At 35.1% G+C, this 144179-nt stretch overlaps 1 protein-coding gene and 3 long non-coding RNA genes across 5 annotated transcripts; 3 read left to right on the top strand and 1 right to left on the bottom strand.

Moving 5' to 3' along the window:
* Positions 1–25211: 25211 nt before the first annotated feature.
* On the bottom strand, positions 25212–37437 carry LOC127543822 (uncharacterized). Its single transcript, XR_007949314.1, has 2 exons — positions 37049–37437; positions 25212–28153 (listed from the first exon to the last, which is right to left on the bottom strand). It is a non-coding gene; the product is annotated as an uncharacterized LOC127543822 (long non-coding RNA).
* Positions 37438–37623: 186 nt separating this feature from the next.
* On the top strand, positions 37624–93337 carry YTHDF3 (YTH N6-methyladenosine RNA binding protein F3). 2 transcript variants are annotated; one of them, XM_051970129.1, is made up of 5 exons: positions 37624–37925; positions 38412–38436; positions 44844–44929; positions 49522–51126; positions 93188–93337. In XM_051970129.1, exons 1-5 carry the CDS (start codon positions 37902–37904, stop codon positions 93305–93307), a joined length of 1860 nt encoding a protein of 619 aa, XP_051826089.1. In that variant the 5' UTR covers positions 37624–37901; the 3' UTR covers positions 93308–93337. The 2 variants fall into 2 exon arrangements, with proteins under 2 accessions (XP_051826089.1, XP_051826090.1); XM_051970130.1 differs by lacking the exon at positions 38412–38436 and having other exon boundaries at positions 37626–37925.
* Positions 65999–77632, top strand: LOC127543823 (uncharacterized). The gene is made up of 2 exons (XR_007949315.1): positions 65999–66768; positions 74426–77632. It is a non-coding gene; the product is annotated as an uncharacterized LOC127543823 (long non-coding RNA).
* A 10029-nt stretch (positions 93338–103366) lies between the features above and the next one.
* Positions 103367–112411, top strand: LOC127562921 (uncharacterized). Its single transcript, XR_007953845.1, has 3 exons — positions 103367–103546; positions 105109–105201; positions 112233–112411. It is a non-coding gene; the product is annotated as an uncharacterized LOC127562921 (long non-coding RNA).
* Positions 112412–144179: the final 31768 nt, after the last annotated feature.

Raw genomic sequence — 144179 nt, 5'->3', positions numbered from 1 at the left:
TGCAAAATTTGGAGCCATGGCCAATAAAATCTGCCACTCTGGGATGGTTTCACAGCATACATTAATTTGTGCATTTGTATAGAAGGTATATATCTTGTCAGGTCTTGTCCCAGATAATTGTACTGCTCGCTTAATGGCCTTTAATAGAATTCTAGCCACAAGCACTGGGTAAGGCGTAAGGCTTTGTTCTGGTTGTGCTGGGAGGTTCACCCACTCTATCACACTGTCTCCTTGATGAAGGACTGCTGTGGGTGCTTCTTTCGTAGCAAAAACTGATATTTCCAAGGGTTTTTGAGTTACTCTCTCAACTACATTGGATAAAGCCAGTTCAACTTCTCTCAAGGTCTCTTGAGCTTCTTTTGTAAGCCGGCGTGGTAAATTTAAAGCAGTGTCTCCCCTTAAAATGTCATATAGGGGTTGCAATTGATTGGTAGTTAAACCTAATACTGGACGCATCCATTGGATATCTCCTATTAATTTTTGGAAATCATTTAAGGTGTTCAACCTCTCTGTTCTTAAAGACAGTTTTTGTAGTGTAAGTGCCTTAGGATATATTTCATATCCTAAATATTGAAAAGGAGCATGCCTTTGAATTTTTTCTGTAGCGATATGAAGTTTGTAGTATCTTAGTGTTTCTATGGTTTTTTGTAGACATGCTTCTAGAATTTGTTCCTCAGGTGCACATCCCAATATATCATCCATATAATGTAATAGCATAACTTTTGGAAATGCTTTTCTTATTGGAGCAAGAGCAGCAGCAACATACATTTGACACATAGTGGGGCTGTTCTTCATTCCCTGTGGTAAAACCGTCCATTCATATCTTTTATAAGGCTCAGCTAAATTGACACTGGGCACCGAAAAGGCAAATCTCTTCATATCCTCCTTATCCAGAGGAATGGAATAGAAACAATCCTTGATGTCTATAACCCAAAGAGGCCATTCTCTAGGAAGCTGAGTAGGAGATGGAAGTCCAGGCTGAAGAGTTCCCATAGTTTCCATCTGTTCGTTCACTTTTCTTAAATCAGTGAGCATCCTCCATTTTCCCGATTTCTTTTTTACAACGAACACTGGTGAATTCCAAGGACTTAGAGAAGGTTGTAAATGCCCTTGTTCAAGCTGCTCCTGTACTATATCTAATAAGGCCTGAATTTTATCGCTACTTAAGGGCCACTGTTCTATCCACACTGGTGTATCAGTTTTCCATTGGATAGGAATAGGTGAAAGTGTTGGCAGGCCTTCAACAGCAGCCCTGCTTAAAAAACCGAAGTACTCATTTTTAACCCCAATTGTTGTAAAACGTCTCTTCCCCACAGATTGATGGGGATTTTTTCAACTATAAAAGGAGTAAAAACTCCTGTTTTGCCTTCAAAAGTCCATCTCATAGGAGCAGCACTAACTTCAGCTGCTATTGATCCTCCTACTCCAGACATATAGGTATCTGCTTTAATCTTTGGCCAGTGACTGGGCCAACTGGCACCTCTAATAACTGTACGATCCGCACCTGTGTCTACCAATCCTTCCAATGGTAGGCCATTTATATAGATAGTGAGCATAGGTCGGTCAGCCGTTACTGCTGCTGTCCAGTATATTCCTGGTTTTTGTGGTCTGGAGTCAGAACCTGGGTGACTATCACGAGGCTGCTTATTAGGATTCTGTATGAGTAAACCTGATGCTACTACGTCTCCTGGGTGATAAGTCACACATTGACTACCTGTATTAGTGACTGGGATATTATCTACACATTCCCCAGTTTCCCACATCAGTGTGTGGATGGACACTGTTTTGACATACAAGGAGGTGAAATGGTCAAGCCTACTGTGCCTGGAGGTAAGGGATCCATAGGCTGGAGAGGAACAGATTTCACCTCTCCAGGGGGTATCTCAGTTGTCCCAGCTGCATACAGCTCTATTCTCCCCAATTGTAATTCCCTTCTGCCATCAGGTTGCTTCCTGGCTGGTTGACTGTGTAATCCCCTTCTCCCATCATATGGCTTTCTGGCTGATTGGTCATGTCTGGGTACTGGACTTCTAGGCACTCTCTGGGTGCACCATTGACTGCCATCATGCCCCAAGTGTTTTTTGCCTTGGGCCCTGGGGCTGGGCCCCTCATCCCGTTTCCCTGAATCTGTCTGCATTCTGAGGCCCAATGGAAGCCTCTGTTGCATTTTGGACATGGGTTTTGGGGTCTTGTTCTCCCACCTTGTCTTCCCATTCTATCTCTATACCAACATTGAGCTTTCAGATGTCCTACTTTTCCACACTGAAAGCATCTACGAGTCTCTCTGGAAGTCCCTTGCCAAGAGGGACTCTGTCTTCTCATGTTTGGATTTTGGGAAGTCTGCATCATAGCCTGGCTATAAAAGGCACCTGTGCCCACTGTGGCACAGCGTCTTATGAGTTCCTCTAAAGAAGCATCCTTATGCAGTCCTAGTATAATTCTTCTGCAAACCTCATTAGCATTTTCCTTAGCAAGTTGCCTTATCAAGATGTCTGTTATTGCATTTTCTCCATTTGTTCTTATGATAGCTGTCTGCAAGCATCCCACAAAGTCAGCGAAGGGTTCATTTGGCCCTTGTGTTATTTTTGTGAAGGCCCCCCCCTTGTCGTCTTTATTGTGAAGAGAAGCCCACGCTTTGATAGCATTATCAGCAATTTGCTGATATGCTGCTACAGAATAACTAATTTGTGCTGTGACATCTGCATAAGGACCTGTACCTGTTAGTAGGTCACAGGTGATTGCAGTATGAACTCCACTTTGAATATTTTGTTGGGCTTGTATCCTACAGAGCTCACTATATTCAGAAAGCCATAAGTAGTTCTGTCCAGGTTCTAGGCATATTCTTGCTATCGATTTCCAGTCATTAGGGGTCAAGATTTCAAAAGACAAGTTTTGTAATAGCATCTTAACATAAGCTGATGTAGCCCCATAAAGAGTGCAAGCTTTTTTCAGGTCTTTGAGGATTTCTATATCAAAAGGTGAGTATATTCTACTTTCTTGACCTGAAGAATTAAACTGTTGAATTACAGGAAAAATGTGGTGTTGAAATTCTGATACATTTTTCCCTTCTTCTCTGGCCTTAATTAGTCCCTTTTGCAATCTACTCATAGGAGGAGGTGCTGGATGCTGGGGGGGAGGTGCTGGATACTGGGGGGGGAGGTGCTGGATGCTGGGGGGGAGGTGCTAGATGCTGGGGGGGAGGTGCTGGTGCTGTCACTGCCCCCCCCACTACCCCTCCTCCCTCCATCCAGGAGGGTGGAGTTGATGAAGGAGAGTCAATTACCTGCTCCTCAGGTGGGACTGAGGCTGCCTCAGATTCACCCCACCCTTGAGCCTTACTTAAGTCTCCCTGCCCTGTGGGGATATGGCCATTAATCTGTTCTTTGTCTTCCTCCTTTATCTCAGGCTTCCCCCTTTGGCTATTCCTAGAGTTTTTTCCTTTTCTCCTAGAATAAATACGGTATTTTAAGGCCATCTGTATCGTATTATATAAAAAGAATACTTCAATGGAAACTGAACGAGGACCGTTTTCATTGTAATATGCGGAGAGCTGTTGACCAACCAATGCCCAGTTTTTTAGAGAGATTTTCTCTTCCTCTAAGAGCCAAGGGGAGGTGCGTTTTAATGTAGCCAGAAGTCTAGCTGCCTGTCCCCAAGTTACAAGTAGCCCTTGATCTTCTATCAGCTTAAGCAGGCTTTCTATAGCACCACTCCTGGGTGGGTCTGGGGTTGGGGGGGTTGGAGTGGGGGATGGAGAATCTTTACCTAGGATCTGTCCCATTTCAGCCAAAAAAGGTTGTACTCACTCAGTTCCTGGTCACTGGAGACTTCTTCAGTGAAAGTAGGGTCCTTGGTTCCCACGCTTGGGCGCCAAATGTTAGAGTTCAAATGTTGGAGTTTGTTCTTCTCAGAGCGCAGCCGGTTTAGAGGCTTGGAGCCCTTGGCGCCAAATGTTAGAGTTCAAATGTTGGAGTTTGTTCTTCTCAGAGCACAGCCAGTTTAGAGGCTTGGAGCCCTTCGGATGTTAGCATTTATACATTTCATTAAGGTTTTCAAAGACCTTTATCTCACTTGATCCTCATAATACTTTGAAGCTATTATTATCCTCATCTGATAGATTTGGTATTTATGGCAAAATTTGAACTCAGATCTTTCTAGCTTCAGACCCAGCAAACTCCCCACTATTCCATCTAACTTAATCAAATATCAAATATGGAAAAGAAGTATGGCCATGAGTTTTAACAGCTAAAAAGCTTCCTCTCACTATTCCTCCCAATCTAATTAGGAGCAGTAACTTCTGCAAGATTCCAAACCAACAAAAGGATATGAACAGAAAGTTTTCAGATGAAGAAATTAAAACCATTTCTAGTCATATGCTCTAAAATGCTCTAAATCTTTATCAGAAAAATGCAAATTAAGACAACTCTGAGGTACCACTACACAAATCTCAGATTGGCTAAGATGATAGGAAAAGATAATGACGAATGTTGGAGGCGATGTGGGACAACTGGGACACTGATACATTGTTGGTGGAACTGTGAATAGATCCAACCATTCTGGAGAGCAATTTGGAACTATGTCTAAAGGGCTACCAAACTGTGCATATCTTGTATGCCTCAGAGAAATCTCAAATTCAATACATTCCAAACAGAATTCATGAGCTTTTCCTCAAACAGATTACACTTCCAAACTTTCTTATTTCTGTCAAAGGTAGCACGAATCTTCAAGTCATTCAGATTTATAACTTTGGTACTATCCTTGACTTCATCCCATGATTCTAATTTGTTACTTAATCATTCCGCTTCTACTTTTATAATACCATTTGCATCCATCCTTTTCTTTACTCACATTAAGATGTCTTACCTAGACTATCTTGTTAGTTTCCAAATTGATTATCTTCCATATTATGCATATATATGGAGGCGTCCAGTTGCCTCTAGGGACACATATAAACTCCTCTCTCTTCTAAAGTCCTTTACAAGTCAGTCAACTTATCCTTCCATCTCTATTACACACACACATACACACACACACACACACACACACACACAAAACACACACACACACACATCTATCAAGCTATATATAAAATAACAAGGAAATGATTAATAGAGGAAAGGCACTAGAATTAATGATTTCTAGAAAATACAGGAATCTGATTGTTAGAGAGCTAGGGAAGGCTTTTTGTAGAAGATAGGATTTTGGTTGGGACTTAAAGGAAGCCAGCAAAGTCAGTGTTGGAATAGAAGAGGGACATTCTCTAGGCAAGAGGGATAGCCAGAGAAAATGGCCCAGAGTTAAAGGATAGAGCAGGGAAATAACAATGTAGCCCTTCAAGATTAACAAAGTCTTTACTTTCCATTTGTTAATAAAGATTTATTAAACACTTTTGTTTGGGCCCTGGGGACAGAGAAACAAAACTGAAAATCTCTGCTCTCAAGAAATTTATATTTTATTCAAGGAAAACATGTGCATAAAATATAAATATAAATACATAAATACAAACTATTTTCTTGAAAGAGGGTGAAGAAGGCATTAGCAATATAGGTAGATGATGAGGTCTAGATTTGGGATACCTAAATGAAATTAGGGCTTAGTTGAGGTCTAGTGGCAGGTTTGGGGTACAGGGAGTCAAATGGAACTCCCCTGCAACCCCCTTGGATTTGATGCAAGGATAAGGTAGTAAATGAGGTCTAGTAGTGGCGCAAGTCCCCAATAAAAGCATTTATTGGCCTGAACAGCTAGATTGATAAAAGAGGTTTATTATTGGGTTTGAAAGCAAGGTTAAAGTATAGGTGAAGGTAGAGATAAAAAGGACACTGGACAGAGGATCCAGTGGACAGAAAGTCCTGACATGGCTAGCATGTTTGGGACCTCTGCAAAGAGAGGATCCCAGTGTTTCCCTTTTATAATGGGAAATTTAGCTAGGGGGCCTTTTGGTTGTAGTCAAGAGTTGGCTCAGATCTAGCTGGGAGCTAGGACAGGCCCAGATCTTCTATTGGAATACAAAGGGACCAGGATTTGTGAGTTAAAGGGTAATTCCATTAACTGGGGTGGGGATTGGGAACCACAAAGGAATCTTTCCAGCATCATTCCCCCCTCAAGCAGTTGGAACTTAAATTCATTTAAGAAAAAAAAAGACATGGGGCAAACTCTTTGAGGCAGAATTGAAAATTTTCTCTTTACAGGATTTTCCAAGTTTCGGGGGTCCCCTCTTCAGTAGAGGATCAGGAAAGGTCTCATGTAGGAGATGGCATTTAAACTAAGCTTTAAAGGAAGCCAAGGATTCTAAGAATACAAAATGCTGAAAAGGAAACTGGACATAGGTATATACAGCCAGTCTCTTGGCACCAGCCTACAGAACTATCAGAACAGGATGATGTGGCAGTGAATGGAACAACAGATTTTGCCAGGGAAACAGATAGGAGTTAAAGGCTATTTCTTGGAGATGGAGAATGGATATGTGACTTAAAATGCCTCAGAGGAATTCTTTCAGGAATTACTAGCATCATAGGCAGACAGTCTATGGAGCCATCTCCCAAAAAACAACACAAAAGATAAAGCAGAATTAACTCACCTAGAGTCAAATCAGGGAGCATTCTATTTATCTATTATTCTCAAGGGAGTTGTTGGGACACACTTCTACTCTATCAAATTTTAATCCAACAGTTGCCAAACACCTATCTTCTTGTTCCTCACATCTTTGAAATATCTCATTACCTAAGGGCTTTTTCAAGCCCATCTGCCTCAGCTCTCCCCCAGTATTCTGGCTTGAATTCTGGTTCCATTAATTAACAAACTTCCCTTAATTTTAAACCCCTTTTATCTTCTTAGTAATCTTAGTAATTATGGAAAGTTGGTTCCCTTCTCCCACTCCTATGACACAATATTCCTGGCCATTTCTTGCAGGTTTTTTCATACTCCAACACCTAATTGTAATTTCCAGATTTTTCTTAATAACACACCCTCCCTGACTTCTCAGAAAAGGAGGTGAAAGCACTGAAAAGGAGGTGATCACGACCCCCCTGACTTCTCAGGAAGGGAGGTGAAAGCACTAAAAAGGAGATAATCACTTTATCTTTTGTGTTGTTTTTTGGGAGAAGGCTCCACAGACTGTCTGCCTATGATGCTAGTAATTCCTGAAAGAATTCCTCTGAGGCATTTTAAATCACATATCCATTCTCCATCTCTTCTTAAGGTTCATTCTGTCCAGATCCATCATACAATACAAAACTTTGTGACAGTTAACTGCCAATTCACAAGTCTTTCTCTCTCTCTTCACCAGTCTTCATTACCAGGCTGAGAATTTTCTCTTCACCTTAATTTGTGCCCTTATGCCAGTGTGATCCAATATATACACTGATATTTCCTCAAACACAATCTCTTTTTTCCATAACTCCCACATCAATGGACTTAAACTTTACCTGTCATATACCAGTGATGAAACCCTAAAACTTGGTTTTGGAGTCTGCTTCAGGAAACTCCTACACCCAATCTGTCTGATTCTGAATAGACTATTTCTCAGTTCATTGCTGACTGGAGATCTAGTTAGTGATAATCAAATTTAGAAGACCACTCCTCAATCTGGAGAATACTTCCTAGCCCTACCCTTGGACTGTACAATTAACATGCCACTGATAGACTTCCTAGCCCTTGAGCTATAGAATTAGTATTTCTATGGTAGAAACTGGATAACATGACTCTCCTTGCTTCTGTTTTTTTACTGGATTCTCTTAAAATTCAGTCCACTTGGTAATGGCGTACCATTACTTTCAATAAACTTTACCCCTTGATTAGGAGATGGGATCAAGCTGGCAAATTCTTTTGAGACATCTCATGACATCAGTCTGGGACTTTTGGGGTCTCCCTTCCCAATCTCACTATTTGGTGGCCTGTATGGGAAGAGTTTAGCCTCCTTGGCTTGAATCCCTCCTTGTCAAGGTAAGACTCTCATTTTTTTCTCCTACAGTCTTATAGCAGGACACTACAAGCCACTGGAAGAAAGCTTGTCTGGGTCATCGTCAGGAGCTCCATGATCAGCAAATTTTCCTGGACTCCCGACATCCAGACTGGGAAATTTTTGCAGTTGTTGGCAAAGTTCCTAGGAAACTTTGCCATACTTTAACTTTCTCTGGGATGCCCAAGGAGAAGTGCTACAGGATAGCTTTTTGGCAAAATTTTATAGCTTTTTGGCAGAGATGGGACAATCCTTTCATGTCATTCTCTATGTGTCTACGTCTCTGTGCAGAATGTCTGTCATGTTTGTTCTGTGAGCTAGATTAAAATTGCAAAAAAATCCTGAAACATCTCAGTTGTGGGGATTGTTAGCAAGATTAATAATAACCCAAGTCTCTCTTTTTGCTAACTCTTCTCAACTTAGAACTTGTGATGACCACATATTTAAAATCAGTCAGAGTCAGGAATTCAGGTTAAGGGAAAAATCTTCAATCTTTATTTTCAGTAGAGGTGAAGAAGGATTGTGATGGCAATATGGGCAGTGAAGAAGGATTGTGATAGCAATATGGGCAGCTGCAACAGGAAACCAGCTAGCAGAGAGGGATCGGAGGTGAAGGGCAGTTGCGAGCAGCTGTGTCAAGACGCCAGCCAGTAGTCTCACTTTCTGCTTCTCTTCTACTCCCCTGCCTCTACCCACCAAAATCGTCATTTCCTATACAACACATCAGGACTTGCACAAAGAGTGGGCGGGGGCCATTCTTTCTCCAAGCATATATATTAATAGAGTATGGTCCAATTACTATTTAGCCTCATGTATTTGGGACCTCAGTGCATCAATTCGAGCCTCAGCTCATTATATCTCCCACTTTGTTTTGTTTTAGAACACAGATGGTCATGCCATCCCTGACTCCTCAGGGAGGTCAGAGCCCCTAACGGGAGGTGATCACACCCTCCCTGACTTCTCAGAAAAGGAGGTGAAAGCACCAAAAAGGAGGTGAAAGCACTGAAAAGGAGGTGATCACGACCCCCCCTAACTTCTCAGGAAGGGAGGTGAAAGCACTAAAAAGGAGATAATCACACCCTCCCTAACATCTCAGGAAGGGAGATGAAAAGCACCAAAAGGAAATGGGGGTTGCTAACAGGTCTCTGGGCTAAAGGGTCTTATTAGAAACAGGTATGTACAAACCCATCAGTATGGGAGGTATTACACAAGCACATAGCAATAATGCAGAGGCTATTAGTGATGACTCTCCCCACAGTCAGTGCAGGCTTGATGTGGTGTAACAAACATGAATTGTACACACAAGTAGTGGTATAACAAACAATATAAATCAACATTGTGTTGTAAAAGATTGTCAGAAGTCCTAGAAGGAGAGTATGTAAACAGCAGTCCCACATACGCCTTCTTCAGCAGCCAAAAGATAGCCCAAAATCAATTGTCCATTGCTTCACATATCAGGGAATCCAATGATTCCCCCAAGTTTTTGAAGTCCTGCAAAAGTCTTTTTATGTGTTAGGGAATCCAATGATTCCAGCAGATTTTGAAGTCCTATTACAGTCTTATCATTTCTCAGAAAATCCAATGATTCCTGAGGGCTTTCAAGTCTTATGTCTCAAAGAATTCAATGATTCCTGAAGGTTTTCAAGTCCTACAACAATCTTATGTCTCAGAGAATCCAATGATTCCTGAGGGTTTTGAAGTCCAACAATTTTCTATGTCTACGAGTCAAATGCCATAACTGTCATGCTCTTTCAATGGTGAGCACAATCAGCAACAGAACCACCCGATATTTCTTGGATCTTCCCCTTCGTTTCAAGGGGCTGCTCCATCTCTCTGCAATGGACAAGGCAAATACAGCTCATTGGCACCTATCTGATTCCTTCTCCACCTGTAGAGATACAAGCAAACCCTCTCCCCTAAGCAGTTAGCCTATCTGGTCCTTTCCATTCACCACTTTCTGGGTCTTTCCACATCACCTGGCGATTATCTAAAGATAGTGGAGCTGCTCGCACTGGACACTGCCCTTCTGGTGGGTTATAAAACCTGTCTGCTGGAGCCAGTGCATCTTTGTCAAAAATCAAGAAGTTAATAGTATAAAGGGCTAGATTTAGAAGTTCTCTAGGGTTACCTGTGGCTCTCCCTTTCTTTTGTTTTTGGAGCAGCGTCTTAATGTCTCTGTTTCTCCTCTCTACTATTGCCTGTCCTTGAGGATTAAAGGATATGCCAGTGGTGTGTAAAATCTGATACTGTGCACAAAAGTGTGCACAATGTTTGGAGGTGTATGCAGGACCATTGTCTGTTTTTATTGCTTGTGGCACTCCCATAATGGCAAATGCTTGCGTAAGGAATTCAGTGACCACTTGGGCATTCTTTTTCCAAGCTTACATATTAATAGAGTATGGTCCAATTACTATTTAGCCTCATGTGCTTGGGACCTCAGTGCATCAACTTGAGCCTCAGCCCATTACAAGAACTGAAGGGAAATTCAAATTCCATCTAACCTGCAGGAGAAGCAAAACCATGGGGACCCCACCCCACCTTGCCCAAATACCCCCAACCCAGTTTGGGGGAATGGGGATAGAGTCTGGGAGGGGTAAAGCTCCATGGTCAGCATACCCTGAGCCCTGGCACTAGTCACCCCAGCTTTCAGCAGGTTTTCCAGGAAATGCCTGGGAATTCAGATACCTTTGGCAGCACCCAGAAAGCCAGTCAGCCTCTGCATTTGGGAAAACCACCATTTTCTGTCTCAATTATGGATATATATATATATATATATATATGTTATGAAATTTATGGCAAATAATTTTATCTCTGCCCAGTTTTCTAATTTGACAAGAAAAATAATAGCTGTGAAGTGCTTAGCATAAAACATGCTATGTGAATGTTAACTGCTTTACTGGATATAATTACTTCATATTTGATAACTTTATGGTTTTTTTTTTTAATATGACTAACAGATATGTGATTTCTAAACAATTTAAAAGGAAAGAATACTGAAGGGGTCAATTTGCACTGATAGTGTTAACAGAAATGTTTTGCAACTTTTAGGAAAACAGAAAATCTTTTTGCCACTACTTTAAAACTCTAGTTATCTAGAGTCAGACTTTTGAGGTTCCTGTCAGTAAAAACTGGCTCACAAAAGAGAAATGATTTTCGGAGATAGGAAAATAACCAAATTGCAATTTCAGTTTATCTAGGTTCATTAACTAAAATTAAGTAAATTTTAAAATCTATTCTATTCCAATTTTAAGAATTGTCTTGTTTCTTCCTTAAAACAAAAGGGAAATTTATTTAAGGGAACAGAAACTACAGCTAAACTATTTGATTATTAATTATGAAAATTCTAAAATTGTTAACCAAGTTACTTGGAATTATTACACATCATGTTAAGCCTTATCAGTTTACCTCCAAGTATGAGGTGTAAACTCCTTTTCCCCTTCCCAGAGTGGGGGAAGATATCAAATAGCACAGCCCACAAAAGTTGGGGTGGGCAATTTGGCAAGTTTATCCCCTTCCATGGGGTTTCTCTCAACACCCCTTAATTTGTAAGCTTGCCAGTTTTCTTGAAACCATCAGGATATAAACATCATCAGCCCTGAGAAATAAGCCTGTTTAGGATTTACAATTTCTAAACAAGGAATGAGTTTACTAAAAATCTATAAACTTGTTTAATGATTGAGCCTTTGCACCAGAATAAGTTTAAATATATAAAACGTGTTAAACAAGATCTCTTATGGGTTAAGTCCTGTAAACTTTTAAAATAATGTATCTAATCCTAAGCGGCAATTGGTAGAATTTGCTATTAGAGATAAAATCACTTGGGGCTGTAACTGATATTCTTTTAAGTTCTGAATTTCATTGCCTGATGATTGTCAATAGCCCACCCTTTGAGAGAGTAGGGGTCATCTTTTATCCTGCCTCACTGAAGGCATGAAGTGGGGAATTAAGAAGCAGGTTAAATATGAAAGACTTAGGGAAGCTACCCAAGGAGCTGAGGAGAATCTTGCCCTCTTTCAGGGGCACCTTGTAGAGGCCCGAAAAAAAAAATACACTAATCTGGACCCTGCTTCTCTGGAAGGGACCACTGTCCTCAGCATGCATTTTATTAATCAGTCTGCCCCAGACAAATGGAAGAAGCTGCAGAAGTTTGCCTTGGGACCTCAAACTTCCCAAACTCAGCTGTTAGAAACAGTTTTTGGAATCTTTAATGGGGATTGAAATAGTTGTAGAGGAATAGACGGAAGGGCCAGAACAGACGGAAGGGCCAGAGCAAAAAAAAAAACCAGGAAAAGGCTCAATTTTTAGCTGCTGCCATATTCAGGAACCATGGGGGTTTGTGCTTTAGATCCAGGGCCACTGAGCTTGGAACTGTACTTGGAGGAAACTCTCAGGCCCTTGCCCCAAGTGCAATCAAGAAGGGCACTGGAAGAGACTGCCCAAAGGTCAAGCTGCTCCCCCCGCCACCCCCAATTAATGCCCTGTCCTCTGGTCTCCTCAGACACAGGGTAATTATGCCCAGGGTTTGGGCTTCATCATGATGGCCAAATTCAGGGTAACTTTGGACATGACAGGTAAGATCATTGAATACCCTTTTGATACTGGGCCTCGTTTTCTGTCTTGCTCTGGCACTCTGGTCTCACCTGTCTCCCCCCCCTTCCTCCCCAATATTGTAATGGGGATTGAAGGGAAACTTAAGAACTGTTTTGAGATCTCCCCTCTGCCCTGCCAGTTTGGTGGCCTTTATTTAACCACTCCTTTCCTCTTATTCCCTCCTGTCCTGCTCCCTTCCTGGGGTATGATTAAATGGTGAATTTGAGGACTCAATTTTCTCTTCTCTGATCTCCAGGTGAACTTTTTGTGCTTCTCCCAAAGCCCTCCCAGATTCCCTCTGAAATCCCTCTGAAACAGAGGAAGGAGATTCCTCTGTTGGGACTAAGGAATCCCTGGGAGAGCTACACATGCTGTCCCAGCTTCTGAGGCCTTCTCTCTATACTACCCTCACTCAGAACCCAGGGAACACAATAGTTTTCCACTCCAGATCTTAAAAGATGCTTTCTTTTGCATGCCATTGCATAAAGACTCACAATTTCTTTTTGCCCTTGAAGAGGCAAAATCAGGGGAACATGACCCCCACCAAGGCAGATGGCCTGTATGAGTTAGATAGTATCTTGATCTGCTGGCCTATTGGAGAAGCTTTTTTGCCTCCAAGTCATACCAACCCTTCCCCCCAGACAGGGCTATGAAGTTCTTTGTCTAAAGGCCCACAGTCTTATCAGCCTTAGCCCTACCTAATGAAAGATGGGGTCAAGCTCAGACCTGCTTACTTCTCAAAGAAACTTGATGTCTTTGGAGTGACCCTCTTGCCTAGTGGCTGTTACAGCTCTTCTAATTGCAGAAGCCTCCAAGCTCACCCTAGGCCAACTACTGAAGTCCTGACTCCCCATCAGGTTCAGAGCATTTTGGAAGTCAAAAGGCATCAGTGGCTTGCTGGGGGGAGCCTTACCAGATATCAGGCTCTCCTGCTAGACACCCCTGACCTTAACCCTGGCACTCTGCTCCCTGACAACACTCAGTCAGGAGACATCATTCATAATTGTGAGGAAGCTTTAGATTCTATTTCAGTCAACTTAACTTGAGAAACATTCCTCTTGACAACCTAGATGGTGAATGGTTTACAGATGGTTCAGTTTTCTTGAAAAGGGAAAAGAAAGGCAGGTTATTCTGTAGTGCCCCTCAGTAGCACCCTGGAGGCTAAGCAACTGCCTCCTGGGACTTCTGCCCAGAAAGTTGAACTCATTGCCCTGACTAGAGCTTTGGAACTGGGGAAGGGAATGAGTGGACATCTATACCAACTCCAAATATGCTTTTCATATTTTGCACGCTCATGGGGCTATATAGAAAGAAAGGGGACTTTTGATAGCAAAAAGCTCTCCTATTAAATATACAAGGGAAACAGGCTTGCAGATTTGGCTGCCTGTGCTGCTGCCCATTTGCCCCTGACTATGGCACCTTTATTTCCCATTTCCTTCTGGGTGGTCTCAAACACCCTCAGACCAGCTTCTAATCCCAGCCCAGCTCTCTGTAGAATGAACAAGACCACTCCTCAAATAACTCAAGGTGGTTTGAGGCATTTAACTTTTTTTCTTGTTATAGATCTTTGCTCCTAGTATTTTCTCCCCCCAACTCTCTCAGTGTCACACTGTGGGCCCCTGCTAGTGGGAAGATAACTCTTTAGTCTTTAGTCAGAATAGGGAAGGAACTCTGTGAGCAGTGGGGGCATTCAAGATTGTTGGGTGGGCTCTCAGTATCTTCAAAGCAGTCCACATATGGGAGCATTATTTGCAAAGGTCCCATTCCCAAATATTACCATCCCCACCCTGGATGCCACCCCATTTGTACTAGCTATCCTCCAGGGGAGTAACTTTAACCTGACTTTGTCAACTAAGACTAATCCTTTGTCTTCTTGCCAGAAAGATAATCGTAGGATATCCATTCCAAAATTATTCTGGCAAACTCACTCATAATGCTTCTACACCACCTTTCTTGAAGGTTCTTCATAACCTCCTGACAATGAACATTTCCAATCCCCAAGCCAGCCAATGGAAACTTCTCTATGATCTACACCAAGCTATTCACTTGAAATAAAACATGATCTCCAATCCTCGTGAAACCTATTTTCACTGATCACAAGCTAGGAGAAATAATTACACAAGATCTGTCGGGTCTACCCAATTTGTGAAAGGGCTGCCAAACTCCCCATCCTGATGCCTATCTGGAGGAGGAGTATATACTTAGGAAGGACTAGCAGGTGAATTGTACACACATGCCCCCTCTCAAGGACTTCAAACTGCTTTTTTGGTTTTTGTTGTCACCTTTACTAATTGGGTAAAAGCCTTCCTTGAAGACTCAGTTTTTTGCCAAAGGAGATCAAACTCATTTAAGATTATCTCCTCTCTGCATGTCATCCTCTCTACCCAATGCTTAACTAAACCTTTTAAACATGTTGCTTGCACCTTAGGCCAGCTGAGTTTTACTTTCACTATGTACAATGCCATTGCTTCAGACACTGCCCCCACCCCTTCAATGAGACAAAAGCAGGGGTTTGGGGTAAAACATTCTTTGGTATTTATTCTAGGAAAAGCTGTATGGAAAAGAGGCATTCGTGATAACCTCATTCCCTACCCTCCCCCCCCCCCCCCCCCAGCCTTCCTCTGGGTGTTGTCCCTACTAATTCCACTTTTTTAATTCTTTTTGCCCATATTTGGCTCCTGCATTTTAAACCTATATATGAGATTTGTTTCCTCTAGGATCCAAGCTATGAACTTCCAATTATTTGTTCATTCTGAATCTCATTGGCTAACTGATTCTGACATCTAGCACCCCACTGAATGGTGTTGCCTCCAACTTGTCTGCCCTCCTCAGTCTGGACCACCACTGGACAGGAACAGCTTTACACCCCTTATCAGCCTGAAGCAGCTCCAGAAAATGAGACCTTAGTCCCTTTGTCCGAAATTGTCTGATTTGGGGAATGACTGCTTGAGGGGGGGAAATACTGTAATATGAAACCCTAAAACTTGGTTTTGGAATCTGCCTCAGGAAATTCCTATGCCTAATCTGATTCTGAATAGACTATTTCTCAGTTCATTGATGACTGATGATCTAGTCAGTGATAATTTTGAAGACCACTCCTCAACCTAGAGAATACTTCTTAGCTCTACCTACCCTTAGGCTGTAGAATTAACATGCCAAGGATAAGACTCCCTAACCCTTGAGCTATAGAATTAGCATATTTATGGTAGAAGCTGGATAAAACAATTCTCCTTGCTTCTGTTTCTTTACTGGATTCTCTTAAAATGCAGTCCACTTGGTAATGGCATACCATTACTTTTTTTTTTTTAATTATAACTTTTTATTGACAGAACCCATGCCTGGGTATTTTTTTTACGTTATCCCTTGCACTCATTTCTATTCCAACTTTTCCCCTTTCCCAGATGGCAAACAGTCCTATACATGTTGAATATGTCACTGTATATCCTAGATACAATATATGTGTGCAGAACCGAAGTTCTCTTGTTGCACAGGAAAAATTGGATTCAGAAGGTAAAAAATAACCCGGGAAAAAAAACAAAAATGCAAAGTTTACATTCATTTCCCAGTGTTCTTTGGGTGTAGCTGCTTCTGTCCATCCTTGATCAATTGAAACTGAGGTAGATCTCTTTCTCGAAGAGATCCACTTCCATCAGAATACATCCTCATACAGTATCGTTGTTGAGGTATATAATGATCTCCTGGTCTGCTCATTTCACTTAGCATCAGCTCATTTAAGTCTCTCCAAACTTCTCTGCATTCATTCTGCTGGTCATTTCTTACAGAACAATAATATTCCATAACATTCATATACCACAGTTTACCCAATCATTCTCCAATTAATGGGCATCCATTCATTTTCCAGTTTCTAGCCACTACAAACAGGCTGCCGCAAACATTTTGGCACATACAGGTCCTTTTCCCTTCTTTAGTATCTCTTTGGGATATAAGCCCAGTAGAAACACTGCTGGATCAAAGGGTATGCACAGTTTGGTAACTTTTTGAACAGTTCCAAATTGCTCTCCAGAATGGCTGGATGTATTCACAATTTCACCAACAATGCAACAATGTATTAGTGGTACCATTACTTTCAATAAACTTGACCCCTTGGCTAGGAGATGGGTTCAAGCTGGCAAATTCTTTTGAGACACCTTATGGCACCGGTCTGGGACTTTTGGGTTCCCCCCTCTTCCCAACCTCAACACCAAGATGGTCATATTTCTGATTTTAACATTTCCTCTAAGTGTTCCACTTTTATGACTAAGAACTTTGGAAAGTAATTTGTAAATTATAATAATTTCTCTTATTATTCCATTGTATCTTGTTCTTCCTACATCTATTCTTAATTCTCTTTATGACCTTCAGCTCAGTTCATTTCCAAACCACTACCCTAACTCTGGTTTTACTCTTCATCTTCCAGGTAACCAATTCAATTTTGGACTGCCTTTGAGCCCTTGGCCCATCCATGGTGACTCATGTCTTGCCAAACTTTGACCTTGGATAACTACCACTCTTTCCTCCTTCCCTTCTATTCATATGCTGAATGACCAAGAGAGTCCACCACCAGTTTAGGCTATCTAATATCAGCTGAGAATTCTTAGAGACAACACAATTCCTGTATCCTTTGGAGTCATTATCTGGCCCATCCCACAGCAGCTATTTCAAATCTTTACTGACATTAGCCCCCAACTCTCATAGTTGAAGTGCTCACTTCACACTTTACAAAGGAAACTGATTTCCATCACTTCTTTCAAATCCCTTGACATGATTTCTGATTTTCCCCTCCTCTAATTTTAACCGTGATGAACAGAGACTATTATAATTATTGACTATTTAGAAGTATTTGACACTATTGTCCATATTCTCTTCATGGATATCCTCCTTTCTGAGCTCTTTTTATCTACTTTTAGGCTCTTTTGCTGTTTTATCATCTCATCAGCTCTCATTGATTCAACTGCCATCTTTGACTCCTAAATATACATAATTAGGCCTAGTTTCCAATCACCTGTTGGACATTTCAAATTGGATATTCCAAAAACATTTCAAACTCAGGTTATCTTAAACATCATTATCATTTCCTTAAAATTTGAAAGGGGATTTTTCCCTCTCACCTGAGATTACCACTGTCTTGTAATTAATTTTTGCAATCTTGCTATATAAACCCCAACTCCCAATTCTAGTTATAGCCCTTATCACCTTTTATTTGTCCCAGTGAAGTAATCTCCTACTTGGTTTCTGAGTCTCAGTTTTCCATCTTCAATATTTACAACTGCCTAATAAAGGTATTTTTTTCCTCTAAAAGCACAAACCTGGTGTTATTACTCTATTCAATGTCATTTCGGAATCAAATTTCAATTTGTTTGCTACTTCTTGCCTATTGCAGTTTATCCCAGCCTATATTTCCAGCTTTATTGTTGTTCATTATCATGCAACCACGAGGTATTAACCTGTTTTTTCATTCAATTAGAGTATCCCATTTCTTGTCTCCAAGTTTTTGCTAAAATTGTTCCTCATATCTAATATGTATCCAATCCTTCCCTGGAAGTTAGAATAGTCTTCCTTCAAGACTCAGTTCAAATATAACTTTCTATATGATGTTTTATGGTAGAATAAATAAATGAATATATAAACATATCCTTGGCTATGTGCCATGTTCTGCTTTTTTTCTTGTACCACTCTGACCTTGTAATACTTCTACTCACATGAAAGTTACTTTAAAGACTTGTAGAATCAAGTCAAATTCTAGCCATCTTTTGACTGAATGTTCAATTCAAATTACATTTTGTAATAGAAATCTTCATTAATTTATTCAGCCATGTCTGATTCTTCATGACTGGGATTTTCTTGGCAAAGATACTGCTGTAGTTTGCCATTTCCTTAATCAGCTCACTTTACAAATGAGGAATCTGAGGCAAAGAGAATCAAGTAACTTGCCCAAGGTCTCAAGGACTGTCTGAAGCTAGATTTCAAAGAGGTACTCATTAGGAAGACTACTTTCCATTGCACCACCTCCCTACCTCTAACTCATTAGATTAAAGCTTCTTAAACTGTGGTTTGTGACTACATTTGGGGGGGGGGGGGGTCATGTGACAATGTGAGGGTAACAAAATTATAATTTATTATTAGTGTTTGATTTGCATACCTATTTTATATATCCAGTGTCATTTAAAATTTCTCAAGCAAAAAGGGGCCACAATGGAAAAAAGTTCAAGTGTTGCTCTAGACAAAATCTTTTCTTCCTCTGACTTCAACTAAAGTATAAGATGTAGTATAAATGTTTAATCATAAACCTTTTGTTCTTTGTTGTTTAGTTTGTGGAATTAGACTGTAATCTAGGAAATATGTCCTATTTTATACCAATTAAGATAGTCGCAGATAAAAAGAATTTTAGAATTGGAAGAGACCTACCTCACCTACCTCAAGCACCATCTTTTGCATGAAGCTTTTCCTAATAATCCACCCAATTGCTACTTTGTTATTTACCTCAAACATAGCAGAGAACACAAATGAGATAAGAAATGGGTTTGGGGAAAAGAGGTGGAATAAATGAATAGCAAGATAGCAAAGGGGGTCTTAATAGATGTAGAATACTGCATGTGATGTCAATTTTTAAAATGTGATTTGGTTTGCTCAATTTTTTTCTTCTTTTTTTTAAATAATTTGTTCTAAGAGACTGCTGACAGGAATATTCAGTAACTTCATATGTATGCCACATACTTTTTATATTCTTCTATGAGAATGCAAATATAATGCAAGCAGGAATTATTTCTTTATACTTGTAAACCCACTACTTAGCACAAAGTCTGGCATGGGATTAAGTGCTTAAAGTCTGTTGATATCACTCATTTTTATTGTCTTTTAAGAAGCTCACATCTGATTGGGGAGGAAAAAAGTAAATGCAAAGTAATTTGGGGGAAGAGGTGGGAGCACAAGACAAATAGGACAATCAGGAAAGGCTTCTTATAGGAAATAGTATTTAAATTGAGGTTTGAGGAGAGGTAGGGATTCCACTGTCAGGCAGAGGTGGGGAGGGAGAAAATACACTCTAGGTAAGGGGTGGTAATGTACGAGCAAAAGCAAATAGGTAAGTATGCAAAAATTAATATACAGGATAGTTTTATTACCTCTCCTTTTTCAAAATGTTATAAATCTTTTGTTTCCTGTAAAGATTCTTAGTGAAGAAAATGTAGATGATGTTTAAGATGCACTTCATTGATATTTAATAGTAAATGACTACTTCATCTGAAAATTTAATTTTTACAAAGACGCTTTCTGGGGAACTTTTTCAGACATTTTCTGAACTCAATTCCAACAAATAATACAATTTAATTCTTAATATTCAACATTCTCAAAAACCATATACTTCTTTTTGCCAAGTTCAAGAAATTACTTCTGAATAATTTTTAAAAATTTCATTTGTGCTACATGCATCAATTAATTTTCTTATGTCATTCATCTAAATCCATTTTCCTCCAAGATACACTTATTTTAAAAGTCTTGTCAAACACATAAGCAAGAAATTCCAGATTTAATTTTTAAAAATATTTTAATAAATTCATTGAATAAATGCATTTTATTGAAAATATCTGTAGAAATTTGGAAGGCAAGAATCTCATTCAAGTTACATACAACTTTCCACTAAAAATAGGTATGTTATTACTGGAAATGTTATAGATTAAATAAGATTTAACTTTGGAAATAGTTGAATAGGGTATTTTCTACAATTAACTTATTTAAAACATTACAGCTACTATTTAATGAATTTAAATATTATGTATGAAATGCCCAATAATAAAACAAATCAATAATTAAAATTATTTTTTTAGATTATACAATTCTGATCTACAGTATAAAATTTCCCAAGATCATTTCATAAATTCAAAAGGCTTAGAGCTACAAAGGCTATTAGACCCTCTCCAATCCAATCACATCATTTTAGATAAAGAAATTAAGGAGTTTACAGATAGGAAAACTAAAGAAAATCATAAATTAAGCAATTCGCCTGACATTACACTAACAAGTTCTCATTTCTACTTCCTAATACCTACTATTTTGAATACATTAGAAAAAAAGGGAACACTACAAAGAACATACAAAGATTTCTATGGATTTTGATACATAATTTTGTGAAGACATTGGATCACTTAATGATTTTTTAAAAAATAAATGGATGTTTCAATTTTGAATGTTCCTGTAATAAACAGAGGCCTCAGAAATGAAGTTGTTGATCTTTCTGTGCTGTTCCTTTGGTTGCTGTTTTATTAGCACTAGCAACTTCATTTAACACCCTGAGAACAAAAGGCATATAGCTCTTTAAAATTGATGAACCAACAAGCACATTTGATTTTTAAAATATTTCCTCTATCACTAATTGGTACCTACCTCATCGTATCGAAAAACAAACAAAAAACGCCCTCAATTTTATGGCTGAATTTGAATCTGAAACCAAAAAATCAAACATTCTTTACATCTTACCTGGGACCCCACATATTACTTTAGATAGGAATTATATTTGTAGCAATTAAGAAACTCTGGAAAGACTGGAAGTGGAGTCACACTAACACTAAAGTACAAGTAAAAAAATACTACAAAAGCATGTAAAGTTCTAATCAAATGAAATAACTTATATAATTCACTTTTATAAAAACAACAAAATGTAACTATTATTTCTATGCTGCTATAAATGGACATAATTGTCTGATTGACATAAATACAAATAGTATAAATTCGAAATGACCTAAAAGATTAGGTGGATTCTATATGCATATTGATTTTTTTTTATTAAGAGTTTGATATTAATTTCAAGGCAGCATATAATGTCTTAAAAGACTAAGTGAAGTTTTATGTTTCAACAGTACTAAGACTTTTGAGTAACCTGTATATCGTCATTTTTTAAAATGATTTGGTTGATAATGGAAAAAGCAAGCAAACCAAATGTGAGAAAGAAAATCTAATGCAAGAAATGACAAAATCAGGATTTAGAAAGATTTAATATTAAAATGAAAAAATTTACTTAAGTATTTCAAGGATCCATGAGTTTATTATTTTGTATACTTTGTCCATTTGGTACCCTCCACAACTGAATCTTTAAAGAGATGTTATGGTTGAAAAATTCTTCACCTTGCAGTCAAGTTGGATGATGAGTTCTTGTGTATTGATACACAGTTCATTACTGGATTCATAATTGAAATCGTTCAGGATGACAGGTCTAGACAGAACTTATTAGTCATAGTAATTAATTAACACAATCTTTGGGAAATTAGTATCACATGTGGCATCAGAGCAGGATTCCAATAAATTAAATTTAATAGGAATAAATATCAAGCACTGAATAAGGTTAAAAAACAAGCACATTAAAAACCTCTCATATATAGATATAGGATTAGGACCAATTAGTGCGGAACACTTTACCCTAAAGGATTTTTAGCTTGTAATTAGTTGTTTATAAACTTTATTTTGTGGGTTTAATTTTATAAGCAACTCTAAATAGGGAAACTACCTCTAATAGTATAGCCTGCATCAGCAACTATTCTGTAAGGTATAGTTTTAGTAGCTGTCTATGGCACTTAAAACACTAAATGACTTGCCCAAGGACACAGAGCCAAAGCCAGAAGTGGGATTGGAACCTAGTTTTGATTCCAAGGTCTCAGCCTCAATACCCTCTTCTAACAGGTTTTCCTAAAATTTTTTTTCTACTTCTGACCTCTTTTTGCCCAAGAAATTTTTATATGACCCCACTTACATAAAACATACAAATAAAAGATTTATTAATAATAAATTATAAAGAGATTTATTTTAAAACAATTCTTTGGTATACATAAAATCTCACCATTTATTAAAGACAAAAGCAAATTTACATACTGAGATAGATATGCTTATTTTTAATAAAGATTTAAATTTTGAAAGAATATCTGATATTTCAGGATATAGAGCATCTTCAGCATTTTACAAAGTTGATGGATATTTTGATTTTATAACTGTTAATGCTGAAAATGCTGCTATATATAAATATGTAGTATAAAATGGCAGAAGTATGTTTAGTGCCACTTCAGAAACTGTTGGAAACTTTGTCTTAATACCAAGCCAAAATTCATTTAACAACTATTTTAGGAAACTCAAATGTTAAACCGGTGTCACTTGTTAACTTGCCAAGTTTTTCTTAAGACAGATAACTGACATTTTTTATTTCAACTGAGCATTTTTTTATGAACGAATCCAACTTAGTTTTTTAGAATCAAAATTTGAAGGGAAGTATTTCTGAAACTCTCCAGGCACATTCAGATGATCACTTTTACAGTTAAATTTTTATTTAATAACCAATAATTTAATTATTATATTATCACATACATGTAATATATTAATTATATTATATATTAATAATTATAATACATAATTTTCAAGTATAAAATTATCTTTAGCTGTATACATTTCTAAAAAAACATTTTCCATTCTATTCTTTTTTTAGTAACTTTTTAAAAGTAAAGTTTCAATTTTATCCTGTAACATAAACAATTTTATATTTTTAAAAGATGTTTATTAAATCATTTTTTAAAAGTATCCAACAAGTAGTAATTTTTAAAGTCACAAATTATGAAAAAAATTAACAAAACCAGATTTCTGCTCAAAAATAACTTCATCTTTCAGTTTCAACAATCTGTTTAAACTTTGCTTTCTCTCAAGCCACCTTACCTGTGCTTACAATAATAAACTTTTGTAGATGTTATCAATATCTTTGCAAAGGCTTGAAAACAAACATTTATTAAGGGAACAGTTTTCAATAAAGTTAATGATTTTGAAAGTATCAAGAAGCACAATTTTTGCTACAAATTCAATAAGCATTGCTCCAGCACTGTCTGTACAGACTGCCAACACATTTTTTGCACCATAAATCCTCAATTGTAAAAAATTCATTGACTTTTTAAAAGATACGTCTGTATGCGTATGTGTGTGTATGTACACACACACATATATGTATACACACACACACACACACGTATGTCTTATCCTCTTGTGCCTTCCCAAAGGGTAAAAATACAGTAATTCCTCATATCTATTAACTTCATAAACATGTTACAAATATCAAGTATGGTAATAAGCTGCTGGACTGGTCATTACAAATTTCAGAAATTCTTTTGGAAACAGTATCACTTGATAAAAGAATTGTATTAATTTCATCCCCATAGTTTTCCCCATTAAGTTTATCTGACATTTTTTAAAGAGTTATTTGGAGTTGTGACTTGTCCAGAGTTGTACAATTTGTAGTAAGTGTTAAGTGTCTAAGAGCAGATTTGAATTTAGGTCCTCCTGACTCCAGGGCTAGTGCTCTATCCACTGTATCATCTAGCTGCCCCTATTTCTGATATTTTAATAGTAGCAAGTAACACAGGATCTTCTTCTATTGTGTAGGGCTTTTTAGGTTTTGCAATTAAATGTTTCATAAGATGCAAGTAAATAGTTTTTTAGTAACAACAATTTCCCCAAAATGTTGCCTTTTTTTTAATTTTAAAATTTTAAAAGTTATTCAAAATATTCCTCTTATTTGCTACAGCATATTCCATGGTTGGCATTTAGCTGTTTTAGATCCACTGGTTTCATGTTCTCCATAGCCAAAGCTTCATTACAAATTAAGCAAAGAGATTTTTCTACACCATAATCACTATTACAAGTAAAACCAAGTTGCAATTATTTGACATATTTTCTTTTCATTGTCAATTTAGGTGTACTATAATCTAGTCATGAAGTCTTTGCAACATTGATATCAGTATTTTTTTTACCTCTTCTGTATATATTTAAACAACTTATACAGAACTAAAACTTTTTTGTATAAAATAGAATTAAATATTGCTAATAATTTCTCAAATAAATACTAACCTTAGTTTATGAAATTACATTTATGATTAATTTGAAAAACTGATGTTCATACTTATATACACATACTATTAAAGGACTTTGCCTTGTTCCAATTAAACACTTATCTTTCTATAAAAGAAGAAAATAGTAATTTAAAAAATCAAACATTCTAACATAATACAATACAAATATATACCAATCTGATACTTACATTCTGAGGAATGATGATAGAAAATATTACAAATCTTTATTTTCCATAATTAAACTATTGTTTCTGTAAGAGCAGGAAACTTTGTATATATAGTAACAAAACAAAACAAAACAAACAAAAAACCCCCCACTGCAACTCATAACATAAAATAGTCTTGAATGTGAGCCAAGGTGTTATTGGCTGCATTTGTTGGTGCTGCATGGCATGTCAGCAGGACCAGTACAAAGTACGCATATATGTTCAGAACCAAGGCTGCAGAGATGATGCAACATTGGCAAGTGCTGCCAGAAGCACCTCCAATTCATTATGCATTTGATTTTGAATTAATTTTGGCTTATGTCTGATACAATTTTATTTAATTATGCAACTCCATATGGGTTGCGACCCCACAGTTCAAAAAGCTTTGTTCTATATCATACTTCCTCTCAGCAATCAAAAGTATGATGTAGCTAAAATTTTAAGTTGTCTCAGGAGAAATAATGTCTAATTCATGGGTAATAATTACTTACTGTATCCTATACCTGTCACAGTCAGTTCCGTTGAAGAGCATGAGACCAGTTTAAGCTCCTTTTCTCAGGAACAGATTAATGGGACAGAAGCCAGTGATGGTAAGAAAAAGACTTCACTTTATTGAGCAGCACAGCCTTTGTATTATATGATTCAGCAAGCATGATCAGTGAGCATTCCCCAATCACTATGCAGAAAACCTGCATGAGCACCTTGTAGACAGTGAAGGAACACCAATCAGAGGAGAGCCAACCCAGTGCATCAGCTGCTAACTGCCAAATAAGCAGTTCCATGGGAACATCCTTGCAGAGTCAGCAACTAGCTGTAAACCCTGGCTATTTCCCTGCTCACATGTACACATGCCAACTTCTTGTCATACCCTGAAAAGAAGGAAATGCCTTTCATTCCCATGGATTCACCTCACCATTCCCCCTTATTGTTTTTTAAGTCCATTGTGTGTGTGGGTCCACACAATAAAATAAATAAAATAACAATTATGACACTCCAATGTGTTCAATACCCCACCACCAACTGGAGGAATTATCAAACCAATTTATAATTTTTTTCTGTCATCTTATGTGGATTTCTTTCTGCATGAGAAAGAAGCTTTTTCAATGACTGAAGCCCAATTTGTACAAACTTTCTATATCATCTGCTATGGTGTTATTGAGGAATAGACCATTTAAATGCTTTCTGTTCTCATCTGAAGAATAATCTGACCTCAATTCATTGTATTGGAGATTCATCACATACAGATTCAGATTGTGTATTATCGTATTTCAAGCAGTTCAACTTCCACTCCTATTTTCAATGTAGGTTATCATCATATAAAATTGATTGTCTAGTTAGAAAATCCTACTGACATATTTTTAGCTAGTTCTTGACATACTGTACATGCACTATGCTATTCTATACTTCAGAAATAGATACTGTTAATGAAATAGATGATGCAATCAGAGCCACCAACAATGTGATACCTCAAATGACACAACTGATACATCGTTTAGTTCTGTGAACTACTGGATACTCTTTTTTTCTTATAATGATGTCAAATATGTGGTCTGTTTTGCTATACCACCAGTCTTCATTTTTGACTGGAATCATAGCTACATGGGTCCTAGTAATGACAAACATGGTCTGGGACTGACCAATTTCGGGCCTACGCATTTCATGATGAGTGTATGAAGGAGATCCCATTCTGAATGAATGAGATTCTCCCTGCTCAGAGAGGCAGGTTTAGAAGCGAAAGAATTCAATACACCAAATTCTGTGGCAAAAAGGTTTTATTTTTTTTTTTACTACATGCTTTCCCTTAGTGGGCAGATTTTCTTAATGAAGAAAATTTTTGCAAAGAATGACTGGCAAAGAACCACATTATTAGCAAATCTGGGGCAGTTTGAATTGATAATCAGACCAGGATTTTTCAATTGAATGAAAATTAGAATTTCCTGAATGAGGATGTGACTCACCAAAAGATCAATGGGAGTTGATTTGCCCTTGAATAATGCTTCTTAGCTCATCCTGGGAGGATGGGTCTTCCCTCTAGATTCCTTGGAGCCGGGGAGACACTGATCTCTCTTCTTTTGCACATCAAAGGAGACATGGTTTCAGTAATTATTTTACACAATTTTTCCAGAGTTCACTTGCATCATATTCAATAACAGTACAGTTTTTACAGATCACATTAAAATATTCACCTTGATTTGTAACATATAATTTCCCTACATAAATGCCTATTTTCTCTCTCTAAGCATGGCCTAGCTTCCATCACATGCCCTATCTTTGTTCCTGTTGTCCACGAATGAGTTCCTTCCATGTTCTATATTGAGTGCCCAATTCTTGTGTTATCACTACGTAATCCATGGCAAGGAGCACCTTCCACATGGATTCCCTATTGCTGGTATCCACATGAGCACAGGCAATTCTTTATAAGAATTGTTCCTTAATTATTTCTTAATTAATTAATAAAGAATTAATATTAATTCTTAATAAGAATGTTCCTTAGTTACATGCCAAGATTGAACAACATTCTCTGTCAAGTTCACACAAATACAAAAATGTCCAACACATGGTTCTAGAAAGGGCCACCCAAACTCATTATTCAGTTTGCAATTGTCCAATCCTCCTGCACATAAGACAGAAGTATTTGGGCAAGGCATCCTTTGCTCTCCTCAAAGGTAGACTTGGTGGAGCCCCATTCCTGGAACACTCATGTTGTATGTGCACTTGTACACAACATGGATGTGTTTTTCTTGTCCAACATAAAGGTGGAAATAAGGTAAGGCCTGTAAAGTTATACTTTACTGACAGTACCATTTTGTTCCCTGTTCCTTGCAACATGAATTAGTCACATACCAAATGAGATCCATTTCCCCAGAGTACCACATTAGGTAATTTTATCACCCCCCACAGTTATTCTCAGCCATGAAGGTCCATCATGATGGTCAATAATGATTCTCCCCTTTGGCAGCAGATGGAGATGGTGCCAACATTGCAAGAGCAATTATCATCTGTTGAATGGGTGTGTTCATCTTTCTTCTTGACAGGCATTGCCTTCTCCTGTGTCTTCTAGGTGTTAATGATAACCTTGGGATGTCTTGAAGGAACCTACTGTTCAGCTCCATCTGTTGAGATACAAGCATAGCCTGGTCCCCAGATTAATACCTTACGGGGGTCTTTTCACACGAGTTCCGTGTCTTTAGGGGGGCTTTTGTGTTTAGTGGCTTGATTAAGCCCTGTTGTGCCTTTTGATCTATAAAACTTCATAGCCCAACTCAGGTCTTGGGAACCAAATTTTACATAATATATAGTATATATGACTTTATCTATATCCCCCTGTGTCACTTGGTACACCCCAACTCCCCCTTTTTATTTTTGAAGGAAGCTCTTTATAGTTTGATTTGTATGTTCCATAATGGCTTGACCTGTGGGGTTATATAGTATGCCAAATATATAAGATATGCCATGATTGAGAAGAAACTGCTGAACAGTCTTGGATGCGTAGGGTGATGTGTTATCAGTCTTCATATTTTTGGGCAACCCTGCAATTGAAAAACAATGATATACATGGTGGATAACAAGAGGCAGCCTCTCCTCTCTGTAAAGTGGCCACAGTGAATCCTGAATAAGTATCCACTGTAACATGCGTTTTGGACTTTTTGTAATGTGTAATTATAAAGTTGTAAATTGTAAAAATAACATTTGTCAAATATTATTAGGTTTAAGCTCTTGTGGGTTAACACTTTTCTGAAGGGATGAGGGTTAATAAGGGACACAAGCAGTGTATCTTTTCATTATTTGCTTTGCTTCCTCTTTCTTTATATGAACTTTCTAAAAGATTTCTTGGAGATAAGACAATCAACATGAGCTTTTTCTGCTTTTTCTAAAGGGGTGATGATTGTATAAATTTCTAGGGCTGCATCAACTTATCTGTTACCCCCGAATATGGGTCCTTGTCAATGGTTTTGAAATCTCACATGTATAATAAAAAAGGGATTAACATGTTATTGGATTGTGTTTTGGACCAGTTTAAAAAGGGTAGTAATTTCCGACTGTCCCTTTTATGCTTGCTGTTTCTATTCTTTGTACAACCCCCACGGCATATTGGCTATCAGATATAAAATTTATAGAGAGTTCTAGCATAAGGGACTGCATTACAGCATACAACTCATTCTTTTGAATGGAAGCATAAGAAGTGGAATATACGTTCTTGGCAGAACATAAAATAGCCATCTTATAATCCCTTATAGCATCTATGAAAACATTTGAGCCAACTACAGGAGCAGATTTGTTAACTTTGGGAATAATCCACAACCAGCTTTCAAAGAACTTCACATAGGTTAGGACTCTCCCTGCTTTAATTTTATCTACTTCCAGCAGTTCAGTCCATGTGCCAATAAGAACTCCAATAGGCTTACACATGTTGATCCAGATGATGCCCTTTCTACCACTGATTTGTAAAACATGAACAAACACTTTCCTAATGATCTCATTTACATTATCTAAATAGGGTTCTATTACCTTTTTAACTTTTGACATATCTATCTATTCAATAATACTATCTCCTTAATGTATTATGCCTAAGAGTTGTTTTGGAGTGAGCAACACAAAGGTTTCAATGACTTTATGAATATCTCGCCTTCCAGTATGGGCATCATGGAACCTCCTTATAATCTCCTAAATACTAGTTATAGTCTCTCAGGACCATTGCCTAGAGGAGGTCAGTTAAGGGTTGCCTTTCAATATTTCATATAACGGCATCATGAAAGTATTAGGAATAGCAACTTGTGGCCTCAACCATTGTATATGCGCTACCATTTTTTGAAAGGCATTTAATGTATTTATGTGATTTGGTCTTATTTCTGGCACCCGTTGCATGATAGTGTCTTGACTCACTTTAAACTCTAAATAGTGATATGGGACTGCTTTTTGAACCTTATCTGGGGCTATCTTAAGTCCCAAGTCTTTGTCATAACTTTCAATATTTGTGTGTGGGATGGGTGCTAGACCCCCTTTTCCCAAATTAATTAATCAGAACCATCTTCAGATTTAAAGAGAAAGCATATATTTAGTCTTTGTAGGGAGAGATCCAGAATACTCAAGAGGCACCCCAGTTCCCACCATGTGCACAACCTGATCAGCAGGAAGTAGAATATCCGGTTGAATAGGAAAAGACCCAAGCCTTTTCAATGGATAGACTAAAAGGACATAACCATCCTTGACCAATGTTGTCTGCTTCCTGTGGGTCACATCACTTCCTGTGACTTCCTGAAACCTAAGGCCCAAGACCTTATCTTCTGGCTCTAGGAATAGGGATCATGTGACTTAGTTTCAAACTGAGAAAACTTCACCCAATCAATCCCATTCATTTGTTCTAATATATTGGGGATCAGGATAGCTACAAAGAATATCATCCATATAATGTAGCATGTAAGCATTGGGGTATTGTTGTCTCACTTCATTTATAGCCTTATCAAACATACCACTGACAAATTGTGGGACTGTTCTTCATTTCTTGGGGCAGCACTATCCACTAGCCCCTGAAAGTTGACAGTGGGAGTGGAAAAATTAAAATACTTCCAATCCTAAGGCTGCAAAGGTATGGAGTAAAAACAGTTTTTGATATCGATGATCCATAAAAGCCAACATCTGGGAATCATACTGGAGGAAGATAAGCCTGATTGTAAGGGGCCCATATCTCCCAATAAATCGTTAACTCGTCTCAGATCAGTTAACATTCTCCATTTTCCTAATTTCTTTTTGATAACAAACAATGGAAAATTCCATGGGTTCTGGGTCTCTACTATATGACCCAATTTCAATTGTTCTTTCTTTCTTTTTTTTTTTTTTTTTAAAGCAACTATCTTTTCAAGAGAGGGACTATTGGATTTCCATGACATTTTTGGGATGGTGATAGTCATGATTTGTGCAATGCCCCCTTCTAAAAATCTGTTGTGAGAACAAGACCCAAATCCTGTAGTATATCTCGACCCCAAAAATCGACACGTTGTCTTTGAACTACAGATGGCCTAATATGTCCTGGTTTCTCTTATTGTTTCAATTTTAGGGGGTGCAACGTGATACCTTGGTGTCCGATATGCTGCCTATCCCTGTAATCTTGACTCCTGCATCTGTGATAGGCCACCATGGAGGCCATTGATCAGATAGAACAGTTGGGTCAGCACTCATATCAATGAGTCCTTCCAAGACTACGTTTCCTATGTATTGTAGTAATAGATCTATTCACTTAAATAGATTGTATAAAGTAGGTGCCAACAACGGCCTGTGTTAGAAGCTGGCAGGGGTTGTTGTATGCCTTTATCCTCCATTTTAACTTGTAGCTCATTGGGAAGGATTATACCCTAAGCAATGCATCGTCCTTTTTCTATATATGTATCATCACTGTCCGTATTATACAAATTGAGAGTGGGTGGGATATAAGTTTAAAGCAGAATTTCTGGGATGGCCAGGGAATAAGATTGAGTAGGGGACAAGATAATCAAAATCCTTAGGTGATCTCCATTTGGATATCCTTGGAGTGGGACTTCACATACCATTATGGGTATGTGATCTTTTGGATCTCCTACAAAGGAGAATTAAGGTCAAGGTTCCCTGGCTGCCAAAGTGGCGTATTTGTTTTTCCATTCAGTATTGTTGCTGGCAATAGTCTGAGCAGTTATTCCCCAAGACTGACTGGTTTGCAGGGCCCCAAACCTTGTTTCCCTGACACTGGCATCCAGTGTCCCATGCATTTACATTTTGGGCAAGGCGTCCAAGGGTGATACCCCTTTTGAGACCCTTGGGCTCCAACTCTGCACTCTCGATTAAAATGACCTGATTTCCCACATTTAAAGCATATTCCTTTTCCATTATTTTGAGTGTTGACTATAAACTCAGCCATGAATTATCTTTCCTCAACCCAATCATGGCCTCTTCACAATTGGTATTACAGTTTTCCCTCACCAAGATTTTCAGTATCCTGTCACCCCTCTATCCCCCATTGCTCAGGCCATGGCTTCTTGTAACCAGGCCACAAAATCAGTGAAGAGCTTGTCAACCTTCTGTCTTATTTGGATGAAGCTCTCCTTGTCAGCCTTTTCAATTGGTATTTTGCTTCATACCTTCTGTGCACATTGTGAAATGTACAAATATGCTTCTTCTATGAAATTCAACTGTGGTGGTGTGCCTTCCTGTCCCACTCAGTTGTTCAAAGACTACAATCATGTTAGGACCCTGTGCTAGCTGAGCTACAAGTTGTCTGGCTTTTTGGACAAATTCATTCATCCAGAATACAGATTGATCAGGGGAGAGAATGGCCTTTAGCTAATGCCTTCCAATTATTAGGGTACAGAATTGTCCTTGATACATTCTCCAGCTGGTACATAACAAAAGGAGCTATAGGCCCATATTTTTGGACAGTCTTTCAAACTGCTTATTGTTTTAAAAGAAAGGGGTCCATGACCCCTTCTTCTCTGCCCAGGATTAAAGGTAAAGCATCACCTTCCTCTAGGATCGAAAGAGACACCCCTCCCCATCCCAAGCACTAATATTTTCATTCTGTTCTTGGGTATTTCTTAGGTTTGTTGTAATGCCGATTCCATTTTGTTTCCATTAGGGGGCATCCTGCTCTTTCTATTGTTATCTATACTTCCTTCCCTATCTGTATTTTATGCTGCGCCATAAGTTCCTCTTTTCCTAGTTGTCTTTTTATCTGTGTCACCGATTCCTTCCTTTTTTGAGGAACCTGTGACGCATCCACATTATCATCATCTGGGGATGTCTCAGTACTGCTAGGTTCAGATATAAGCAAGAATAGCTTGGGGCTGAAGGTGGTGGTAGCTGCCATTCTAAAATGAAATTCATCAACTTTCCTAATTTCCCCCTCTTTCAAAACTTTCTTTTTTTGGGGGGGAGAGGAAGGCACAGCTCTCCTCATGTTTTATATTCATAATCCTTAACTTATATCGAACTTCTCATTTTCTCTCACTTCATATATCCAACTAGTTAGAAATTCTTGCCATTTCTACCTTAAGACATCTTTCATATGGACCCCTTCTTTCTATTCATTCAGAAATTAGGAACCCTCAACACCTCTGGCCAAGATTATTACAATAGCTTCCTAACTGGTCCCCCTGACTCCCATTTCTCACCACTCCATTCAATCTACACAATATCACCAAAATAATTTTAAGAACAGATTCCACCATAAGTCTCCTAATTAGTTAATTTCAGAGGTTTTCTACTGTCTCAAGAACAAAAAACTATTTAGCTCTGGAAGCACTTCACAATCTGGTTTTAATCTATCTTTCCAGCCTCCAGCATAGTGGGACATAACCTGTCTTTGACACATATTATAATTGCCTATCTCTGTACGTTTGCAATGGCAAGCTCCCAGGCTAGAATATAGCATTACTTCCAACTCAACATCTCCTCACACAATCTTCTACATCAAGCCATACCTGAGGTCCCATATGCTAGTGCCGTCCCTCACATGTAACTCCTTTCGTTTGTATGTATATGAAATATGTATTTATTAACTTTAAGCTGTATGTGTTTTTATATGAATTACATGGATATGATGATTTACTAGGTTTGGGGGATACTTTTCTCCCTGTTCTCCTTCCATTTGAATGATGCTTTTTAGGCACTTTTACTGAATCCTTGCCTACACCATGCCCTCTAATTGTAGGTGTTGGGCAGCTAGTTCTCAGGCTCTATTCTCTTCTATATTACTTCACTTATCAGTAAGATCAGTATAAATGATCTTATCACCTCTCAAGGATTTAATTACCATCTCTATACTGATCATTCTCCTATCTAGCAGTCCTAACCCTAATTGTTATGGGTCAGAACTCTGTACTTGAAAGAAGGATTCTTTTAAGGTGTTAAGTCAATGGAATTGATAAGACAATGGTTATCTAGTTTAGCAAAGTGCTTAATAGTTCTGTAGTTCAATATGATTAATTTAATCTTACAACAAATAATGGTTTCCTAGTGATATAATGATTGGTTTATATTCAGTATACTCCATATAAGCTGGGACAAACTCAGCCAAAGAAATTCTCTCCATCTCACACCACTGTGGCGGCTGGCCTGTCTTGTCCTCCTGCATTTCTTCCAATGAGACCAAGCTAGCCCAGGCCCTAGGCAAGGAGACAATCAAGAACTTGGACTAACACTTGGCTATTCTCGTGGTGATTAATCTGTTGAAATGAAGGCTGTTCCAAGCCCACCAGAAAACCAACCAGAACCTTACATCTAATCTATAGGCAGACCTCCAACTTCACCTCTCCAACCTTTCAGACATCTTAAACAACAAGTCCCAAATAACTCTCTTTACCGTTTCTCCTAAATTCTCTTTATGTTCACCTCTACTACTATAGAGAGCAACATTACTCATGCCATTTCTCAGGCTCATCATCTAATAATTATCTTTGACTACACCATCTCTTATGCTCTCTAATCAAGCTCTTATCAAAGTCAACTGGTTTCCCCTTTGCAACATCTGTGGGCTATGCCCTCTTCTCTCCTCTGACACTGTCCTGACTTAGGTCAGACTTTTATCAGTTCACACCTGGACCATTACAGCACACTTGTAGCTTGCTTCTTGTCTCCTCCTCTCCCCGCATCATTTTCTATTTAGCCATCAAAGTGGTTTTCCTGAAGTGTAGGCCTAACCATGTCTACTCCAGTCATTCACTTATGGCCTCCTGGGTCAAATACAAAAAATCCTCTTATTTGGAATTCAAAGGCCTTGCAAAGAGATTCGATAGAAACAGCTCTAAGCATTTTCACTGGCTTCCCTATTCCTGGAATCATCTTCCTACTCACCTTCTAGGTACCTTTATGCCCCAAATATAATCCCATCTTTTACTTGAACTCTTCCCCAATTTCCCTTCATTCTAATGCCTTCCCAGTCCTAATCATTTCCTATTTATTCCACATAAGTCATGCTTTGGATGTTTACTTGTATTTTGCCTCCTGCATTAGATTGTAAGCTCCTTAAGGGGAAAGGCAATCTTTGGCCCCTTTTATATTCCCAGTGGTTAGCAACACACCTGGAACAGAGTATGTCAAATCATCTTATATACAGAATGAATAAAGCAATTGAGAATGTATAAAATTTGGAAAAAATTTTGGGAGTCAGAATAATTACAAAATTTAAAAGTAGTTTAAAATAAACTCAAAAAATGTAAAACTCAGAAACTGTAATTTGGGTAGCTTAATTGAAATTATGAATGAAATCTGCAAGGAAGGTAGAATTTAACTAAATAAAAAGAACAATTTAGGTCATCAAACAATGGCAGGTTTTCTAAGAAGGGAAGGCCTCCTTTTATTTCTCAAAGAAGTATGCAATCTGAAGTTGGCTGATCTTGTTTAAAAAAAAAAAAAAGCTATAAAGAGGAATTTTTCCATCGAATAAGAAGACTAGACTCCAAATAACATTTAAGATCCCTATCTAAATTTTCCTGGGTGTTTCTAATAAGCTAAAGAACAGATGTGCAAAATTATTTCTTTATGCTTCTGTGGTACTCAAAAATTTTATTTATTTTCATATAATATTTGATAGTAAATTTAATGCCACTTTTAATGTTTTATAGTTTTATGTACATGTTTTTACCTGTTTTATAGGCATGATATTTACATTATTTTGTAATTGAGAAAAAGTGCTGTTATTTACATTCCATGAAAGCTAGGTTCCACTATACCCAAAGGGCTATAAAACTGTATACCTTTTGGTCTAATATTATTTCTACTGGATCTGTTTCTCAAAGAGATCATAAAAGAGGGGGAAAAAACCCACAATTGTTTGTGGCAGCTCTAATACAATGGCAAGGAAATAGAAATTGAATGGATGCCCATCAGTTGGGGAATGGCTGAAATTAATGTAATGGAATACTACTGTTCTATAAGAAATGATGAATAGGCTGATTTCAGAAAAGCCTGGAAAGACTTATATGAACTGATGCTAAGTGAGCAGAACCAAAAGAACATTGCACAAGATTATATGATGAACACTATGATGGACTTTCTCTTTTCCACAAGGAAGGAAATCAAGGCAATAGACTTGGGGATGGAAAGTGCCAAAGAGATCTTTGGAGACTGAAAGTGGATCAAAGCATAGTATTTTCACTTTTGTTATTTTTTCTTCTTCTTGTGGTTTCCCCCTCCCCTCCCCCATCTGATTTTTCTTGTGTAGCATTTCAATATAAAAATGTCTGGAAGAATTGCACATTTAACCTATGTTGGATTCCTTGCTGTCTAGGGAAAGGGAGAAAAATATGGAACACAAGGTTTTGCAAGGGTGAATGTTGAAAACTATTTTTGCATGTGTTTAGAAAAATAAAATGCTACTAATAAAAAATTCTCATTTCCAACTAGAAACATAATCTTGGGCAAATCAATTCGTTCCAATCAATGACTTTCATCTATTAAATGAAAAATTTCCAAAAAATTTAAGGGCATTTAAAAAAGATCAGGTCACACAAGTGGAAATGTGTATATAGGATATATCTTTTTAAAGAAGGATTACTAATCCAAGCATGGAATAATAGCAGTACAAGGTAGCTAAGTATGGCTGGTCTGCTTAAAATCCCTTTATATTGGACAATTAAAAAATCTTTTTTGCTAAGAATGGAGAAAGGGGGGGGGGGCATTGTTCTGCACTAAACATGAGGTAGAACATCATATGTTGAAAGCCTGAAGATCATAAGATTATTAACTCAGGGACTAACACATCATAACCCATCGCCACCCCTTCCTTCTACCAACTCCCACAACACACAGAATAATTTCTGCAGAAAAGGCTGTCTTACTCTCCATAAAATTTAAGAATACCTGAGATATACATATACACTGAGGTCCAGATTAGTGCAAATTACTAATTCTTCTTTGGCGGTAGAGTTAATTCAAATTTACCCGGCATATTTCCGCAGGGCTGGAATCAATTATCATATTTTTTATAATCACAATTTCTAATCCATACAACCACTAGAAGAATTATTTTTTTCAAACTAATTGGGGCCTAGGGGTAACTAATCTCACAGGGTTGTAAGACAGTTCAAATGAGGTAAATTATAAAAACATGGATTTACATACCAGAAAGTGCTACAGAAATGATCATTACCGTGAACATAAGGGGAGAAACGGGAAGATTAAACTAGGCTCCATTTTTTTTTTAAAGAATTAAGCTTCACACAAAGGTATTTTTATCTTGCTTTGACTATTGGAGTCGTAAGAAAGGGAAAAATGGGGCTGAGCACCACGGGCGGTCTTCGGGAACACCAGTTGCTAAAATATAAATTTAAGGGATGCCCAGAGGTATTCACTCCACCAGCCTTGACCCAACGTCCCTCAGCACGGGTCCCCAGGACAATTTTCTAAGTCGAGAATATAGAATTTAGGGAGCCATCCGCCCATGGGCTGCACCCACTTACCTGAGGAACGAGGCGCAGGGTGTGGGGAAGGGAACCTGAGCCGCTCCTCCTCGACTGACTCCTGGGGTTGGGACCAGGACCCCAGGCCCAAGCTCCGCCAATAGGCCCAAGTTAGTGACTGCGCCGGCCTCAGAAGCCTCGCCTCACCCAGCCTCACCACCCTGAGGTGACCTCAGACTGCACACAAGGAAGATACACCACAGCCGTAGACTCCCGCGCGTGCGCATCAGGACAACACGTGCCTAACGTGTGTCTCACGTGCCTCAAATCTTCTTGCTTTTCTATTTTCTCGGCTAGGAGGAGGATATTAGTAAACTCAAGCGCAACACGTCCCGAGCTCTCCGTCCCTGCCCCGGCCTCACAGAAGGGTAAAACGTTTCTGCGCGTATGTCCTGGTTGACGCGATTCCGTTTCCGCTTCCGGAAATAAGACTTTGCGAAGCCCCTCTCACGTGATGTGGAGGTGGGGAGGAGGAGCAAGACTTGGTGGCGGGAGGGTGGAGGGTGGAGGGAAGAAGAGAGGTCAGCGCGGACGTCAGAGTGGGGAGCGGAAGGTCAGGACTGCTCGGAGCGGAAGTGAGACGGGGAGTCTGTCCGCCATTGTGGACCCAAGGAGCGGAGTGCGAGAGAGAAGAGGAACGAGTAAGCGGAAAGCAGGAGTTCCCCTCCTCCGTTTCCCCAGTGCAAGCCTTCTTTCTTCCTGGCCTCGCAGCCAGCGGCGGCGATAGGGACAATCACTTGGCGGAGGGCGGCGGCCGACGGCTGGGAGTGCACGGGGAGAGGCCCAGGAGGCGGCGGCGGCGGCGGCGGCGGCGGCGGCATCAGCAGCAGCAGCTCTTGGGTTGTGGTGAAGAATGTCAGCCACTAGCGTGGATCAGGTGAGGAAGCTTGAGGCCTCAGTCCGGCGAGGCCCCAAACTCCGGGGTTCCACCCTCGGGTGGAGATTCGGCTTCTCTTCCCCGCTGCTGCTGGTCCCATAACGGTGCTGACCGTCAGCCCGCCCGGCTCCAGCAGCTGCCAGCAGAGCCGCTGCTCGGGGCCGGAGCTGGCCGGAGTGTAGGCGCTGGGCCCCAGCCGCAGACCGAGCCAGGGATCGCGTGTTCGGTGCTGAAGTGAAGAGAACTACTGGGCTTTAGGACTCGGTCTGGGGGACACTCTGTAGAGACTAGGAGAGAGCTAGGAAATTGGTGAGGAGTGGTTGGTAGACGGCTTAAAGATGGAGGAAGGGTGGGGGATGGTGGGGTGTGTTAATTCTACGCCAATTAGTCAAAAATAACTTGGATTTGGTGATTTCTTTGATTAACACGCTTTTCCCCCTCCTTCCTCTCTCCCTCACTACAACCGTTCTTCATCTTGTTACACAGAGACCTAAAGGGCAAGGAAATAAAGGTGAGCGTGAATTGTTTTTTTACCTAAATATTGTTTCCTATTGGGTGACTCTTGAGGCTGGAGTGTTGGCTTGTTTTTTCTTTCTTAAAATGTACACTTTAAATAGAAAAGTACTAATCAAACTAAGCAGCTTTCCTAAATTCACATGCCATCCAGACAGCATTTTCCCGCCTTACATTCATTTTTTGCAGTGGAGTGCAGAACAGATTTCCACACCATATTCTTTTTCTTTTTTTTTTTCCTGAACAGAAAAGGGAATTCATATTAACAGTGATAATTCTCAGTTGTTCAATCATAAGTAGCATATTGTGCAACTATCCCATGCAGTTTCTGCACTTCATATGTAGACAAGTTTGGTCTTAAAGTTGATGTCTGGTTTGACATCTCTAGATTAATTGGGACACAGTTGCAGCCAGTTAACATTGAGCATGACATGTTAATGAAAGTTGTTATGCTCATAACCTCCGTTGCACTAAAATTGGCTACTAAGAGTTAACATGTGAGAAATTGAAATTGAAGTAGCATGCCATCACTATATAATGGAATTTCTCTAGTGTGTGATCCTGAATCTGTGAGCAAGATCTGTTCTAATTTAGGAATAATTCATGACCCATCTAATAAACTTTTGTTATTGGTTATATTAATAAATTGAAGGGCGTTTTTAAAGTCTGACAATCTACACACACACATACTACTTGAGATAATATATTTTCCTCTTAAAGGAATGTTTTCTTTGCTTTTTAATATTATCCTGTGCAGTCAGCTGATTAAAACATGACAGTCATATGACACAAAGTATAAAAAATACTTTTCAAGAAAAAAGGATCAATTAAAAGGTTGTTTTTTTTTTTTTTTTTTTTAAGTGAAAGAAAGACATATTGCTGAACTGGTGTTATTGTAGGGTTGGAAATGATTCAAACTAAAAATACTTTTCCAGCTTATTTTCTTTTAGCAAATTTTTACTCCCTTAAGCTATCCTATATGTTCATTTTCCTCTCACCTTTAGTGTTCCATATATTTATCTTGAAATATATTTTTTACATCATTATTTCAAACTTGGTTAATTCTGACATGTAGACCTGTTTCTAATTTTTGGACTAAACTTGGTGTTAATTTTATTATCATTCTTTTCATTTATATGAAATTCTAAAATAGAATGTCTTTTTTTGGAAGGAAAATCACATGTTATCGGAATTTGTATAAAGTATTGTGAAAAAAAATTGTCATCTTTAACATAATTTTATTTGTCTTTTATATAAAAAAAGTAGCACTGTCACAACTACCTGGAGAGTATATGCTTTTCCCCCTAACACCATGTCTTTTTCTTTTCCTTTCTTTCTCTCCCTTTCCTCTTCCTCCTTTTTTTCATCCACACACATTGATTTTTGAGATTAAAATTCCATTTTATTGCAATTCATTTATGAAGATATTTTAGTATAGTATAACTATTGCTTATTTAATATAACATACCATCTTATTAAAAATGAGGGCTTTTTTAAAATTGGAAAATTATATATAGAGAGAATAAAGTGACATTGACACATTGACATTTCTTTACCTTTTTACATTTCTACTAGAAAAACCGAAATTTAAATGTTTTTTCCCCCTCTACTACTCACTTGATATAATTGACTTATATAAATGGGGAAATGGTTAAGTTGCTAAATATTTGTGTTTTCAGCATTAAGGTAAGTAAACAAATTATAAAAAGTATATATAGCTTTTCATACCTTGGTGTTTTAAAAAGGATATCGGCTTTGTACAGTGAATATGATTTTCAACTTAGGTGGAAAAGATGTCATAATGGTGGTTTTGGTATCTTAGATTGAAATTTTTTCCTATGCTTCTAAATGCCTTTTTTTTTTAAAATTTCAGTTAAATATTTTTAATTGCACTTGATTTTAATCCTTGAATAACACCTTTGTTCAAATGTATTTAAAAACATTGAGAGAACTTACTTGGGTAGTTTCTTTATCCAAGAATTTTTCTTTCTTTCCCCCTTACTGTTCAGTTCATAGTCTCATCCATGGATAGAACGTTGGACTGGGAGTCCCAGGAGACCTGAGTTCTAATACTGACTGTTGCTACTGACTTGCCAAGTGAGCTTGAACACATTTCACCTTTTGGTCAGAATTTTCCCTCCACCTGTAAAATGAAAATAGTAATACTAGATATAAATCCCACTGGTATGTTATGAGGATTACTATATTTACAGCAAATTTAGTTGGTCCTGGATTCTGCTGTATACATTGGAAGGCACAATATGCCTGCCAGAAAATGTTTCATGTCATCTATAAGAAAACAAAGCTTTTTATGTTTTGTTGATTTCCTCTTCACCGCCTCATCTATATCTGTACTGCAACAATGATCTACAGTGAAAGAGGGAAAAATTGGATTGCCTGCAAAATATTGGAAATTAATTTTGAAAACTGCTTTAAAATTGATGTGTAAGTAGTGCATGTGCACCTAGCACACTTTTTTATGCTTCTTCAGAGGGAGGATTAAGAGGGAAGGAATGAGTTTGTAACTTAGTTCAATACATATAGAAATAGCAGCCATTAGTTATATACATGCAGTAATTAAATAATGTTGGTAAAGTGCTTTGAGCTCTTCTGGTGGCTTAGAATTTTTCCTCATTTTTAAAAAAATAGTTATTAGTGGTAGTAGGGAAAATCACCAGTGGATATTCTTAAATGAGTGCAAATTCAATAAACGACTCTATTCTAATTTAAAAAATTATAAAGCCATATTTTATGTAATTTTATGAATTAAAGGGGAAACTATCTTCAAATTCTTCTTCAAAACAATAGGTACAAATTGTGAGAGTTGATGGAAAATTTCCCGTGTTCTTTTCTGATGTATCCTGTTCTTTGTAGATGTGCTCCTGACAAGTTTGTGTAAATTGAATTTTTAAAAATAGATTCATTTCCCAAATCACTACAGAGATATTTTGTTTTAATTTATGATTAATCTTCAGTTGTCATTGACTTATATTTTTAGCATTGGGTTTCTCTCTCTGTTACTGTCAAGTGATGATCTGAATAGAATATAGGAATAATTTATAGGAAAAACATTTGCTCTATGATAGCTGTTAGAAAGGAATTATCTGAGATTCCTTTTGTAAAGCCCTTTTTGTCTTTTTGAGAATACAATATATTTATCATCTATAATTTGCTGTATGTTTTTGTTTTTTTAAGCATTTTATACTTCTGATAGTTAAGCTAGGGCCTACCTTTGATCATCCTTGGCAAGATGAGAGTACAGATGTTTAATTGAAATTCAAGGATAAATATGAAATGTTTGCTAATTATAGGAACTTACTTTATCATGGAACTTTTTTCCTGGTAACAAATACCAAAATTGTGTGCTGGAGCAAATGATCTCTTGTCGCTTTCCCTTAAAGGCAGTACTGATGATGATGATGATGCAAAAAGTGGGGGAAGGACCAGGTGTCAAATTACTTCCTGAAGTCTCAAGACATACATAACTTTTTTTTTTCCCCTACTATGATTCTTCCACTGGTTTTATTGTTCTACAATTAAACAAATACATATATTCTTTCCTCAACAAGATGTGTACATATGCATTTGTATAATTGTTTTCCTAAAAAAATAAATAAATAAATTTAGACAGTATTGGTAAACCTTGTATTTTAATGGTTCTTCTTTTCCATCCAAAATCAAAAGAAAAATTCAAAGCACTTTACTGTCATTATTTTTTATTAATATTTCATTTTTATTAATCCTCAGAACATTCCCATGAGGAGATAGAGGGTATATGGTATTATCCCTGTTTTTGTAGGTGGGAAAACTTGATGCACAGATGTGTTGACTTTCCTAACTTCTTGGTGTAGTCAGGACCAGAACAAAGATCACCTGGCTCCTAAGGCCCATGTTCTATCTTGATTTGACTCTGCTCCATAGAGCAGAGTAAACAGGCGAAGGATCATGTAAGTCATCTGTTCTCTTTTCATTGAAGAAGGTTTTCGGCACTACAGGACTGTGTTGGATTTCATGACTATTTCATGGTCTGAAGCTTTCAGTCTAAAAATATTGTCTTGTAGTTAATGATATTCAAAAACTAAATTAAAAGATTTTGGACTATTCCAGAAATGTATTTTTAAAGAGATGTATTCATATTAAGGATTTTGATTTAACCTTACATGACTGAGATTTAGTGAAAAGTGTAATTCATATTCTAATTTTATGTAAATTGCTTGTCAGTATAAGTAAATTACTTTTGATAAAATCTTCCTTCAAGCTGACATTCCTTGAGTAGTATTTTTAGACATTTGTAGACATGTTTATGTGTCATTTTAAGATTACCAATCATTTTCAGGTAAAATTTTAGGTAACTTCATAGATTTTGAAGATTGTTATTCTATATTGAATATGTAATATGTTCAAAATTTCTGCTGAGGAAGATGGGGAAAAGGATCAAAACAATGGGATAGGAAATATTTAGGTTAATTTTGAGAAAAACCTTTTTACTTTAATGCTTAAGTTTGTAAACAGATTTATGATATATACATATATATATTCCTTGGGCATCAAAAATTCTAGAAATTTATAATTATTTGCTTGAAACTATTAGATTTTTAAATGATTCTTGGTAATAGAATAGATAGTATATCCAGAATAAAGGACCTGTTTTCTGTTGAGATGTAATTAACTGGAGCTTTAGGTAAAATGTTAAAATAAAAAAAGTGAGTAATCTTAAAATGGAAAGAGATAGTCTTGTACATATCTGACACCAGAAACAACTCAAAGAACCATCCCATTTATTCCTGGTTTATGGAACAATTTTTAATTTTGAATAACCCTAGATATAGCATAACTTATCTACTGTTGCTAATCTAGGCACAGTTGGTTGAGCTACCTTGGTGTGGAGCCAGGATCATGTCAACCTTTCTGTGTAAAATCCTTCCATATTGCTATGCTTCAAAAATGTGAAGCAGTTATGTTGCCAGGCATTCCTATTTTTCAGTTCTCAGAATAGCCCAAACTTTCTCTATTACCATGCTACTTGTTAAACACTGAGAAATCCTTCTATGAGACATTGATTATATGTCATCTCAAATTTTACATAAACAAGATTCAGGGTAAAAGTTGGTCAACAGTTGGAATGATGTGGCAATAGTATTGGACAAATTGTACTAGCCTGCTAGTTTTTAGTTTTAGAGAAAATGTTTATGCCATGCTATATTCAACAAAAACTGGTTCTCAATTTAACTTTGTAACTTGACTCTTAGCTGGACCAAGAGCTGACAGTATTCTAATTTTTTTTTTTTTTTTTTGTGATTTTAAACATTTGGTTTTATAAGTCAGATATTAGTATCATGGGGACATTAGTGTACAAAAATAATTGCTTAGTAGCATTTGGTATAGGAATAATTATAGTTATCTTTTATTTTGATGTGAAATCCTTTCTCATACTATGCTAAACCCTCTTGAGATTTTCAGATTGTTTTTTTCCCTAGAATTCATGAAAACCTTATTTCATCAATTATATTTTTTAAATATTGGTTTTTCCTGTTACTTTGGGTCTATCCAAGTAATAACTATAGAATCATTAGAGATGTGATACTTTATTTTTAGAAAGTTCTGTGTTGTCTTGATTCAAGTTCTTTGTGATTTTATCGTACATTTTCTGCTTCCCCTGAAAACAAGACAAAACCCATCTAGGATATACTGTAACTTATTCAACATGTAAAGGATTGCTTGCCATCTGGGGGAGGGGAAAAATCGGAACAGAAGTGAGTGCAGGGGATAATGTTGTAAAAATTACCCTGGCATGGGTTCTATCAATAAAAAGTTATTAAAAAGAAAAAAAGAAAAGAAAATCCCAAAAGGAGTCATAAAGAGTTCAACAAATAATAAAAAAAAAGAAGTCAAGCAATTAAATGTCAATTATACATGTGAAGTGATGCAGAACCTATTTCCATATTAGTCATGTTAAAAAGAAAACAGACAAAAAAAAAGTAAAGTTAAATATGTACTTCAAAAAAAAAAAAGACAAAACCCAATTTAAAATTGATATTTAGGTTGAAATGTAATAATATAGTAGTGTGGTTAGGATTTTTTTAGTAGTGTTTTAATACTGTTATTTTTAGAAGGCAGGATAATTCTTTTAATATGTAAAAAATATGCTGTTATTTTTGCGGACACTGTCATTTTCAGAATTGTCACTTTCTGATTCTTTTATCACAAAAGTAAGTTTCTGACACTTAAATACTTAATGTGTTTCAAAGACTATTACTAATATGAATGCAATGTAGTTTGCTTTTTGTTTTTTTCCTGAATTAGACTGAGCAAGAATGATTTCATTCAGATGCTGTATGACTATCTTAAGACATTGAGTAGTGTTCGATGAAAGCTTTCAGTAGCTTATAAATCTTACTTTTTTAGTTTCAGTACAAAATGGTTCGATTCATCAGAAAGATGCTGTGAATGATGATGATTTTGAGCCATACCTAAGTAGCCAGACAAATCAGGTAAGTGTATACTCATTCTTGAAATGGTAATCTTGGAAGTCTTCTGACATCATTTTTCTCTTTGTTATTTAGAATGTAAATTTCTTTTTTATAAAATATTTTACATTACTTTTCTGAACTATTATTACCAGGAAAGAAAGAACATATTAATAAGTGAAACTATCTTTAGCATGAATTTAAAATTTGATTTGCTGTGATAATGTAGGACTTGATATTTTACTTTCATGTAAGAATAATTACGTGAGCACTATTTTCTTTTAAAAAATAGACATATCTCAGATTCTAAGATTTATTTTAGAGAAAAGGAAAAAAAAGGTGGGTTATCAAAACTAAAGTGTTTTTTTTTTAAAGAAGGAGAAGTCTTAAATATAAAATTTGTAATAAAATACAAAAAAAAATTAATACTTTTGGCATCAATTCACAATAAAGTAGAAAAGAAAATTAAAACAATTTCTAGAAATTTCAGATGTCAAGAATCCTACCTGCCCCTGAATTTTCTGGATTATCATGTTTTGTCATTTTCATTTGATTGTAGGAATTTTAAAAATATCTCATGTTTTCAATATTGATTATGATAATATTTTTATTTTGTTTTAGGAAAGTATTTTTTCTTAAAACAATCAGTGATTTTTGAGGGTCTTTTTGTTTTGTTCCCAACCAAAATAATTGCCATATTCATAGAATCTTAGAAATTTGTGATAGTCTATTTCGATGGAATATTTTAATTTTTTTATTTATGGAGACAAGAAAAACTTTTTTTTACAATAAAGGCATTTTTGAAGATGGTGTGAATGTGAAGTCATTTGTCTGAATAAGCCAATATCTAAAGCTTATCATATTGAACTGGCTTTTGATTATAAATGTGTATTACTTCTAACTTGTTATAGTGTACCTTTTTAAATGAAATTTATTATAGTCTATAATGGCAACAATAGATATTTTATTAAGGAAAAGTGAATTTTAAAAAGTATTTGGATGGTAATTCCAATTATGATGAAAATATTTTAAATAAATTTTATTTAAGAAGAATCCATTTTGGAAGTAATTGTAACTTTAGATTTAATAGTTAACACATAACATGCTTTAATTTAGCTTATTTCATAAAATTCAATTGTATTTACATGTATACATGTGTATGTGATATATTTATATGCAAATTAAATATGTAATCATGCCAAAATGCCATTTTATTAAATTAATTGGCAACTTGAAGTTATATTTAACTATGAGAGAGATATGTCGCTTGATAGAATAGAATAATTTTATAGAAAAAATTCTGGACAAGATAGATTAACAACTTTTTTGTGCTTTTGGAACATTTTTGTCAGAAATTTGTCCATATTTCTTACCTGCTTCCTAGATAACACTTCTCTCAGAAGAATTCTGATTATAAAATAAGCTCATTTGTCTTGAGAATATCAATAAAATGCTCTGGTTAATGGAGGATTTCTATATATAGATATTTCTTTAAAAAAAATTATCTAACTTATTTGTTTTCTGGGCATAGCATGATTTTCATAACATATTAAAACGATATTAAAGTAACTATCTTTTGTTCAAAAGGCAAATTTTAGTGTCTGAGAGTAATCATTTTTGAAATCTAGTAATATTAAAATTTTATTTAAGTTCTTTGGTTTATCATATTCCTTTCATTTCTGAATAAAAGGACTTTTTCCCATGGACTTTTACTTTTTAAGGAAGAGAAAAACAAGCAAAAGTGGATATCGACCAAACATGTCTAGTATGTGCAGCATTATGCCAGTTTATTCCTTCTTGAGCAAGGATTTGAATTCACATAATTTTCAAATTGTTTTTTAATTGCTAAAATTCTGGATTAGAAAGATTTTACTATCAGCTGACATCTCTGCACAAATATGAAATGTTAGATATTTGTGAAATAAAAGAATATACAGTATTGGATAACTTTAATCTAAAAAAATGCAGCGAATTTTGCATGAATATTTTCAACATGGAATTAAGTTTTAATTGTCATTCTAACAGCCTTTGAATATTAGAAAATCAGAGATTTGTATTGTATCATAATACTTTGAAGTAAACACAGTGATTAGTATAATAAATTAATAAAAGTTCTTTCTAGTATTTACTATATCCATTTGAAAAGAGTACAAAACGAGTTTCATATTACATTCTTGCATCAATAATGAAGGAACATTTTGTATATAATGGCAATATTAAAGTACATTACCCCAATTTGTGATCTATTCATGTTTATTTGTAGCCAGGTTGACAGTATAAATTTTGTCTTCTGATTGGATAGTACCTGTATTCTAGTCCTAATTCTGTTTCTAGCAGTTTCTTAAGGCTCTTCTGAAAATTGTTAACAATTGAATGTATGTTAGGAGTTTTTTCTCAAAGGGTCTTTTGAAGTTAGAATTTAAATTATTCCTCCCTCAATTTTAGTGTTTCTAAAAGAAGTTAACATAAATAATGCCATTGTATATAAATATATATTCACCTGATTATGCAGACTTTGAGTTTGACTAGGAATGCAGTCTTCAATTTTGTCAAAACAGGAAATGTTAATTGTACTACTTCATCTGAAGTATGGTAAAATAATATTTTTCCATGTTTTTCTTCAGAACACCCTTGATGAGATTAAAAAATTAACTTTGCCATTCTTCTAGAAATCTGAACTGAATGGGATTCTCACCCATCCAAGTTCATGAGTATATATCTTTTGTTTGTTTGTTATAGTCACTAACTTTTTTTGCCTCTATGCTGGATATTTTGTTCCCTGGCCTTCAGATTTTAATGGCTTCATAGTAGTTAGAAATTGATTCAAGATTTGGAAGTAGGGTATAGTCAAGCTGATGTTGTTGGTTATTTTATGTGTATTTTGTCCTGTTTTGAACTAGAATATTGTATTTACATAATCTATAATGGGGCCATCAATAGGTGTTATATTCATTGCAACTTTCAGCTTTATCCCTGCTTTTAGAATGATTGACTCTAAGGTTGTTACCTAATGAACTTTTTTGTGCTCATTAGTATTTGTCAAATTTATTTAATTTTATCTTTGTCAAATACTTTTTTTTTTTTTTACATGACTTAAATAACAAAATTTTAATTTAGCTCCAAAAGATTTCAAATTCAGGCACAATAAATTAAGAATAATGACTGCTTCTTTTCAATGTGGTATTTCTATATTGCTTCTAAGTTTTCCTTCAAAGCAACTTAGACCTCCTTTAAGCACTGATGGGCCTTAAAAGCTCTCCTTTTTTTATTTTCAGCCATTGCTTGAATGAAAGTTTAAATTATTATTTTATATCTACCTTTTTTTCCCCTCAGCCATTACTTAAATAAGTGTCAGTTATTGTTTTATGATTAGCAAGAAATTTTAGCTCTTTCTAGTCATTTTTGAGTCCTAAATATTAAGTAGATTTGAAACATCTAAAATCTAAATTTTAAAATACCTAATAATTAAATAAATGATTATTGAATTATTAGATTTAATCATATTAAATAAAATTATTAAATAAATAATATTTAATCATTAAATAAAGATAACTTTATTAATTAGTGTTTGTGAATCTTTGGAATTTTTAAAAATATCAGGATGCCTCACTATTTATAGAGTAGTAGACCAGAAATCAAGAGATTTGAATCCCATCTCTGCCTTTTTCTTTCAATCTTTTTGATTTTGGAACAAACCACTGTCAGTTTCTGCATCTCTAAAATGAGGGCATTAAATTAGATAATAGATTTTTAATTTCACTTCTAAACTTTTAACTGTCTGAATTTTAAAGCTTGCAGTATTATGTATTAAAACATAAATGGTGTCTTTAAGGTCATCTGATCCAAAGCTTTCGTTTTTCCCATTCTGGACATGGAAGCATAAAATGATTAATGACTTGCCCAGTGTCCATGATAATAAATGATGGAATAAGAATTTGAACCTAGATCCGCTTGAGTTTAAATCCAGAATTATTTCTTTGCTACACTAAATTGCATTCCAGTTTCCTTATCTAAGACACTTTTAAGTCATACAGCAAAACCATCATTATGATAGTGGTCTCTTGTCTTAGTTATGTTTTCTACTGCATCATAATACATATTTTGAGTGCATGTGAGTCAACATTTTGCAAGTCAGATCATTTTAAATGCTCTGGGAAAGCTTGCTATTTAAAAAAAAATTATAGGAAATAATTTGGTAAAAAGAACTTTCAAAGATGTAAATAATTCCTAGTTTGGGGGAAAGGATATGTTTTTATTTTTATATATATAAACAGTTCTTGTTTTCCATAAATTCTCATTACATAAATTTGACTTATTATGTAGCTACAGGGGCAGGGGCAAATACTAGCAGGAGCACTGTTCTACCCCTGAGCCAAGGCTCCTCTGTTCCAGGCACTGAAGCTGCTTGGACTACAAGGTATAGAGCTGTAAAAGGGCTCAGGCCACATGGAGCACTAGTAGGGGAAGGGAAGGTCTACAGATGGGTCCACTTACACAATAACTGTAATGGGTATGTTAAAATAGAACATGCATTTTTTTGAAGTAACTTGTATTGTTGAAATTTGTTTATAAATAAAGGTACATTTCGCTACTGATTTGTGAATTTTCTTTTACAGAGTAACAGCTATCCACCAATGTCAGATCCATACATGCCTAGTTATTATGCTCCATCCATTGGATTTCCGTATTCTCTTGGTGAAGCAGCATGGTCTACAGCTGGAGACCCACCTATGCCATATTTGACAACCTATGGACAAATGAGCAATGGTGAACATCATTATATACCTGATGGTGTGTTTAGTCAACCTGGGGCTTTAGGAAATACTCCTCCATTCCTTGGTCAGCATGGATTTAACTTTTTTCCTGGGAATGCAGATTTCTCTACTTGGGGGACAAGTGGATCTCAGGGACAATCAACACAAAGTTCTGCTTATAGTAGCAGCTATGGTTATCCACCTAGCTCTCTTGGGAGAGCTATAACTGATGGACAAGCTGGATTTGGCAATGATACTTTGAGTAAGGTGCCTGGCATTAGTAGTATCGAGCAAGGTATGACTGGACTGAAAATTGGTGGTGATATGACAGCTGCTGTGACAAAAACTGTAGGTTCCGCTTTGAGCAGTACAGGTATGACAAGCATTGCAGCAAATAGTGTACCCCCAGTTAGCAGTTCAGCACCAAAACCAACCTCTTGGGCTGCCATTGCCAGAAAGCCTGCCAAACCTCAACCGAAACTTAAACCTAAGGGCAATGTGGGAATTGGGGGACCTGCTGTACCACCACCTCCTATAAAACATAACATGAATATTGGAACTTGGGATGACAAAGGGTCAGTGGTAAAAGCTCCACCTACCCAACCAGTTCTGCCTCCTCAGACTATAATCCAGCAGCCTCAGCCATTAATTCAACCACCACCATTGGTGCAAAGCCAACTGCCTCAACAGCAGCCTCAGCCACCACAACCACAGCAGCAACAAGGACCTCAGCCACAGGCCCAGCCTCACCAAGTACAGCAGCAGCCGCCACCGCCGCAGCTGCAAAATCGTTGGGTAGCTCCTCGTAACAGAGGAGTAGGTTTCAACCAGAACAATGGAGCAGGCAGTGAAAACTTTGGTTTAGGTGTTGTTCCTGTCAGCTCTTCACCATCTGGAGTAGAGGTTCACCCAGTGCTGGAAAAACTAAAGGCCATAAGTAACTATAATCCCAAAGACTTTGATTGGAACCTGAAGAATGGACGTGTGTTTATAATCAAAAGCTATTCTGAGGACGATATACATCGTTCCATTAAGTACTCTATCTGGTGTAGTACTGAACATGGTAATAAGCGTTTGGATGCAGCTTACCGTTCTCTGAATGGCAAAGGTCCGCTCTATTTACTCTTCAGTGTGAATGGTAGTGGACACTTTTGTGGAGTGGCTGAGATGAAGTCTGTTGTGGACTACAATGCATATGCTGGAGTCTGGTCTCAGGATAAGTGGAAGGGCAAATTTGATGTTAAATGGATCTTTGTCAAAGACGTTCCCAATAACCAATTGCGGCATATCCGTTTGGAAAATAATGACAACAAACCAGTTACAAATTCAAGGGACACTCAAGAGGTACCCCTAGAAAAAGCTAAGCAAGTGCTTAAAATAATTGCTACTTTCAAGCATACCACCTCAATCTTTGATGACTTTGCACATTATGAAAAGCGTCAAGAGGAGGAGGAAGCCATGCGTAGGGTAAGATAAGTAATGTAATTTAAAAAAAAAAGAATTTTAACAGAATTCCAGATTTAATATCAACAAAGTTTAGTGATATTTTAAAAATTATTGGTAACTGATTGTGTGTGTGTGTGTGTGTGTGTGTGTGTGTGTGTGTGTGTATGTGTGTGTATCTCTTAGACCCAAATTCACTGAATCTTATTTTTCAGTTGTGCTGTTTGCACAACTGTAATTTATTAAATAGGAGTTTTATGTTTAATGTGATGATTTAAGTTAGCATACATATGTGTTCTAGTTAAAAACAAACCAACATCTGATAATCTGATTTTCTAAAACAGTTGGAAGAATGGTAAAAGGTTAATGTTCATAAAATAAGTATTTGATTTATAGCAGCAGGTCATTTCAGGATTCCTTTATAAATAACCAGTGGTTAAAATATTTAGTTGATAACAATATGTTTATATACAGCTTTCTAAGACTAGTCTTCCTTTGCTTCTTCACTTGTGACCATCAAACTTAGTGGCATCAATATCCATCTTTTGAATCATGTTCTCTCAGTTTCATCAACCTTCAACTCCTATGACCTCTGATTTTGATTTATCTCACTCATACACAATGGTATTCATGTGTTAGACTTTACTATCCTTTGTACTATCCTTTGAAACAATATGTCTATAAAATTCTAAATCCTGAAATTTTTTCTTTCCACATGGTCTCTTATCCTAATGTTACTTCTACTATGTCACTTTTGAATCTATTCTTACACACCATTATTATTCCCTATTTTCTCATTCCATGGTTTCACTTCTTTCATTCATTCCATAGCTATTGAAATAAAAAAATTCTCACCTTAAATCCTTTGTTCCTCTCTTTTTATCCATTTATTCTCAACTCTGGGGCACCCCTGTTATATATACTTTTTGTTCCTGCTGTTGTGTACTATTGAAAGAAATCACAAAATCCTGGTGATTGTGATAGCTAAATTCATGTTATTTAACTTCATTTGAAGCTCTTGCTTAACTTCCTTGCCTTTTTTTATCATGAGAATCAGTCATAGCTCACTATTACATCTATAGACCTCCTACAGTGCCCTTTGCTCTACCTCTTGCTCCCCCCCTCAAAGAAAAAGACCTCGTCTGACTGAAAAGGTTGAAGCCTGATGTAGCTTTATGAGAGACTGATTTGAATCTGATCTTTGATACACATTTAACCATGTGACCTTTAGCAAATCATGTAATTTCACTATGTCCCAGTTTTCTTATCTATAATTACCTCTCTTTACATACTTTAGAAGTTTAAAGTGATATTATGTAAATGACATTTATCATCATTAGCATCTCCTAGCATCCACACTTAATCCTTAGTATGTCCTTATCCTCCTTCTCTTTTGCTCACATCTCAAAAGATGAAATGATTCTTCTTTCTTGTCATCACTCTGTTGGTACTCCTGATTTAATCTCTCAATATATAGGAACTTGTATTTTGATCATATCCACAAGCTTGCATGAATGCATGCATGCCCTGTACCTTTCACAAGTCCACTTTCTTTCACTTTTCAAATATGTGTTCAGAACTTCTGTTCTTAAAACACACAGACAAAACTTTTCCTTTTATCCTTTTAAGCTAGAGCTTCTTAATTGTTTTGTGTATCCTGTATCCTTTTGACATTTTAGGGAATCTAGTGGATCCCTTATGCCTTGTTGTATACATTCATAATTGAAGGAAATGCTAAACTTTAATTAGATATTAGGAAAAAAATTACTTTTTTCCCCCCCATCTTAAGAGTCTTTTAAGAGACCCTTTGAAATCTATCTGTGGATTTCCAGATTAAAAACTACTTTAAATAATTCTCCAAAATTATTTTTCTAGAATAGTAGTTATTGCTTCTGTTCCCTTGGCTTTAAGTCAGTTAACATTTTTTTTTGAGCTCTTACTACTTTTTTTTTTTCACAGCATATTAGTGAGTTAAATCCTGGAGATACAAAATGAAATAACCTTTGCTTTCAGGTAATTTACATTCTATCAGGGAAGACAGATATGTATATGTATATATGCACATAAAGTATATTCAAATTAGTTTTTTGGAGGCTTGGGAGCAGGGAACAACTAGCAGCTGTGGGCAGCATTGAGAAAGGCTTCATTTTGGAAATGGTCCTTGAACCGAGTTTTGAAGGAAACACTACCTTTTCGGCTCACTTTTTGTGGCTTTAGCTTTATACAGTTGCTCTGGGTTTGCTTTATACAATTGAAGTTCATGTTTTTCTCGGTTGACTGTCAGATTGTTCCATATGGGTTCACTCAGGTTCTCCTTCTTGGAAATCCTCCTCTTCTAGGATCATTTAGGTGAGGGCCGTTTTTATAGACTTATATGCTTTTTTAATGATTTTTTTTTTCCCAAAAGGCAATTGGGCTTAAGTGACTTGCCCAGGGTGCAAGACCTAATAATTGTCTGAGACTGAATTTAAACTCTGGTTCTTATCCACTGTACCACTTAGCTGCTCCAGTGATTTGAGTTTTTTTTTTTTAATTGATTTTTAAAAAGTCATAATGATTTTTTTCAGAATCCTTTTTCCTCCTAGAGGGCTCTCCATATAACAATATTTTTAAGACAAAATAAACTAGCTAATTAGATGATCTATTTAAAAATCTGAAAATATGTGTAATGTGCAATACTTAATGGAACTTGTTCCTCAGCAAAGTGGAATTAGGGTATTTTATCCTTATCCATTTGACCAATTCTGCTTTTAAGGAGTTTTTCTTTGTATTGGATTTTTTTGCCTCTTTTACTTTTGGCCTATTTTGTTTTTTAAGGTGTTATTTTCTTCAGGGTGTGGGTGGGTGTGTGTGTGTGTGTGTGTGTGTGTCTGTCTGTCTGTCTTTCTTTTACCAAGACTTTTTTTCTTGATTTCTTGCATCTCTTTTCTTTTTAATTTGATTTAATTTTTTTTTTTAAGGGCCTGAGAGCAGTTCATCTTTTTCTTTGAGGGTTTGGGTGTATTAGTTTTGATTTTATTTTCTTCTTGGAATTTGTGTTTTGCTCTTACCAGGCAGTATAGTAACATTTATGATCTGGTTATTTTTTGTTATTGTTCCTTTGCTCATTTTTCTATCCTATTTTTTTTGCTTTTAATTTCATCTTGAAGTTGGACTCTGCTCACAGAATGAAGGGGCACAGCCCCAAGCTTTCAGAGATCTTTTGTGGGATCAGTAAGTATTCAGTTCTTCCAAGGTGGTATAATCTAAGGAGGTATGGTCACTGTTTTCTTTGTCTGTGCTCTGGTCTGTGTCCACAAATTCTTTTCCACTCTTCCAACCCTGACCAGAGCTCCTCCTTCCCTCTAATCTCAAGCTCTCTTATGCGAGTACTTCCACCTTGCCTTCACATGTAAACTCTAAGCTCTTACCAACATTTAACCCCCATACTGTTTTGGGCAGCTTTTGAAGCTGCCACTTTTGCAATTTATCCCCATTTATTTATCCATTTATTTGCCAGTTATCCCCAAGGCCAGCTATGCCCCAAGGTACAGGCTTAGCCTATGCTGGACTAGACTAGGCTCCATTCTCATCTTATTATGGTTGACCTTCCAAGTTGTTTTAGCTGAAAAATTGTTTCACTCTGAAATATTGTAGGTTTTGCCACTCTAGAATATATTCTGAGGAGTTATTTAAAGCTGTTTTGTAAGAAATTGGGAAGAGCTTTGTCATGTACCTTTTCTTCTCCATCTTGACTCCACTCTCCTCATCTTTTCTTTCAAGTTTTCTTCGACATTTTGTAACATTCGCTTATTTATTGTATTATCACCCCGTTGAGGAGGGGTGATAATTTTTTTGTTTATATTGTTGTATTTGTTATTCCTTGGTTCTTGTCCACTGAATTAGTTCGTGTAAAATTTTCCAGGTATTTTGGTATTTATTACTTTTGTCATTTCTTACAATGCAGTAGTACTTCATCGTATTCATATGCTACAACTTTGGCTCTTCGTCATTTGATTGATATCTACTTGTTTCCAAACATAAGTGTGATTTCTTTGAAGTAAAAGCCAATGGAATCCCTGAGTCAAAGACTATGGATAAAAAAGAAAAACAAGAAAATGAAAATGCTTGTCTTTGAGTTTATGTGAATAGTTGGAATTCCTATAACTTTTTAAATTAAAAATATTAGTAATTTTTTAGTGTTACATTTGATTTCTTTTTTTCCTTTTTTTTTTTTTTTTTTTGGCTGAGGCAATTGGGGTTAAATGACTTGCCTAGGGTTACACAGGTAGGAAGTGGTAAGTGTTTGAAGTCAGATTTGAACTTGGGTTTCCTGACTTCAGGGCTGGTATTCTATTCATTACACCTCCTAGCTGCCCCTACATTTAATTTCAAACTTATCCCTAGCCTGCTTAGGGAGTCATCCTTTGGAGCATGACTAAAAAAAGAGAAAACAGTTAAAACTAGCAAATGCATTGATTGAATCTGAAATCATATGCACAACTATACCGTTTTTGAGTTTAGTCTTTTTCATTTGGTGATTAATGGCATATTTTAGTGGATACTAAAAATATTTTTGATCTTTTGTTACTTTACTTTAATATGACATTTCATTACACCATTACTTCAACTGAAAAAAAGTACATTAACTTTAAATTTGTAGCATCCATTTTAATTATTTTTAAGTCATTTCTTTATAGTATAAATTGAAAGTTGATTGAAAATATTGCCTATATGTTGAAATTAACAAGAGCTAGTCATGCAACAGTTATTGACCTAGATTAAGGAGTTTGAGATGAAAGGTAGGCTAATTCTGCTTTGGTGGTATTGAACTTGAAATTCCCATGGACACCCAATTCAGCAAGGCCTTGAGTTCTGTTTTTGACATCTCCGTTATGCAATTGACCTTTTCTAGGTTTGAATTCATTTTTATCTATCAAATATGAAGTTGAGCACGATGATATGTCTTTTCTTTTTTTTTTAATGTTAAAATTCTGTCTGTAAGTTGTTCATCTGAGGCTATCCAAAATTCTAAGATGGGAAAATTAGAGGCATAATAGGATAGCTTTTAAAAAATTTCTTTTTTGCTTGCAGTGTCTAGTTTATAATTATTCAGTAATATTATTGTCTAAGCTAGAAGAAGATCCTGTACCCAGGAAACAAACTTTATTTTTCTTCCTGGTATTTTCTGATTAAAGATTATTGTTATTGTCTTGGAACACACCAAATTTCTGCATATTTTGGGAATGTCAGAACTCAGTACTTGAAGCACTGTAAATCTCAAAACTCATTACTATTAAATTTGAATTTCATCTTCCCGATGAATTCTCATGGAACTAAATTTTTTATATTCTTCAAAACAAATAATTAAGTTTATGTTTTCTCGTAGGTCTACAGTACTTTATCTTTCTGGTTCTAATTTTTATATCCCTCTCTCCCCCCAATTTTATACTTTAAAATTTTATTCCAATTTTTATTTTTTCATTGTCTTCATTTTACATTTATTTGTCCATTCCCTCCCCCACACACACTTTCCATTCCCCATCACCCAGAGAGCCATCCTTTAAAAGAAGAATAAAAATGAAGAAAGTTCAGTAAAACTTAGGAACACATCAACCACATCTTATACTAATGTTGTCTCCTAAATCTGCAACAAAAGAAAGTGCATTTTTTTATCTCTTCTTTGAAACCAGGTTTAGTCATGATGACTTCATAGCATTTAATTTTAATTGTTCTGTTATTACACTTTCCACTTTGTTGTATAATTGTAATTATTGTTTCTCTGACTTTTTCATTTTGCATCAGTTCATTTGTCTTTCCGTGTTTCTCTGTATTGATCATAGCCATTGTTTCTTAAATTCCAGTAATGTTTTATTACATTCTTGTACATAATCTTAATTAGGAATTTTCAGATTGATCTATCTATTCCTCAGTTCTTGGCTGAAAGTATTGCTTTTATCATTTACTTCTTTTTTTGGGGGGGGGGTGTTAATGGGATTTTTATTTATTTACTTGTTTTTATTAAAGCTTTTTATTTTCAAAACCTATGCATAGATACATTTTCAACATTGACCCTTTCAAAATCTTGTGTTTCAAATTCTTCCCTCCTTCTCCCCAACCCCTCCCCCACATGGCAAGTAATCCAATATATGTTAAACATATCATTTATTTATGATAGGACTTTTTTTTCCTTCCTTTATTCCTTCCTTCCTCCCTCCATCCATCTTTTCTTCCTTTCCTTTTTTCCTTCCTGTCATTGACCTCCTTAATGTATAGATGCAGAGGAATTTTTAGGTCAAATCCTTAGTCACTTCTTTGCATAATAGCATTTTCTTTTCTAGAGTGATTGATCATGATTGATCATTTCCTTGCTCCACCTACATTATTCTCACATTAGTATTCCCATCATAGCAATTTCTGCAGCCTTTCTAACTTTCATTTTCTTTGCCAATTTGGTGGACTAGAGATAAGAATAATAATTGCTCTAATATTTATATGACACTTAACCATGTCCTAGGCACTGTGCCTTTAGGGAACATATTGACAATCCTTACATTGAAGGAGCTCACAGTCTAATGAAGAAGATAATAATCAAACAAATGTATTTTTAAAAATTGTATTTGAGATAAGTAGAAAATATTTAAGAGAGGAAAGGTATTGGAAAAGAAATCTTCATGTTGACTGGGGGATTTTAGTTGGGTCTTAAAGGAGAGAATTTTAGACTTGGGGGAATAACCAGAAAAACTGCCTAGAGCAAAGTGATAAAGAGTAATTACTATTACTATGGAATAATAATAAGGCCAGTGTCGCTGGATCAAAAAATGTATGGCAAATAGTAAGATATAAGTAGATTGAAAAGGTAGGAGAGTTAGGGGGAGCTTAGTTATGAAAGGCTTTGCAAGTCAAAAAGGATTTGTAATTTAGTCCTGGAGGTGATAGGGAGTCTTTAGAAGGTCTTTGAGTTGCATGGATATAGTCATAGTAGGACCTGTATTTTAGGTACCCACTCATAATATCCATTTAATCAGGAAATTTCATGTGGAGGAATCCTAGATGTTCTATGTAGTAGTCTAGTCCTTGTAAATATCTTGTCTTAGACATTCTTACAACAATTCTGAAGAGGAGTTTGCTTCTCTGGTTTCAAGTCATTTGTACAAATTCCTAGGTAATTCTGCTAAAATTTGGCAGTAACAAGACTTAGTATAGTTTAATACAATCTCCTAAATTGGGGAAAAACTAGTTCATACATTAGGATTCTTATTCGATAAATGACAAAACTATAAGGAACCCAAATTCACTTTAAAACGTCAGAGAATTTCAGTTTTTAATATACCACTTGTTTCTATCTTGATCTAAACCCTCTATCTGATATGGACTATGCTATCAATAAGCTGAAGGAAAAAAAAGAAAGGATGAAAAATGAAGCCATTCTGTTAAATAACATAGTTCAAAATAGGACAACAATTTCACTTTTTTTTTTTTTTAACAATTATGAATGTAATTTTCCATATAAAATCCTTAAATCCAATTTTTGAGAATTAATTATTTGAAATATACTCAAAAGTCTGAATTTTCCATTTGATATATTTGGAATCCAATCTTATTCATATAAATAGGCACGTGTCCTAGTTCTTAGAGAAAACAGTCTAATGCTGTTGCTTTAGTGTTCATTTAATTAGAAAATTGTTATATTATGTCTTTATTTTTATACTTTATCTGACTCCTCCCTTAGGAGAATATAATTCTATTATAATTTGTACTCAAAATGTTGGTAATTTTAATTTAATGAATAGATTCAGTCTCACAACAACAAAAAGTTATATGAATCAAACAAATTTATACAATTTGCCTCTCTAGTGGTAGAAATCTGCAGTGAAAGGAAAAGAAGGGACATGGTTATGATAAAATCAAAATTCACTTCAAAGGCACAGAACAACTTGATATAAGCCCTTCCTTTAGATCTCTAAGTCCACGTATGACATTTAAGGGCTAGTCACATAACAGTGTTGCACATTATTCATAGGATATCAAAAATTCAGCTCAGGATTAAGCAGGTAGGAGATATCTGTTTATAGCACCATAGGGAAGCTAAATCTAGAGGATACTATCTTAGGCCATGCTGAAGTCATCACTTCAATTATTTACAGGGACAGATATCTATCTGTGACAGTTTTCAGACTGTAGTATATGGCTTTTCTGCTTTAGTAGTGAAGTATTGGTTTAATGAGCAGCAGACAACCCTATCTGAAATCGAACTTAGAGCAGTATTAAATTGCCATGCCAACAGATTTTACCTCAAGTAAGAGAATTTCAGTAATCATAGTTTAGGGCTAGGTTATTGTTTTTATTCAAATGTTCAAACAGTTAAGAAGTAAAAAAAAATTATAAGAACATTTCACTTATTCTTCATTTAGAAATTAAGAATAATCATATTCTGGAGTTCCACCCATACATGATAGTTGTGATGAATACATGATAGTTGACTAAAAAAAGTTCAGGGGCAGCTAGTTGGTGTAGTGGATAGAGCACCAGTTCTATCAGGAAGACCTGAGTACAAATTTGGCCTCAGACACTTAACACTTCCCAGCTGTGTGACCCTGGGCAAGTCACTTAGTCCCAAACACCCCAGCAAAAATAAATAAATAAATGAAATAAAAATTTTGAAAAGTCCAAGTGATTGCTAGTTGTGAGCTTCCAATCTGTATTGCCCATTCTACCTTAAGGCAAAATTGAAACTTGAGGTCTGTTGTTATTAAAGATGTAACCTCAAGACATACTATTTAATAATTTGTTGAAGTTACATCTTAAATCACCATATACCTTTTCATAAATGATAGCTAAATTTCCAGTTGAAAACTCATTTATTACAGTAAATTTATAAATGCCCTTATTTGACAAAGAATGGGAGAAGGGACACTATTTCTCAGTCTTATTTTTAGAATTTTATAACATCCAGTCAGTAGGACTGATAAGATCTTATGATCATGCCTGATTATAAGTGTTAAGGGACTTTGATATCTGAAAGAATTTATGCAAGTTTTCCCCCAAACACTAACTTTAATCAACATCATCATTTTCAAACATGTATTTTTTTTTAATGAAATCTGTGAACAAATTAGTTTATGATCCGACAGAATCCAGATCAAATAGAAGCCATTTCTGTAATAGAGAAGTAATTTCTCTTTTAATCTAGACCCCATTTTGTAACATTTCACAAGAAATTTCAGAAAAGCAGTATTAAGAGAAGATATTACTATATCTTTTTAACCTTTTAATTTCAAAATACATGCATAATTTTAAACATTGACCCTTGCAAAATCTTGTGTTCCAAATTTTTTCTGCCTCCCTCCCATCCCTTAGACAGTAAGAAATCCACTGTTAAATCCATATGTTAAACTTGTGCACCTAATCTAAGCATATTTCCACATTTATAATGCAACATGCGAAAAAGCAGATAAAAGAAAAATGAGAAAGGAAACAAAAAAACAAGCCAACAGCAAAAAGAGATGAAAATACTATGTTGTGATCCACATTCAATCCTCATACTGGGAAGGATGCAGATGTGTGTCTCCATCACAAGTCTATAATTGGCCTGAATCACATCATTGTTGAAAAGAACCCATTCCATCAGAATACATAATCTTGTTGCTTTATATAACGTTCTCTTGGTTCTATTCACTTCACTTAGCAGCAGTTTATGTAAATCTCTCCAGGCCTTTCTGAAATCATCCTGCTGATTGTTTCTTAAAGATTACTGTTCTATAGAACAGTAATCTTCCATAATATTCACATACCATAACTTATCGAGCCATTCTCCAATTGATGTGCATCCACTCAATTTCCAGTTCCTTGCCACCACAAAAAGGGTTGCCAAACCATTTTTACACGTGTGGTTTCTTTTCCCCTTTTTTTTATGATCTCTTTTGAGATACAGACCCAGTAGTGACATTTATGGATAAAAGAATATATACAGTTTAATAGCCCTGTGGGCATAGTTCCATATTGTTCTCTAGAATGGTTGAATCAGTTCACAACTCCACTGACAAAGTAATAGTATGCCAATTTTCCCACATCCCCTCCAACATTTATCATTTTTTTCTTGTCATCTTAGCCAATCTGAAAGGTGTGTAGTGGCACCTCAGAGTTGTCTTAATTTGCATTTCTCTGATGAATAGTGATTTAGATAATTTTTTTCGTATGACTAGACATAGTTTTAATTTGTTTACTTGATAATTGTATCCTTTGATCATTTATCTATTGGAGGATGGCTTGTATTCTTAAAAATTTGAGTTGGTTCTCTATTTTAGAAATAAGGCCTTGATTAGAACCCTTGAATGTCAAAATGTTTTCCCAGTTTTTTGCTTCTCTTCTAATCTTGTCTGAATTGGCTTTGTACAAAACCTTTTTAATTTACTATAATCAAAATTATCCATTTTGCATTTTATAATGTATTATAGTCCTTTTTTTAGCCACAGATTTTCTCCTTCTTCGTGGATCTGAGAGAGAGACTATCCATTATTCTTCTAATTTGCTTATAGTGTCATTCTTTATGTCTAAATTGTGAACTCATTTCTTGTTATAGGGTATTAGGTGTTGGTGAATGCCTGACAATACTATGTATTTAAAACTAAAATTCATTGCCAGTCATGTAACATCAATTTATTTGAATGCATCTTTAAGTGATCTTACACAGAGTATTAGTCATTTTATTACTTTTGGCCATTTTATACCACTCCCATCAAAAACCAGGTATAGAATTACCCATCATGGAATAATTATGTTCAACTAAAGAAATAATTACAGTAGTCAGCATGTATGTAATATTTCTAGATCATTTGCTCCTCATAATAACCTGGGAGGTAGATGCTATTTTTATCTTCTTAAGAATAGTATACTGAGGCAGATAGAGGGAGGTGACTTGCTTAAGGTCACAGCTAATATATTTCTTCATGCCAAGTAGCAATAGTTTCTATTTGGTTCTAATTTAGTTTCGGAATAAAATTTTGTCTCATTCTCAAAGGTACTCTTAGCTCTCTATCACTTTTTCTTTATTTCCTTTTAAATTACCCAAAAAGGGCAGCTAGGTGGCAAGTGGAGAGAGCACCAGCCTGAAAGTCAGGAGAACCTGAGTTCAAATGTGGCTTCAGAAACTTAATACTTCCTAGCTATGTGGGCAAGTCACTTGACCCCAATTGCCTCAGCCCATCCCTCCAAAATAGAAAAGAAAAGAAATTGCCCAAAAAGCTAAATCATTTCCTAAGATGTCTCACCTTTCTCTGAAGTTCTCAGTTTTAATTCTGGATGAAAAGATGGTGAGAGGCTCCAAATGACAACCTCAAATTCCTATCATCCTACTTTGGAGTTAGAGACTTGTCTAAAGATTGTGATACATCCTTTGAATGGCTATTGAGGAGCAGAATATGGCATTTCCCAGTAATATCCCAGATTATCAAAATAATTAATCTTCATTCCCTTATATTTCCTGCTTTGAAATTTCAAAACTCTTTTTAGGTTTTTAAGATCTTACAAATGCATGGTCTTTTAGAAATTCCTTAGTTAACGTAATTGACCCAAATAATTTATTCTGTTTTACCAGACTTTGAAAATTCTACTTCAGCCTTCCCAAAAGACATTTTTAGTTCCTGGTCACTTCTGTCATTGTGAAACAGAGGGTAGACAGAACTTCCTCAGGACATCTCTTCTGTTTTGTGTGTGTGTGTGTGTGTGTGTGTGTATGTGCGCGCGCGCGCGCGCGCGTGTGTGTGTGTGTGTGCGCGCTCGTGAGTGTGTTTTTAATCTCTCTTCCAATGCCCTAATTCAATTTTGTTTATTCTTAAATTGTTCTTTGACTTAAATACATTTTTCTCTTTTCATGGTTAATAAAAGTTAAGAACAAGCAGATTTTAAGTACCAGATAAATTTAAACTACAAATTGTAAGGCTTTTTTTTTTTTTTTCTTTTTCTTTTTTTGTGGTGGTGATGGTTGTTGAGCAATTGGGGTTAAGTGACTTTCCCAGGGTCACACAGTTAGGAAGTATTGTATGTGAGGTCAAATTTGAACTCAGGTCTTCCTGACTTCAGGGCTGATTCCCACTGTGCCATCTAACTGCCTTTGCCTTTTTGTTTTTTTTTAACTGCTTTTAATCTAACTTCAATTTCCTTTCTTTAATCAGTGAAACCAATTTCCTTTCTACCTTGCACAAAAATTATAGTTTTATCAGTCTTCAGGGAAAGAGATAAGTCTAATTCTTCTCAGTATTTCTCAATCATATTCTTATATTTCCTTAAAGCAAATTGGACCAAGTGGTACCCCCCCAAAACTCACTAAAACATAAGTCCTTCCTTCCAGAAAGGGGAGAGAGGTGCTTAATCTTAACTGCATACTTCTAAAATCTACTAAGACCTTTTTAACAATTACCATAATTTGGAAATTTACAGTAAAGATATTATGTGTTGATTACAAATCAAATTTATAACACCATAAATTTTTACACATCAGGGACAAGTTTTCTGTTTTTTGAAGGAGTGGGGATCTGACTTTTTACTTCTGTTACTTTAACATAGTCAAGGCTGAAATAACAAAAGTATTTTATTGAGATAGGGAGTTTGGCATCAGAAAGCTGTGAGAACTATTTCAAATATGAAACTTTATTAATATTCCCCAGAATTCTTACCTCTGGATGCAGTTTTCCTTTTTTCATACATCTTTTTGGCTGGCTGCATTTTCTTTGAAATATTCCAGAGTATCAGAATCTACAAGCAATGCTAAATATGACACAAAAACATACAATTTAGATAATACAATAAGAAACACATAGAAAGGTCACAGCACACAATTTACTAAAAGCTACTTCAGAGCCTTTGAGACCCATTGAAATTTTTATATATTTTAGATAAATTTTAATTTTTTTTGTTGCGTAATAATCAAGAGTACCAAATTGAGACCAAAATAAGTTTATCAACTGAATCTCTTACAGTTTTCACAAATTTCATATAGCACATTCTTCCACTGGTCCCAAGCTCTTCCCCTCTCACTAACACTACCCCTTCCCTTCCCCCCTCCAAAAAAAAAATCTCATTTTCCCTAGGGAATTTCTTCAACAGTGTAGAGGTTTACCTTAGCTTATTTTCTTAGGGGCACTTCTAATGTGAGATTTGCCTTAAATCCTTAAAGGGATTTCCCAAAGCTATGTACTTCCCCAACAGTAGATTGAATTATCATTTGTTTGGATTCCTTTCATATCTATATATTAAGGCCTGCTCTTTCACTTAAGCTTCTGTTCCTTATCAGCTGTTGGCTCTTGAACATTTTAAACGAAGTATTCCAGGGGCATCATAAACTCAACATGTCCAAAACTAATGCATTATTTTTTCATTAAATAGCCAGAAAGTACAGAATTTTATTATTTTTATTTAAAAAAAAGCTTTATTTATAAAATGTGTGTTTTGTTTCTTTTCAAAACGATGAGATTTAGTTTTTAATAGCTTTTTATTTCAAAATATATGCAAAGATAGTCTTCAACATTGTCTTGCAAAACCTTGTTACATATGTTTTCTCTTTTCATTCCCTCCACTAGACAACAATATATGTTAAAGTTGTCCAGTTCTTCTATACATATTTCCACAGTTATCATACTACACAAGAAAAGTCAGATCAAAATAGGAAAAAAATGAGAAAGAAAACAAAAAATGAGCAACAAAAACAAAGATGAGAAAATATTATGTTATGATCTACATTCAGTCTCCATAGTCCTTTTTCTGGCTGCCATCACAGTTATTGGAATTGGCCTGAATCACCTTTTTTAAAAGAGCCATATTCATCAGAATTGATCATCACATAATCAATATCTTGTTGCAGTATCCAGTGCTCTCTTGGTTCTACTCAATTCACTTAGCATCAGTTCATATAAGTCTCTTCAGGCCTTTCTGAAATCATCCTGCTGATCATTTTTTACAAAGCAATAATAATCCGTTACATTCATACTCCATAACATATTTAACCGTTCTCCAACTGATGGATGATGCATTTTATCTTTATTTTCCACACTTGTATATTTTTCTTGAAAGCACTCCCACACTTCTAGCTCCCCAGTTTATGATCATGCCATTATCCTGAATGCCTCACTTCACCTCACCCTCCATATTTAGTTAGCCAACAGATATTGTGCACAGCTTAGATGACTCATTTCAACTCATCACTTCAACACCTAGATTACACCTCTTGCTTATTAACTCCCTTCCTCAAATTTTTTCATCATTTTATTCTATTCTATAGCTGCTGCCAGCGTAGTTTTTCTAAAATGCAGATGTGACCATGTGATTTCCCTACTCAACCAATTATAATATAAAATATAAACTGTATTAGCTTTTAAAGCCCTTGATATCATGTCTTCAGTCTATCTCTTAACCATTGTTGGACATTATTCCTTCTTCCTACACAATGCAGTCTAGATAAACTGGCATTCTCTTTATTCTTCCCACCAGACATACCATCTCTTGAGCCTTTGAATTGGCTGTCCCACATGATTGGAATGTACTCCCTTCTTATTTTCTGCCTTGGGGTTTCTTCTCCTAAACTGTATGAAGCTTTTCTTTATCCATTCACCTGCTAATACTCTTCCTGAGTTTATATGTACTTTTTAATACATTATTAAAGTTTTATAATTTTTTATAATTTTTCATATTTGCCATGTTAAAAGATATTTACTGCAATTAGTCTCTTAAAAACAGTTTAAAAGTTTTTTCCAAATATTCTCTCAATTTTCTTAGAGAAGAAAAAACATTGACTGTTTACCAAAATAAGTTTTACCAGACTTTTTCATTAGAATAAGAATGCACTTATTTGCATTACAAGTTCTTGTTCTTTTTGAAAGTAAGCTTTAAAAAATAATTCTATCCTTGTTAATAGAAATAAGATTTATAATGTTTTTTTCCACATAATTTTGAGACATAAGTAGTTCAAGTCTTACTATTCCTATTTTACAGATGAGAAAATGGGCTCCAAAAGTTTTAGTAACTTGCCCCCATTCCCTGAATCCAGCATACTATTCATCATGCCAAGTTATAGGATCACCTTTTTATTTCATTTTTCTCTTTTGCTCTCATTAACTCTCCTACTCTAAATCTTTTATACTTCACTTTTTCCTTTCATCAGAACTCTGAAGAAAAATGGTTCCTGTATTTTTGATCACCATTTTCTGCTCCTTTTTTATTTGTTGTCTTCTACAATACAAACTTTCTCTTGGTTATTCTCCTAAAGAAAAAAAAAACCCAAAGACCATTCCCATGTATAATCTTACCCTCCATTTTCCCTCAGCTGTTATTTTTTTCCTTCTGATAAACTAATTTGTTTATATCTTCTCTACTTCTCCCATTCACTCCCCAACCCCTTGCAGTCTGGCTTTATCCCAGTTTTTCTCCTGTTGGCTAATGATTTCTCTATCATCAGATCAAATGGTACTTTTTTTAGTCCTTATCCTCCCTAACCTCTGAAGCATTTCCTACTCAATGTCCTTTCTTCCAAGCCCCATGACCATTCTCTTCAGTGAGGCATTCTTAAACCTCAGTGCTTAATCTCTTACTCATTAGATTTTTCATAAGACTTTTATGGCTCGCCTTTGCATTTATCACATACTTATTTATATTAGCTATTTGTGCTGGAAGATTCACACTCCATTAAATTTTGAGGTTAGTACCTATTTTGTTCCATCTGTTTTTTTACCCTAGCATAGGAATTTATCGAATTCTGTTGAAAATAATTGAATTTAATCTCATAAATTGATATGTTGAAGTCTCATAATTTGGTGAAGGCTATCCTTTTCCTAAGCAGATATAGATAGGGCCTTGTTTCCAAATCACCATTTAGGATCGTAGAATTTTGTTGCTGTCAGAACCTTAGAGATCATCTAATATACATGAAAAGAACTTGGTTTTTTAAAAATTCTTTGATAACTGTGTTTCACTAAAATTGGTTTCTAGTCTAATCCTGTGTGTTGTAAAGATGAAATGAAATATTTATAAAGTGTTTAGCACAGTGCCTGACACTATATGCTATATGAATATTTTTATCATCTTCCCTTAATCTGAGAAGAGGTCTGTCTGTTCATGATATTGCCAGAGAGGTACATAACACAAAACAGATAAAGAATCCTTCATCTAGTACATCTCATAGATGAGGAAAATAGGTTAAACCACATGGGAAATTCATAAAGCTCTAGTCCTCTTACTTCTAGTCTAGTAGTGTTCTTTTTACTCTACTTGTAATTCCATAACATGTATACAGTATACATGCAAATTCCAGTTAACACCCATTCTTCTTCAGTAGACTTTAATTTTAGAATTGATAAAGAATTAGAGAGGAAATTTTTTAGTGTCTATCATTTAAAATTTTTAACGTTTGCTATATGCTAAACTTTTATGTAAATATTAGTACCCAGGAATAAATTTGTCATGCAGATTTTTAATTTTCCTGAAAAAGAATGGAATACTAGATATATTTTTTTATTTAAAAATAAAATTAATAAGCAGTTTTCATCTTTTAAAAATGACATGCATTAAACTTGCTGAAATACAGTGTTTTGTGTTTGCATCAGTCAAATGACACTCTACAGAAATTTGGGCCTGGTCCTGTGATCTGAATTCCCTCTCTGCAGCTCTATTGCTTACTTAGAGTTGCCTGAACTTTGCTGATGGCTGCATAGCATAGGCTAGATATAAGACTTCATCAACCAAGCCTTCTTGACGACTAGGGCTAGCTTTCTATGTCTTTGTTAGCCACACTCACTCACATATAAAAAATTTATTTAACTATTACTAAACTTAAGTTTGCTCAAAAGTAGAAAATGAATTGATTTGGAAATTAGGACATTTGGGTTGGGTGTGTACTCTTTCTTGATATAGTTATGTGACTTGATCATATCTTTTGTACTTCTGTGCCAGTTTTTCTGAGATTGTAAAAGATTGGGATAGAGGAGATAATTTAAAATTCTTTCCAATTCTGCTTTTATGAGTAATTTAAGGAAATTCTATAAGGACCATATTTTTTGGAACTTAAAGTTTTTCTTCTGTTGTATATTTTTTTAGTAACTGATTGTGAAGTTTAAACTGGAGCTGAAAACTTTAGAGGACCACTAGGTGGCTCTTTATTCACTTCTAAACCTTGTATTAGCTTTACTTGTTTTTATATTATATCAAGTCTTGGTTATTAAACAAAATAAATAACATAAATTGAACTTCAAATAAGAGGCAGTGATGTTTTTTATTTTATTTTTTAATTGAGTGGAAAATTTTAAAATAAAGGATTAGTGGTCTGCCTGATTACAGTAATATTGTTAATTCCATGTGATATGTTAAAAATTAATTTCTTCATCAAAAGTTTTATTTTCAGAAGTAGAAATTATATTAGAGGATTAGGAATCTTAATAGTAAATATTCCAGATGAGGCAAAGACCCTCTGTTGGTATTTTATTTTAAAAAGGAGAAGATTCATAGGACTGATCGTGGATTTAATTCTGGAAGACACCTTAAGGAAGATGTTAGAGAATGACTTGGGAAAACAGGAAAAGGATTCTAGGTAATAGAATTAGAAAGGGATTTTAGAGGCCAGAGTATGTCTAATACTTCTTCCCACTATTTCCCTTCCTGTTCTTCTCCTCCCCCTCAATTCCTCTTCCACTATTTCGCTGATGTGACTAGGCTCAGAGACATGAATGATTTGCCTCAGGTCATAGGAAAAAAAATAACTTGGATCATTAGAAATTCTAGTTTTGGAAGAAGTTATTGGTGAACAAATTTCTCTATATTGAATCAGCTCCCTAAATTGATTTGCTCATCTTAGTTTGGACCTTCTTAGTCATTTTTGGTGTAAAGTTAGTAGAGGCTAGAAAGGTTTTTTTGAGGGCTTTAAAATTAGAAAGAAACCCCTATGTAACATGAAAGAAAAGGGAAAAGGGAAAAGTGAAAAAGGCGGTAAGATTTTCCCTTAAGTTTGGGCCTGTTTACCCTCAACTAAGAGGAAGTAAGTAGAATCTTTGAATGGAGATATTTTAAAAATATAGCCACAAAATATATGCCATCTTTCTTTAATGTTTTTTGAATTTTTGTCCCCTTTCCCCCAACAGTTTTTTTGACAGTTAAATAGTTAAGCTTCCAAATTAAAAAAAAAAAAAGTATAATAGTTTATTTTTTGACAGTTAAATAGTTAAGCTTCCAAATTAAAAAAAAAAGCATAATATTTTAAAAATAAAAATAATTATAAGAACTTTTTCTTGGTAAAGATTTGTGATTTTATCAGTGTAAGGAAAGAACCTTCAATAAAGCTACGATCTCTCTAACTTAGCCTTTAGTTTCCTGGAACATTAAAAAATTGTCACTTGATTATATTATGTATCAGAAGCAGTATAAGAACTTAGAAATAATTGACTCTAAGGTCAGCTGCTTTATCAGTTATATCGCATTCTTAATCATGGAAACCGCATAGTATGGCAGAACTTGAACCTTGGGGGGAATTAGAAAACCTGGGTTCTAGTTGCAAGTTTCTTCATTTGATGTGTAACTTTGAGAAAGTCTTTCAATAGTCTTTTGCATAATGAAATATACATGATACACAACTAATGAATTCTATCAAAGTTTTACTTCCCTAGTGTTATTAATTATACACAGAAATAATTGGTGCTCAGATCTTATTCTTCATTGTGTCAGAGACCAAATTCCAACTTCTCTAAGGGTATGCCAGTAGAAGTATTCTTTGGAATATTCTATCATGCAGTGAAGGTTTTGAGTAAAACATTCTGCTTTTGTAACCAGTTTTCCAAGTGATCATCAGCTAATCAGGGATTAGCTCATAACCATGAACAAAAAAAAAAAATCATTTGCTTGTGATTTTGTAAAATCAGACAGATGTTGACTCTAGAAAGTATTAGGCCTCTTGTGTGCCAAAAATAAACATGACATAATTTTAATGGTACTGTGAAAGTTACAAATTTGTGTACTTTCTACCCAGTATTTTTTCCAGGTTACCTGTTGAAATGGCTAGTCCATTCAGTTACTAAGCATTGCCAAAATGTGATACTGTGTTTTAGTAACACATGGAACATGGTCTTTCAGAATCTTTACCATCATTAATTAATTAGTTTGTCAATCATTCTGTTAGCTATTTGTGAGGTGAAGCTGATACATAGGCACTTAGATTAATTATGACTGTAAGTAGTATTTTTCTTTGAAGTGTACTAACAATTTTTTTGCCTGTTAATTCTATCTTTAGAATATACAATACTTCCTTGCTAGGGAAAATATTGAGAAGGCCCCTATTAGCATACACTACCTTCCCACTAGCGGAGTTATACTCTCAGGTATGAGAAAATAGAATTTAGATTCCAAGCTACTCTACCACACCTTATTTCTAACAGTATGACTCACTATATGGAATTAATGTTTCTTTCTCAAGTTGACTAAAATGAGTTTTGGAAATTCAGATTTTGTTTTTTGATTAACTTCCATCATAAAATCTAGACTTTACCTAGAAAACGATTTTATAGCCAAACTTAATATATGAAGTTTTGGCGTCATAGATTTTTTTTCCTTTTATATTAATAGTAGAAATAAAGTTGTAATCCCAAAACAATATGTCTTTAGGTTTAAGTACAGTCAGCAATACAGTTGTTTCTAGTTATTTTTATTCTCTACAGCAAACACTTTAATGCTGTGGGGATTATTTAAAATATCATAAAGTATCTTAACATCTTTAAAGTTATTTTTAAATTAAGATTTCTTCAACTATAGGTTAACACAAGACAGTTAAAATGTTATGCGGTCACCTAAAATATTATGCAGTCAATAAAATCTTTGTTTCAGTAATAAAAGAAAGTTGTGCTTTTCTACTTTTCTAATTTACAAACAGTTTTTCATTTGGAATGAATTTAGAATTTTATGTAACCCCAGTTGCTTTAGGGCTGGAGATATCTTTTTGTTTATTTTTGTTTAATTGGGGGCATGGAATAGTACTTAACCTATGCATACTAGGCACAAATTCTTTTTAAAAATTTATTTGAACTACATTGCAAAATAAAGAAAAATTTTTTTTTACATGCAGAAGGAATGTCAACTATACAACAATTATTCAATTAAGGATAAATCCAACTACAGAGTAACTGGACATAGTTTGTGTTTAATCTTATTGGTTAATTGCCTTTCCTTTGGTGTGCTATTAAAATTTCAATCACAAATATTGATTTAATTAAAATTGTTGATGGTACCATGAAAAAAGCATTTCCATGTATTTAGATAACTCTTCCCCGTTATTCAAGATACACCCCAATAATTTACTAGTAAGAAAATGACTTGTAGTTGGCCTCAGACACTTGTCATATATAACCTTTGTGAGAAAATTGCATGAGCATATTATAAAATACTAGAAATTATCATAATTTTTTATCTATATTGCTATAAATAACCAAAATTTATCATAGATGCAAATGCTATAAACATAAACTTGCCCCTTTCTCTCTGACAACTGCCACCACTTTTGTGCCATTCTTCACCACTTCATGGTTGGCATTCAGTTCATCCTTCAGCCACCAGGCAAAGTAATTCCTTATTGTGCAGTTTTGACCATGTGAGTTCCCTCCCCTTCATTGTCGCCCTATTACCTCCAGGATCAAATATAAATCCTGTATACCATCCAAAATCTTCTCCTGGCTTGCATGATTGTGCAATTAAAATTTCATCTTCTAGAAGAATGCATCTTAATTCTAGTGCTTTCCCTTTATTTAATTATTTCTTATTCATCTATACATAACTTATTAGTTCCTTATTTTTTTCACCATTTACAGTTCCTTGAGGATAGGGACTATCTTTTGCCTCCCTTTTTTCCCCTGATGTTTAGTAAATGCCTGGCACATAGTAGGCACTTAATAAATTTTTATTGACTCACTGTCCTTATATCTTCGAAACAGTTTCCTTCTGATGTGATCAGTCATAGAGAAATAGATTCTAATGGATTTTTTTGTCATTGACCTTGACTGGAAGTAAGATTATATGCTTAGCGCTAAATGGGACTTTAGAGGTTTATTCTTTCAAATTCCCTTACTATATTCTAAGGAAATTGATGTTCAGAGAGGTAAATTATAATAGGGTAACATTTATATGGGACTTTAAGGTTTGCAAAGCACTGTCTTTTAATCCTGACAACTATGTGAAGCAGATAGTTCCATCATTTTACAGATGACAAAATTGAGAAAAAGATCAAAAGACTTCTCTAGGATCATGTGATGAGGGAGCTATGTGGCACAGTGACTGGAGTCCTGTGCCTGTAGTCAGGAAACCCTGCCTTCAAATCTGACTTTAGACACTTCATTTAACCCTATATGGCTCCATTTTCTCATCTGTAAAATTAACTGGAGAAAACTTCTAGTATCTTTGCTAAAACCTCAAATGGTGTCACAGAGTTGGACTATCATAAATAAAAATGAGAAAGGATAAATTTGGGGCAGTTAGGTGGCACGGTAGATAAACTGTGGGACTTGGAGTCAGGAAAATTCATCTTCATGAGTTGAAATCCCTCTTCAGACACTACTAACTTAACTCTGGACACATCACTTAACCCTGTTTGCTTCAGTTTCCTCATCTATAAAATGACTTGGAGAAAGAAATGGCAAGCCACTCCAATATCTTTGCCAAGAAAACCTCAAATAGCACTGAAACAGCTAAGCAAGAAAAAGAATTATATAACTAGCAAACATTACATACTGACTCCCAATTAGGTCCTTGTCTGACTTAGATGACTTGGTAGGCAATGACTTACTCAGTCTCACTACTTTTGAACATCCATAGGATTGCTCCAAAACCCATGTTCTTTCCAGTGTACTATACTGCCACCTTTTATTTCTTAAATGGAGGAAATTAGTAAAATCCTTAAAAGAAGTAGGCAAATAATTATAATACACATGGAAAGGAAATGGATCACCCTAATCCTTTTATGCCACACAAGTTATTCCGTCCTATGTGGATTTATACAGATGTTACGATTTGTCTTTCATTCTTTTTTTTTTAATTCTATTTTTTAAAAATATATGTAAACATTCATTTTGTATGAGTGAAAAATCTGTTTGCTTTATGGTCTATCTCCAGCTCTTATTAACCAACTGTTGAATTCTCCTGTACTTTTCATTCAAATGCTAATTAATCTCTGCTTAGTAGAAAAAAACACTCCAAACTTTATAATATCATTGCTCATGATAATTTTTTCCCCTGAAGCAATTGGGTTAAGTAACTTGACCAGGGTCACACACCTGGAAAGTGTTAAGTGTCTGAGGTTAAATTTAAACTCAGGTCCTCCTGACTTCAGGGCTGGTGCTTTATTTATTTTGCCACCTAGCTGCCCCCCCATGATAAATTTCAAAGTGAAATAGACTGCTCTATCCCTTGGCAGAAAATCTGAATTGATTAAAGAATATTTAAGTCCTAGGGTCAGATTGATTTGGCAGAGAAATTCAAAATTGATGTCTTCTTAGTTTGTTGCTTTTGAAATAACAAAATTTTAAGTAACAAGAGATTAGAATAGAATATTTAAAGTAATACATGATATATAAATGAATTGTTTCAGTTGTATAAAGTTGTTTGAAGTGATTGTATTGCTTTTGTTTCAGGAATAATATGAAAATGGAGAACTATTCTTTAGTTTTAAAATTTCAGGATTTTCCACCATCCCACTCTTCACTAGGACTATCTATCCCTTATTTTCTTCTCTTATGCTTCATTCAGACCATTCTCGATAACTTTCTAGCTGATATGACATATTCATTCTTAGCTTGATGCTTACAGTCATTCTTAGACTTTCTCTTATGTCTAAATTCTAATATCTGTTGTGCTTATTTTTTAAAAGTGTTGTGAAAATACACACAGCATTTTATAAATCTTAAATCATTCTATAGGTGTTAATGCCTGAGACTCTGATACTTTAAGTGATTTGATAATATTAAGTGACAAGGTCACATAAAAATTGGGGTTGGGGTTGTACTTCAGTCAACACATTTTTTCCTGATTCTGAGCCTGAGTATACTATTTTTTAAAAAATAAGTTTTTATTGATGTTTCTATCTACTCTAATTAACACAAGCTGTAATCGTGTAGTATTTAAAAAGCATTATTATTATTATTATTATTGTTATTGTTATTATTATTTTAGTAATGATCTATTTAGAATTTGGTTATAATGTATTAATGGCCATACAGGAAAATGTTGGTTTGGACAGCATTATGGAGGAATGCCCCCGTATTAAACAATTATTACAAATGAAATGAAAAGAAAAGCATTCTTTATAACTTGATTTTTTTTTTTTTTTTTTCAGGAGAGAAATAGAAACAAACAATAACTATGTGGGAGATGCCCTGCTAGAATTACAACACTAATGATGTAGACTCTGGAAATGCCTCCTATGTCTAAGAAGACGTTATTAAAGCTTTTTTTTTTTTTTTTCCTTTGGCTTAAGGTGACATCTTTGAACACTTTAACACATAATTGACTCTTCTTGTATTGGTTCTCATCAGCGCATCTGCCCTTATACTCTCACCAAACACTTGAGAACTGTAACTTTGTCAAGCACTTTCTGTCCTGAAGCTTTTACCAGTATCTGCTGTCTTTTGTAATTATGCATCCTAGCTAAGGCACAGGAGACTGAATGAATGCAAGGATTCATTAACTCTTTGAATTTGTTAAATACTAACAACCATTAGAAGTGGTTCAATGATGTAAGATTCATACTGCTTCAACTTTTTCTTTGTCGTAGTTTTTTAATTGTCAATTTTTAGCTCTTTGACAACTTAAAAGCAAAATCATGCCATATTTAGTCCTGGAGTAAAACTCAAGTCTAAATGTTCATGTGAAAATTATTGTAGTAAACTTTCAATATGGCAAAGCAACCTTAAGCTATATTTTAGCCAAACAAAATATAATCTAAAATTATATTAGAATGATATTTCCCTTGTCTCAAATTGTTTGGTGTAACAGCATATTGATATGCAGCTTGGTGGATGTCACCAATTAATGCACATTCTTCTTCCTCTTCCCCTATTCTCCTCCCCCAACTTATAACATGTATACTGAAAAATGTGCATTTGTCTGAGGAATTATTTTGTTTGCTACCACTTGATGAATCTCAAAGTTTTAAGTAAATGTACCTCAGTCTAATCAGACTTTTTATGACCTTTCTAACTACATTTAAAATAATCCTTAATTCTTATTTCTGGATCTTTGCGAGCCTGACAGATTGCTATCATGAAGTAAAAAATTTACTCCTAGATGATTCATTAGCTAAATAAACATAGTTCTTGTTTAGCAAGCATATACTGTTTCTCACCTTTTTTCCTCCAGCTTTCGCAATGTCCTTAGCATCCTCAAAATACTTTGAAATATGGCCTTGATCCATGGATTAAATCAGTATCTAAGTGAATATATTGATGTTTTATTGATCAGAGCTATATAAGTGGGAATATAGCATATCTGGGTATTATAGTTGCCTTTTTTTTTTAAACATCTTACCTTTTCTTTAATTTTAGCTACATATCAGCATTAATTTTGTATCTTGGAAAAAATTGATTTAAACAGTTTAAAACATCAAGCATCTATATTAACTGATTTGATTACATAACATGATGATGATGAACATAATATACTAGCACCAGAAATTACTGTCCTAAAAGGGAAAAAAAAAACTGTGTAGAAAGAAAATGTGTTAAGGCTGTTAATAGCAATACAGAAGATCCGAATACCTTGATGTTTCACATTACTCCACATATGTTCACATCATGTTTGGAAATGTTTCTATTTACTGTGGTCTCAGTGATCACTTCAGTTCCAAAATTTAATGATAAATATAGCATTGGTTTCTCTGAGGCTTTCATTTAAATATTTTTAGGTTGCACAGTTCTTTTTCCTGTGTAAATACTGTATCCAAATGAAATGATACAGTACTTACAAATAACGATAGCTATTTCACAGCTACTTAGTAGTCAGTCTAGTTATTTCAATGTGTTGAGAACATTCAAATCTCAGTAGCATAAAACAAAAACACTTTTCTTAAAGGGAAATTGCACCTATTTTACCCATTCTAAGTGTTTAAAAAAGTAAGCCATGAAACCTTTTATATTGTGTCTGTTATAGTTGTTTATATTGCAATTGGCATTTGAGTATAATTACCAAACTTTTTTTTTTTTTTTTAAATCAGTAATGATAATAGGGCATATCATATCTTCAGGATGTTGGCTATTCTGCTTGGTCTAAGGAACTGATCCTTTAGAGCTTCAGAGAGAGCCTGAGCCCTTCTTTACCCCCAGAGGGCCTCTATTTTTTGGCACTTTAATACAAATTTTGTTTTTTAAAAATACATCTAGTTCAAATTTGTTTCATTTATGTAGACTTCTATGGGATAAATCAGCCTGGGAGCGCTTTTCAGCAGGCCAGCTGATTGCAATAGCAGGCTCAAATGTCATGTGTAATTAAATAGTTTGAAATAAGAGTTATTCACAGTGAGAAATACATTGCAGTGCCTTCAACCTGGATTGCTAACGTTAAGTGAAATAGGTGCAATAGTCCTTTGGAATAAGAATTTTCTATTTTATAATGTAGGGTTTTCTCCCAATTGGTAATTGTTTTTCTTCATTAAATTTTCTTCTAAGCACCCGTTTTCTCTTCCTTCTTGGTCTATCAACATAGTACTTATAAAATTTATTTTCCTTCAGTGAAGCTAATAGATAATTGTCTCAGCAGCACAACTGAATGTTCTTTAACTGTAGGACCAAATGGCAGAGAATCTGGGTTCTGAGATGGGAGAGCACTTACCAAATATTTGAAGTAATAGAGCATACAGAAAAATTATTGGCCCAGTAAATTTTTTGTTTAATGTTTTTCCTAGTTCTAGTTTGAATGTTTCTTATTAAAATTACCTTCTGTAGGTATTTTATGTTGGAAGGTGTCCTAGTTTATATATTTAAAAGTAAATAACTAACCAAAATTAGTATTCTTTCTCTATACATACTGGTATACATACTGGTACTTGCAGATTCTTTCCAAAAGAAGCCCCAGCCTTTTTTTAGTTTTGGTATTTCTTTCCACATTTTTAACTTACAATAGTCATTCTAAACCAAGAACTGTGTTCTTTTTGAATACCATGCATGGGGGTGGGGCTGATGTTAAACAGTTTGCAATAAAAAGAATCAGCTTAAGTAATTTAATACTTTCAAATGAATTTTGCATCCTTTAAAAATAAGTTTTAAGGAATTTAAGAGACTTGTGTTTTCATTAAGTTTTGCATATCTTTTGTTATGCCATGTAAATTCCCTTCTCTTTTTCTTATGATTAAAGAAAAGGTTATGATAAAATGATTAGTTCATTTACATTCTCTTGTAGCAAGAACATGGGACTTTGAATTTTGTCGTGTTTGGGTTTGTTCATTCATGTGAATGATGGTACAGTTGGGTGAGGATTTCTGTTATGGTACCAAAACTCACCATTTGGTCCTCTTTAATCTTTGAGGGTTTCAATAAAAACTGTTCACTCACACCTGCCTTTTTTTTTTTCCTATATTTTCTTTTGTTAATATATAAGATATTGCCCAATGAAGAATAAATTTTGCAACATTTTTTGCTTAACAGAATTATGGCTTTCCTGATATACACCTTTCCCTCTGAGTACAAATGGATTATATCACAACATAATTTGAAATTTAGTTTTAAAACAGCCTTTTCAGGTTTGTGTTAACACTTTCACTAGAATAATTTTTCTTATTTGAACAGGAGGTATAAACTCAATTTTTTAGAATTATTTAGCTGTTTGTTTTTTTTTTAGCAGTAATATCAAGTTAGGTCAACCCAACCCTTCTCTAGTTTTTATATGCCTGTTAAATTTTCCTCCTTAAAAAAAAAACAAAACATTCCAGTCTCTTTCCTCTTGTCCCACTCAGTCCTCAAGCTGAATGTCACAAGCTTATCTTGAGCTTTAATCCCTATATTTTGATGATAATACTGAGGGAGCATGCTTGTAAATAGCAATTATGGAGCATGCTTGTAAATAGCAATTATGCCATAGAGATATTTTAAGAAAACTGGAATGTAGGGGTGATGTTGACACAAAGCAGTCTTTTCATCTCCTACCATACCCCTTTAATTTATTGGAAGTTATTTTGATTCCACCTTTTGTTTCTCATTACATTATACTTGATATTCTATCCATATATTAATATGGAATATTTCTGTACTGGGAACAACTTTGTAACTTTATTTTTAAGGATAATCACTAAAGCTGAATACTTAAAATTTGCATAATTAATTACAATAGCAAGAACAATTAGTACCTACAAAGCACTATTAAGATTCACCTTTTATTTTGCTATTTTTTTTGGTTTTTTTCACATACACTGAGTAATTCCACTGTTCCTCAGAAAAATGACTTGTCAATTTATGATATGGGAGCAAATGACACATTAAATAAGAATAAAACAATAGTGAAAATGTAGGAGAAAAATAAAAATTTGTAAGCTAATATTCTTTTCTATAAATGTAATTGTGTAATTTTAATAATTTGGTAATTTATAATTAAAAGCATTTCTAGGCATCTAGATCTAGGTGATGTCATTTATAATATAGAAGCATACCAAAGTGAAAACATGAATTGTAGGGAATAAATGTCATTAACAATCATATTAATCTTAGTTTTACCAATTTAAACCTTTCCCAATTTTTATAGCTCTGAAAAGGTAAAATGTTGATTAAAACTGAACGGGTAATTTTCATTAAAATGGTAATCTTTTCTCCAGCATTTTAAGAAGCTAAATTTGCAAATAAAAATTTTTAAGTCAGCGGTAGCTAGGTGGCACAGTGGATAGAGCACCAGCCCTGAAATTAGGAGGACCTGAGTTCAAATGTGGTCTTAGACATTGAACACTTCCTAGTTGTGTGAGCCTGAGCAAGTCACTTAATCCCAATTGCCTCAGCAAAAGAAAAAAACAAAAGTTTTTAAGTCTTATTTTCTAATATAACTAAAAACAAGCTTTTCTCCTTGAACTTAGTTGTTTTGTATTTTTGATCATTATGCCTTCATTTTGAAGTTATTTTGGCATTTATAAATGTTCTCCCTTTGAGTCACATAACATGTTTTATTTATTTTGATGACAAAAATTAGTATTTACTCAAATAATACTAAGCTCAGAATTGTTTTTCTTCTTTTCTTTCCCAGCATAACAGCAGTCAAAAACGCAATCATTTACCCCTTCTGTCATTGCCAAAACTAATCTTATTACATGTTTACCAGAGACTAGCTTATTATTTCTGAACCATTGAAATTATATAGTGGCAGATGACCTTAAAACTTAAATTGCATGTAATCCTAGTTAAGTTGTTATTTTTATTGGATATTTAAATACAGAACTGACTCCTGAATTCTTTAAGTGGTTTTTTAGTCTGCAAATTTCCATGGTGAAACTTGGCAATGTAGAAGATAATGAACCTCTGGAATCATGGGACTTTAAATAACAACTAGAATATTTTTAGGAATTTTGAACATTGTTGCTACCTGTTGTTAGTGGGCAAAATAGTTAAGGAAGATTTCATATTTATCTTCAAGAATAACAAGAAACCTCAGGAGATAAGTCATGTTTCTTTCATAAAACTTGTTTCTATTTCAGAAACAGGTGCAGAAGTGCTTATAAGCAGTTTTACATAGGATTATTAATAAATAAGTAGCTACATATTATCTTTATCTTCATCCCCATATCTATTTTATATGTAGATATAAAACTAATGTTTCTTAAAATGTGTTTTAACATACTTTGAACAGTAATCAAAACTTCAAAATTCAAAAAAACCCAGTTTTTTCAGCATAGAGTCCTAATACATTTTAATATGAAGTGTATCTCCTTTTCTCCCCATGAAGCTTATTTGCTGTGATGAACAACTTTTGAAACAATTTTATGATGTATGTGTAAACAACTTGGGAATCCATTAGAATAGCATAGTATAATATAATATAGTGTTGAAGACACTCTGCCCATGTACCTGACCAGAAACTTCTTTGGGTTTAGGAGTAATCTTGGGCAATGGAAAAGGTAAGTAATGTACTTTGTGACTCTCCTGCAGATTGTGTGTATGCAAGAAAGGACTTCAAACCAGCCTTTCCTACTTTTCAGAGCAGATCTCTTTTATCAACAGTGCTGGTATATGGGCAAAGCTACACATATATGCACATAATGTAAAATATCTTATGGGCCATGAAAAGATTTCAAATTGAGAACTCTGTGCTGAATATCCTCAATTTAGGCTGGAAACAAATTTAGGTATCTAATCCCAAATCTTATTGATGGACAAGCTGAATCCCAGAGAACTAACTTGTTCATAGTCACATAGCCAGTAATTGGCAAAGCTGGGATTTGAACCTAAATCTTCTGACTAATACAGCGTTCTCTTCTCCCCTCCCCTTTTTTGTGAATGAATAACTTAGAAGTAAAAAAAAAAAACAAGTTGTCATTTTGAACTTTCTCTTTTCATTAACTGGATAGACTATTTAGAGATTATAATCATTATTAAAGAATCTTAGCATAATACAAATCTTAGCCCTCTTTTTTCCCACTGTCAGAGAACAGGTCTGATGACTATTTTGCATTTTTACCTATTCCATAAATTTCCATAGCTAGAAAAATTCATTTTCTTGTCTTTCAAATTTCTGGACTTGAGAGCCTGGCTTATCTTCAAGTGATTGAAACATTCCAACACCGGGCCTAGACTTGCATCCTTACCATTAGGGGGAGAACCTAGCAATAGGGGGAGAGGTGTACACTATGATTATAACATTCTAAATGCCTGAAGTCAATTCCTGCCACAATGTAGCACAGATAGGAAGTTGCTAAAGAGTGTTGAGTAAAATCTTTTTCATATGATCTGAACCACATTTACTTCTAAGGACTTAGTCCTCATGCTTCTTTTTATGATTTTTTTAAAAGTGTTCTTGATTTAAAAAAAAATTGTGCCACATTTTTGCTTATACATAATAAAGTGTTGCATCATTTGGTAGACCAAAGATTGGTCAATATGTTAAATTCATCTTTTTTTCATTAATTTTTTTTTTAAACTTTTTTTTAGTAGTGTGTTTAGCTTACTCTTGCCCACAATACACCTCTAATGCTTTCTGGATGATAATCATTTTCAGTTCTTTAGAGACTAATATTCCATGACTCAGCAGCATAGCCATGTAGAATATTGCTATTTAAAAGATGGTCTTTGTTTAAGGAGAAGATGCCTTAAAGGCACCCTGCCTACCCTTTCCTTACTAGGTAAGTTCAAGCACAACTCTATTTGGAGGTAGTATTGAAGATAAACTCATAACAAGTTTTGTGGTTTATCCACATAATTTAATATCATCTAGATTTTTTTCCTGTTTAAATAGGTTATGCTCTTGCAAGGTTATTGATCTTATCTAGGAGGTTTTGCAGTGCTCTATGGTATAATAAAATCAGTGCCATCTGCAAACAGGATAATCTAGAGGAGACCTTTACTATCTATAATAAATTCTCAATTTTGTGTGCTAAATGTCCTTCATGATAGTTATGAACATTTTGAAATACATAAATATGTTTCATTCCTTTGCTGATTAGCAAATAAAATCAATGTCATGTTTTTAACACGTCTTGAATAATTTTGATATATACATTGAAGACATCTTATTGAATGAGAATCTAATGTGGTATTTTACTGAAGCAAATGTGTGTGTGTTTATATAATAAAATGTGATTTTGCTTTGTATTTTTCAGCTTTTTTAAAAGATGTAGCATAGTGTGGAATATTACTTGTCAAAACCTTCTGTTCCTTTCTACCACTCTCATCAAGAACATTCTAATAGTTTATTCTCTTAAAAAGCATATTTAAAAAAAATAGCGCAGAAAGCGAGTGATGAGGTTGTAGAGATATTCTTTGTCCCTTTTTTTGGTAATAATTCAGCCTACTCATTTAATATCTTACCTTCTCTCAGAGATCATAAAAATTGACACCTTTAAGCTTCATAAATATCAAGTTGAAAAGAATCTTGGAGGTCATCCAGTCCATTTCCTTACTTTTGAGAAGATTGAAATTTAGAGAAATTAAATGATTCGCACAATGTCACAAAGTCTGATTGCAAAATGGAGGTTCAGACTCATGTATTATAATTTTATATTGGACTGCTTCATAGCCTTCTTTTTCTTCCAGTATGTGTGAAGACCAGGTTAGCATTCGATACCTTAGAATCAGCAGGAGTCAGGATAAGCAAAAGTCCTTGGTCTTTAGTGAGGGTAATGGGCACAGGAATCTCCACGACCTCTCCTCTTCATCTCCCACCCAAAAGTGACTGTCTTGTCTTCACCCTCTAATCCTGCTTACAATTTTCTGTATACACCAACAGATTGAGCCAGCATAGAATAGTAGGGCTGGCCATTTTCTATGTATATGCTAATAGAGTATTGTCCAATAAGCCTTAAGTGCTCAATTGTCCAAGTGTATCTGCTCGGAGTTTCAGCCCTTTATGTCTCCCGCTTTCTTTTGTTTTAGAATACAGGTGGTCACGCTATCCCTGACTTCTCAAGGAGGTGAGAACCCCAGAAAGGAGGTGATCACTCCCTCCCTGGCTTCTCAGGAAGGGACATGAAAAGCACCAAAGGGAAGTGGGGAGTCAAGCCATATATTGCTAGTGGGTTTCTGGGCTGAAGAGTCTTATTAGAAACAGGTATGCACAAACCCATCAGCATGGGAGGTATTAACACAAGCACATAGCAATAACACAGGCTATATTAGTGATGACTCTCCCCACAGCCAGTGTAGGCTCAATGTGGTGTAACAAACATGAATTGTATATGCAAGTAGTGGTATAACAAACAATAATGATTTATAATCAACATGGTGTAAAAGATTTCCAGAAGTTCTAGAAGGAGGGTATATAAACAACAGTCACATATATGCTTCCTTCAGCAGTCAAGAGATAGTCCAAAACCAATCTATTGTCCATTGCTTCATGTGTCAGGGAATCCAATGATCTCCGCAAGTTTTTGAAATCCTGCAACAGTCTTTTTATATGTTAGGGAATCCAGTGATTCCTGCAGATTTTGAAGTCCTGCAACAGTCTTATCATTTCTCAGAAAATCCAATGATTCCTGAGGGTTTTCAAGTTGTACAACAATCTTATCATGTCTCAGAGAATCTGATGATTCCTGAGGGTTTTCAAGTCCTATAACAGTCTTTTTATGTATTAGGGAATCCAATGATTCCAGCAGATTTTGAAGTCCTGCAACAATCTTTTCATATCTGAGGGATTCCAATAATTCCTGAGGGTTTTGAAGTCCAACAATTTTCTATGTCCATGAGTCAAACACCATAACTGCCATGCTCTTTCAGTGGTGGGCACAGTTAGCAACAGAACCACCTGATGTTTCTTGGGTCTTCTCCTTCGTTTCAAGAATCTGCTCTGTCTCTCTGCGATGGACAAGGCGAATACAGCTCATTGGCACCCATCTGATTCCTTCTCTTATCTGTAGAGATACAAGCAAACCCTCTTCTGCAAGCCGTTAACCTATCTGGTCCCTTCCATTCACCACTTTCTGCTTCTCTCCACGTCACCTGGTGATTATATTAGAGCTATTCGCACTGGACACTGCCCTTCTGATGGGTTATAAAACCTGTCTTCCAGAGCCAGCGAATCTTTGTCAAAAATCAAGAAGTTAATAGTATAAAGAGCTAAATTTAGAAGTTCTCTAGGGTTACCTGTGGCTCCCCCTTTTGTTTTTGGAGCAGCATCTTAGTGTCTCTGTTTCTCCTCTCTACTATTGCCTGTCCTTGAGGATTAACGGGTATGCCAGTGGTGTGTAAAATCTTATATTGTGCACAAAAGTATGCAAAATGTTTGGAGGTATATGCAGGACCATTGTCTGTTTTTATTGCTTGTGGCACACCCATAATGGCAAATGCTTGTGTGAGGAATTCAGTGACCACCCGGGCTGTCTCTTTTGCTGCTGGTATTGCCAAAGTGAATCCTGAAAAGGTGTCTACCACAATATGGATAAAAGACAGACGACCAAAAGATTTATAATGGGTCACATTCATTTGCCAAATTTCATTGGGTCTCAAATCATGAGGGTTCTTCCTTGAAGGCACTCCTTCCACCACTCCTGTGGAAAGGAGTGTGGAAAGAAATGCAAGCTGTACAGGCTTTTACTATGCTCCTACCTTTCTCTCTTATTATTCCAAATTGTAAACATAAAGTTTGAGCAGCCTGATGATATTTAAAATGAGATTCTTGGGCTTCTTGAAATAAAGGAGTACTGGCTAACATAGTTAGAAGGCTGCCTTTGAATTATCATCAAAAATAGGAGCTGGAAGTCCACTGTGAAAGTGGACATGCAAGATATAAATCTTTCCTGGATGCTTTCTCACTTGCTCTTGAAGTTCCTTAAAGAGCTGATATATATTAGAGGCTACAAATTTTATTTGGGCTGTGGCAATTATTTGCACCACACCTACTGAATAGGCTGAATCAGATATTATGTTTATATCTCCTGCATAATAAGTAAGAGCTAGAATGATTGCATACAATTCATTCTGCTGAGTGGACTAAAAAGAAGTTCTGACTACTCTCTTTATAGTTAAGTCACAGGAGTATGTATATAGCACAAATATTGTGTTTGGTTGCATCTGTAAAGATAGTTGGTCCTTTAAGAGGAACTTTGTAAACCTTTTCTTCAAGAATCCATTGCCAATTATGTAATAGTCTGGTTATCTTTAATGGAGAACTGTGTGGAAAATTTGGAGCCATGGCTAATAAAATTTGCCACTCTGGGATGGTTTCACAGCACACATTAATTTGTGTATTAGAATAAAAGGTGTATATCTTGTCAGGTCTTATCCCAGATAATTGTACTGCTTGCTTAATGGCCTTTAATAAAATTCTAGCCACAAGCCCTGGGTAAGGAAAAAGGCTTTGTTCTGGTTGTGCCTGGAGGTTCACCCACTCTATCACACTGTCTCCTTGATGAAGGACTGCTATGGGTGCTCTTATGTAGCAAAAACTAATATTTCCAAGGGTTTTTGAGTGACTCTTTCAACCGCATTGGATAAAACCAATTCAACTTCTCTCAAAGCCTCTTGAGCTTCTTTTGTAAGCTGATGTGGTGAATTTAAAGCACTGTCTCCCCTTAAAATATCATATAACAGTTGCGATTGATAGATAGTCAAGCCTAACACTGGTTGCATCCATTGGATATCTCCTATTAATTTCTGAAAATCATTTAAGGTGTTTAGCTTCTCTGTTCTTAAGGAAAGTTTTTGTACTGTGAGCACCTTAGGGTATACTTCATATCCTAAATATTGAAAAGAAGCATGTCTTTGAATTTTTTTCTGTAGCTATGTGCAATTTGTAGTATCTTAGTGTTTCTATGGTCCTTTGTAGACATGCTTCTAACATTTGTTCCTCGGGTGCACATCCCAATATATCATCCATGTTATGTAATAACATAACTTTTGGAAATGCTTTTCTTACTGGAGTAAGAGCAGCAGCAACATACATTTGACACATAGTAGGGCTGTTTTTCATTCCCTGCGGCAAAACTGTTTATTCATATCTTTTATAAGTCTCAGCTAAGTTAATGCTGGGCACTGAAAAGGCAAATCTTTTCATATCCTCCTTATCTAGAGGGATAGAATAGAAACAATCCTTAATGTCTATAACCCAAAGAGGCCATTCTCTAGGCAATTGAGTAGGAGATGGAAGCCCAGGCTGAAGAGTTTCCATAGTTTCCATCTGTTCATTTACCTTTCTTAAATCAATCAACATCCTCCATTTTCCAAATTTCTTTCTTACAACAAATACTGGGGAATTCCAAGGACTTAGAGAAGGTTGTAAGTGTCCTTGGTCAAGTTGCTCCTGTACTATATCTAATAAGGCCTGAATTTTATTGCTACCTAAGGCCCACTGTTCTTCCACACTGGTGTATCAGTTTCCCATTGGATAGGAACAGGTGAAAGTGTTAGGAAGCCTTCAACAGCAGCCTTGCCTAAAAAGCTGAAGTACTCATTTTTAATCCTAATTGCTGTAAAACAGATTGATAGGGATTTTTTCAACTATAAAAGGAGTAAAAACTCCTGTTTCATCTTCAAAAGTCCATCTCAAAGGGGTAGCACTAACTTTAGTTGCTATTGATCTCTCTACGCCAGACATATAAGTGTCTGTCTTAATCTTTGGCCAGTGACTGGGCCAGTTGGCACCTCTAATGACTGTATGATCTGCACCTGTGTATCTTTCTAATGGTAGGCCATTTATGTAGATAGCATAGGTTGGTCAGCTGTCACAGCTGCTGTCCGCTATATTCCTGAATTTTGTTGCTTGGAGTCAGAATCTGGGTGACTATCACCAGATTGCTTATTAGGAGTATGTATCAGTAAACCTGATGCTACTACTTCTCCTGGATGATAAGTCACACATTGTCTACCTGTATTAGTGACTGGGATATTATCTACACATTCTCCAATGTCCCACATGAGTATATGGATGGACACTATTTTGTAAGCATTGTCGGGAGGTGAAATGATCAAGCCTACTGTGCCTGGAGGCAAAGGATCCATAGGTGAACAGATTTCACCTCTTCAGAGGGTATCTCTGTTGTCCCAGCTACATACAACTCTATTCTCCCAGATTGTAATCCTTTTCTCCCATCAGGTTGCTTCCTGGATGATTGATTGTGTAATCCCTTTCTCCCATCCTTCCTGGATGATTGGTCATGTCTGAGTACTGGATTTCTAGGCACTCTCTGGGTACACCATCGGCTGCCATCATGCCCTAAGTGTTTTTTTGCCTGGGGCCCTGGAGCTGGGCCCCTCATCCCATTTCCCTGAGTCAATCTACATCCTGATGCCCAATGGAAGCCTCTGGTGCATTTTGGAATGGGGTATTGGGTTTGTTCTCCCACCCTGTTTTCTCACTCTGTCTCTATGCCAACATTGAGCTTTCAGATGCCTTACTTAACCACACTGAAAGCATTGACAAGTTTCTCTGGAAGTCCCTTGCCAAAAGGGACCCTGTCTTCCCATGTTGGGATCTTGGGAAGTCTGTATCATAACCTGGCTATAAAACGGATTTGTGCCCACTATGGCACAATGTCTTAGGATCTCCTCTAAAGGAGCATCCTTGTATAGTCCTAGTATAATTCTTCTACAAACCTCATTAGCATTTCCTTTAGCAAGTTGCCTTATCATAATGTCTGTTACTGCATTTTCACCATTAGTTCGTATGACAGCAGTCTGCAAACATTCCACAAAATCAGCAAAGGGTTTATTTGGCCCTTGTACTATTTTTGTGAAGGCCTCTCCTTTATCGTTTTAATTTGGGAGAGAAGCCCATACTTTGATAGCAGCAGCATCAATTTGCTCATATGCTGCTATGTAATTAATCTGTACTGAAATTTCTGCATAAGAATCTACACCTGTTAGTTGGTCATAGGTGATTGGAGGATTAACTCCACTTTGACTATTTTGTTGGGCTTGTATCCTACAAAGCTCACTATATTGAGAAAGCCACAACAAGTTTTGTCCAGGTTCTAAGCATGTCCTTACTATAGATTTCCAATCATTAGGGGTTAAAACTTCATAAGCCAAATTCTGTAATAACATCTTGACATAGGCTGATGTAGCTCCATAAAGAGTGCAAGCCTTTTTCAGGTCTTTGAGGATTTCTATATCAAAAGGAGCATATTTTCTACTTTCTTGACCTGAAGAGTTAAACTGTTGAATCAGAAGATACATACCTATTTTCAAATCAGCTAAATCCTGCACTTCTTCTGTGGCTTTAAGTACTGCCTTTTGCATTCTACTCATAGGAGGGGGTGATTGCTGAGGGGAAGGTGCTGGTGGTGTCACTTCCCCTCCCACTACTCCTCCTCCCTCCATCCAGGAAGGTGGAGTTGATGGGGGTGTGTCAAGGATCTGCTCTGTAAGTGGAGTTGAAGCTGCCTTGTGAGAAAGAGAATCACCATGACCTTGACCCTGACAATTCCTCCTGCCCTCTGGTGATAAAACTAAAACTTTTCTTTTTTCTATAACTTGCAGGATTCTTTAAGGCCAATTGTATTATGTTGTATGTATAGAATGCTTTCTTGGAAATTGAATGAAGACCTTTATCATTGTACTATTCACATAGTTGATCTCCTACCAGCTTCCAATTATCTAGCCCTATCTCCTCTTCCTTTAAGAATCAAGGGGATGTGTGTTCTAATGTACCTAAGAATCTAGCGATCTGTTCCCAAGTTACAATTAAGCCTTGTCCCTTGATCAACTTAAGTATGCTTTCTATAGCGCACCCCTTGGGGCGGGGGTGGGGCTGGGGCTGGGGCTTGGGCTGGGGGAGAATCTTTTCCCAATAAAATTACTAGTTTATCCCTTAACAAAGTAAATTCCCTATTTATCTATTAAAATACTTACCCAATTTCCTGGTCACCAGGAATTTCTTCAGTGAAAGTAGGGTCCTTGGTCCACATGTTGGGCCCCAAATATGAAGACTGAGTTAGCACCCTGGATACCTTAGAATCAGCTGGAGTCAGGATCCTTGGTCTTTATTCTTGGTCTTTAGTGAGGGGAATGGGCACAGGAATCTCCACGACCTCTCCTCTTCATCTCCCGCCCAAAAGTGATTCTGGCTTGTCTTACTCCACCCTCTAATCCCTCTTACAATTCTCTGTATACACCAATTATCGAGCCAGAACAGAATAGTGTGAAGGGCCATTTTCCAAGCATATTGTCCAATAAGTAATTAGCCTTAAGTGCTACATTGTCCAAGTACATCTGCTCAGAGTTTTAGCCCTTTACAAGCATGGGCCTCTTTATACTTGATTTAGTTCAGTTGCCTTTTCTTTGTTCTTTTTTTAAATTCTACTTCTAATTCATTAAGGACACCTAGGACTAATATTCAGATTTAAGTGTGGTGCCTCCACTGTCCTTAATGGTGAAAAGTTTGCTGGAAAATAAAATTATAGATTTTTTCCTTTAATTGTTGTCTTCCTAGTGTGATTATTCAATGATTTCTTTACTCAACTGAATGTATTGTCTTCAGTTACCAATAATTCTCAATTGCCAAATCCAATGACATTTTCTCAATATTCTTATTTGATTTCTATTCAGCATTTAACATTATTGATCATCTCTTCTCAATACTCTTTTTGGATTTTCATGACTTGGTTCTTTCTGTTTTCTTTTTTTCTTTTTGATTGATTATTTCTCACCATCCTTTAGTGCATATCTTTGTTCTGAGTCCTTTTTTTTTTTTTTTTCTACACTAGGGTTTGGTGACAGCATTGTTTTCAGGGAGTTTAAAATATCATCTATATGCAACTGATTCCTAAACCTCTATCTCCTGACTAATTTGCCTGCCGAGGTAGAGTAGCACATTTCCAGCTACCTATTCAACCTAACCATCTATGTCTCATAGACATCTTAAATTCAACATGTCTAAGAAAGAACTCATATTCTTACCCATCCCTGTTCTAATTGCAACCTGTTTCTGTTAAGGGTACCAGCAATCTTAAGTCATTCAGGCTCACAGCTTGGATGTGATCCTCAACCCAACGGTCCCACATGTCCTATTAGTTGTTAAATCTTCCATATTTCCTGTCTGTTCCTTTCTACTTAACATGGCCATGAGCCATTTTACTTTGGGCTTCCTTAACCTCATTTGGACTATTGCAATGGTTTCTTGTAGATCTCCATCTCCAAATCATCTACTACTGCAAATCTTTTCCCACTTGAAACCATTCTTTAAATAGTTTTGAAAATGATATCCTAAATCACAGATTTAATCATGCCAACTCCCTTACTCATACTAAAGTAGTTCCCGTTTCTTTTTAGGATCTGAAATTTAAAACCTTTCACAATCTAACTCTAAATCAACCTTTCCAACTTATACATAATTCCCTTTAATGCACCCTGTATTCCCATCATATTGAACTTTCTATTCTTTATACAATACATCCCAACTTCATACTCTGTTGTTTTCAAAGTCTGTCCCCCATGTTAGGAATCCTTTGTTTCCTTCAAAACTCAGCTGAGATACTGTGTCCTACATGAAACTTTTCTTGTTTTTTTCTGACCTGCTGATTTCCTTATCTGGAAACATTGAAATCATTGAGCTATATTAAAACATATGTAATGACTTCTTTTGAAGTTTTGAATAGCTTCATAACCTTTCTCTATCTTCCTTTTATTTGCAATAAGTCTTGATACATAAATGGTAGTTATTTTATAGTTTTTGCTAACTACTGTGAGCAAGGTGACTATTACATAGGTAACAAACACTACAGATTTTTAATATATGCAATACATATGTATATTGCTCTGTTGTTTGTAACATTTGAATATTCAGTTTGGCCAGTGAGAGAAATTCCATCCTGGTATTTCTTTTTCCTTCCATCACCCTATACCCCAGCACTTGATTTGCCAATACTTAGCACTGTTTTCTCAATTGGTTGAATTTTTTTTGTTGTTCAGCTGATTTTTCAGTCATGTCCAACTTTCTGTGACCCCATTTGGAGTTTTCTTGGCAAAGATAATGGAGCAGTTTGCTAATTTTCAAACAGGGTTAAGTGACTTAGTCACACACTTAGTAACTATCTTAGGCCAAATTTGGACTCAAGTCTTCCTGACTCCAGGCTCAGCAGTCTATCCACTGAGCCATGGAGCTGTCCCCAATGGCTTTAACTAGCATTGACCTAATTGGAGTTTCTACAAATTCAGGATGAATTGTTTTGAGAAATGTATGAAATAAAACATTTAGAAAATCCAATTGGAAATTATTCTAGTCTTAAGGTCCATTCAAAGCACTCTTGGAAAGTTGTAATCACTAAGTATCACTGGTTTTTGTGATGGCTGAATCCTGACATAGCTAAAAATTAACCTAACTGGAGTGTGAGATAACTATTCAATTCTTGAGATGAAATTGGGCCAAGACACAAGACTATCAGCCCACATGTGAGATCACTGACCTTGCAATAAAAGAGCGCTATTCTTTCAAACCAAATTTTTCTATTCTTTTCCAATTATACCACATCTTGGCAACACTAACACTTTATAACATTGTACGTAATACTATATGAGTAGAATAGTTGTTTTCCATGAAGCCCAACTTGATATATTTTAGAATTCAAAATTGAGTAAAGTCAATTTTTATTTAGGTTTCTGATAGTAAAATCAAATGAGACAAGATGAGTTGGTTCCAGAAATAGTATTTCTGACATTAAAAATAACCAGGGCTATGTAATATAAGGTTAATTTGGGTGGAATGGAGACTTCACAATCCAGTGATGAAAAACTAATTATCCTTTGCTACCAGTGGGGGGTTCTGTATTATGGAATTTGAGAGTCAAAGGATTTAAGCAGGCACTTGATCCAACCCGTTTTTGAAAGAAACCCTTCGGGTGACCTAGCTTCTACTTTGGAAATCTATGAGGTGAAATCTACCTCTCAAAAATACCCATTACACTTTTGATGGCACTATTCATTCAGAGCTCATAGTTGGGAAAACCTTGGCATGCTACAGGATCCCAGCAGCCTTGGTACTCCACCTTGTCACCACCTTCTATCCCTCTAATTGGAGAGTGAACTCCACAACTTTCAGTTAATGAGGGAACTGTTCACAGAATTTTTTCCTTTATTACCTGGCTGCACTACTCTGGTATTTTTCTGATTTTTCCATGTTCCAGCAGTAACTGCTTTCTCTGAGTTCTTTCTACTCACCTTTCCTCATTTTCAGTTTCCTTTTGTGTTTTGTCTGCCCCAATTTGATTGTAAGCTTTGTATTTGTATGCTCTTCACTTAGGACAATAGGTGATTAGTAAATATTTGATTAATAGAATTTGTTTTGTCACTAGTCTAAACAGGCCTCTTTTCAGCTTCTACCTGTATGCTCTTGATTCTGCCCTCCATGGGACAAACACAAGGTTTCTAACCTTTCTTCCATAGGACAGCTATTTAAATATTTGGCAATAAATTGTGTTTCCACTAAATGTTTTCTTTTCTAGGCTAAATGTTCTTTTTTTTTCTTTTGGGTCTGGAATCAAGAAGACTGGGTCAAGAAGACTGAATAATCATATTGACCCCAGATGCTAGCTATGGGACCATGAATAAGTAACCTCAGTTTGCCTTGTTGTCTCTCAGAGGATTATTTTGAGAATTAAGAGAGAAAATATTTGTAGAAAAAGAATGTTTGGCACAGTCCCTGGCAGAGAATAAGGGCTGTATAAATGCTTATTTCCTTCTTTTCCCCTGGTTTAGGGAGTGCTGATGAGTAGGAAATGAAGAGATGGCTTGCCTGGAAGCCCTCTTTAAATAGAGATTTTTCGAGGAGTTCTTTGCTCTACCTTCAGATGAGTACCAAGACGGATGAAATGGATGTTGAGTTTCCTGATGATGGAGGTCCCTGAGGGACATCATAAAGTCTAATCCAAGGAATTAAACTAGTAGAAAATAAAGGATTCATTGTGATGAGGTTCAGCTCAGGGCAGAGAGTTGTGGGAACCCTTTTTGGTCAGTGCAAGTCCTTTGTAAACGAATTTACATACCCCAAAATGTTAGTCTGGCAAAAAAAAAAAGAAGGCACTGAGAAATTGGCCTTTGCTAGGAGGCTGACTTCCTCAGTGGCAAGATCCTGATAGAAAAGTAATGGTCTAGCAGAGGAGTCCTGGCAGAAAGATAAACAAGGGGTGTAGAGAAATCTTGGCAGAAAGATAAAGAAGGGTTAACACTGAGAAAAAGGTGTCTTCTCAGCAGGCAGGGGTTCCTCGCAGGTAGCTATGCCAAGGAGAGGTCCCTTGGCCTGGCACATTCCTGCTTTGGCCCTCTGCAAAGGAATGAGCAACAGAAACTTGTTTTATCTTGGCTGGGGGCAGTTTGAGTTGAAATCCAATTGAATAGATGATTTCCAATTGAAGGAGTGTGCCTGGACTAATCTTCAACTCAATACAGGGTGTAATCAGTAGTGAGTGTTATCAGTGCGGGGTGTGCTGGTCTCAGCCAGGGTAACAGAATGAAACTATTTATCTTAATTCCCTGCACCTTCTCTTTCTCAGGGGAGAGCTGCTCTGAGAGTTCAAGGAGAATTTCTCCCCTTCAAGGAGTTTCTCAAGCATTTACCTCATGGTCCCCCTCAAGCCAAGACCGTATCGGGGTTCCCCCATCAATTGTACTGATCTGAGTTCAAAAATGTATTAAAAGTTGTTTCCCCATAAATTATTGTTGTGGTTATTGTGTAAACTTTCTCTTGTTCCCTTTTATTTCACACTTTGTTTCTACAAGTTTTTCCAAGTTTCTCTTGAGTCCTAAATGTTTATCATTTATGATGTAATAATATTTCAGTACATTCATTAACCCTAAATTTTTCTCAGCTATCCCCAAATGGATCAATACCCTCTTTGTTTCTAGTTTCTACAACAAAAAGTTCTGCTCTTAGTATTTCTGTACCTCTCTGTCGTTGATTTCTACATATCTTGGCCAAAGACTATGCCCTATTTAATGATTTGGAGGAAATAGTTTGAGGTAGATTCTAGAATACTTCAATTTCCACCTCCATCAGTAGTGCTGGTTTTGTAACTCAGTCATGTCGAAATCAAACAGAAACTGGGACCACTAATTCATGTATTAGGATTCTAGTAAACCATATATTAGCTTACTTTTAAAATTTAATGTTATCTATATTTTAATAGATTTTTATTTATTTTGTTAAATATTTCCCAATTACATTTTAATTTGGTTCATGCTGTACGTACTAGGGAGGAGGCTACATGTTTGATACCTCTTTTGCTGGTCATCTAACAGTTCCTGTTTTCATTTTTTTGAATCTGGATGTAAAGTAGCTCAATTATTTTAAATTATATTCTTTTACTAGTGTTTTGGATAATTTTTATACAGTTGCATTTCTTCACTTGAAAGCTGCCTCATTTCCTTTGATCTTCTATCTGATTGGAAATTACTTTTAGAGAGAAGATTCTGGAAAGATAGTGGAGTGGATTGATAAATATCAAGTTCCCCCAAATTTCCCCCACAAATAGATCAAATTTGCGTCTCAGGATGAACATAGACTGGTGAAAAATAAAGAAGACGAGGCAGAACTGGGATCCTACTGAAACAATTTGAGAAGATCCTAATGTTAAAAATAACTCTCTTGACACTGAAACTCAGGTATCAAGGAAAATTTATTAAAGAATAATCTTAAGGAATTGTCTTAACATTTCTGGCCAAAAGTGGGCCTCATTTCTCTTAGGGAAGAGGGAGCACTGAGTACAGAAATAGGGGAACCTTTATACTTGCTTGTGTGACACAGCTCCTCCCTTCAAAGAAGGAATTGGTCTGTTTTATCTGGATTACACTCTTTCTGATATGCCCATTACATGTTTCCCCTTAAAATATATTCCCTCCACACATCATACATTCCATGTTCAAAAATGGCAGAAAACTCCTTCTCTGGGGTGTGTTGTTTAATATTCAATTAGCCTATTAAGCACAAGCAGTAGTGATTGACCCAACTAGTTTGGGCTGGATGGGCTATTATCTTGAGTTTGTGTTTTTCTATTTCTGTCCCATGGCCTTGGCATTCATGGGGTTGCATCCCTGCAGCACTGACTTCACATGCTGTCCCAGAGGTGAAAGTTTCTGTGGTTCCTGCTGATGCTCCAGCCATACCCAAGTAGCCCAGGGCTCCCCATTTGGCATTTCAGTGGCTCCTTTTCACAGGGCTTAATCCCTGGCCCCAGGGCTTTTCTTAGTGTGAAAAATGCTGAAAAGTTGGGTTTCCACAGTATTGAAAGCTTTGAGGTAGGGTGGGATAGTGGGTACCACTGACCAAGAGGTTTTTCAGAATGTGAGAAGTTAAGAAGATTAGGATTCACAGAACAATTAAGTGGTCAATAGAAGCCTTGAGCAAACAAGAAATTGGGGGGGTAGAGGAGAAGGGCAGGGCTAGGAAAGCATAGGTGGATTCAGATACTCTTTCTTCATAAGTCCTTTATACTTAATAGTCAAAATATCTTTTTCATTCAAAATCATTCTCAAAACAATATTACTACTATTGTATATAATGTTCTCTTGGTTTTGCTCATTCTCCTCTATATTATTTCATGCAAATTTTCCCACATTTTCCTGAAATTATTATGCTCATAATTTCTTATAGCACAGTAGTATTATTTCATAATCATATACCACAACTTGTTCAGCCATTCCCTTGTTGGTGGACATCAGTGCAATTTCTATTTCTTTGCCACCACAAGGAGAGCTGCTATAAATATTTTCAAACATATAGATTCCCCTCCTCCCTTGCCCCGCCCCCCCCCACCTTGCAATTGGAGTTAAGTGACTTGCCCAGGGTCATACAACTAGAAAGTGTTAAGTGTCTAAGGCCAGATTTGAACTGAGGTCCTGACTTCAGGGCTGGTGCTCTATCCATTTCGCCACTTAGATGCCCCAGAACACATAGATTCTTTTTCTTCCTAATCATTTTTGGAAATAGACCCAGCAGTGCGATAACTGGATCAAAAGATATAGTTTAAGGAAACTGAGTGGATGCCCACTAGTTGAAGAATGGCTGAATAAATTATGGTATATAAATTTTTATGGAATATTATAGTTCTATAAGAAATGATCAGCAGGATGATTTCAGAGAGGCCTGGAGAGACTTACATGAACTGATGCCAAATGAAATGAGCAAAACCAGATCATTATGTGTGGCAACAGCAAGATTATACAATGATCAGTTCTTATGGACATGGCTCTCATCAAGAATGAGATGTTTTAGGCCAGTTCCAATGGCCTTGTGATGAAGAAAGCCATCTGCACCCAGAGAAAGGACAATGGGAATTGAATGTGAACCATAACATAGTATTTTCAGTCTTTTTGTTATTGTTTGTTTGCATTTTGTTTTCTTTCTCATTTTTTGGTCTGATTTTTCTTGTGCAGCATGATATTTGTGGAAATATGTATAGAAGAATTGTACATGTTTAACATATATTGCTGTCTAGGGGAGGGAGTTGGGGGAAGGGAGGGAAAACAATTAGAACACAAGGTTTTGTAAGGGGGAATGTTGAAAATTATCCATGTACATATTTTGAAAATAGAAAGCTTTAATTAAAAAAAAATTAAAGGTATAGTTTAATAACTCTTAGGGCATAATTCCAGATTGCTCTCCAAAACATTTGGACTGGTTCACATTTCCACCAATAATGAATTAATTTCCCAATTTTTCCACATTCCCTCCAGCTGTTGTATAATGATGTCTTTCTGTTCTATACTTGTGAAGTTTTTTAAGCACAAGCTTTATCTCTATTGAATTTGGTCTACTTCAATCATTACAGTCTTTTACCCTGTGAAGATCCTTAGGTGTTAGAATCCTTACAAAGTGATAAGTCAGTTGCCTAATTTAGCACACTTTGGGATACCAACTATCATCTAGTGCATTAGTTATTCCTCCCAGCTTGGTGTCATATGAGAATTTGATGAGCATGCAATCTCTAAATCATTGATAAAAATGTTAAGCAGTAGTCTAACTATTGAACCAATTCTGAATCTCTCTGAATGCATTATCTTCTAATCTATATTTTTCCATCTTCTCCACAAGAATGGTGTGAAGTAATTCATCAAAAACTTTGCTAAAGTTTAGGCAAACTATATCTGCAGTAATCCTATTACCAACTACTTTAATAATCATGTCAAAAAAGGAAATGAGATTAGTCTGATATAAATTATTAAAGAAGCCATACTGATTCTTTGTAATCATTGGTTCCTTATAGAAATATTTGCCAATGATTTCTTTAATGATCTATTCTAGAAATTTCTAAGGAATCAAAGTCCTCCTTACTGGACTACTTGGTTCTCTTGCTGTTTTTGAAAAAAAAAGTTTATCTTTTAGTGTGTTTGAGTAAAAAAGATAATGAAGTCTATTTTGGACATATTGAATTTGAGATATCTACAGGACATTTTTTAAAAAATTCAATAGGCAGTTGGAAATGCATGACTGGAGCATAAGAGAGTGATTAGGAACATAGCCAAATACTCCTGTACATGGGGCCTTTGAGGACAATGAAATTGATAATCAAAACAAAACATATTGAATATACAGTTTAATGAATGAAATAAATTAAAAATTACATTTAAGAGAATAATGAATTACTATTTGTGAGCTTAGATTTTCAAATCAATGTGTTTTAAAAATGTCTTTAAAAAAAAAAGTCTCTTTCTACATTTGAGTTAAGACCCATTCCCTGAGAGCAGTATTTTGTAAAATGGCAGTACCCTAACAAATGAGCTTTAATATTTGAACCACCTGCAGATGTTTTGATTTCAAATCAATAGATATTTACAGTGATACCCACTATGTGTAAAACACTGGGAATTGAAAGTACAGTTTTGTCTCTCTAGGTGCTTACTTAGGGAAATATCTTGCATATCAACAGTTATAATTGGATAATATGGTTAAGAAGTGCAAAACATTAAACCACTGAAAAATATATAGCTCAAAACAATTATGATGTTATTGTAACAAGATTTTTATAAGAATTGGAGACTTCTGTCACAAAATTAGAGCAATCTTGAATGTATCGGAATGCTTTCCCATGTTCCATCTTCCCATATGCTTCTGTTCAATGTATATATTTTCAAAAAATGGTTTTCCTTTAATTTCAGAGTATGACATAGCATTATGTTCTCTTTAGGCAGTTAGGTTGCATAGTATACAGAGCACTGGACTTGTAATTAAGAAGATTCATCTTTATGAGTTCAAATTACTAGCTACATGACCCTGGGCAAGTTATTTAACCCTTTTTGCCTTTCTTCCTTATCTGTAAGATGAATTGGGTAAGAAAATGGCAAAATACTCCAGTTTCTTTGCCAAGAAAACCCGAAATGAGATTATGAAGAGTCAGAGACAGCTGAAATGATTGAATATCAATAAAATATTCTCTTTAATCTTAGAAACCTTGTCCCTTCTTTTATTTCCCTATTGTCACTGATATTCAGGAGGAAAAATGTTTGACAGTAAAGGGATTTTTGCAATTTTTCAAAAGCATGTAAAGGTTTTAACCAATTATATTTTACTTCCTTGCTTAGTGTGCATTTTTATTATAGAAAAAGAGAAGCTAAAAAATAACAAAAGTAACAGCAGAGGGAGCTATTGAGATTTGATCTGATTAAATTTTCCATTGCATTTCACTAGTTAGGACTATATTTTACTTAATATTCTCATAAGCTTGCTCATTTCAGTTACTATTGTGCAGTACCTAAATGTTTTTGTTTGTTTCTAAATCATCAGTAAAAGAGATAGGAAGTTTCTAAATTTCCCTACTCTCACTATACAGGGACCATAATTTTAGAGCTAAAGAGATATTGAAGGTCGTAATGTTTATCTCCCTCATTTTAAAGAAGAAAAAATGAATAAATTGATAGGTTTTTCTTTTTTTTCCCCATTTTACAGAAAAAGCACTTTGCAACTTTAAAGCACTATGTAAGTGTGATTTATTTTCTTATTTTAAGCTTTTAGAGATTTGTTTCATGTAGCCAACATCATAAAATTATTTTATTCCATACTCTCAAAATGAAATTTGCAAGGTGGAAGAAACAACTTGGTATATACATGATGATAAAAAGCCTTAATTAAGCATTTACTAAATGCTAGGTAGCTAAGTGCTGGGGATACAATTAGAAAGTCAGGACTTTTCCTGTTCTTTAAAAGCATAATCACATTCTGATTGGGGAGAAATTTATTGTGAACGTTAAAGGACAGATGGCAAAACCCATGGATGCTTAGGGTTCAACATCCAGTCAGAAAATAATACTTGTAGGTCTGAAGCATGTAGGACAGATGGGAACACCCAGTGATCTTCCCTCTTACCAGGATTGTAGTTGAAACTTAGATAGTATACCATTGTCATGCCAGGAAAGTGATTTACTTCCATGATAATTGTCTTAGAAATATTCTGAAGATCACTTGGTGAGATAGAATAAATCTATTAAGACACTGAGATCTTTTCATGAGCTGAACTGTGGAGCATCCAAACCTTAGGGGAGAGAGCACCAATCTGATGGGCTGGCCACAATCTATGCATGTGTCTAAAAAAAAAATACTGAAAAGTGATCAAATGGAGATCTGAAGAAGCAATCCCAAGGTCTTTTTGAAGAAATTTGGAATTGATTGTGAGGCATGAAAGATGCTGACACAGGACTGCCTAGCATGGTGTGCCCACATCAAAAAAGTGCTATGCTCTATAAGCAAAACAGAACTTCATGCAGTAGCTCAGAAGAAATATAAGATGCACAAATTTAGAGACATCTTGACTCCAAATATTCATGTGAACTCTTTGTGCCTGACCTGCAATAGAACCTTCTAAATTTATATTAGTTTGGTCAGCCAGAGTTGGACATAGTGTACCTTGACTCTGACATAATGTTGTCATTTTGGTCCTTTTCAAGCATGAAGGACAACAATTAATCAATCCTCCAAGAGCTTACACATTTCATGTGAGTTATAGGACTGCCCTGATGGGGGTACCAGCAAAAAGTAAGCTCATTCATTGATATGGTTCTGTTCACTGCTTTTTGTTCTTGATGGCTTTTCTCCTATTGGTTTTCCATCTTTCTGGGTCTACTGTTATACATTCTAAGTGGGTGTTGTGGACACATTAAGCCACAGTTACTGTCCTTTGTACCTAGCCAATATCATGATCTTTCTTACCACTATTATCAGTTTAGGATTTTTGTTTGATTTCCTCATTTTTTCTTGCTGCCTACAGTAGAGTTACAGTTTCTTTAGAATGAAATATCCATGGTCCACATACCACCTTGCTATTTGAAATGTTTCAGCATTTTGAGTTAAAATCAAAATTGGAATGGACCAAGATCATTTAAATCTTTCTGTTCTTTTATCAAGCCCTTCTCTCTACTTCAAGTAGACTGAATATCTTCAGATATCTTCAGGTCACTGTGGGAACCACTCCACCCAAACAATTACACCAAAAAACAACTTTACTTTTCAGGTTTTCAGTCAAACCTGACTGAGTAAGAACAAACTGATCCCATCCAGTCCTTCCATAGCAAGTCCTTAGGTGTTGTGTCTCCCACTGAGTCCTACTTGAGTGAACAAAGGCACTATTGATATCTATTTTCTTTCAGAAATGGAACTTCAAGAAATCACCAGAGACACTGGTAGGGGATGGGCAGAGCTGGTTACACAGGAGCAGGTATCAGTATTTTTTAAGTCTCCTTAGGACCCTTAAATAGGACAGTTTCCTCAACTGTAAAGTGGAATTAATACCACCTAACTCCCAAATTATTGTAATTATTTTATATATGTATATGTATACTCAGCCACACTTGATTATTTTTCTTCATTGCCTTTTTGCTTTTTTGCAAAGTAAAGAGCACAAATGAAGTAATATTTGTAAGGCAGTCAGCCCAGTACCTGGCACACAAAAGGTGATATACAAATGCTTATTTTTATCATCATCAATCAATCAATAGTCATTAAATATCTACTGTATGCCAGGTACTCATCATCATCATCATTTTTTATTTTATTATTTTTCTCAATACATATGAAGCTAGTTTTCAACATTCATTTTTGTAAAATTTTGTGTTCCAAATCCTTCTCCTTTTTTCCCTTACCTCCCTTCTCCCCAAGACAACAGGCAATCTGATATAGGTTAAATATATTCAATTCTTTTAAACATGTTTCCATATTTATCATGTTGAAAAGAAAAATAAGATCAAAAGGGAAAAAAAAAACATGAGAAAGAAAACACCAAGCAAATAAAAAACAACAATAAATGTAAAAATACTCTATTTCAATCTATATTCAGTCTTCATAGTTCTCTCTCTGGTTGTGGATGGCATTTTCCATCCAAATCTATTGGAATCACCTTGGATCACCACATTGTTGAAAAGAGTCAAGTCTATGTCAACAGTTAGTGATACTTCTTTTGTCATCAGCTTTCAAGTGAAAATCACATCTATGATAATTTTTCACCTAAACATTTGGTAGCATCTCCTCTTTCAGATATTTGGGGAATCAATTCCTAACCATTTTAAAAAGTTATCTCTAGCATGGTGCTAAAACTGGACTCAGGGTTTAATCATACTTCTGACAATTACTAGTTATATGACTTTGGATAACATTTAACTTATTAGCCTAAAATTTTCTCATCTGTAAAATGGTAATAATAGTAGGGTTGTCATGAGGCTTAAATTAAATTGTGTGTGTGCTCATACACATGCATTCATAGCATATGCATATGTTCATATATGCACACCCCCACATATATGGAGGTATATTGAGACAGCAAGATAGTGCTTTGCAAATTTTTAAAGAGCTATATAAATGTTTGTGATTAAATATATCAAATGGCTGCCATTTTCATCTACATTTTCTTTAGTGCCATTACTATTCCTCTTACAGCTCACTGGATGTTGGAGTCCAATTTTGGTGCCTCAACAATATTCTACTTAAAAATTTTTACATTTTATTAAAAAAAATCACTATATGTCTGTGTGTGTGCATATGTGTGTGTATAATATCTATCTATCTATCTATCTATCTATCTATGTAATCTGATCATTTTCCTTCCAATTGCATCTTGAAATGCTCTCAGAATAATCTATATTAATTGGGTACTCAGCCACACTTGATTGTTTTTCTTCATTGGTTTTATGCTGCTTTGCAAGGTAAAGAATACTATTCACACACAATCTTATACTATCCCCTTTTAGAAGATTTACAAATGAGGTTATATTTGAAAAAGGTGTTGCCTTTGGCTGCCATATCTCTCTCCTTAGGTAGAAAAAAGAATGTTTGCTGGTTAAGGTAGGAGCTATCATCATAAATCATCATAGTGATTTATTTGTCACAGAAAGTTCCTTATGAAATTGGACTGAGGGAGTATAATGTTGTGCATAGAAAGCTGACTTCAAGACTAAAAGACCTGGGTTCAAATATCAACTTTGATATGTATAGGTTATGTGACCCCAGACAAGTCGAAGACTAAATTCCAGAGAAGATATTAAACTTTATGGGTAGGGGAAGTTTCTTTACCTAGGAGTTCCTTTTACCAATAAAAGTGCAGGTCTATTTCACCAATCTAAATGAAATTGTAATTATGACTATCAATGTCTGCTCTATATCTTTCTCTCTCTCTCTCTCTCTCTCTCTCTCTCTCTCTCTCTCTCTCTCTCTCTCTCTCTTTTGTTATCAATAGCTAGTAGAAAATGTTATATTGGAGTGGTTTTAATTGTGCACTTTTTAAAATTTTTATAATTTAGGATTGATATATTTTTTAAAGAGTTGATGGTCTTTGTACAGAAAGCTGATGCAGAAATCACTCTCACACTGATAATCTATAATTTCCTGTTTGTCAAGACATCATCGATTTCATTTATGTAATCTTATTTGGTTCTTTTTAAAGTGCTTCTATCTCTCTCTTAAAAAAGAAACTTTTTTATATTATGAACTTTACAAATGTTAATATTTCTACATGCAAAGAAAAAATAATTATTAAATAGTAAATATCTGTTATGTATAGCTTGTTAATTATATGTGAGATACATGGGATAATCTGCAACCCTTTAACATTGCTAATTTCTTGATTCTGAGCTATATTTTTCATTTTAATTTTTGCGTTGTTCTATGATGGTTATGACAGTATTGAGGGGAAACAGCATAATGCAATAAAAAGGATGAAGGATTTTAAGTTAGAAGCTTGGGTTCAAATTCCTGCTTGGTCATTTATTACTTGACTAATTATATAAAAGTCACTTAGCTTTTCTCAGCCTCATTTTGCTCATCTGTAAAATGGAGTTGTTGGACTCAAGTCCTTTTCAGAACTAAACCTATGAAGAACCAAATGTCCTATTAAATTAGATGTTTAGAATTATAGCAAACATGTAGAAAAGCGGGAAGTTTTTGGTAAGGACTAATCTAGTCACCTTCGTTTTTCAGCCAAAATGGGGCAAGTGCTAACAAAAGAGTCTTCTTCTCCAGGGAAATATATAGTAGAGTGCACATCTTCGTCTCTGTCTCCAGGGCTCTCTCTCTAAAAAAAGCTTTTAGTGTGGGGTGTCAAACAAGGAAGTGTGAGGAGAAAAGCAAACAGGGGAATGGTGCCTGTATCCCCAGAGGTGAGGAGCTAAGAAAGTCTTTTATAATATCTTGTTGATTCATAGTGTTTGTTACTGCTCTGGGAGGATTGAAGGAGCTTCTCTATTTCTTAGTCCTCATGCACTTCCTTCTCAGCTCTCCTGCACTTCTGCCTCCTGCACTCACATAGCCCTTGGGGGGGCTTCCTAATCCTCCTCCCTCAACTTTGCTTTCCTGGCCAGGAAAAGGAGGAGCCAGAGGGGCAGTGATACCATCTGCACTGCCTGGGCAGCAGCTTTGCCTTCCTGTGTCCCAACGTAAGGTAAAGGAGAAGAGACTTTTTACAGCAGTTGGGATTACTATTGAGCACTTTGGCTTTTTAGGCAGGGCCATTGTTGAAGGCTTGTCAGCCCTTATACCTATTCTCATCCAACGGAAAATTGATACACAGTGTGGCTGGAACAATAGCTCTTAACTAGCCATAAAATTCAGGCCTTATTAGTTATTGTACAGGAGCAACTTGACCAAGGATACTTACAACCTTCTCTTAAGTCCTTGGAATTCCCCAGTATTTGTTGTAAGAAAGAAATCTGGAAAATGAAGGATGTTGACTGATTTAAGAAAGGTAAATGAACAGATGGAAACTATGGGAACTCTTCAGCCTGGACTTCCATCTCCTACTCACTTGCCTAGAGAATGGCCTCTTTGGGTTATAGACATTAAGGATTGTTTCTATTCTACCCTTCTAGATAAGGAGGATATGAAAAAAAATCCCTTTTTAGTGCCCAGCATTAATTTATCTGAGCCTTATAAAAGATATGAATAAACAGTTTTGCCACAGGAAATGAAAAATTGCCCTACCATGTGTCTTATGTATGTTGCTGCAGCTCTTACTCCAGTAAGAAAAGTATTTTCAAAAGTTATATTATTACATTACGTGGATGATCTCTTGGGGTGTGCACCTGAGGAGCAAATCTTAGAATCATGTCTACAAAAGACCACGGAAACACTAAGGAACTACAAATTGCACATAGCTCCAGAAAAAATTCAAAAACATGCTCCTTTTCAATATTTAGGATATGAGGTATACCCCAAGGTACTTACAATACAAAAACGTTCTTTAAGAACAGAGAAATTGAATACCTTAAATGACTTTCAGAAATTGATAGGAGATATCCAAGGGATGTGTCCAGTGTTAGGCTTAACTACTTATCAGTTACAACCATTTTAGGACATCTTAAGGGGAAACAGTGCCTTAGATTCATCCTGTCAGTTTAGGAAAGAAGCCCAAGAGGCTGAGAGAGGTTGAACTGGCTTTATCCAATGTGGTTGAAAGAGTCACTTAAAAACCCTTGGAAATACCAGTTTTTGCTACAAAAGAGACACCTATAGTAGTGCTTCATTAAGGAGACAGTGTGATTGAGTGGATGACCCTCCAAATACAAGCAGACCAAAGCCTTATTCCTTACCCAGTGCTTGTGGCTAGGTTTTTATTAAAGGCCATGAAGCAATTATCTGGAATGTGCCCTGATAAGACATACATTTATACCAATATACAAATTAATGTATGCTGTGAAACCATCCCAGAGTGGCAAATTTTGTTGGCTGCAGCTCCAAATTTCACATAAGAGTCCCTTACAGATAGCTTTTATATTACATAATTGGCTATGGATTTTTGAAGAAAAGATTTTTAAGATTTTCCTTAAAGGACCAACAATCTTATAGATGTGTCCAAACATTACATTTGTACTGTATATTCTCCTGACTTAGCTATACAAAGAGTAGTCAGAACTTCCTTTCAGTCCACTCAGCAGAATGAATTGTATGAAATTATGCTAGCTTTTATTTATAACCCAGGAGATATAAACATATTATCTGATTCAGCTTATTCAATAGGTGTGGTACAAAGAATCGCCTCAGTCTTTAACATATTCCAGCTTTTTAAGGAACTTCAGAAGCAAGTGCAAAACCGCCCAGGTAAGTATTACCTCTTGCATGTCTCTTCTCATATTGGTCTTCCAATATATTTTATGGAAACTCAAAAGCAGATCGCCTTCTCACCATGTTAGCCAATTCTCCCCTATTACAGAGTGTGCAAGAATCTCGTTCTAAATAGCATCAGGGTGCATGAGCTTTACATCTGCAGTTTGGGATAACAAAAGAGGAAGTTAGGAGCATAGTAAAAGCCTGTATAACTTGCTTTCCTTTCCATGCTTCTATTCCCTCCAGGGAAGAATCCTTATGGTTTAAAGCCTAATGAAATTTGGTAGATGGATGTGATCTATTATAAATCTTTTGGCTGTCTGTCTTTTATCCATGTTGCTGTGGACACTAGAATTTACTTTTAAAGTACCAGTAGCAAAAGAGATGGCCTGGGCGGAACTGAATTCCTTACACAGGCCTTTGCAATTATGGGTGTGTTACAAGTAACAAAAACAGATAATGGACCTGTATATAATTCCAAACACTTTTGTGCACAGTATCAGATTTCACACACCACTGACATATGTAGAGGGCTGAAACTCTGAATAGGTGCACTTGATCAGACAAGAGAGCACCTAAGACTAATTACCTATTTGATATGAAACAATGACTCTATTAGCATATGTTTGGATAAATGGCCCTTCTCACCATTAATGTTGGCTCAGTGTTTGGTGTTAAGATAATGGTAGGCAAGGATTAGAGGGTGGGGTGAGACAAGTCAGAGTCACTTTGTGGTAGGATGAGGAGGAGAGATGTTGGTGATTTTTGGTGAGAATCCAAGCTACATCTTTGGCAAGCCTCGTGGCAGTTTGTCTGTCTCCTTCACTTTCCCTCTAAAGACCAAGGATTTTAATTTATCCTGACTCTGGCTGTTCCTGAAGCCCTCCAGGGAGCTAGCTCGTACTCAATGTAACGACCACGCTAGCACCCAGAATACCCTAGAATCACCCAGAGTCAGGATAAGCAAAAGTCCTTAGTCTTTATTCTTGGTCTTAGATGCAGGATCGAACAAAATCAAAACAGAATCTCCTTCTTCCTCATCTACTGGCAAAGTGACCCTGGCTCGCCTTATTCCACCCCCTAGTCCCTCCCACAATTCTCTGTATACACCAATCATTGAGCCAGCACAGATAGTAGAAAGGACCAATTTCCAAGCATATGCCCATAGAGTATTGTCCAATGGGTAGTTAGCCTCAAGCGCTTAGCAGTCCTGACCTCAATGCATCAACTCAATAGTTTCAGCCCTCTGCAGTACTCCACAGACATACCCTTTAATCCTCAAGGACAGGCAATAGTAGAGAGGAGGAAAAGAGACATCAAGATGCTCCTCCAAAAACAAAAGAGAGAGGGAGCCATGGGTAATCTTAGAGAATTTCTAAACTTAACCCTTTAGACTATTATTATTATTATTATTTTTTATTTTTGATGAAGATGCACTGGCTCTGGCCCACTTGCCAGAAAGGCAGTGTCCAGTGCAAGCAGCTTCAGTATCTTCAGACAATCGCCAAGTGATGTGGAAAGATCTGAAGAATGGTGAATGCAAGGGAACAGACTGGGGCAGCTTGGGGCAGAGGATTTGCTTGGGTATCTATAGATAGAGAAGGAACCCGATGGATGCCAATACACTGTTTCCTCCTTGTCCATCGGAGAGAGGCAGAAAAAAGAGGCCCTCAAAATGAAGGAGAAGACCCAGGAAGTACTGGATGGTTTCTTCTCTGACTATGTCCACCACTGAAAGAGCATAGCTGTTAGTCCTATGTGTATGTCAATTAACTAATGAATATTACCATGAACATAAAAATAATTGCTAAAATAATTGCTAATAAGACTGATGCAGGACTTCAAAACCTACAGGAATCATTGGATTCCCTGACACGTAAAGTGATGGACAATAGATTGACTTTAGACTATCTCTTTGCTGCTGAAGGAAGTGTAGGTATGGGTGTGAATTCCTCTTGTTAGTATGTATATCAATAACTCATAGCAGGTGACCACAAATGTACACTATCTACATGAAGCAGTTCAATGGATGAGAGATGCAAGACAATAGTTATTTTCTATACCTTTTTTCTCTGACTCATGGAAGTCTTTTATAGTATTTTGTTTATTCATATTGTTTATTATTTGCCTGTGTAATATTACTATTTACCTGTGTGATTCCTCCCATGCTGATGTCTTTAATCACTGATGTATATGCCTGTTTCAATTAAAACAAAAGAAAGTGGGAGATGTAGAGATTCACAGGTAGTGGGAGAACTCAAGGTGAGGTATAAGACTCTTCAGCCCAGCCAGGGAACCTGCTGACGTGTCTGGTTTGGCTCCCCATTCCCTCTAGGGGTGTCTCGGCCTTCCTGAGAAGTCAGGGGACATGACAGCCTGTGTTGTAATTAAAGCAGAGTTGTACTAAGTGGCAAAGAGACATCTGCACACAATAGCAAGTTGTTTTTGTGGTCCCACATGCGCATAGTTAGCACAGTGTGCTATAGTTATGTAAGGATATTAGGGTATATAAGGCTGAGGGAATTTTGAATAAATGAACTCCTGTTTGACCATTCTCTGTAACTTCTGCCCTTTCACTCCCCACCCATGATTAGGATTTGGGCTGGTACTGAAGTCTTCCAATGAGGAGGCTGGACATTAGATGACAATAAGATCAGATGGATTCAGAACTAGTTGAATGATTTGACTCAGTAATTTATATTAAATTGGAATAGAGTTTAGAATGAAGTATCTCAGTATTCTATGTTTGGATTTAAGCTATTTATGTTTTTCTTAGTGATTTGGATAATAAATAATTGAGATATTTACTAAACATTGTGTGCTGTGTTGATGATACAAACAGATAATATAGTTATAACTACATGATAGGGAATAAATAACATCTTTATTATATTTGAAGAGGACACAAATATGGGAATGATAACTAACATAGGAGGGATGATAAAATGCAAAAAAAATCAACTGATTAAACTTTGTGTTGAATATATTAAGATTAATTTAGTAGGGCTGTGTATAAAGTCTTATACTTGTGTTCAAGAAATAAACTTCACAAATGAATGAATGAGCCAAGAATTAATTATACAGAAGTTTGTTGTTATTTTTTCTGAAAAGTATGTGGGGACTTAAAGATCAAATTAAATTAGCAATGTGCTGTGGATGTAGAGAAAGTTTAATATAACATTGGGGTTATGTCAAGAAAGTCATTGTTTCTAGAAATAGGGAGTCAATAATTCGTCCTGCCTTTGGTCCTTCTTTAAACCAAATCTGAATGCTATGTTTAGTTCTAGTCATTATATAAGACTTTGATAAACTAGGAAATATCTATAGGAAGGCAAACTAGAATGGTGAGTTGCCTTTTAATATAGGACACAACTTCTTTCTTCTCCTATATAGACTTAGAACATAGAAGTCTTACCTAAAAGAACACAAAGCTGCCCCAGACCTGATAGCTTCCTTTCTCACTCCTTTCCCCTCATTCCTCCTTTCCACCTCTCAATTAGCATAAGTTAGATTTAGGATAGAGCTGCTCTTAGGACTTGATTGGTTCCTGCTTCCCTGATGCAGCTTCCTACCCCATCTAAGTACATAAAAAATACCAGTCATGTGCTAGACCCACTCAGCACTGATAGATTACTAAAGCCCTTTTGAGTAATCTTACCTTGCTTTGCTGACCAAATATATTGCCATATAGAGATAAGTAGGAAGGGTCACATCCAGAGAAACTAAATAAGTGCCACTGTATCCTTGTATTGGGGTAAAGTAAACATTTTTGTTTAAATGTTCAATGACTTACTGTAAGGAAACATATGTTTCTGTTCTGTAATACTTTTCAAGAGAATACAAAGATACAAAAGAAAAAGGGACTCATACCAGCTTGGTTACTGATAGGTTTTATTAGGGTTAATTAGATTACTTGGGGGATTTACTAACAAGAGGCCAGTCATCCTGGAGGATAGCAGGACAAAGTAATATCATGGCTACTTGTCCCAACTCCAGGCCAAGTCAAGTATTATATAGAAATACAAAAAGAAGGCATAGTGCCAGTCTGGCCCAGACTCATGTGCAATGGGAGCATCCGTTGCTGTTTACATTTATTGAAGATACTTTATAATTTTCTGTGGAGACATAGGACTTGTATCCTTTCTGGTTACCATCTTATACTAGCAAGTGTTCCAAGTCAAATCTGGTATTAGAACTATGCCTAACAACACAGTGAAAGGAATTGGAGATACATGAGAATTCTCTTCAGGTATTAGAAGGACTATCATGTAGGAAGAAGTTTCGAAAATAATCACCCTAAATACTGCTATATGAGATGACCAAGTGAATCAAGAAATGCAATATAAAGCCACCTTTAACAAATCCTTTATTGCCCTCTATAAGAGAATTATGAACTGTCATCTTTTTTTGGAACTTCTTTTAGAATGAAAATGTTTAGTTGAATATTGTTCATAACTTCTAGCATTATGTCTGCATGCTGACCCCTGGGCAAGGATCTCATATTTTGAATACCGAAAACTCAGCTAGTGTTAGGGATGATCTGAGAATTCTGCCATCCTTAGTACCCTCTACATCATTTTCTGCTGCTGCATCACAAATAAAAATAAAACCATTTCATAGTTTAATTTGTTTTATGGGTTACTATAGTTAGACAGTCCATAATCAAGTTGCCAGCTGACTAGTGGTGAGCATAACTAAGCTCTTTATATATACAGTAAAGTATTGATATATATTGTTAATATGATTCTAGAGCTAAATTCTGTGACTATAACATTTCTTTTGAGCCCATGGACCCTCAATATAGTAGCTACTATAAATAGTGTTTTATAAAATGCTTTACTTATTTTATTCTGATTTTCAAAATAATCCATAAGGTAAATTATCTAAGTAAAAAATACTATGCTTTGTTCCACATTCAGTTTCCATAGGTCTCTCTGGAGACAGATGGCATTTTCCATCCTAAATCTATTAGAAATGCTTTGAATCACCTCATTATTAAAAAAGAGCCAAGTCCATCACAGTTGATCATTGTATAATCTTGTTGTTACTATATACAATATTCTCTTGATTCTGCTTGGTTCTTCATTCAGCATAAGTCCATGAAAGCATTTCTGAAATCATCCTGTTCATAATTTCTTACAGAACAATAATATTCCATTATATTCATATACCATAACTTATTCAGCTGTTCCCCCAACATAAAGGTATCCACTCAATTTTCAGTTCCTTCCCACTATAAAAATGGTTGCTATAAACATTTTTGTACGTGTAGGTCCTTTCCCCTTTTTTATGATCTCTTTAGGATATAGACTCAGTAGAAATGCTGCTGGATCATAAGATATGCATAGTTTGATAGCCCTTTGGACATAGTTCCAAATTGCTTTTCAGAATGATTAGACCATTATGCAACTCCAACAACAATACATCAGTGTCCCAGTTTTCCTACGTCCCCTCCAACATTCATCATTGTCTTTTTCTATCATCTTAGCCAATCTGAGAGGTATCTCACAATCTTCAATCTTCAAGAGTTGTCTTAATTTGCATTGCTCTAACAATAGTGATTTAGAGCATTTTTTTATGTGACTAGAAATGGCTTTAATTTCTTCGTCTGAAAATTGTTCATATTATTTAACCATTTATCAATTGGGGAATGACTTGTATACTTATAAATTTGAAACAATTCTTTATATATTTTAGAAATGAGGCATTTATCAAAAATATTAGATATAATTTTTTTCTCAGCTTTCCAGTTCTTAGTTAGCTCATGAACATATTCATACTATAACATAATAATTTTAGCATTGCTAGCTGACTTACTATCATAAAACCCATTTATTTATTAACAACGTTCTCTCAGTGATCCTGTGTGACTGTGAAAATGTCATGCCCCCATTTCAGAAGAATCAAAATTGTTGATAATCTAAAGAGTAAGAATGCTGCAGGATATTGCCAAAAATGACCTTTTTTTTTGACATGAAAAACATGATTTTGTTTGAAGATACCATCATTTGAGTCCCGTAGGTTTATAACTTTGGTGTAATTTTCAAATCCTCATTCTCACTCACCCCACATAAATAATTGATTGCTAAATCATATCTTTTCTACCTCTACATTTTCCCCCTTAGTAGTATTTTAGTTTTCCAGATACCAATCCATAATACATAAACAACAAATTTCAATACACAAAAAGATAGTTTCCACCATTCATTTTATAAGATTTTCTGTCCCAAATTTTTCTCCCTCCCTCCTTTAACTCCTTCTTTCCCAAGATAGCAAGCAATCTGACATGCAATTTTTAAAAACATATTTCCGTATTTGTCATGTTGTGCCATATAATCAGACATAAAGGGAAAAAACCATAAGAAAGAAAAAAAACAAAAAACAAACAAAAAGGTGAAAATACTATACTTCAATCCACACTCAGTTTCCATAGTTCCTTCATTGGATGTGGATGCATTTCCTATGTCTTTTGGAATTGTCTTGAATCACTGCATTGCTGAGAAGAGCCAAATCCATCATAGCACAACATTTCTTACATATATTAATTTCTCTTTAGTTCCACAACCACCACCCTTTTTTAGGCCCTCATTTCTTAACACCTGGACTATTGCAATAACTTCCCAATTAGTCTACCTGTCTTAAGTTTCTACCTTCTCCAATCTAACCAATTTGAACTCACAAATATGAATAGTGGCCACTAAGCTGCACCTAAGGATCCCTATGAACTGTATACTGATCTAGATAAACACGATTTAAGAAGTCTACATTTTATTGTGTTTTAATTTATTTCATTAAAATCTCTCAGTTATTTTCTAATCTAGTTCTACCCAGGAGTTTCATAGGCAGCATACTGTCTGGGGGCTGTTGTTTGACATATCTGCTTTACATAAACCCTAAAATGATTTTCTTTAAGTAAGAGTCTGACTGTGCCATTCAGTAAATTCCAGGGGGGATCTCTATTACCTCTTACTCCTCTGGTTGGCATTTTAAGTTCTTAATCCAGATGTTTTTATTGTTCTTCATAGGTGAAGATCCCATCTGGGCTGTCCTTATCCAGAATGTTCACCTTCCTGAACTCCACCACTATAAATTCTGTTTTTTTTTCCTCAAGATTTTGTATATGTTTAGTTTAAACCTATATCGGTATATGTTGTATCTTACATTATATTGTTATCCTACATTATAAGTTCCTTGAGAACAGAAACTGATGTTTCCTTTTGTCTTCTTATCCTTAGTACCTAGTCAAGTGTTGAAGTGCTTACTGACATGTAAGCCTAGTCAGGAATGAGACAGCCCAAGCACTTATGCTACCATTTTCAAAAACACTAAAAGAATCAGAGCTCCATTTGGATATATCTTCTTTGGGAGATTTATGGAAACACGGAGGAGAGCCTGTGGGATGAGAAGAGATTGTGATTTTGCACTTTCAAAGGAAGTTAGCACCAGTGAGATTACAGTTCTATTTAAATAATTCATGAATAAATGAAAATTAATGACAAAATTTTATCACATACTATGTGCTAGACACTGTATTAATAAAAGCTATAAAAACTAGAAATAAAAGCAAGCAAGATAGTCCCTGGTCCTATCCTTCTAGGAGCTTCCATTCTAATAGGGAAAGAAAAACATAAAGGAGCTACAGTTGGAAGCAAGGGGAAACTAAGTGGTACAGTGGAGAAGGGCCAGAAGTCAAGAAGATTCGTCTTCCTGAGTTCAAATTTGGACTTCTGAAACACTTACTGATTGTACAACCCTGGAAAAGTCACTTAGCCCTATTTACCTCAATGTCCTCATTTGTAAAATGAGCTGGAGAAGGAAATGGCAAATCACTCCAATATCTTTGCCAAGAAAACCCAAAGGGATCATAGAGAGTTGGACATGACTGAAAAAAACATCTGAATAAAAAAATTCAGTCATTTGAGAAAACAGTGGTAGGTGATGGCAGATCAATGGTGGGGATGGGATGAAAGGTTCCTTCATATTCACTGAATCAAACCAAACTTCCTCTTTAGTCCATGTGTTAGAACTAACCCTGCTGGAGTTGTAGATTCAAATCTAGAAATTTTAGAATGACAGCTGTTGAACCAGTTCAGAGTTGAAATTAGTCTAACTCACATCCAGGACTACTACTAAATATATCTGTTGATGTCATTTTCTCATGGACCCTTCTTAATCAGATGGAAATAGAAGTCACCTTTCCCTCTGAACTTTGACAGCATTTTCATGGAGCTTTGGGTCCTTAGATTTACAGCTGGAAGGGATCTTGGAGACCAATTAGTCATAATCCCTTATTTTATAGACACAAAAACCAAGGCCCATAGAGGATATGACTTGTCCAGAATCACATAGGTAGTGAATGACAGAGCTTCTGGCTCTAAATTCATTGCTTTTCCCATTGTGTACTCCACACTGCCTCTTACTGCCTTATGATACAGCACATAGCTTCATTTTTTTAGTTGCTTGCACATATATTTCCTAGAAAAATAAGATTCATACTTTTGTTATCTTCTCTACCAAGTTATAAGCTTTATTAGAATGGGGCCCATGTCTTGGCCAACTTTCTATTCCTTTATCTTGAGCACATTATCACATGGGTGCTTTACAAATTGTTTTTTTTTTTGCATAAACCTTGTTCTGCATTTGAAAATGTTTTGGAGCTAGTCTGATTTTGTTATAATTTTACATCAATGCTTCTCTTTCTGCTTAAAAGGATATTTAAATGGCAAGTGAGTACCACTCAGTAAAAGTAAATCTTCCATGAATATAGAATAGTTTCTGATGCCTGTTGAATTTTTGTCTGTAAGAGGTTCCAAGAGCTTATATTGCAATACATGATATGATAGATGCATCAAGGTGAGTGGAACACATCTGTCACAAATAAAGGCTATAAAAATGTACTGCCACAACTATCATTTAGTTCCTTTAGCAACAAGCATAAAATGCACTTAATTCTAGCTTTCTGTTCCTTCTGACACTTCCTTCTGAGTAACAACTGTAAAAGTATTGTTTTGTCTCCTGTTCTTAATTTCTGCTTCAAACAACCATTTTTCTGAGAAAAGTAAACTATGGAATTATTTTTCTTACTGTCTGACTAAAATTGCTCACAGTCAGAGAGTAAGATGGAATTGTATCTCTCTGGGAATAGCAAAATGGTTAACAAAAGCAATAGCTACATGGATTTATGAATAATTCTCTCTGTCACTGCAGCAAAATGATTTCTACCTTTCAAATTTAAAAAAGGACTATTTTTTTTCTTTGAATTTTTATCATAAGCTCAAAAACTCTGTAAATTTTGGGTTTTTAATGATCATAATGATTTTTAAAACATTATTATTGATTAAAAAAAGAGATAGTTTGGCAAAGTATATACAGTTCAGCTTAGAGTTAGAAAGATCTGGGTCATATCTTACCCTGGTGTGATCCAAGCTAAGTTGCCAACCTTCATTGATGGAGAGTTTACACACAGTGAGTACTGTGGAACAATGAAATTATAGATCTGGACAAAATAAGATATTAAAAAGCAATAAGCAAAACAACTTGTTTACTACTATATCCTCTTATGATTTCTTCTTCTATTGCATGTTTTCTACCTCACTGGATTTTGTTAATGTTACTATTAATTATTTTTTACATAATTATAATCAGGATGTGCGGTAATTAGATGGTACAGTAGATAGAGTGCCAAGACTGGAGTCAGGAAGACTTAGGCACTTACTACTTTGTGATCCTGAGCAAGTCATTTAATCCTGATTACCTCAGTTTCCTCATCTATAGAATGAACTGGAAAAGGAAATGTTAAACCATTTCGTTATCTTTGTCAAGAAAACGCCAAATAGGGTCACAGAGTGGCAGATGTGACTAAAGCAAATGAATAAACAATAATCAGGATGTGTAAATTGATACATTAATTCTTCTTTCTTCATTCTACATCACCTCATATAAAACTTTTCATCTTTCTTCATTGGGATAATTTCTTTTAGATGTTAGTATTGCGTGAATGGAATCTTATCCTTGGCCCACTGGATTTAATACTGCTGAGGGACTAACCTTAGACACTGTGGCCCTGTGCAAATTACTCCATTTCTGTAAGGCTCAGTTTTCTTATCTTTAAAATAGGAGCAATATTTTCTATGAAGGATAACCTGATGTGAGTAGGAGGGCTGAGAGTTTTGGAAAACAAAGGACTGGACCTCTGATTTCATCAGTTTAGAGAACTACCAAGAAAGTAACTTTTTTCTCCTTGCAGACTGGCATTTTCTTTGTAATTTAGAGAATGACTTAGAGCACTGACAAATTAGGTAACTTGATCAGAGGCACACAGCTAATATGTGTCAGAGACAGGACTTAAAGTCAAGTCTTTCTAGTATCCAAGCCAGCTCTCTAAGCAGCTAAGAACCATAGTGGGATTGGATTTAGAAAGAATTGAAATCAAATCCAGTTTAGTTATTTAGATGTATGACTAAGGATAAGTAATTTAATCCCTACCTGCCTCAGTTTCATCAACTGTAAAATGGGGAGCAAAAATCACACATATATATATAAATAGGCATTTAATAAACAATTGTCCTGGAGCAGAGCCAACATGGCAGAGTACAGGTCAGTACCCAGCTGAACTCTCCTACCGCTTCCCCTCTAAACAACTTTATAATAACTCCTCAATCAAGTTTTGGAGTAGCATAATCACCAAAAAATCAGAATGAGACATTTTCCAGTTCAAGACAGTGTAGAAAGTTGGCAAGAAAAGACCATGCCATTAGGGCACAATTTGGTCTAAAAAAGGAGCAGCAGCAGCCCCTTCAGTAGTTTTCAGTTAAGTGATGTAAGGAGGTTGGACAACTAGTCAGAAAACGATTACAAAAGCTCTCTTTGCTAGCACTGGTTACAACTGGCACTGATTGGCACCTCTTGGTCAAAGAACAGACCATATACTAGAAGAATAGTGAATACTGAAGAATACTTCTTCCTAGATCATACTGAGAAGTTGCAGAACTCCAGAATTACCTCTGAAAATATTAGCATGAAAAATCCTGAAACTCAGAACAGAACTTTTCCATCATCAAGTGAGCAGAGCTAATTTTAACTAAAAATTCACAGTCAAGAAATAGGTTGGAAAAAGAAGCAAACAACAACAACAAAGACTTTGACCCAAAAGGCTAATATAATCCCAGGGAAGAACTAAGACACAAGCTCAGAAGAAGACCATAAAGTGAAAATAGCTATAAGCAAAGTCTTAAAGAAAAATGCTAGTTGAACTCAAGCTCAGGAAGAATTCCTGGAAGAGTTAAAGAAAGGAGAAAAAAAGAATAATTGGGAAAAGAAATAAGAGTGAAGCAATAAAATTATGAAAAGAAAATTAACAGCTCAGTAAAAGAGGCATAAAAAATACTGCAGAAAATCTTTAAAATTGAAATAGTCTAATGCTAAAATAGGCACAAACATTCATTAAAGAAAAGAATTACCTAAAAAGCAAAATTGGTCAAATGGAATAAGAAGTAGAAAAACTTAATGAAGAAAATAGTTTTTTAAACATTAGAATTTGGTAAGTAGAAATTAACAACTCCTTCAGATAAACAATAAAATCAGGAAAACAAATCAACAAAAGCATCAGGAAACAATAAAATAAAGAAAATCTGAAATATCTCATCAGAAAAACAATTGATTTTGAAAATAGATTGAGAATAGATAATTTTAGAATTAGAGGACTACCTGAAAGTTCTGATTAAAAAGAAAAGAGCCTAGACAACATAAGAAATTGCAAAAGAAAACTGATTAGACATCTTAGATCTAGAGAGTAAGATAATAGTAATTGAAAGAATTCACAAATCTCTTCCTAAAAACAATCCCAGTCCCCATAGTCCCAGGAATATTATATTCAAATTCCAGAACTTCCAGGTCTAGGAGAAATTACTTCAAGTAGCCAGAAAGAAATAATTAAAATATGGAACCTAGTCAGGATCACACAAAATTTATTAAGATCCATGTAAAAGTTTCAGAGGGCTTGGAATATGATATTCCAAAGCAAAGGAACTAGGATGACAATCAAGAATAATCTGCCAGCAAAAAAGAATACAAGCCTTCAGGGGGAAAATGAAATAGAGAACCTTTAAGCATTCATAATGAAAAGACCAGAGGAGAATAGAAAATTTTGACCTGGAAACAGAACAAACAAAAGAAGCATAAGAAACTTAACATGAAATAGTGATCATAAAGAACTCAATAAACTTAAACTGTTTATAATTTTATATAGGAAGATGATATATGAAGCCCTAAGAACTTTATCATTAATAAGACAATTAGAAAAATTCTACCTAATTCTACATAGGTAGAAGGCACGAGTATGAGTCAATTATATTGAAATGATCTCTTAAAAATTAAATGAAAGAGTAAGAAAGAGAGACACATTGGGAGGAGGAAGAAAGAGGTAGAATGGGGAAAATATTGTCACATAAAAGAGGCACACAAAGAAGAACTTTTATATATTCACCAAATGATAATTGGTCAAAAGATATGAACAGATAGTTTTCAAAGAAGAATTCAAAGGTCTCTATAATCATCTGAAAAAAAATGCTCTAAATCATTATTGTTTAGAAAAATGCAAGTTACTTTCTCACACCTATCAATCGAGAATGACATGCTTGAGAGAATGAGGGCATTAATAAACTGTTAGTGGAGTTGTGAACTGGTACAAATATTATGGAGAACAATTTGAGCTATGTTCAAAGGCCTATAAAACTGTGCATACCCTTTCATTCAGAAATATCACCACTAGATCTGTACCCCAAAGAGATCAAAGGAAATGGAAAAGGACTTATATGTACAAAAAAGTTTATAGTAGTTCTTTTTGTGGTAGCAAAGAATTTCAAATTGAGGAGATACTCATCAATTGGAAATAACAAGTTATGAAATATAATTTTGATGGAGTATTATAGTAATGATAAAGAAAGTGGTTTCAGTAAAAACAACAAAAACTTGACAAGATCTCTGTAAATAGATGTAAAATGAAGTGAAAAGAATTGAGAGATCATTGTGCATGCATAGTAACAGTATTTGTAATGACAATCAACTTTGTAAGATGGGATCAATGCAAGGATCCAAGACAATTCCAAAGGATACATGATGAAAAAATGCTATCCATCTCCAGAGGGAGAACTGATGAACTCTGAATCAAATTAAAGTATAATTTTATCACTTTTTTTTTCTTTTCTGGGGGAAGAGGGCTACTCATAAAATGTAAGTGAGTTTTGTTGGATTTCATATGTATAACATATAATTTTGCTTGCCTTCTCAATGTAGGGGTAGAAAGGAGGTAGAAAGGAGTAGAAGGGAGGAAGAAAATTTGGACCTCAAAATTTAAAAAGAATGCTAAAAATAAATAGATCAGATAATAAAGACTTGTAGCTGTGTTGCATTCAGATATGAGCTTAGTATATGTGTATTTATTACAGCAAATGTTCTGTGAGTTTGCTTTAAGCTTGAACCCACTCTCCCCAAAATAAAAGTAGTATAAGGGAAAATTATAGTAATATCACCAAACACAACTTAAATTTAATTGTTACTTAAAAGGAGGACAACTCTTTTGATATGTAAACAAACTTTCTTAGAGGATAATGAAAGACACAAAAACTGCCCTCAGGTATTAGAAGGTAAATGCCTGGTAAATTTTGTTCTTCTTATATATTCCTTGTAAAACCTTATAGAAGATAATTGGTTACATTAAACTTTGATGCTAATTACTGGCAGTGAACTAAGCACAACATATGAGAATGAGACTTCAGGTCAATAGAATTGGAGAAGGGATACCTCCTCTAACCCATGGAAACTGAGAGAAAGATGCAGTTTAAAAGATCTGACTTAGTAAGACTTAGGAATTATAATAAAGATTGTCAGGGCTTATATTGACTATTTAAGCATAAATGACAGCTGGTGCAAAAACATGGAGAATGGAGATGAATTATTTTATCTGAAGAAAAGAAAAGGCCAGTTTGTCTGTATTGGGGCATAATGGAATATTAAATCTAAGAAGATTAAGGAGATAGATTGAGGACTGGTGAAGAGCTTTAAAAACTAAAAAGAAGACTTTTTTTTTTTTTTTTTTTTTTTTTTTTTTTTTTTTTTTTTTTTTTTTTGCTTATAGAGGATATGGAAAGCCACTGGAGTTTGTCAATTTAGGATAATGACATGGTTAAATTTGAATTTAGGGAAAATGTCTTTGGCAACAAGGTATGAGTTGTATTCAAGTGAGGAAAGATTTGAATCAGGGAGCTTCATTTGAGAGGTTGTAGTGACATTCTCAAAAAGAGGTGATGAAGATCTGAACTAAAGTGTTAGTTGTGTGCCTAAAGATAAGGGATCATATGTGAGAGATATTGTGGAAGTTGAAATGATAAGATTGGGCTGTTAATTAGAACTGTGACATGAAGAAGAATGAGGACTTAAGATATACTAAATTTATCAATCTGGGAGACTGAGAAGATGGAGGTGACTTTGAAAGAAACATGGAAGTTTGGAAGAGCAAAGAGTTTTAGGAGAGAAATAATGAGCTCAGTTTTGGACATGTTCAGTTTGAAATATCTTGAATATCTGGTTTGAAATGTCTAGCTGGTAGTTGGTGACGCGGGAGAGAAACTCAAAGAAGAGATGAATGAAATAGATAGATCTGGTAGTCATTTTCATAAGGAAGATAATTGAGTCCATGGAAGTTAATGAGGGAAAAATAGAGAGATAGACAGAGACAGAATATATAGAAAATAACCTAGAAGACAGTCTGATTAAACACCCATAGTTAGAAAGAATAATCTAGATCAGGGCTTCTTAAACTTTTTTCCTCTTGGGGCTTTTTATTGCCTGAGGTAATTTGTGATTACCACCTTGAATCTGAGATTATGTATTTCTGACAAGGTTTATGCATCACCTGTGCAAAATGAGTATGTTGTATGTTTAAACCAAGACTGCAGAAAAGTCACTCAATGCAACATGGGCAAGCATTACCAGAAACACTGGATTCATTGTGTTGGATTTTGAATTAATTTTTGGATAATGCTTTCAAAAACTTTTTATTGTTGCAACTTCTGCTTTCAGTTACAACTCCATATTGGTTTGACACCCACAGTTTAAGAAGTTTTGATGTAGATGATAAACCAACAAAGGAGACTGGGAAGAAGTTGACAAAATGAGAAGAATGAGGGCTGAAAAAAAACTGGCAAATCTGAAACACTGAAGCCCTTCTTATTGATGTAATAGCTATAGTCATGGAAAGACATTTACAATTCTAAGGGGAATCAAAGTTGAGTAGTGGGAAGAGGGAAGTATTTTGTTTTTAGTGATTAAGGCAGGAGAATATGATTAATCTGAGAATGTTGGTCACTAAAGGCCCTCAATAGAGCTTAATTTTCTCATTTTATTTACCAATTCTATCTTTAATATTTTTTGGTACAGTTTTAGAAGTTTTTGGCAATTATTTTTTAAAATATATTTCAGACAAATCTAAAACAATGGCAAAGTAAGTATATACAGTCTTTTTTGAGATGGATCTTATAAGAGGCTTAACTTCCCCTTATGCAAGTATTCTAAAAAAAGACAATTCTTTGGAATGGTAGGGGTGAGGAAGGTATAGCCAAGAAATGAAAAAAAAGAAGAAAAAAAAAACACAACCAAAAACCAATTCCTGTTTTCATAACCAATGTCCCTGCTGATCTTATAAATTGAAATGCCAGTGAGCAAAATAGATAGAGTGAGAAAATCCATGGTGCTGGCAGATAGAAACAGTGGCAATCTGCAGGAGAAGCCCCAGGGATGTTGGAGAATGGAAGGAATTACCTGTTCAAGAAATAAAATGGATTATTTCTGTACATACTTCCATCATAAATGTTCTTCAAATAGGGAGTAAGCCCTCAGCTTTTGATTCCTACCAGTATATATTTTATCTTTATACTTTACTATGTTCATGATCATATAGGCAATAGAAGGATCTTGCAACAGATTGATGTGAAGAATAGAGAATATTATATTATATTATATCTCTATATTGTATAAGATTAATTGATTGCTAGTTGTTTAAAGGAGCTCCTTCCCCCCAAAGATATTCTTAAAAGCTGTATGAACGGAATACTACAGTACTCTACCTATATATTTCAGTTAGGAACCAGACTACAGCTTTTTGGCAATGAGGCTATACCTCAACTCAACACTAACAAGGCAATCTCATTGTCTAGGTATACTTCGAGTCTTCATTTATTTAAATTCCTAACTTATATGCCCTATTTGATGTGTTTACCTTTACCAGTCAGCTGCAGGACAGATAACATCAAAGTCATTGGTGAAATAGCATAATAAAAATATCAATAAATATTTCCTCCATATATCTGGGATACCCTTCCCAATAAATATAACATTAATGGGAAGGCACAAGGGACACACTTTTAAGTGGTAACTGTTAAAATTAGTTATCTGTAATAAAAAAAAAAAAGACTGAAAACAAAGTTATCATGCCATCTAATTTGCCAAACATTTAATTTGCAAAGTTAGTATTTGCATATCAAACCAGGTCACCTAATTCCTTAGAGTTTATAGACATGGAGTGATTTACAGATTTGATTTTTTTTTTTATAAGAAGAAGGAATGAAAAAAGGAGAGTGAGATGTGAAAGAAGAGCATTTCAGTCATAGGGAACAACCAGTGCAAAGCCTTAAGAAGTTGATATGGAATAGTATGTGTGAGTATAAATAATTAAGCCAGCTTGGCTGGATCATCAAATATAGGAAAGGGAATAAAGTGTACTGTCTGGAAAGGTAGGAAGGAATCTGATTGTGAAGGGTTTTAAATGACAAACTGAAATTTTGATTCTAGAAGTAATAGGGAGCCCCTAGAATTTATTAAGTAGGGGAGTGACATGGCCAGCTCTAAATTTTATAAAAAATCATATTGGCAGCTACTGTGAAGAAGAGATTGGAGAGAGGGACATGAAATGGGGATAGCAAATAGGAGGATATTGCAATAGTCTAGATGTGAAGGGATGAGGACTTTGAGTAAGGTGGCGATTCCATGAATTCAGTGAAGGGATCAGCTGAGAGATCTTCTGGAGGAAGAACAGCAAGATTTAGGGACTAGTTGGATATTTAAAGTGAGAATGAGGAATTGAAGACAATACTGAGGTTGTGAACTAGAAAGATAATAGTATTGTTGATAGTAAAAGAGAAAGAAGGAAGAATGAAAGCTTTTATGGGGGAAAGATAAGTTCTCTTTTGAACATATTAAGTTTGATATACCTTTGGGACATCTACTTTGAAGTGTCTGAAATTCTGAGGATGAAATCAAGAATTCATGAAGAGGAAGGTAACTTCTTCATTAGACTGGGAAAATAATTAATAATATTAGAATGAAGTTAAGAATAAAGTCATGGGGTTATGAGCTGAAGGAGAATAGAGAGTGGATTAAAAAACATAATCCTACAATATGTTGTTTACTATTTTTGAGGCTGAATTTAATAGTTGGTTGAGGGGATGAGAGGAGCTTAGAAAGTCACATGTGCCTTCTCCGCCATCTTGCAATATGTTGTTTACAAGAAACACATTTGACACAGAGGTAAAAAGCTAGAACAGAATTTATGTTTCAGTTGAAGTATAAAAAGCAGGGGTGTAATTCTGATTTCAGATAAAGAAAAAGCAAAAGTAGATCTAATTTAAAAAGATAAGGAAGAAAAGTATATCTTGATAAAGGATACTGTAAATAATGAAGTAGTAACAAAACTAAATCTGTATGCACCAAATGGTAGAACAAGCAAATTCCTAGAGAAGATTTTTAAGCCAGTTACAGGAAAAAATAGACATCAAAACTATTCTAGTGGGGGACCTCAACTTTCCCCTCTCATAATCAGGCAAATTTAACCACAAAATAAGTCTGAAAGAAACTAGGGAGGTTAATAGGATCCTAGAAAACTTCAATATGATAGACCTCTGGAGAAAATTGAATAAAGACAGAAAGGATTACAACTTTTTCTTGGCAATACAAGGCACCTACATAAACATTGGTCATATATTAGGGCATTAAAAACCTCATAATCAAATGCAGAAAGGCATAAATAGTAAATGCTTCCTTTTCAGATTACAATGCAATAAAAAATTATATTCAATATAGGACCAGGGAAAGAGAGATTAAAAACCAATTGGAAATTAATCTAATTCTAAAAAATGAGTGAATCAAGCAACAAATCACAGAAACAATCCATAATTTCATTCAAGAAGGTAACAATAATGAGACAACATACCAAAACCAATGGGATGCAGCCAAAGTAGTTCTTAGGAAAAAAAAATGTATCTTTAAATAGCTACATGAATAAAATAGAGAAAGAGAAGATCAGTGAATCAGACAAGCAACTAATAAAGCTAGAAAAAGGACAAGTTAGAAATTCTGAAACTCAAAGGAGAGATTAATAAAATTGAGACTAAGAAAACTATTGAACTAATAAACAAAGCCAAGATTAAATTTTATGAAGAACTAACCCAACAAAATAGATAAACATTTGGTTAATTTGATCAGAAAAAAGAAAGAAAAAAAAGTCACCAGCATCACAAATGAAAAAGGTGAACTGATGAAAAAGAAATTAAAACAATAATTAGGAGCTATTTTGCTCAATTTTATGACAGCAAGTCTGACAATCTAGCTTAAATACATTCTGGAGAACAATCTGGAACTACGCCCTAAGGGGTATAAAAGTGACCCAGCAGTGCCACTACTAGATCTGTGTCCCAAGGCAATCATAAATGAGGAAAAAGGACGCACATGTGCAAAAAATGTTTGTAGCAGCTCTTTTTCTGGTAGCAAAGAATTTGGAAAATGAGGAGATGCCCATCAATTGGGGAATGACTGAACAAGTTGTGGTATACGAAGGGAATGGAATATTATTGTTCTGTATCAAATGATAAACAAGCTGATTTTCTTTTTTTTCTTTTTCTTTTATTTTTTTAAAATAACTTTTTATTGACAGAACACATGCCTGGGTAATTTTTTACATTATCTCTTGCACTCACTTCTGTTCTGATTTTCCCCCTCCCTCCTTCCACCCCCTCCCCTAGATGGCAAGCAGTCCTTTACATGTTAAATAGGTTACAGTATATCCCAGATACAATATATGTGTGCAGAACCGAACAGTTCTCTTGTTGCACAGAGAGAATTGGATTCAGAAGGTAGAAATAACCCGGGAAGAAAAACAAAAATGCAAACAGTTTACATTCATTTCCCAGTGTTCTTTCTTTGGATGTAGTTGCTTCTGTCCATCATTGATCAATTGGAACTGAGTTAGATCTTTTCTTTGTTGAAGAAATCCACTTCCATCAGAATACATCCTCATTCAGTATCGTTGTTGAGGTATGTAATGATCTCCTGGTTCTGCTCATTTCACTTAGCATCAGTTCATATAAGTCTCTCCAAGCCTCTCTGTATTCATCCTGCTGGTCATTTCTTACAGAACAATAATATTCCATAACATTCATATACCACAATTTACCCAGCCATTCTCCAATTTATCTATTTTGTTGGGTTAGTTCTTCATAAACTAACCATTGGAGAATCATCCATTCATTTTCCAGTTTCTGGCCACTACAAACACGGCTGCCACAAACATTTTGGCACATACAGGTCCCTTTCCCTTCTTTAGTATCTGTTTGGGGTATAAGCCCAGTAGTAGCACTGCTGGATCAAAGGGTATGCACAGTTTGATAACTTTTTGGGCATAATTCCTGATTGCTCTCCAGAATGGTTGGATTCGTTCACAACTCTACCAACAATGCATCAGTGTCCCAGTTTTCCCGCATCCCTCCAACATTCATCATTATTTTTTCCTGTCATCTTAGCCAATCTGACAGGTGTGTAGTGGTATCTCAGAGTTGTCTTAATTTGCATTTCTCTGATCAATAGTGATTTGGAACACTTTCATATGAGTGTAAATAGTTTCAATTTCATCATCTGAGAATTGTCTGTACATAATCTTTGACCATTTATCAATTGGAGAATGGTTTGATTTCTTATAAATTAGAGTCAATTCTCTATATATTTTGGAAATGAGGCCTTTATCAGAACCTTTAACTATGAAGATGTTTTCCCAGTAACAAACTGATTTTAGAAGAGCCTGGAAAGATTTATATGAATTGATGCTGAGCTAAACAAACAGAACCCGGAATACATTGTACACAATAACAGCAAGAATGTGTGATAATCAACTATGAAAGACTTGGTTCTTCACAGTGGTTCAGTGATTTAAAGCAATCCCAGTAAACTTTGGACAAAAAAATGCCATCTGCATCTAGAAAAAGAATTAAGAAGACTGAATGTAAATCAACACATACTAAATTCACTTCTTTTTTCAGTTTTTTTAAATTGCTCCCATAGTTTTTAATTTTTTATTCTGATTTTTCTCTCCCAACATCATTCATAAAGCAATGTCTTAAAAAAATAAAAAATAATTAAATAAATGTAGACAAAAAAATAAACAAAAAAAAAACATTTTAATTTAATGCAATCAAATGTTTCATTTTTATATCTTGCAATGTTTACTATCTTTGGTTCATTCATAAATTCTTTTGTTATTCATGTCTGAAAGTTAATATGTTCCATATTCTTCTAATTTTATTTTGCTGTCTCCTTTATATCTAGGTAATGTATTCATTTTAAGTAGATTAGTTCAGGTAGAATTATTATTTTTATTATGTTGACTCTGTCTACTCATGGATAATTAATATTCCTCCAATTACTTAAATCTGACTTTATTTTTTATAACAAGTGTTTTATAATTAGGTTTATGTAGTTCTTGTGTTTGTCTTATAAGATATATTCCTAGGTAGTTTATGCTGTCTAGAATTATTTTAAATGGATATCTCCTACTGTCTGTTCTTGTAGGGTTTTGTTGTAATTTGTAGAAATGCTGATGATTTATCTGAGTTTATTTTATATTCTGATACTTTGCTAAAATTATTATTTCAACTATTTGAATCTCTAGAATTTTCCAAGTATATCATAATATTATCTACAAAAAAGAAATAGTTGTGTTACCTTGTTGCCCATTCTAATTTCTTAAGTTTCCTTTTCTTCTTTTATTGCTACTGCATTTCTTTTTTTCCCACCTTATTTTATTTTGTTTATTATAGCTTTTTTTTTGACAGAATATATGCATGGGTAATTTTTCAACATTGACCCTTGTAAACACTTCTGTTCCAACTTTTCCCTTCCTTCCTTCCAGCCCCTCCCCTAGATGGCAGGTAGTCTCATACATGTTAAACATGTTAAAGTATATCTTAAATACAATATATGTGCACATATATGTGTACATATTTATACAGTTCTCTTGTTGCACAAGAAAAATTGAATTTAGAAAGGCAAAAATAACCTGGGAAGAAAAACAAAAATTATTGCTACCATTTCTAATAGAATATGAATAATATTGGTCATAAATGGCATCCTCATTTCTCTCCTGATCTTACTGAGAAGTTAAGAAAATCAGATGTTAGGAGTTTGACATGGTTTATTTTGAGTCTGTCTGTGAAAGGATCTAGGAGAGTTATATTAATGATCCATTCAAGATTTTTTTTTTTTTTTTGATAGGGGAAGATTGGGGCATATTTGAAGGCAATAAGAGATTTAGAAATCATATCATACTATTATTTATATGAATCTGAGGGAATGAGTAAATGATAACTTTCAATAAATGGAATTTTTTTTAAACTTCATGAAATTCCAAGACAGCTATAATAGAAAAAAGAATAATCATGCATTTAAATGAAAATTTTATTGGTTTTCAGAATTTGGTAATTAGGGAATTTAGTTTTAAATTACAAAGTTTCATTGGAATTATATTCTTTTGCTTGACCAATAAAACTTAAGTTTTCATCCTTAAATTAATAATGATAAATTTGTACATCAGAATATGAGTCTCTTTGTGTGAAAGATTTCTCTTTATATGAGGGAATGAATCAGTATTTCTAAATACTGATTTATGATTGGCAAATGACTTGCAAGGGAAATAGCAAAGTGCTTTTTAAACTTTTGTATATTTTATATTTAGTTTGATTTAATGGAATTCTTAACATGTACAATTCGATTATGCATAGATTTGGTGAATTTAAATATAAATTACAATTGAAGGAAAATATAATTTAGACTGTTTCATTGTTTCCACTTTTAGCAAGTGTATGTAAAAAAAGGTAAAGCCATAGGGATGGATTATAAAGAATCGGACTCTTAAAAGCTTTTGGAGTAGGTGCAAGACTGTAATGAAAGAATAATAATTAATATGCTTCACAAACACTGATTAGTTTCTTATAATCAATGTAACTGTGGTTGTACCGGGTGAGCTGCCAAAGGATAGGGAAATGGAGAAGTAATGAGATAATCCACAGATCAGAAAATCTGCTGAGAATTGTTTAGGTAAATGGGCCTGTGCTATTGGAATATTTTTCTTTTGGGGGACACTGTGATTGGAAGCTGTATGCTAATAGAATCATATCTTGGATTCAAAACTAATAGGGACCTTGGAAGTAGGTCATCAAGTTCAAACCTCTCATTTTACAGATAAGGCCCAGAGATGCTACAATCTATCTAAGATTGCACCGGCATTAAACTAAAGAAACAGAATTCAAATCTAGGTCCTGTGGCTCCAAATTAAGAGCTTGTTTCCCATTGTACTTACTTCCCTAATTATTTTCCTCTGACTGGACAATAATTGCATTTCATGGCTTAGATGGGCTTATTATTATCGTTTTATTGTTTTATCGTTCTAGATGCTACGATAACCCAGAAATCCTCATAGCTGTAAGGTGTCTAGAGGTTACTTATTACCTAAAATTATTCTATGGCATATTTTCTCAAATGAGATTTAGGAGGGAGCTAGCAAACCCTTTGGGGTTGAAATGTGTATTGACAAGGACTTGGATACAAGTTCTTTCTGGTTTACTTTTGGGGATATGGACCCCCATGGAAGATCTGGTAATTGTTTTAAAAGATTACCTTGTAAAATAATCATAAGTGAAAGTGGACTCACTGATTCCATAATGTGTTAAATTATATGATATGAAAGTGTTCTGGTAGCCAAAGGAGTAAGTAGGTAAGTAGACATTGTTCAAGTCAGGTATAATAGGAGTTTGAGAACTAGGATTTGTAACTTAGAGTGATAACATTTCCTTGCAGTACTAGAGTAATTTAGAATATTATGAACTTTGAGTCGAAAGGGGAACTTGAGTCATATACCACAATTTCAAAAAGAGACACACACTGCATTTGAAAGAGCTGCCTGAAAGAAGGAATATTGCATCATCAGCCTCGTGTACATATAACAAGCTAAAATATAAAGCACTGGCAGTACAAGAACAACATTTTTACAAAAGAAACTGAAAGGATGAACCTCAAAGAAGAATTGAAAGACAGAGTTGTGGAAGAGAGACTAAAGCAGGTCAATGAGTCTTCAGGCTTCTCAGAATAGAAGATGTGGTTGAAATAAAAAATGAACTTTCTTCTTTAAGGACAGAGGGAAATTAAAAAAAAAAAACCTGCTCTTTCCTCAACATTCTCTTCTTGTATCTATCCAGTAATAATCTAATTTAATCTTGGTCTGCATTAAGAATGGCATATAGTCTAGGAAAAAAGGTTTTAAAATTGTAGGATTCCTCTTTAATCTGCCTGATAAGACCACAGAAGGAATATTCTGTTCATCTCTGGGCAATTAAATCCTGACCTTGATAAGTTTCAGAGTGTTCACAGGAGGGCATTCAGGATGGTGAAAGATCTTATGTTCATGCCAAATGAGGGTTGGTTGAAGGAAATAGAATTTTTGAGTCCAGTGAAGATTTATGGGGAAATGCTATCTTTAAGAATTTGAAAGGCTTCTTGGAAGAAGAATGGTACTTGTTTCTCTGGGCCCTTGAAGATAGAATGTCTAGGATGAGTGAAAGTTCCCAAGAACCACATTTTGTCATGCAATGGAAAAACTTAACAATTAGAGCCATCCCAAAGGGAATGTACTGCCTCAGAAAGTGGGTTCCCCCTTATTTGAAATCTTTAAGTCAAAGCTTCTGGATTGTGTGCCAGATATTTGTAGAGGAGATCCTTTGAGGGAAATAGGTGGACCAAGTGGCTTGTAAAATTCCTTCCAACTCTAAAAGTCAGTTATTCTGTGGGATAGAAGTCAGGAAATATTTTGGAGATAAATTTGTTTGTTAATGGGATGTCATGTATCAATAAAGAGATGATTTGTCCTTAGTATTACTAAATGATCAGGAAGAATGACTCTGAAAAGTCTGCTGAATTGGATTATGTTTTGGATGACCTTGGAAAGAAAGACTGAGGAAGAAAGGGGTCATGTAGAAGTAGAAAATTTGAAATTCTTTTTAATAAAGTTGACCTTGAAATGAAAGAAAGATAAGGAGTAGCTTAAAGGGGTAAAGGGAGTCATGGAAAGCTTTTGGAGGGGCATGGCAAATATGAGTTTATAGGAAGAAGGGAAAGAATCAGTAAATAATTTGTTATCTTTAGCTCTTCTCTTTTCTTTATCTTTCATAGACAATTTGTTACCAACTCCTATTGATTTGATCTCTGTGATAAGTCTTAAATTTGTCTCTTCATTTTTATTCTCATTGCCAGTACCCTATTATGGATTTCCATGTGCCTAGACTATGACAACAGTCTTCAGTCAGGTAGCCTACCTCTATTCTTTCCATTCTTCAGTCAATCTATTCTTCACATTACTTTTGGACAAATCTTTCTCATGTATATCTGGTCTCATCACCCTTCTCCAATATCTTCATAACTTCCTATTGCCTCTTAAGTAAAGTTAAAAACCTTTGCCTGACATTCAGGGACCTCCATAATTTACCTTTTCAGCTTTTTTCTATTGATCTTTTCCATACAACCTATGCTCCAGTCTGAATGTATTATTTGGTTTCTTGCCTCCAGGCAAGAGGGCTCAGGCTAAGAGGGCCCTCCATCTTTTCATCTATTAAATTATTATCGGTTATTTAAAGGTCAACTCAACTACTACCTCCTTCTTATGAAACTTTCTCTAAATCCCTTTGTTGCTAAAGACCCTTCCCTTCAGACTGTATATAACCCTTAGTTTTGCACTTTGATGCATTTATCATAGAATATAGTTGAGTTCTTTCATCTGTATTTAGAGTCTTCCCCAGATGAAATTGGAAACTTGATGAGGGATTATATTTTATTTGATTTCATATCTTCTCCCAACACCCAGCATAGGTGCTTTTGTTGATGCTTACCAAATGTTTTCTAGAATTAATGAACAGGAAAAAATGTAATAAGATTAGAAATATATATTATACACACACACACACATATATATGTGTATATATATATATATATATATATATATATATCAAAACAGACTAATTTATATTTGATTCTAGAAGTGAAGGAGAGATACTAGAATTTACTTAGCAGAAAAATGACATGGTGAGAGATGAAGTTTTGGAAAATCAACTTAGTAGTTGTTTAGAGGACAGATTTGAGTGTGGAGTGACATAAAACTGGGAACAAAATAGGAAGCTATAATCTAGGTAAGAGAAGATGAGCCTCTGAACTAAGGCAATAGCCATGTGACTGGAGAGAAGGGAATGTATGAATGAAAGAATACATTTATTAAATACTTACTATGTGCAAAGCATTTTCTAAGTACTGGGGAAATAAATAAAAAAGTAAAATGCTTTTTTTCTCAAGGAACTCACATTCTATTGGAGGAGACAACACATAAAGCCTTAAGCCTATTGCTAAGCTTGCAGAAAACACAGTCAATACTTACATTTTTTCAACTCTCCAAAAATAAATGCATAAGAAAAAAAATAAGACTATGACCTTAGAAGTGATGCTAATGAAAGAAAATATAGCAGAAATAGAAATTATCAACTTCCTTAAAACTGCAGTCCATCCAACAGATTTTCCCATCATTTCAGGCACCTGAAAAATATGTGAAAACTTGATTTCAGGTTAGCTATTACCAAAATTAAAAACAGACAACACACCACTAATGTGTTATTGGAATGGTCTTTAGACTACATATTTTTGGGAAAGAGATAAACTAGAAACAAATTTAGTTTTTTTCTGGTTTGGAAGTTTGGAATGATTTCTTATGGATATATAGAGGAAGGTTTTTGTGATTGCTCTCATTAGAAATGTCATTAGTAAGTTTCTCTAAGGGAGATGGTTGCCAGTGAAATAACTGTTTTTTTTTCCATTGTAACAGCCTTCCTCAGTTAATCCAGAGTTCAAGGATCTGACATTTTACATTTGTAAACTACTTTACAAATGTGAAGTGGTATATAAATTCTGAATGATGATACCATTTGCCCTCCTGCCCTTTAAGTCTAAAAAAGAAAGTTGAATTTATCTGGAATGAAAAAAAGGATCCAAGGTCAGGGTTTACAAAACAGAAATAATTTGGGGCAAAGACAGGTAAACTGAATTGAAACCATTGAATAGTTCATATTATGTGCAAGTATGCAATCTTCTAAGCCAAATGTCCTAAAGATAAAATCTGACTCCACATGGAATGAGCTTCAACATGGCCAAGAAAGAAATCTGAAGAATTTTAAAAGCATTTATTAAAGTCCTATGATGAAAGTTCTTATCTTGAAAATTGAGAATGAATGAATGGAAAAGCAGTTATGATGTGCTTACCATGTGCCTGGCATTGTGCTAGCAGTGTAGCTTTGCAAACTTAGTAAGGATTGAGACTAGGGAGCTCAAGTTTGTGTGTGTATGTGTGTGTGTAATTATGTGAGTTGGGATAATGGAGGATATTGTCTGGGGAGCTAATCAGAGTGAGTGTAGGTGTGGAAGAGATGGTAGTAGAAGTACATGCTATTGAAACTCATATTAGCTAATGGGTCCTTGGTGAGTATAATAAGAAAAAAGCACACCCAGAATGTCAAATGTTCTTTCAAATTTACATGTGCCGATAATTGATTCCATGAATCCTTGTTCCAATTATACTTACAAAAATAATATTTTTTGTTTATGCTTACAATAACTAGCAGCATGTATGTTAATTGGTGCTATAAACTAAACAAAAAAATACTGTTCCCTGGTTTTCTAGGTCCATAAGACAAGAGCAAGACAGGATTTAATATGCTGATGCACTCACCAAAAGTCTTTTTAATTACTTATCTGAAAATATTTAGTGAAGAAGCTGATCTCATTACATAGTGTTATATGACAGCTGGACTCGTCTCTATTGACCTTGGTCTTTGGACCAATTACTATCCTCTTGTTTTCAACTTGGTTAGGGAGGGTTCCTTTGTAAAAATTATTGAGATTTATTAAACTGAAGCAGAAATTATTTGTTACTTACTGAAAAGGCAGGCTTTAACCTTTTGTGACTTACAAGCCCCTGCGTATATGTTTGTTTTTGTTTTGCAACAATAAGCTTTTCTTGGAATTGAGCAGCTGCACTTTTAGAAAATGTAATTTACCACATGGATCATCATACACCTACTGCTTATTAGACAGTTTCTATAGAAAATGCTAAGAAAATCACAACAGCAGGAAAGAATTCCTTTATAGCCAAGTTTTAACTTTATCTCAGGTAGATGCACAGTCTTTGTGGTGGACTGGTTTCAGATTTTGTCTTTGATATTTAATATTTTAATGACTTACCACTTCTCTCATCTATAAAAAGTATTTGAATTAGATGGCCTCTGAGGTCTTTTGTAATTATAGATTCACAATACTACATACCATAATTTGTTCATTAATGTGGATATTGATACATATTGATGCAGGGCATTTAGCATCTAGATTATAAAACAACTCCCTCCACTGACTTCCAATTATGATTCCATGTTCTTTCCCAAGTGTTGGTATGACACCAAACTAAAAAGTGAGGGGAGGTTTACATAAAGTGCCTTCCTTCTGGCCAGAGATGACAGTCTATTGGCGACTTTTGAACTCTTTGATTGTCATGTCTAGCATCAAATTAGCTTTTTCACCCTATTCCCATTCATAGAGGTACTGGTCCTTGGTCAAAACTGTTGTTCCTTACTGAAAGATCGATCACTCATGAACTCTCTTTTTTGTAGCTCTCAAGCTGTTTATTATTGTTTCTTTAGGGTTCCCTGGCTGTGCTGCATTGAACTTAGCAGGTTTTGGCATGGTAAAGTAGGGTCAAATTCTTATTTGGGAGCGTGATCTAATATAGGGTGGCAGAGTGTTGGCGTTAAAGGCAAGAAGAAATAGGTTCAAATCCTGTTTTGTACATATACTCACTGTGTGACCACAAACAAATCACTTATCCTTTCAGTGCAATAAGTAACTCTATGGCATTAAGTTAGCTTCTATACTGAAGCAATGAGTTTATTTTTGAAAACAGTCATTTCTCTTTTTTTTCCAGTCATATATTTTGATTGGCTGACATTTCTTCTCTATTCTTTGTATCATGTGAGTTTTTTTTTTTAAAGTGATCAAGCAGAAAGATGAAGACCTTATATATTTGCTTGAAAATGCTTTTAAACTTATTCCTCTTTGCGATTATGGAGGGCTTCATCATTCCGGAAGACTAGTACAATCATGGGAGTTTTTTTTTTTTTTTAAGTGATCAAACAGGAAAAGTTAAGGCCCTGTGTATTTACTTGAAAATGATTTTAGACACATTCCCCTTTCTTATCATGAAGGGCTTCATCATTCCTGGAAGACTAATACAACTCCTAAGTCTTTCATGTTTTCTTTTTATAAGAAGAATAGGTGCTTGGGAAGTGGTGGTAAATGAAATGTTTTGTACTTCTTGAGGAAATACTCATATTTGTTTGAAATTGGGCAAATTTCCTGATATATAAAAAAATAAAAATGTCTTGGTAAAGTTCCAAGATTTGTCTTTTATTTTTTATTTATTTACTTTTTTGGGGAAGGCAATCAGGGTTAAATGACTTACTCAAGATCACGTAACTGTTAAGTGTTTGAGGCTGTATTTGGCATTCCTGTCTCTAGTCATTCCTTTATTAACTGAGCCAACTGGCACTCACCTTCCCACCCTTCAATGTACTGTAAACAACAAAATAAAACCAACCAAACAATAATAAAAACCTCAAGCTTTTGATTTCATATGTATAGAAAGCTTTTGGTGAGAAATTTCCTTTACAATGAAAATCAGCAATTGTCTCCAGTTACATATAAACCAACCTTAGTCTAAATTTGAACTCATCTTCCTGACTCCAGATTTCTATCCATGCTCTGAATATGGCCTAGCCAGGCTAAAAATGTAATTGGGAAATATTTAACAAAATAAATAAAAATACAATAGAGCATAGATAGTGCTAATATAGTATTTTCTAAGTCAATATGCTGCCTGCAGACATCCCAATGTATAATTTATTTGCCCCATTTCTATTTGATTTGAACACCAGCAATATTTTTATCTGTTACATTTCCCTCATCCTCTTTTAGGCTGATCATTTAGTCCTTTTATGATAATAAAATGTATTAATGACTTTGAACCCAGGGCCTTTGAATCCAAATCCAACACCTTTGCTATTATACCATATTGCTTCTCAAATTTATTATATTGTCTTTAAAATAAACACCCTGTGAAATGAGTAGTTCAAGTATCTTACTCTCATTTTACTTTTGAGGAAAGTGAAATCTAGAGCAGTTAAAAGACTTACCCATAAAGCTTAGATTGGAATTCAGGCTCTTTGATCCTGAGTTCACTTTTCTTTCCAGTCTACTGTGTTTTCTAATTTTTTTTCCTTTCTTTTAAAAAAATAATAATAGCTTTTTATTTATCAAAATATATGCAAAGATAATTTCAACATTCATCCCTGGAAATGTTCCAAATATTTTCCCCTTCCTTCTCCCCACTCCCTCCCCTGAGACAGCAAGTAATCCAATACATGTTAAAAGTGCAATTCTTCTAAACGTATTTCCATATTTATCATGTTGCACAAGAAAAATTGGATCAAAAGGGGAAAAAAAACAAGCAAGCAAAAAACAACAGAAAAAGTGAAAATACTATGTTGTTATTCACATTCATTTGCCATAATTCTCTTTCTGGATGCAGATGGCTCTTTCCATTACAAGTCTATTAGAACCAGCCTGAATCACCTCATTCTAGAAAAAAAACAAGTTTATCAACTGTGCTTTAAAAAAATTATTTATTTTTATTTTTTAAAATTTTTAATAGCTATTTATTTACAAGTTATATGTATGGGTAATTTTACAGCATTGACAATTGCCAAACATTTTGTTCCAATTTTTCCCTTCCTTTCCCCCATCCCTTCCCTAGATGGCAGGATGACCAGTAGATGTTAAATATATTAAAGTATAAATTAGATACATAATAAGTATACATGATCAAACCGTTATTTTGCTGTACAAAAAGAATCAGACTCTGAAATATTGTACAATTAGCCTGTGAAGGAAATCCAAAATGCAGGCGGACAAAAATAGAGGGATTGGGAATTCAATGTAATAGTTCTTAGTCATCTCCCAGAGTTCTTTCACTGGGCATAGCTGGTTCAGTTCATTACTGCTCCATTGGAACTGATTCGGTTCATCTCATTTGTGCTTTCTTTTTGAAGTTGAGTAGTTGACCGAATCTCATTTTTTAATAAACTGTAGTAGCAAACTGATTTCTCATGATCATAGTTTCCATTCAGTATAAAAATACATTCCAGGATCTCAGAATTAGAGGTTTTATTTGGCCTTTTAATTGTGCTTTTACAGTCTCTGCATATGTTTAAAAACTGAAAGTAAAAGTAAAAGCACCCTGATCCTTTAGCAAAGAAAATGAAGGTAGGAAAGAATATGGCTTTTGAAAATATAGATCCACTGTTTTTACTTTTATGCCTAGAGAAGAGTTGATATCAATGATCAAAAATCAATATGGAAAGACAAATACAAAGATTTCTTTGAAAGATAAATGCCAGGTTAATCTAAAGATCCTATGGTGAAATAAGAAAAAATTTTTATCCATATATGCTGAATTTAAAATTTTCCTGATTTTCCCCTGATGCTTATCTTCTATGTGAATTTCAGTAGGTTACTTTGACTCTTTAAACCTTAATTTCCTCATTAATAAAGAAAGGGAATTGAAGGAATTTATCTCCAAATTTCTCTTATCCTCTAACAAACATCATGATCATAATATATTGCCATGTTAGGGAAGTAAGCCTAATAGATCAAATTTTAAAAAGGCATGTAAATGATATAGCCATGTATTTTGCCCACATTTTAATCAATTGGAAAAGTAAAGTGTGCTGAATAGAGAAATAATTGCTGGCAAAGTCAAATTCAGCCTATTTTGCAATAGTTCAATGTCCTTATGAAGGGGAACACATGAAAAAAGTGATAATTCACAAAGGTATTGATCTTTTCCTTGTTTTCCTTTTCTTCTAATAGAAGTTCTTTACTCTTCTCCATATTTTCTTCATGGACTCCTCTGCTTTCCTTATTTTCTGTCTTCCTCTCCTGCTTCCCATTATCCTTTGTGTTCTCTCAAAGGTAAGATGCTATTTGTTCAATCTCAAACTTCATTTTTCATTTAGTATACAGTTATTTCTGATGCTATTTGGAGAACAACAATAACAAATAATAACACAATTTGTCTTAGGCTTCCTAGGAGTGATTAGTTATTCACTATGTTGTATTCAAGTATATTAGCAATGCATCTATAGGCTATTTATGGCTTTTTCCATAATGCTTTGCTGAATGTCTTGCTAAAGCCTAGATAAATTATCATTACCTTGTTACCTTTATAGTTCTGATTCTTCTATGAAGTTAGGTAATGCAGGGAATAGATGTGGCTTGAGCTTTTTATCCATATATGCTGACTAGAAGGCAATGCATTATTCTTTCTTAGTTACCTATAAATTGATTCCTTATTTGTCCATAAATCAAATCAGAAGATTTAAAAAAATACTGACATACAAAGTAGGTCAGCAATTATATAGTGATCAGTTTTCTTTCCTAGGATCTGTCATTGAATTTTTTTTTCAGGCTTAAGGCAGCTCCTTTGATCATTACAATGAGTCAAAAATATCTTTTCTGGTGGTTAGTTACTTCATAAAGATCTTTAACACAGAAACTTCTAAATGTTATTATTAAATTATAAAACATTAGTCATTATTATTGCCTGTTGAGAGAATGGTTTTGACATTTCAAAAGTTACAATAATTTCTCTCTAGTTCTTTTTCAATGCTACTAAAATAGGATTAATTATGTTTGCATGTTCCCTAGGACAGCATTGATATACAACAAATGAGAATTATTAATAAAGGAATATTTAAAGCAACTGTGATTTTCTCAGTGTAAGAGGCTCCTGGTAAATCAGTTACACTTACATTTCTCTTGTAACTTAATAGATAAGACCTATTGAATAGCCTGAGCCACTGACAAATTAAGTGACAGATGCAAAGTCACACTGCTTATGAGTATCAGAGGCAGACATGACATAGACACGATCTAATAGTTTTAGTCTTCAATTATGTGGAAACCCACTGGAGCTTTCTCTCTTTTAATCACAAGCAGTTTATAACTTCTTGTTTTGCCTTAATGATAATTTCATCCATCAAAAACTGGAGAAACTATTTAGGGAAACTTGATGGAAATTGATGGCACTGATGATGGGAACCTTGCAGTGAAGTAACTATACTAGTTTTGAATTTGTGATAGAGAAAGGTGAAGAAAATTGGATATGTACTTGAGCTTTTGGGGAAAATTCAATTCAATAAGCATTTATTATGTGTCTTTTTTGTCCCAGAACTGTGGGACTTATGATACAAAGACAAAAAGTAGAAATGTTCTTTGTGGGAAAGAGGACAAAAATCTACAAGAAGTAAATAAAATTCTATTCAATATAAAATATATCATGATATAAATTAATGTATGATTATGTATATATAATGATATATATGGCAATATATATAATAGTAATATGTTTTATAATAGCAATTTGTTATTTTATAGATTATAAGGTCTACATCTTATAAAATACATTCAAAATAATTGTGTGTGTGGGTGTGTGTCTAAAGAATTAACAACTGGATGATTGGGAAGTTGTCGCTTAGCTGGGTCCTAAAGATAATGTACTATTTACTTCCATTTGCATTTAAGTAATAGATGTGATCCATGGACTAAAATTCTACAAAGGAAATTATCTAAGGTGATATAAGAAAATTTTAAGAATGAATTTATAGAAACACAAAACAAAAAACAATTCTGATGAAGAAAAGAGGAAAACTGTCTAAAGAACCAATATGGATACACAGGGAATTCATCAACTCAGATTTTACAGACATCTGAACAAAGGAGAGAGAAGAAAAAGCAACAGGATAAATAGAAAAGCATGGCTTTGTCCTTTTTCAATAACATAGAAGTGCTAAAACTCAGAATTTGCTAAGGTTAAGGAAGAAATCTAAATAGAAGTAACAAAAATAAGCTATTTTGTAGAAAAGAAGTAGATTCAAGAAGAAGTAGGATTATTGTTTGTGGTACATGGGATTATGATAACTGAAAGGGAAGGAAAGGTAACTCATTTTCCATTTTATTTGTTAAGTAAAATCATTTCTACCGTAGAAAAGAAAGAACAAAAATAGCCAATAGGGAATTGATATCTAAGATATGCAGGGAGATGATAAAAGAGCCCCCAGCTGCCCTTGACAAGTTCAAGGTACAAGAGCAAGTCTTTCCTCTGTATTCATCCTTCTTAGCCATTACATAGCATTGGACACTAATTATCTCCTACTCTAGATGTCCTCTCTGCTGGTTTTTAATGGCTAAATATTCTGTAAAAAATAATGGGCAGATGTAAAATATGAAAACTTTCAATAATGGATAGATTAATCTACTATAAGTGATATTTGAAAAAATCATAGATAATAGAAAAGATATCATAAACCAGAGAAGGGAAAATGACGTGATTTTCAAAAATTCAAGTTGATGAGTTCAACATCTAGCATATTATCTAATGTATCAGCTAATATCTGGAGGAATCAGGAAAAGTTTCAGATAGAAGATGGTACTTGAGCTATATTTTAAAGCATGAGAGGGATTCTATAAAGTGGAGATAGGGAGGAGTTCTTTCCAGTTATGAGGAATGGCATAGAAATGGAAAATGAAGTTTGATTTGGGAGGAATAGAAAGAAGAACCTTTTAAATTAAACTGCAGAGATTAAGATGAAGAGTGATGTCCAATGAGAGTAGAAAGATAAGTTGGATTCAGATGTTAATGGATTTTAAGTTTGAATAGGGGAGTTTATATTAAATCATAGAGGGAATGGGAAACCATGTGAGTTGATGAAGAGAGATGTCACATGGGCATATCAGCATTTAAGGAAAATCATTTTGGCAAAAGTAGGTAGGATGAATTAACAGTTAGAATGATTTTAGGCAATAAGACCAATTGGGGAATGAGCTTCTGGGGGAGGAGCCAAGATAGCAGAGTGAAGCTGCTTGAGGTCTCCTAGTTTCCTGTGAAAACCACATGAAACCAAGCCTCTGAACAGAGTCTGAGGGAATGAAACTCCTCTCCAGCTCAAGGTAGATTGGGAAAACTTCAAAAAGGTCAGTCTCACTGAGGTGAAAAGGGTGTTCAGCCCCAATCAGATAGACTCTGAGAAAGCAAGTGAGAGAGTTTTAATTACAGAAGATCAGCAACTGAGACCCTCAGTCCTAGTCCAGTAAAGAGCAAACAGTAGAGCTGTCTCCAGTCCTGGCTCATTCTTGGAAATTCTTGCAAATTCTTGGAAACCAAGCTGTTTCCTGGAAAGAACAGATAAAGCTACCCCTTGCAAACACAAATGGCCCCTGTGCTCAAAGCCAAGGCTCAGAGCTGCACAGGAAACTTGGGACAGTGCCACCATTTTACCCTAGGAGAAGAGCTCAATCTTAAAAATAAAAAAGGAGGAAATGCCAAACGAAAAAGGAAAGAAAATAATCAAGAAACAGAAAATAACCTTGACTATAGAAAGCTACTATGGTGACAGGGAAGACCAAAACACCTACTCAGACAAGGATAAAATGTCTACAGAGGAATCTCAGAGAGTGATGTGAATTGGTCTCAAGCCCAAAGAGATTTCTTGGAAATGCTCATAAAAGACTTTAAAAGGAAAATAAGAGAGGTAGAAGAAAAAATGAGAAAAGAAATGAGATATGCAAGAAAGAGCCAACAGTTTGAAAAAGAAAGACAATTCCATTAAATTGACCAAATTAGAAAAAATTCACTGAAGAAAACACCTTCCAAAGTAGAATTAAGCAAATGGTAAAAGAAATACAAAAGCTAACTGAAGAAAATCATACATTAAAAACTAGAACAGGGCAAATGAAATAAGACATCAAGAATAAGTCGAACAAACTAAAAAGAATGAAAAAAATGGAACAAAATGTAAAATACCTCATTCGAAAAACAGTTCATCTAGAAAATTTGTTAGAAGAGGCAATTTAAAAATTATCGGTCTACTTGAAGGCCATGGCCAAAGAAAGAGGCTGGAGAGCATTCTTCAAGAGATCATCAAGTTAAACTGCCCTGATATACTAAAACTAGAAAAGGAAATAATCACTGAAAGAATCCATTGATCACCTTTGAAAAGAAATCCCAAAGGAAAATCCAAAGAACATTGTTGCAAAACTCCAAAACTATAATCTCAAGGTAAAAATACTGCAAGCTGCCAGACAAAAACAATTCAAATATCAAGGAGCAACAGTCAAGATTACCCAGGATTTGGCAGTATCTACAATAAAGGATCAGAGGACCTTGAATATCATATTCTAAAAGGCAAAGGACTAAGCATTACAACCAAGAATTAACTACCCAGTGAGACTAAGTATCATCTTTCAAGGGAGGAGATGGAACTTCAAGGAAGTTAGAGACTTTCAATCATTTCTATTGAAAAATTTAGAACTAAACAGAAAATTTAATCTTCAAACACAGGACTCAAGAGAAACATAGAAAAGTAAACAGGGAGAAAATACGTATCATTTAAAGGTTTAGCTGTTTACATCCCGAGATTGGAAAATGATATCTATAACTTTTGAGAATTGTATTTTTTACTGGGGCAGATAGAGAGGTGCATACATGTATGGAGGGTGTGGTTATGAATGGACTCTGATGTGACAGAAAGGCAAAAAATATGCTTTCTTTTCAAATCACAATGCAATAAAAATTATATCTGATAAAGTGTCAGGGAGAGAGAGACTAAAAACAAAATTGGAAATTAAATAATCCAATTCTAAAGAATGAATGGGTCAAACAACAAATCACAGAATCAATTCATAATTTCATCTAAGAGAATGACAATAATGAGATAATACACCAAACTCTGTGGGATGCAGCCAAAGCAGTTGTTAGGGGAAATTTTATATCTTTAAATAACTACATGAATAAAATAGATAAAGAGGAAATCAGTGAATTGGGCAAACAATTAAAAAAGCTAGAAAAAGAACAAATTAAAAACCCAATATTAAATACCAAATTAGAAATTCTGAAACTCAAAGGAGAAATTAATAAAATTGAACCTAAGAAAAATATTTAACTACTTAATAAAACTAAGAGTTGTTTTATGAAAAAACCAACAAAATAGACAAACTTTTGGTTAATCTGATTAGAAAAAGGAAAGGAAAAAACCAAATCACCAACATCAAAAATGAAAACAATGAACTTACCACCCGCTATTTTGCCCAACTGTGTGGCAGCAAATCTAACAAGCTAACCAAAATGGATGATTTTTTCCAAAAATATAAATTGCCCAGATTAACCGAAGAGGAAATAAATTACTTATGTAGTTCCATTTTAGAACTACTTATGTAGTTCCATTAAACAAGCCATCAATGAACTCCCTAAGAAAAAATTTCTAAGGCCAGATGGATTTACAAATGAATTCTACCAAATATTTAAAGAACAATTAATTCTAATACTAGGTCAAGAAAGAGTTTGGCCAGATTTCTTCTATGTACAAACCAGGAAGAGCCAAAACAGAGAAAGAAAATTACAGACCAATCTCCCTAATGAATATTGATGCAAAAAATTTAAATAAAATATTACCAAAGAGATTACAGCAACTTATCAGCAGGATACTACACTATGTAGTATCAAGGAAGGCAGGGCTGTTTCAATATCAGGAAAACCATTACCCTAACTGACCATAGCAATCACAAAACCAACAGAAATCATATGATATTCTAAATAGATGCAGAAAATCTTTTGACAAATTTGATTTGAGCATGGGGATAAAGAGAACTTTCCTTAAAATAATAAGTAGTATCTATCTGAAACATTATTTTTAATGGAGAGAAGCTGGATGCATTCCCAATAAGATAAGAGGTGAAACAAAAATACCTATTATCACCACTATTATTCAACATTGTACTAGAAATATTGGCTTTAGCAATAATAAAAGAAAAAGAAATTAAAGGAATTAGGATAGGCAATGTGGAAATAAAACTATCACTTTGCAGATGATATGATGATATATTTAGAGAATCCTAGAAAATCATCCCCAAACCTATTTGAAACAATTAACAACTTTAGCAAAGTTTCAGGACATAAAATAAACTCACACAAATCATCAACATTTCTATATATTATTGAAAAGGCCCAGCAGCAAGAGATAGAAAGAGAAATTCCATTTAAAATAACTGTAGACTAAATAAAATATTTGGTTGTCTACCTGTCAAGACAAACCCAGGAACTATATGAACGCAATTACAAAACACTTCTCAAACAAATGAAGTAAAATCTAAATAATTGGAAAAATATTAATTGCTCATGGGTAGGCCAAGCTAATATAATAAAAATGACAATTCTGTCTAAATTTGTCTACATGTTTAGTGCCATATCAATCAAATTGCCAAAACATTATTGATTAGAACTAGAAAAAATAATAACAGAATTCATCTGGAAGAACAAAAGGTCAAGAATATCAAGGAAGTTAATGAAAAAAAAAAATACAAGGGATGGTAGCTTAGCAGTACCAGACCTAAAACTATATTATAAAGCAGCAGTCATAAAAATCATTTGGTATTGGCTAAGAAATAGAATGGTGGATAAGTGGATTAAATTAGATACACATGAAACAATAATCAAGATCTATAGCAATCTAGTGTTTGATAAAACTCCCAACTCCCAGTTTTGGGATAAGCACTCACTATTTGACAAAAATTTCTAGGAAAACTGGAAAAGAATGTGTCAGAAACTCAGAATAGACTGACATCTGACACCCCATAGGTCAAAATGGGTGTATGATTTGGGCATAAAGAGTGATACTATAAGCAAATTAGAAGAGCAAAGGATAACTTATCTTTGCAGAAGGGAGGAATTGATGACCAAAGAAGAACTAGAGAAATTTATGAAAAGCAAAATGAACAACTTTGATTACATTAAATTTAAAGTTTTTGCACAAACAAAATCAGCAGAAACAAGATTAAGCTGGAAAAAAAAGCTGGAAAAAGCTTTTTTTTACAGGCAGCATATCTGATAAAGGTATTATTTCCAAAATTTATAAAAAAAACAGTGTCAATTTATAAAAATACAAGTCATTCTCCAATTGATTAGTAGTCAAAATATATGAACATACAATTTTCAGATGCTGAAATGAAAGCCATCTATAGCCAAGCCATTTATAGTCATATGAAAAAATGCTTGAAATTGCTATTGATTAGAGAAATGCAAATTAAAACAATTCACACCTCTCAGATTGGCTAAGATAACAGGAAAAATAATAAATGTTGGAGGGAATGTGAAGAATTTGGGACACTAATAAATTGTTGGTAGAATTATAAAATGATCCAACCATTTTGAAGAACAATCTGGAACTGGAAGGGCTATGAAACTATGCATACCCTTTGATCCAGCAATGCCATTACTGGGTTTGTATCACAAGGAAATCATAAAGGAGATAAAAAGAAATACATGTGCAAAAATGTTTATAGCAGCTCTTTTTGTAGTAGCAAAGAATTGGAAAATGAGTAGATGCCCATCAATTGGGGAATGGCTGAAC

The sequence above is a fragment of the Antechinus flavipes genome, chromosome 1 (genome assembly GCF_016432865.1).
Source record: "Antechinus flavipes isolate AdamAnt ecotype Samford, QLD, Australia chromosome 1, AdamAnt_v2, whole genome shotgun sequence".
In the NCBI taxonomy this organism is placed as follows: domain Eukaryota; kingdom Metazoa; phylum Chordata; class Mammalia; order Dasyuromorphia; family Dasyuridae; genus Antechinus; species Antechinus flavipes.
This window is presented reverse-complemented; position numbering and strand designations above follow the sequence as displayed.

Excerpts from the sequence above, each read along its gene's own strand:
- YTHDF3 (XM_051970129.1), top strand. The coding sequence starts at position 37,902 with ATGTCAGCCACTAGCGTGGATCAG. Across the intron at positions 38,437-44,843 it reads TAAAGGGCAAGGAAATAAAG|TTTCAGTACAAAATGGTTCG; the intron begins GTGAGCGTGAAT and ends TTACTTTTTTAG. Across the intron at positions 44,930-49,521 it reads TAAGTAGCCAGACAAATCAG|AGTAACAGCTATCCACCAAT; the intron begins GTAAGTGTATAC and ends TTTCTTTTACAG.